Source organism: Teleopsis dalmanni, chromosome X (assembly GCF_002237135.1).
Source record: "Teleopsis dalmanni isolate 2A chromosome X, ASM223713v2, whole genome shotgun sequence".
NCBI lineage: Eukaryota > Metazoa > Arthropoda > Insecta > Diptera > Diopsidae > Teleopsis > Teleopsis dalmanni.
Genome location: NC_051848.1, coordinates 34949626 through 35093804, shown reverse-complemented (window position 1 = coordinate 35093804; position 144179 = coordinate 34949626). Strand labels below are relative to the sequence as shown.

At 30.0% G+C, this 144179-nt stretch overlaps 1 protein-coding gene across 1 annotated transcript; it reads right to left on the bottom strand.

Annotated features, from left to right (window-relative positions):
• Window positions 1–53024: 53024 nt before the first annotated feature.
• Window positions 53025–138039, bottom strand: LOC119688971 (nitric oxide synthase). The gene is made up of 18 exons (XM_038103675.1): window positions 137702–138039; window positions 119312–119448; window positions 118386–118548; window positions 111158–111249; window positions 105246–105387; window positions 104387–104526; window positions 99368–99542; window positions 97264–97445; window positions 94013–94222; window positions 84517–84661; window positions 81292–81396; window positions 80784–80848; window positions 65832–65996; window positions 62521–62695; window positions 61007–62146; window positions 60538–60662; window positions 54533–54599; window positions 53025–53763 (listed from the first exon to the last, which is right to left on the bottom strand). Exons 1-18 carry the CDS (start codon window positions 137846–137848, stop codon window positions 53656–53658), a joined length of 3483 nt encoding a protein of 1160 aa, XP_037959603.1. The 5' UTR covers window positions 137849–138039; the 3' UTR covers window positions 53025–53655.
• Between the last annotated feature and the right edge of the window lie 6140 nt (window positions 138040–144179).

Sequence of the window (144179 nt, the reverse complement as noted above, 5' to 3'; positions counted from 1 at the left end):
AAATTGCACAGAATGTGATTCTGACTGCATGAAGTACATGAATGTCACATTTACGCTTGATGTTGCTGTCCAAAAATAAACTGACATTTGAGATGACATCAAGAAAAATGGATACAATCTGCTCTTGATACATATAAAACCAAATTGTTTCAATTGTAATAACTTTATTTTAATCGAATAACAAAATATTGTAAATATTAAAAAACTTCTGCAAAACAATTTAAAAAGCTATTCAATAATACTATAGATTAAGCTGAAGGCCTGTAATAAAAGTGATACTTACAAGTCAATTCAGACAGCATTGATTGGGATAAGTTTTAATATTGCAATCAGTTGTATGCAGAAGAGGTTTTCATTTTTGCATTACTTAAATCAATTTATAGTAAATTATTATTAGAAGTTGAAAATGTTGTAAATATTGCTATATTCAATTCATAAGATTTCATACTAATAACACCATCCGTAAGAAATTTGTGCGCCTCACATATCTTATATGATTTGTCTCTGATTCTAGAATGTGTTTTGGGATATTTGACTGTGCTTATATTATCACATGTTCTAATCACTTAATATATCTTATATGATTTGGTTTTAATTCTAGAATGTGTTTAGGAATATTTCACAGTGCCGTGAGAAAGATTTGTTCTTGTTGGATCCCCACCATCCCTCATTATTTGACAAAATCTTAAAAAGGTGCTCGTGTCAATTGGTGAAGATAAATGCTCAAGAAGTACAACGGCGGTACTTCAAAAGATGTATACTCGTATATGATTGTAACAGGTGACGAATCATGAATATATACATATATTTCGGAACGTAAACAGCAGTCGACTGTACTCGTATGGGTGTTTCAAGATGAACCATATTCAACAAAAGTTGTTCGTGCTCAAAGCACTTCGAAACAAATGGTGGCTTGTTTTTTCGAGAAAACTGGTTATATGACTACTACGAGTATACCATTACAGGTACGTTAAACGGTCAATCCGAATGGTACCAGTATACAAACATTTGTTTACCGGAAATCTTCAATGAAATACGAAAAATAAATAAGCGCCGTCGGTTCAATCTCCATCTCCATTAGAACAATGCGAGTGCTCACACATCTCGTCCAACAATCGAACCGCCGTACAGTCCTGATTTGGCACCCAATGACTTTTTCTTCTTCCCAAACGTTAAGAATACTCGTAAATTGTGTGGAAAACGGCAGAAGAAGCAGTTTTGAAGGTGTCTGAAGCAGATTGAAGAAACTGCTTTGATAAATAGTTGGAACGCATGTAAAAGTGTATTAATCATAAAGGAGAATACTTCGAGAAATAATAAAGCAACTTTCAACGACATTATTATCATTATTAAGCTCAAAATAAAAATAGTGACGACCCTCGTATTTCAACTGAAATGATCTGAAATGAAATGATACGTATGTTTAAGAAACTATTTGTTTAGATGAAATCAGTACTACTCTCTACTATAATAATCGCTTTCATAGTAATGTTTGTAGCGAACACATCATCTTCAAGTTGAGTTCAATATTTTCAGAGATTGCGCCTTACATTGCGCCAAAATTCCTACGAAACGTGCCCTTCATCGTTGAAGCTCATGTTTTCAGAATTGCGCAACTAATTGCGCTAATTACGCTTCAGTGAGTGAGCGACTGTGAGTAAGCGGCAATCCAGTGGATACGGTCAAGTATGGATCTGTGCCTGGTGGCGTTGCAAGCCTTGTTCATGCTTTATTTTAAATTGCCAAGCTATTTCATTTGCGATGCAATTTTTTTGTGTTTTTTGTATTTTTTGTGTTTTTTGTATCTTTTCTGTGTTTATTTTATGAATTTTATTGAATTCGCTGAATTTATTGTTTAAATTTTCAGGTTTTGTTTTTGTTTGCCATTAAAAACCATTAAATCGTGCGCTTGATGCTGGCATAAATTTAACGTTAACCGCTTATAAAACGGTTCGCTTAGGTAATGAATTGTGTGTATCTGAACGTTTGACTAACCATCCGATCGATTCGCTATGAAATCGTTCGACAGCGATTGACGGATTCAGTGGCGATAATAGATTGTTTGAACTTGTCTGCCGTTTGCTGGAAAATGTTTGTTTCTTGGCAGTATTATTAATTTTTTTTTTTTCAAAAATATTTATATACCTACATACATGTTTATCCGTATATTTGATGGTTTATGTATATTTACTCTTATAAACTGACTCATTTTTTGGTATTTATTTACAGTTTGGTAGGTAGCAGCAGCATCATCATTATCATCATCATCAGCTATAAATGATGAAATGGCGTTAAATTTTATTGTTTCCTAAAATTTTGACTTCATTGCTCAGTTTGTTTTGATTAATCATGGAAAAAAATTTAAAAAAATTTTTATTGATTTTGCCATTTCATTTTTTCATTTTTACATTTTTTCATTTCTTTATTTTTATTTACCTCAATTTTTTCTTTTTGGTTATTTATTTCTCGTTAATCGATAAAAACCTAAACCGAAATAGATCTTTTAAGTTTGTTTGTGTAAATATTTCGGTCAGAGTTCGGTTGAGTTTTATGGCTCAGCTCTAATAGAGTTTGGTGTGAGCTCAATTTGAGGAAAAGAAAACAACAGCACAAAATACAAGGAAATAAATTTAATTTTATTAGCTCTTAGCGCAAATTCGCAAATTTACTTTATGGATAAACTTTGGAGATACACTTCCTCATTTGGATGTAAATATTTATTTAGTATAAACAAACGTAAGCGGAGAAGTAAAATTTCCAAAAACTTATTGAGTTTTTTTTTTCGGCAATGCGCAGATCATATAGACCTATAAATGTATATTTCTAGACGAGGGATGCATAAAAAATATTAATGTTAGACTTCGAATACTCTAACGCTTAACATAGAAACCTATATATATTTCCATTTAGACTTTACTTAATAAACTTTAAGGTTCACCTTTCTTCACGTTCAACGTGGAAAAACGGAGGCCCACAGTTTGACCCAAAAAGTTTGATTTGGTACACAGACGGATCAAATATGGATGGAGGCACTGGTGCTGGTGTATATGGAACCAACACCAGCATTTCGGAGGCAATGGGCACATTGCCGAGCGTCAAGCTGAAATTTTCGCAATTAACTTATGCACAAGATCCAACATTAATAAAAAACAATCTGGCTCGAGAATTGTTATTTACTCCAACAGCCAGGCTGATCTCAAAGCGGTTTCCTCTTGGACTTTCAAGTCAAAACAGGTTGCAACTCGGAATAAGGTTAGCCTTGATTGGGTTCCGGGTCACAGGGAAGTTTTTGGAAATGAACAAGCCGATGAACTAGCTAGAACTGCAATAAAAATGGCTTTTACAGAACCTCAACCCTCTTGTGGGATAAACTGAGCAAGTACAAAGTGTATAATCAAGGACAGGGAAAATCACATGCGGCCGGAGTACTGGGAAAGTTTCCCAGAACTTAGACAAAGCAAAGCACTGATATCACCGTACTCTTAGAAAGACATCCTTAAATTCTCAAAATGTAATTTAAGGCTGCGGGTTTCTTCACATGCCTGCATAAACTACAACTATCTGCTAATTCGGAATGCAGATTATGCCTCGAAGATGAGGATTCTTTGTGAATGCCCAGATTTAATAACGTTCAGAAGAAACTTGTTTTATATGGAACTTCTGTCATCAGAACAGATTAAGAACTCTTCTCTAGATTTAGTTCTAGACTTTATTTACAAAATTGTAAGGGGCTTTGTGTAATCAATAATGAAACTGGTACAATAGGACTCTTCTGGCCGCAGTACCGGCTATTGGGCGATTTCACGCTTAAACTTTTAATAATAATACTTAATAAACTTTTCCCAAAACGTATGTCAATTGCTTAAACCCCAAAAAATTATGCATAATGATATTAATAATTGGTAGTTCAAACCAATTAATCAAATGTTAATCAGATGAAAATTTCTCAATCAGGCATGGAAGGACAATTAAAATTTTTACATCAAAACAAAAATTTAAGGAATATTATTATATAAGGCATTGGGGATTAATGTAAACCTTCTAAGCAAGTATAAAACATATTATTATAATTATAATATATATATATATTAATATATTATTAATAATATTATTATAATTATATTAATAATATTATTACAATATTATTAATAATATTATTATATTTCATTATTATATATGGCGTTGGGGGATAAATGTAAACCTCCTAATCAAGTATAAAACATATCATAATAATTATAATATAAATATATTTATTATTTATTTAATTTTCGACATTGAAATAAAAAAGTCTACATTTCTATATTGAAAACCTTAATATAAATATTAACTTTCAAAAGGTTAGATCTGTGTTGTGTTAAATCGTTAAGGCCTTATCCTTTCCTCAGTATGGATGTCTTTTCCGGCAATTGTAGTCACCTTTAATTTTTGGCCGCAGTGTCATTTCTTCTTTTTATGCTTTATTAATAACTTTTCGTTGAATTTGTTGCATCCATCTTCATTGTTGTCCTGTTTAGTCTCACATAAAATCATAGATTAAAACGAGCGGCACCGGTTATGGTCTATGATAACGTTTTAAAGTCAGCAAACCCTTGCTCAACAAAAAGTTAAGTACAAAGTCTCATTCGGGTCTTGTTTTGAATAAAATATTTGAAGTTGATACTAACAGATTTAGCTGAAAAAACCATTATATGTAACGTAAAGTGATCCGAAATATTTTCTGGGGAATTTGAACTATAAAACCTTTCTTTATATTCATCTACATTATTAGGTCTAAGGATTGTTTTTAGTTAAAGATTGGACTTTAGCATATTCTTACCATGGCGTTTTCATTAGTTCTTATTGAGTGCTTTATGCTCTCTTGGATGATATCAAATCTCGATTTCCATGAATATTAGTTTAATGGTTAGAAAAATTTTTTTCTCCATCAAAAAATTATTTTTGGTTTGCATTTCTCAGAAAAATTTCTAAAAATAATTTTTTATTTAATATTTACTTTGCAATTCGAGATCTTTACTATGTATATTTAATATATTCGCTTGCAGGTACAACAAGTATTAAACAACAAGTATTTATATTGACTTTTTTAATAAAATTTGGAGAAATATTTTTGGTCTCTTTAAAATACCGTGCTGTTTTAGTAAAAGATACATATTTTTCAGATTGATTTTTAAGAAAAAAAAATTGAACATATTTTTTTAAAAGTTTAAAATTAGTTTAATAATTAAGTAACTAAGGTAATATTAAATATATTGCTATAAAATTTAAATCATTTTAATTTACTTATAACAGATTGGTGACAAAGTCCTTTCTATCATTAATACAATATAATAGATGTGGATAGGAACTTCATGAAAAAAAATATATTTCATTATTCGAAAAGTATAATATGTTCCAAAGTATAATATGTTATTTTATTTTCATTAAATATATGTGTGAACACTTGATGATAATTTGACCAGTAATTGAAATGATGTTGCAGTATTTCAGAAACAATAGTCAGAAACTAATTGTTTAAATGGCTTAGGAAGAGTTTCACAGGACTTCAGTCCTCTAATCGTTCAGTATCATATATTGGTACGAAACTACACTGTTGAAGAATATTATGGTATATAATTTTTCTATGGTAAACTTTTAGTCTATACTCCCACTAACCATAGTCTGAGTTTCACAACGTTAAACGAATGTGATGCTTTAAAAGAGAATGTACTATCATCGTTAAATCCGTCCAGTTAGTGATATATAGTCACAAAGCCCAGCTCAGATAAGTTGTGAAAATTATCAAACTCGATTTTGAATTTTGTTGACCTTTGACATTTTATTGTATATGATAGTTTGATTCTTGCTAGTATTTGATCAGTCTCTTTCATTTTGTAGATTATACGATTTAGTCAATTACAAAAATAAATTAAATTTAATAGAACTTCTCTAGATATTAAACGAATAAAAAGTGATACCTGTCAAAACGTAATGTGAGATGCTTTACTGGCATCATATAGTGGACATCTGATATACCCTTCTTATATTGGTCCTATTCATACCTCAATTTCTTTTAGAAGCATATAGTTTTGTAATATCTTGTACTCTAGATTGTATCATATCACAGACTTCTCAATGAATGTGTTGGTTATATTGTATACACATCAAGTTGTGTAGATACGAGTACATAATTTGAAGAAAACGCTATAAATATGCTTCTAAAATATGCTTCTTTTGTTCCCTAGAGAGCGTGTGAGTTGGATGAGACTAATAAATTTATTGCTTAGTAATTTTTTTAGGTATATATAGTTACACATAAAATTTTGAATGGGGTTCTTGTTCAACTTTTCAAAAATAATTTTAAAAAATTAATTTTCTTTTACCAATATTTCGAGGGTAAATATTTTGATAATTTATATGGTATTATATTAGAAAAATATTTGTTTTTGTGAATTATTTTTTTTTTGAACACCTACTACTGTGTTCGTACATAGAAAACATTTCATTGAAAATTAAAATTAATAAAAAAATACTTTGATAATGTGTAAATTTGTTTTTATTATTATTGTTTTATTCCTTTTTATTGTACTTACATATATATGGATATCTTAATATGTTTTGTTGAAATATTGACACAACCTAAATGTCGCCTTTCCTGTTACGACTGAAGCCTTTTAGCCAACAAGCCAACAGAGCATGCAAACTTGGCCAAAATCTAGTTTGTCGGTTTGTGAGAATCAAGTCAATATAAATAGTAAAAAACAATAAATATGAAATGAAAATATGGAATTGTGTATTCCTGGGTTGTCTATTCGTCGAATTGTTTATTATGGTCGGTTGTCATGGTGCGAACATTAACTCTATATAATAATGTCACAACAACAATAGTGACAACAATAGTACAGCAAATAACAATGAACGAGTAAAACAATTACAATAATAACGACTTTTGCCAAAGAAACAAAACTGAAATATTTTACACAAATTTTGATTTAAATGCTCTACCAGAATGGAATGTCATTCCGTATGCATCCGTGCAGTGCATACAGCAGTTCCCGTACAACCATAACAATTCCACACAAATATGCACAAAGATACTAGCACTCGTTCTCGTACTCCTTCTTGCTCATATCTACAAAGATACTCATATCTCAAATATAATATTATAAACACTTTACTACTATATGTGGGAGTCGATGAAATTTCATATTTATACTCGGTTTGTCCTTTAAACGTGTTATAATTGTTATTGTTGTCACTATGGTTCTTAAATTGATCGGGAAGGAATTCGGCTCTGCAATAAAACTTGATATTAACATATGTACTAGCACAACATGATTTTATAGACGCATTGACATACTTTTCGATGCTATATGAACAAATATTTTGTGACTTTAATTTCCATAATTTAATCTTTTTTGTTATTTGAAAATATTCCCACTATATGACTGTACCGGTTAGATTGCACAGAATAAAGAGGTCCATAAATGAGAGTGCATTGTCATTAGGATTATTTGAGTTACAACTTACTGTTGTTTAATTCATTGTAAATTATACTCAAAAGAGTGGAAAGTACATAAAAATACGAATAAAACTATTACTTTAAACACTGCCTGTCCACGAACCGATGAGGTTCGTTCTAGAAAAATTTTTATCATAGCGACATCTGTGAAAAAGTAATGGCAGGTGAATGTTGTATGCTTTATGTAGTTGCTTTAAAATTTTTACGAACTCACGAACTCAGATGTTAACTCACCTTATATTCGTTGGTTGAACAAAATTGAAAAAAGAGATTTACTCTACACTATTTACTTCTGCTTTAAATTGAATAAAAGTAGAGCAGAAACGTATGCAGTATTACGAAACATGTGCGGGAACGAAAGTATATCCTGTGCATAGTTTTTTTATTACTTCTTTTTCTTTCATTTGGATGTAAGGACCTTTACGAAACCTACTCCTAATGGAAAGTGAAAAAATTTTTCCAAAGTAACTATTGTGGGACTACAAGACTCAATGAGAATTAAATTAAGACACAAAAAAGAACTGTATTTTGAATTTTGCCTAAAAAAACTGGACAGACAGATAGACCCAAAGATATGGTAAAAATTTTTCATAAATTTAATTGATTGATATATTAATCAATGTTATTGATAATAAAGCATGCAGTAGAACGGACGTTATCTTAGAGTGATGAAGCGACGCTGGGAGTTTTCGAGTGAAAAACTCTTCGTAAGATCTGTGGTCCTCTACGAGTCGGCGATAACCACCACATCTGAATAAGCAACGAGCTGTAGAAGTTTTATTATGACATTTATATAATTCTTTATAAACTTATTAATACCCAGCGCCTTTGCTGGCTTAGAATGGATGAAAATGCTTCAACAAAAAAGGTATTTGAAGCGATAGTTAGGAGAGACACTTCAACGTGTCTCCAATGGAGTGATCAAGTTGAGGCAACACTAAGCGGATTTGATGTACGAGAATGAAGAAGGTGCGCATACAGCAAAAAACGCCTGGAGATACATGCTGCGTTAGGCCGAAACCTAGTACTGCTTTGTTATGTCAAATAAGTTAGTAAGTAAGTTAGAGTAGCATGGAGTTTTGATTACCACAGCCACATAATTATTAATTTTCTGGCATGGAAGTGAAGATATGCATGTAAATTATCATTGATCACCAAGATCATTCGATTTGTCACCACTTGTATTCGTTTTGGGTTTGTGCGAAAGTTCGGATTTATGCGAACAATCCTTAAATTGTCGCTATTTTGATAATGAATATCTGTTATGAACGATGATCTGTTATTATCTATTACTAGTTATGTGTAAATTTAAGTTTTGGTGATGTGAACTGGTTACCTATTCTTGAAGATTATTCAATTTCTCACTATTCATCTCTTTTTCGGGGTGACGTAAAAGCTCGAGTTTAGACGCACACATCACAAATTATCGGGATTTCAATAATGAATATCTATAAAGATGGAGCTTTTGCTAGGTATACGTGAAAAATTACATCAAAAGGTTCCAGTACTATAAGAAATTCCGTAGTTGACATTTAAATAATTTTGTATTTCTAGTTTCCAAGTTATATATCTTCCATAGATCCATGTTATTTATGGAAATAAGATATTGAAAGAAATCTCAAACACAAGTGAGTATATATTTATTTTTGGAACCATAAAATGGATGATTCTATATATAGTCAGATATTTTTGTAATGGTCGAAGGTGAATTATTGGAATTAGAATTTTTTTTAACTGACTTTTTTAGAGCATGTAAAAGAATTTATTTACTTGATAGTGAAAATATATTCCTTATATATCATAAAACTGCTTCAGTTTCATTTACTAATTTAATTTTTTATTTAAAATTTAATTTTTTAATATAAAATATAAATAAATATATTTTATTTTATTCTTATTCTTATAAGAACAATATGAATAATTATATTGTAGAATAATTTTTTTATTTATTTAAACAATATAAACGAATTCCTTAAGTTCTTTACAAGGCTACTGTCGGTGTTTAAGTGGAAGTGCCTGTGTCTAATAGTAAATATTTGTTTATTTCTCTTTAATTTAAACAAATATTATTATTATAATCAATATATTTGGCATTTGAATATTTATTGCCTAGAAGTACAAATTTAAATGATCCAAATGGCGCATATTTGCTTAATAAATTTGTCATAAATTGTAGTATACAACCGTAGCTATTAGTTATTAACTTATTTATGCATAACTACTTTGAAATATTTTTCAATAAGAAATTTATAAACAAAACTTGTTGCTTAGCTTAAATTATAAATAAATAAACTCATAATCTGATATACATATATGGGCAAATCCGCATATGATGTGGATGATGCTGACGATGCTGATGATGCTGATGATACTGATGATACAGATGATGATAATGTTGACAACGGAAGAGAAGATGATGAAACTCGTATTAAATTATTATTTCAATCAATTTGAAAAGAAACGCAAAAGGAATTTCCAAACTTCTACATTGCAAAATTAAGAGTCACAAGTTAACAATGAAAAACAAAATTATATATACAACTATATATATTTATATACATATATATGTATGTGTTAATATATGTGTATATATATATGTATAAAAATATGTCAACAGAGCAACAGTAGATTGTGGTGTAAGAAATTCACAACAAACACTATGGCTATTAAGTTAAATCGATGGTAAAAAGCCTTCAACAATACTCGTATATACCGCAAAAAATTACAATCGATTAAATAAAGTTTAAATACGTTGATTTGTTGGCAATAATAAAATATTATGTGATACCACAACTTCCATATTAAGTTCGAAACATGGACTTCCAAAGAACTCGGATACGTCGCTGACACTTTGTATTGCTGCATATTGTGATGGCTTGGTGAGCGCTTCCAAAGAAAAATTTCATAAAATCTAATGAACTTGGGTTTGTTTATCTGTGAAGATGATCGTTCGTAGACAGTGAATCAGTGAATAAGTGAATCAGTTAAAGTTGAATCAAGAAATTCGCACATTAAATTTTTTTAACGGAAAACTTATGCATAAACTTTTGAAATTCCGTTGAATCTCGTTTAGTGTTTAATGTGCATTTATCTTCAGTAAATCCAGTAGCAGCTGCTGTCTCAATCGTTTTATTCGGTAGAAATTGTGCGTACTCACATAATTCTCAGAAAAGTCACTTACTGGGTAATTGTGGAATGGTCAACTATTTCAGTATAAATGTTTATTGTTTTTACACATGAAATACTTCAGAAGTTTTCAAACGAATTTTATTTTATTTTACAAAAAAGAAGAGAAAAGAAAAACCCATTGATTTACGGGTTTAACATATGATTCAAATTTATTGAATCATAAACCTAAACATACCCAAACTTAAATATCAAAAGATAAATTGGTCAATCAAAAAGTGAATTTAATAAAAATTTAATCTATTTTGGGAATACATCTGCACACACTACAATCTTTTTCCATAGCCTACCAACCAAAGTAAAAATAGTACTATGGTAAAATAATAAATTATCTACAATATATAATCCATAAAGTATGTTCCACACCATAGTGGATTTAATTTTGGACAAGTTTTTGGGATTAAAGATTTCTTAGTATATATCTAATGCATGACTAAAGAGTTTACAGAATATCTATCCGTTTTGGAAATACATCTGCACACACTACAATCTCTTTCCATAGCCTACCAACTAAAGTAAAAATAGTACTAAAATAATAAATTATCTACAATATATAATCTATAAAGTATGTTTCACAGCATAGTGGACTTAATTTTGGACAAGTTTTTGGGGTTAAAGATTCCTTAGTATATATCTAATAAAAGTCTGACTGAAGAGTTTACAGAATACTGTTTTAGACACACAGAGTACAGCATCCTATTACTGTATTGCATGCACTTGCCGGTTTATTTTGGACATTTATTGTTGAATAAAAGTCGTAGACTCTAAACTAAATGACTGAACAGTCTATGATATACTACTTTGGGTCTACAGAATACAGCACCCTATTGTGGATTTAATTTTAAATAAGCTTCTGAGGCTAAAAATTATATATTCTAAGCAATGACTAAACAATTTAGAGAATACAACTTTGGGTCTGAAGTATACTGCACACCAGTACTTCGACGATTTAAAATTATAGAGTCTTAACAATGACTAAACAGTTTACAGATCACTGCCACTCAATTTTAAGTTTATTTTGCACAACTTTTGTTGATTAAAAGTCCTTGACTTTAAACAATGACTAAAGAGTCTATGGTATATTGCTTTGGGTTTTCAATATACAACAACCAATTGTGGGGGTAGTTTGGACAATGACTCCTGCTGGAAATCACAGTGAAAATTGTGTTTGTACAATTTTATTAAATATTATATTTCTTAATTTATATTGTATTTTGAAAAACACAAAATCTTTCATTAGAGCAGAATTTTAGATTCATAATCTATAATAATACTATTTGAATATTCGTCTTCGAATGTGTAAATAAAGGCTCTTCGTAGAATAAACGTAGTCAAATTTGACAGCCATTTATTTTACATATCATTTAAATGTATTTAATTATTATAATTAATTAATTAATTAATTAGTTTAAGATTATAAAATTTTAAATATAATTTATGAAAGCAATACGAGCGAATAAATATAAACTTTTTTATTTTAAGTAAAAAATGCAAATATTATAGAAAGTATTTATATCTGCTACTTGGTAATTTTGATAAAAAATTCTACCACAATTTATTCTCTACAAGCAGTTAGCAATGTTTTTGTACCATTGCAGTGGGCCGACTAGAAACATAACTCAATATCATGTACAGACTTCAGTTAAGTTCATCAAAGTTCATAAGTTCATCAAATAGAAAACTCTGGGATTTATATTGTGAAACCAATTTCGGTTCTTCAGTTAAAATGCTAAATATTTATTAGAGAACAAGCTACTGATAATAGCGTGTTGAAGCCAATCTGGAGTTACAGACTATAGGTATTCGGCATCGTGGGAGTTACAAGTCTAACACATACGCTTATTAATAAATGCGTCCTATTAAATTACAACAACCAACTACACATATAAAGAGTTCTGAATCCCAGTAATCAAAGAGAAACGTCTCAAATAGAACATAGAAACATGCATTAGAACATAAAATTATCTGAACTCTTTTGCAATGGACCTAATGTCTCATTTATACATCTTTATAAGGATAAGAATATATACATCCGCAGAGACCTTTTTGGTCCCTGAAAATAAAGAGCAATTTTATAAAAATATTAACGAAAAAGGAAAATTATTGACGAGTAAGAGTATCGTCATTCTACAAATGTAAAGGAATCTGTGAAAATAAGCTTAGTAGTAAATGAGGTCCGAACAAAATTATGTTGGATACTGATAGAAATGTGTGTCGCTCAAACACCGACTATACTTTTAAATCTATATAAAAATTTCATCTATCTTGTTGCTGCCAAAATAAATCATAAGGATAAAAGCCTGGAGATTAGACAAAGAATTACCATTACCAATTGGTGTTACTATCGGCTCAGTGGGCAATTGGGATATAATTTTAAAGACTTGCTCTGATAGGTTGCTCATACTACTTATGCTTCTGTATGGTGCAGCATCATTAATGATATCACAGAATGATGAACTTGTAGTGGTAGTTTTCGCGGAAAAAGTTTTTTGTAATATTTATGGTCGTTTACATGTTGGCGACCCCAATAAACAACGGGGCATATGAACTTCAACATGATATTGTTATAATTTAAAGAATTATCAGCTGAATTCGCTGTGGTTTCGCTGGGTTCGCTTTGCCGTATGAATGAATGACGATGCTCTAGCAGAAAAGTTGTTTGAAGCTACAGTTGGAGAAAGAAGGCATAGAGTAGACTGTTTTCAGTGGGGGACACTTTAGTTGAGGGAACACTAACTACACTAACTAGTTGAGGGAACACTACCATGTTTTTATGTTTTTAATGTTCAGAATTCAGACTGATCATTTTTATTAATTCATTAAGATTTATTAAGAGCGTAAGCATAAGTCCTTCATAACTATTCCGTAAAGGTTTCGTAAAGAGTTCACATGTGATTCTATATTGCAATGATTGGAAGAGCCCCAATATAAACTTGTTCACCTTTACGATTCCAGAAAGGTTTTATTTTTATACTTAAGAGTTATAAGTAACTTTAATAATGTGACATTTAATTAATATTATTACTTACTACTTACTTATGAAAAACCGTCTCTCTGTCCATGTGGCTGGTTCGCAATAAAGTCACTTCCATAATATGACTTTTCCAAATGTAGAACACTCTTATGTCCGTTATAAAACAATAAATTATTAATCGAAGAAGTTTTCAGAGACATATTAGGAGATTAAAAAAAGAAAAGAATTTCATAATTGTTCTTTTCTTTGTGAGAAGAATTGTGCCAAGATTGAAAGATTTCCAATGCGTGATATTTCGATAATTAAAAACATAAATTCTTGTAAAATTATTTATGTTACATATTTTAAATACTAAAATATCTGCAAAAGTATTTTTTGCACATTTTTGTCAGATTGTTTAGTTCATTTTTTTGTAGATGAAACCGAAAAGATCACAAATTGCTGTACGTTTGCGGAATTTTAATTTATTTAATTTTACTCGAAAAAAAATTGTTTCATAAACGAAAAATTAACACAATAAATAATTTAAATTTTGTAATTTAAGTAAAACATTTTTAAATTAATGCAATTTCATTTTATGGTCATTTTTCATACAACAAAAATTTCATTGCCTTCCTGCCAAAAATTTTGTTTCTTGTCTATTTTAACAATTTTTTAAAAGTTTATAATATTTTTCAAATTAGTTTTATTATTATATTTTCATAAGGAAACCCTTTGAAAACAAAAAATATTTAAATTGTCTTTAATAAAAAAAAAACGTATAATAACTTAATAACATATAATAACTCAAACACTACTATTCGTCAGCAAGAAATTGCACAAAGCCAAGTTTTGAGAAGACTTTTCAAGCTATCATGGTACATTAGTCCGAATGACATCCTCAAGGACCTCAAGATTGATCCTATTAAAAAAATACATAAAGGATATAGTCCTAAAATTATTAACGAAAACTGACAGGTTTACCAACATCGCATTATCGAATCTCAGAACAGTTACAGGCTCCTTGGGGAGGTATGCTAATCTGAGTTCAATTATTGCTTAGTCTGATGAAGTGATAAACAATAATTCAGTGTAGGCGTAGATAAGGGTTTTGAAGAAACCTCGCAGTTAATAGAGAGTAAAAACGCTCAAGTGCACTGACTCAACTAGCTTCAACATAATAATGATTGAATCGTACTTGTAAAAAACGAAAAAAAATAGGAACATTTAATTATTTTTCCATATGGAGCTAAACATATACTAAGAGGTTTATGGCTTTACTAAGACAAATTTGGTAATTTTATTAGGAATATGACACATTCGGTAAACCAATTTTAAACTACATTGCTAAAATAATATATTATTATTTTTTCATTTTAGTATCTTTAGTATATTAAGATATTTTTTACACAAAGCTGTCGATTTCTTTTTAAATTTAGAACCTTCCATGAAAAAATTCAATCATTCTTGTCATATCCGTAGTGTGTCTTTGGATACACAACGGTTTTGTTTTGGTTTTTCTTTAGTTTTTTATTAAATCCTCCAGACAGAGTTTAATTTCATTTTGATTAAAAGTCGGAAGTCACATGGTAACATCCATGTGATACATTTTTTCAAAGTCTGTATCTCCCATTGAAGTACAAGGCCTCAAAGTCTTCGTTAATGGTGGAAGTAAATGACTCTTTCATCATGAACAAAGTTGATGATCAGTCCTTCACTTTTTTAAACTTCAATTAAACATTCAACAAGAAATTGATTCGCAATGATGTGTATTTTTTTATATTAAACTTTTATTTAAAGTTCCATTAAAACACATATTTAAAAGAATTGCATACTGAATAAAAGGTCTCTTCACCGTCAAATGGTGCAAATAGCTATTTTTACATATTAACTGATATTCCTATGCAAAAATTTATACTCATATATATTTTATTATTTTAATATAATATACATTCATATAAATCTCTACTCTTTGCATTCAATTTTCTTGAGATGTTATCAATAAAAATGAAATATCGTTTAAAGAATAATATCGTTTCCAACAGACTAATGAAGATCAGTACTAATAATTGATCACGAGCTTTTTCTTACAAACTCTTAATATTAGCTGGGACGTAAGAGTACTTATATATATTCTTCTTAAGGAGTTCAACAAATTGATGAAGATCAGTATAAATAATTGATCTCGAGCTTTTCCTTAAAAACTACTAATATTAGCTGGAACGTATGAGTACTTATTCTTTTTAAAGATTTCAACAGAATAATAAAGATTAGTACTTATAATTGAACATATGTTTTTTCTTACAAACTTTTAATATTAGATGGGACGTATGAGTACTAATTCTTCTTAAGGTGTTCAATAGACTAATAAAGATCAGTACTAATGATTGAATTTGTGCGGTCTTGTAAAAAAAATCAGTATGTAGCTCACTTCAGGGGTTCATAGCAGATATGAATACATTATCACAATAGCTTCTTAACATAGTGAAAAAGGAGAAGAAAAGTGAAAAAAGGAAAAGAAAAAGGTTCCACAAAATTTTTGAGAAAAGTGACATTTTTTGGAAAATTTTAGGTCATCATAATTATTAAGGTAATTTAAGCATAATGACATACTAGACATCAGATTTAAAGAAATATTTTATAACAAACTAAAATTTTATTTTATTTCTATATATCATTTCTGAGATATTAGAAATTTTTTTATTGCAGTTTTATTGTAGATTTTTTCTTGATATATAGTCTTAGTAAATGTTGAAAAACGATTACCCTTTCCTTACGATTTGTTTATTGAAATCATTTCCGAATCTTACGGGACATTCCCAGGAAGTACCTTGTATGTACTTTCTGAATTAACAGGTTCAGTGCTAAATTATAAGCCTGGAACTTGTAGTCATAGAGTCATAGAGTTTATTCAACTGTTTTGTATTCGATGATTTCTAATCTTACTTATACCAAAAAAAATTCTTTTGAGTAAAATGATTTTTATTAAATAAACAGTTAATAGCGCCAGTAGAAAACAATTTTGCAGACTTTCCGGAGAACCTCTACAAATACGGAATCCATAAATCGGAGGATCATTAAAACTCATTGAAATAGGGGCGAGGGAGATGATCCATACAGAAAAACAAAATCATTTTTGTGACAAGACATCCGTTTCTTCATTTCTATATTGAAAACGTATTGGATAAACCTTAATAGTTAAGTAAAATGACTTTACAGAAGCATATTGTAAACTTTTCAGAAATACTCTACAGAATCCATGATATGCATTAATCGAAGGGTCGTTGATACTTATTGAAGTAGGGGGAAGAGAGGGGGTGGTGCATACAGAAAAACAAAATCATCAAGAAATCCGTTTTTTTCATTTTTATTTTGCAAATGAATTGAATGATACTTCAGACTCCAATAAAGTTCATTTTAGTTGATGAAACCGTAAGTTTGAGAAATCCATTATACTCGTATGTAGTATTTAATATAAATCAAATATCTTGCTGCAAGTCTATTATTTAAACGTTTTAATAAACTTTGATGTAATTCGCTTTTACATATCTTTTACATTTTATATATTTTTTATCTTTTTAAGTTAAAGGAGTAATGATGTATAAACGGTGATCAAGGTAAAGCTTATTCTTATCATACAGAAAAGGAAAGAAATCGTAATATTATTTAATTTTTAACGTGTAAATATATTGAATAAAAGACATAACTATATTTTAAACTCATAAGGACTATAAAAATCGCATAAATGATTACGTTTTAAAGTTGAACAGATTGACTCGGTGTTGGGGCACGTAGCATGCAACGCAGTTTATGAATGCAGAGCTACCTACCTTATGTGAGCAGATAACTATTTTATTTTTATTAGCTTCAGTTATATGCGATAATGTACGGGAATGCAAAATATACAAAGGACTTTATGACATGCAAAGGATGCAAGGTTTTATAGTGGAAGTAATATGAGTATTACATCATGTAAACCACAGAAGAGTACAAATTTCACAAATTTAAAAATTTTCTTGTATTTATAATTTCGTGTAAAAATTTCAATAAGTCTTCTCTTTTCTTGTCTTGAATACTGAGATACTATATAGTTATTTCTGTGACAATATGTGCTTCATTTTATAAATTTAAATGTATTTAAATCCTTATTACCATTTCTTAAACATTTGTTTTGGTAATATATCTTAACAAATATTAAAGAAAACTATGTATAATAATGAATTAAAGCAATATTTAGTGACATGTTCATGGTATGTTGGTAGAACTAGCTGGCCAAGACCACGCATTAATCTAACGGATCCATAAGTATACCAAATTAGAGTTCTTAAATGCAGTGAATGACGAGATAGTTAAACTATGTGTGTCATTACCGAATTCTTAAAATTAATTTGGTTTAATAATAGAGACGAAGTTCAAGCAACATCAGAGAGAGCTGAAGAGAAAGAGAGAGAGCCGAATAGAAAATGAGACAATGTAATGAACTTTCTTTAACACTTAGTTCATGATATGCTGGTAAGAATTGTTGAACCTGTCTATAGTAAGGCCGTGCTCCATAAAATATATTTATGCTTTTAACCATGACTTTAACATCTGTACTCAGGTTGGCATTCTTGATCACATCAATAATAAGTTGCAACTCAATAAAATTTATTTCTTCTGATAATCAAGAGAGCTGTACTTTTACCACTGTATTTTGATTAGGATTGTTAAATCTGACTGAGCTGAAAAATCGAAGACTTAAAATACCTATTGATCGCTAATGCATAAGTAAAAGCCGTCAAAAAAATGTACGCATGAGCGTAAATTGATAGACAGCTTAAGCGAGAGCATCAAGCTGTTGTAGAAATATCATAAGTTCATTAACTGCCCTCTTTCCAAACTTTCTTCTAACCTTCTGTCACAGTAAATCAAGCAAAAGCCTGTTTCGTTGTTACTTCAACATATTCAGTACTCTCATTAGGGATTGCTCGTATTCTAGCAGATTTATTGTAGAAATTTTTATATTATTGCAGAAATTGCTTTCCTTGCCTCTCGTTTGCTCTGAGAGCACATACATGAGGCCTTAAAGCCTCAAAGCCATAAAATGTGAATTGGATATTAGGCAAATTAGAGATAACACTACATTTGTTACAATCAGCTTGTTAGAGATTTTTTTTTATTCAAGTCTACAACTTGGTATTTAACTGAAATGAAGTTATCTTCTGAGAACTACCACTTTCGAATAAACCACGAGCTGTAACAGTTTTAACAGAATACTGATATCATTTAGAGCATTTCCATGTCATGTCGGGAGAATGGATCTAGATGTTCGAGCAAAAAAGGTATTCCAAGCGGTAGATAGAAAAAGAAGGCGAAAAGACAGACTGTGCCTTCAGTGGAGTGACCAAGTTGACATTACTCAAACTTCATGTACAAGACTGAAGGAGGTGCACATGCAGTACCTTCTGTAACGGGTTGTTATGGCCATTTAAGTAAGTAAGTAAAACATACTTACTAAGTAAGTAAGTTCCTACAATATATACATTATTTTTGGCTCAAGAAATACAGCATTTATAATTTATATATAAATTAATAAAAAAACTTGTGTACATAAAAGTGCTATTAATGCATATTAATTTAATAAAAATTTCGGTAATTAAGAAAAATTAACAAATTAAATTTTATTGACTTCATGTCTTAACTACTAGCATGCGTACGTCTTCTTTTACAATCGAAGCCAACAACCTGAACAACTTAAGAAACAAACTGCTTAACATTTAATAAAATTTGCATATAATGTGAAAATTATTTGTTAAAATTAAAAAAAAAAAAAAATTATTAAAAAAAAATAAATTATTAAAAAAATCATAATTACTTTAATATGAAAAATTAACAAAAATAAAAAAAAATGGCAAACTCAATGACCGTAGCGATCAAAAAACGAATAAAAACAAATAATATAAGCAACGAAATTCCATTAAAAACTCGTGCAAGCCTATTGAAGAACACCGAAGACGACCATCAACAGCTCCACAACCCACCTCAACTAAGAGCCCGGCGTCAGCTGCGACGCGTCTGCGTCTACGTCTGCGTCTACGTCTGTGCCTGCGCAATCGTAAAACTCATGTTACCATTATTAGCCGCGGCATGCGGGAGTTATGGGCGGCAATTCATAATATGGCATTAGATGTCAGAAGAATAACAAATTAATATGTTTGTCAAAAAGTCAAAAAAAAAAAAACGCAAAAAATGTAAATGCTTTGCTACCCTACCAAACAAAAATAAAGCAAAAATAAAATAAAAAAAAAATAAAAAAAAAAAAAAAAAAAAATAAAAGAAATACCTCGTCTGTCGCAGAAATTTACAATAAAATTACAAAAATAAAATCACTTTTTATTCGCGCCAATGTGACACAAAAATAGTCAAACCAAAAGCAGTAGCAACAGGCCAAAATAGTTAAAAAAAAAAAAAAAAAAGAAAAAAAAAAAAATTGAAAAAAAAACCAAAAAAAAAAAAAAAATTTAAAAAAAAAATTGGAAACATTTATTGTGATTTTTGCTTAATTATATATTAACAGTAACAATTGTTAATAGAAAAATCACACATAACAAAAAAAAACTAACAACAAAAAAAAAAAATCGCAAAAACATACACAAAACGTATTGAAAAAACTCAATTAATTGAAAAGATTCCAAATGACAACAACTGTAGACCTTGTCCGGAACTGACAATGACAATTAAATTACATTTAAGTCAAGTGCAAAGGACGCGCCCATTTTAGATGCGCAGTTTCAATAGATTAACAAGAGTGCAACTCTAGACAGAGATGAAGTGAGATATATGTGAAGACACACTATGGATACGTTACCTAAGAGTAAGTCATGATGGTATGTGTAAGCATATATCTATGTTTCCTAGTTTATCTATATGGCATATGCAGGTAATTTTCAAACAACCTCGCTAGATAGAACAACATCCTAAAGTAGATAGGGTTCGTTTTTAAAATTTACCCAGATATAGAGTTACTATTGACTACTTACATTTCCAAGTACTCTAACAATGCTTCAGGTAACGGAACAAATATGATGTTTTCTAAGTTATAATTTCAGCTATCCGTAACGTAGCAACGTTTACATGGATATCAAAACTGACATCAAATTACTAATAAGCGTGGACTTAATATCAAGACAAATGACGTGCAGTCGTTCCTCTCTAAATAAGGTAATAAGGTAAATTCTGTACCACTCTAATATTAAGGGAACTAGCAGATAACATAAGCTGGTCAAATAAAGTACATAGAGATTTAGAAGATAATGCAATAATATCTGAGATGTCTATCTTCGTGCTCTTCTTTAAATGTCTTTTTAGAAGGGAAAAAAGAACAAGACTAAAACCATATATTAAAAAATTGCCTTGATGTATGAAAGATGGAAGGAATTTTTCGCATACTTAAGAATCTTTAGCTAAAAATATGGTACAAAACTACAGATACTCTTCGAAGTTTAATAATGAGTACTATCAATCAGCTGACATTCGTCACTGCAGCTCATAGTTTAATAGTTATGTATTTGATTTGATTGTGTAGTGATTTCTATTGCACCTATCATATATCATACAATCAGAATATGAAAAGAAAGGATAAAGTATTGACTATAGCACAATCCGACTTTCTCCAGACAAGTAGTTAAATTCTTAGAAAATTTCCAAGACTTTATAAAAAAAAGGATTCGTTTTGTAGAGGAAACTAGATGAATTACTAGAATGTAAGAACCGTTGAGAATGTAAGTTGTATGTCGTGTTGGTATCACAATGGACCTCGGATGTATGTAAATACTAATATCTTTTGTGATAGCAAATAATCATATTTATTACCACTACAATAATAAAGATAAAAAAAATGAAATATTTTAATATGTGTGCTAATCTCTTAGCAAAGTTTATTGCCTAAACTTTAAAAAAATAGAATAGAGTAAATGAATTTTTATTAAATAAATCAGTTATTGCTTCTCTTTGAGAACAATATTAGCTTAAACCTATGTATCCTTTTGCATAAAATTGATCTATTAATGTTTTAATTCAAGATCAGAGGAAGAAGAAAATATTATTATCCATCCGTTTATTACTTCCCAGTACTCACTAAAAATCACACAACCACTCTAGTGACCCTCTTGCTGAAATATTTGTCCGATATTACATAGGCATTAAAGATATTGCCTGCATCACTAAAGTACCAAAGTGGTTTCAGGAACCAGTATATAGTTTTTCGGGAAGAGTAAGCGTGCCTTTATTTATCGATATATATTCATATATATAAAAATCTTGATGTACTTGTACGTATATTAACTGTGGTCTCAAAATGGACACAATTTTTCAGAGTAAGTGAACCGATCTTTTTAAATAAGACAAGCTGTTGTACTAGCAATAAGAAAATAGTTGTATTAGCAATACGGTCAGTTTGGTTTTAGATTCATACTTTCCACAACAACACAAATTTTTTCGAAGTATTAAATGCCATAGTATATGTTATATTCTATGGTTCTTAAATGGTTCTTAGACTTGAATTTATTTGAAATCTCCAAAACAACTTATATTACTATATCTTAATAGTTGTGTAAAAAAGATTATTTATAATTCAACTAAAAAATTGATTAGGTGGAGGAACATTAAACATCCTCAACTTTTTAACCACACATGTATATATCTATAAGGATTCAATTGTCTTGACATTTAACATTGAAACTGGTCTTCCTTGAACAACAAAATTAAACCGATTCTTCCTTTTTATCCAAACTGTCACTCTGCAAAGAAAGCTTGTTGAGAGACTTAAAAGATATGTATCAGAAAAAGGGGTTTGGTTCCAATAAGGAAGTAATTGCCATAGCCAAATCAAATTAAAGGTACCGACGAGTAAGTATACCAAATGACATTCAAATGAAATTTATTGGAAATTGTTGACATTAATGTAAAATGGTACTATTAAAATTGCCATGAGGAGGTAAGTTATAGTATATCAATACAGCAGATAGATAATGAAGTTGCAGACTATAAGAAAGAAATATTTTTTAAAGTTCTAAGAAGTTCAATAATACTACTATAAGAACTTTAAACAAAAAATAAAAGAAAAAATGAGCTAATGTGTTCCACATAGCGTATACGGATAGAGAATTTAAAAATGTTAGATTCTTTAAAATCCTCGGTGCAGTTGTGTACAGTGAAAATAAAGCAAGATACTAAAAAAGATTTGGTAGAATAATTTAGAAGAATATATTGAGACTCAGAATATGAACTGTGTTCAAAACATTTGGAAATGTGCTAAGAATACAAGATAAAAATAGTACGAAAGATATTTGACCACATATAAGAAGAAAGGTGTGCCGTATACTAAATCCCGAAAAACAATAGCAGCTGTGGCCATGGTGGTGTCGTGAAAAATAAATTAACTTATAGCATAGCCTATTAAGGTCTTACTTGAGCAACTTTAGATCCAAAACCAATTTTTACCATTAGCTCTATAAAATTGCCAAAGACTTTGTGGGCTTTGTTTACAAAATCATAGAAAAAGATGATTCTAATCAAGAACTTTCCTCAAAATAAACAAGCGATATTAATTTTACAAATCAACAAAACGAACCTGAATGCATTACTCAAGACTATAAAAGATCATAACATAGCACACCCTATAGTTATGGTAGATCACAGATAAGAAATATTAGTATTGTCTCAAAAATGTGGACAAGATAAAGTACTTCATCTGTTATTCCTAAGCATTTGCAAGAACTTGATTGAGACTGTACAGTGTCTCAGTGATATCCTGAGCTTGTACAGTGTCTATACTCTCTTTCCATTCCATCTTCTTAAATTCATTAACGAAACTGAAGAATGTAAGGTAGATCAAAAAATATTTCAAATATATTCTATTTTCGGGTTTATGCACAATGGTCAACTGAAGAAAAATCCTATTTCTTAGGATAGGCAAATAAAATATTTTTAGGCAAATTGGATATTTTTAGAAAAATAGAATATTTTTAGAAAAATAGAATATTTTCAGAAAAATAGAATATTTTCAGAAAAATAGAATATTTTTAGAAAAATAGAGTATTTTTAGAAAAATGGAATATTTTTAAGAACATATTTTTATGAAAATATTCTATCATCTTGTCCTTAGCTCAAGAAAACAATATATTAGTTTTGCTATTATGGTCATAGAATAGAATGGAATATGCTGAATCTATCGTTGAACGAGTCATAGATAACCCTATAAGAAGCATACTAAAAATAAAAAATTTTTGAAATCTTATACGAAGAGATATCTGTTTTGACTGTGAATAGATAGCGTTAGTTAAGTTATTAATTCAAAAGGCTGTGGTCGATAAAGACAAATAGTTGAGATTATTTTGACTTGACCTAGACTGTAAACATCAGATGATATATTGGAGAGGAAAGTTGTTAAATAGAACAATATTTAGCCCACACAAAATATTGCGAATAATTTTAACTAGCTTTGTACAAGAAGGCATAGGCATAGCTATTTAACTAAACTGTGGATAAAAAGATTCAATGAAAAATGATTAATAAAAGTATATGCATGCCTACACACTCTATGAAAATTTACAATAACATAGTAGAGGTCTTATAAATATACAGTTACACAGTCATTAAAACTTTTTCGTTTCATTTGTCAGTTGTGGTATTTCATCACAGTTGTTGATTGTTTGAGTAACACCTGGAAATAACCACCAAGTTTGGAAGTCCCATACGTTAAAATATGTTTTAATTTGTAATGAAAATTGATACCAATGACTAAGAGAAATCTACTTAATGCAAAATATCAGTAAAATTATGAAATAATATGATAAATCAATTTTATTGAAAGAACTGCTATTATTAAATTTTGAATATAAGATTTTTTACATTCCCGCTTAGAATTTTAAAAACTAGATCTATTTTTTTTCAATATTCTTTACCCATTTAAAATATGGTTCAAATGTTCGCTGCAGCTTTAATAGTAATCGATCATATCATATGTATGACTGTCACCATTTTTTTATTTTTATTCAAAGTATTCAATTCAATTCCATGCATTATTGAAACTGCTATATAAACTAAATGCAATGTTTCTATATATCACATGATATATATCTCTTAATGAGAATAGTAAATCCAAGAATGTTTATCTATTTAGTAGAGCTAAAGAGCTATTCACTCACTTTGCTACATTTACGTATAGCACAATAATATCAGAAAGGAGACACCACATATCGTCCTTTAAACATCTTATCAGACAAAATTGATTATAAGAACTGAGAATGATTTGTAGATAATTCAAATCTTCACATATTAAGCCTACAATAGTCAAAAATTTGTCATAAAAGAACAAACATTTTCCAAGCTTTAAAAATATTTATCCGATCTCCGGATGCGATAGAATTTTCTTAACATTACAATTTGTGGAGTAACTTCTTTAATGTTTCTTTAATTTTTTCTATTCATAGTTCTCTAATTTTCCCTAATCTTGTGTTTCCTGAGGTTTAAGTCAATTAACGCTGAATGAAATCATCATTATCTTCTTCTTCTCCTAATATAATTTAGAGTTACTTTATCAATAGACATTTTAACTAAGTGACTCAACCTTTTGACTCAATGCTAGAATTTCACACATCTTGTGTTAAATAATAAAGAACATTTCAGACCTTTATTTTTTTTTAAATTTCAGTGTTGTAGCGAACTTCACAACTATTGTTTAAGGTATATTGTTTTCTAAAGATGTTGCATTCTTATATAAATACTTGCGCTATATCACTACTATTCAGTTTGGAGTCTACATACATAGTTGAGAATAAAGTTAAATTAGGACTTATTATATGCGTATTCTTATCATTATGACATGATTTCAAGACCTTGAATCCAAAGAGTAACTTCTATTACCTCCATTATATTCGTTTATTAAATGTGCCCTCCTTATCGCAACATACCATTTCTAAGCATATACCATAAATTCATCTATAAATTTATGGCAAACATTATCTACAATAAAAGCATCTGGAATGCTTTTATTACAGACGTTAACGACAGATTGGATACAAAATGTTGAGATAGAAGGAAATTTTATAAGGTCCATTTAATTGCACATATAAAGACACACGAGGCTTTTATAAAGAAGATAAATAGAATGGTTATTCTATTTACTGGTTAAGTAAGGCAATTTTTACATTAATGAAATCGTTACAGTAATTTTAACAACCAGAATAAAGTCAATATAAGTATCCAAACATAAAAAAGCAACAAATAATAATCACCAAATATTGATAAAAAAACCTGTAGTTGGTGTCTTTACAAATCTGTGAACGAAGAAGATCTGTGAACGACGCGCGATATTTTAGTATCAGCTATAGTTATATACTTTTGGACTAACACACAACTAGTGAAATTAATAACCGTGTCGAACATATCATTTTAGTATCAATCAGTTCAGCCTACAGAGATACCAACTCTTCTGATTTTTATAACTACTTTTTATATTAGCTAACTACTATTCTTTTTTTTCTTTGCTTGATGAGATAGAGTAAGTGTCTGAAGATAGTTCACTTAATAATGTTTTTGACTACTTGTGTGATCTATTGCAATATGTGTTCTATTGCATTATGATAATGAGGTAGTTTTCAAGAAGTATAGTTTATAGTTTATGTTAATGAATTATTTAGAGGAGTTTAAGGAAGTATAGTTTAAAGCCAGGCACATCGTTCTGATTGAATATACATATATTGCATTTCATTTAAGGAAGACTGCAGTTCTGTGTTACTGTCTATTATTATTGTGTTTTATTTCCCGGAACTTAATTGGCAATACATTGATTGATCTCTATTACCAGTAGTTTGACAGGTTTAGTTCTAGAAGCTTAGCATATCTTTATGTTGGAATATATATTGCATTTAATTGAAGAGAGTACTGCAATTCTGTAGTGCATTACTATTGTATTTTATTTCCCGGAATTTCATAAGCAATACATTATTACTATTGTATTTTATTTCCCGGAAGTTTATGGCCAATACATTGATTGATCTCTATTACCAGTATATTATAATAATATACTAATATATCTTTCTTATTGAGTATACTATACGAGAAATAAGAGAAACTGCAGTTCTGAATTACAGTCTATTATTAATGTGTCTTATTTTCGGGAACTCGTTAGGCAATACATGGATCAAACTATAATAACAATAATTTAACAGATTTATTTCTACATGCTATTGTCTAACCATTATCGTTACCTAAAGGATTTATTTCTAGACAATATACTCAAGCTGTTGTCTTGACCCACCATAAAAGTGCTGTAATTATTGCTATAGTTTTTAGCACTACAAAATGTAATACTTCCCATAATGCCTAATGAAGTACTTCCCTTATACAACACTTAAAGGACAACTTTTATTCATAATTTATAGCGAAAATTGTTTACAATAAAAATACAAATCCCCCACTTCCCGGTACACACACACACATACATACGTTTGTATTTAAATGCAGCAAAGTTTTATTACTAGAAACTTACTTTTATGGGCTGATTTGTTCCCTTTGAATTCTTGTAGATTTTTGACTCCTTTTTGTTACCCGTTTTTCACCCTCCTTTTTGCCTCGTTACAATGCAAAAATGTGCAATGTTGTTGTTTTGTTTGTTTAACTTTTGCACTGGCCAAGCAGCAAGCAGCACTCCGGCACTTAAGCGAAATTCCACAAACCAACAAACAAAATTTGTATGCAATTAATTTCTTTTTTTTCTTTTGTAATTTAGAAATTTTTTTTATTTCTATTGGCTGCACTGTAATATTAAACTTGTATTTGAATTTTTGAATTTTTGGCTTTGGCTAAATTGTGTGAAAACGAATTAATGTGTAAACAAGACAAGACACCGCTTTACCGCGTTTTTTTTCCTTTGACTTTCTTACGCTTATTGGCGTGCAGAAATTTTTCTTATTTTTTTTCTTTTCGTGGTATTAAATTTTTACTTAATTAACAGTTTAATTATTTTTCTAATTCTATGTAATAATTGTTTGTTTATGTGCTATTGTGTACGTACTTTAATTACTGGTTGCTTTAAATGATATTTAAAAGGATAAAATGCAAGCAGCACAACGTCTTTTTTTGATTTTTATTTTGTTAATTGAATTTTTAATTTATATTTTCTTTAACTTTATGCATACACTTTTTTATTTTGTAAATAAAATAAAATAAAAGTAATACTTTTATTTAAATTTAAATAATTTTTATTTCAAATTTTATGTTAAATTTAAAACTTGTGCCTTATTTCTAAACTTTTTTTTTTGTATAGAGATAATTAGTTTCACACTTAACTCGACGTCTTATTATAATTTATTTATATATTAATTTTTCCGCGCCAACACTGCTTAACGCTTGAAATCTCGACATTAACTAAACTCAGACAGCGTAAAACAAACGACAACCAAAAGTCAAACCGTAACTAAAATAAAAAATTATAACAACAACAACAACTAAAATAATAATAACAACAACAACAACAGCAACACCGACTACACCACTAAGTTAGCAAGTTCAAGTCTCTCTCTCATATTTATGCTTTGATATTAAAGTTAACAAAAAACAAAGTAAATAAATAGCAAAAAAAGCACTTACAATAAAAAATACAAAACTGGAAGGTGGTTTTTTTTTTTTTTGTTATTCGTCCAAAAGCAATAACAACAAAAACACCAACATATGTGCTATTTATGCATGTGTTTCTGTATGCCAAAGCATTGCAAAAACGATCAGTTTGCTCTTTTCGGTTTTGTTCGGCGCAAAATAATTCTCTCAATGCAATAATACCATAAAAAGTGTAAAAGAAAAATATTTATATACATACATACGGACATACATATATTAAACAAGAACTGAAGAGCTTACAAGTTGTACGTATGAGCGCAAGGAAGCACCAACTAACTAACATACTGACAAATCATCCTGAGAGCTTTGTTGTAATGACAATAAAACAAAAACAAAGAAAAACAAAAAACAACAACACTAACAAGAAGAAGAACCATTTTGATTTGTTGCTTAAAATAGAATTCTTATCGAGTATAATATGCTATGTATTGTACCCCCTTGGCCAACCATTCCTTGCAATCAAATGTGTCTGCTAGGCCCTCCGAATATAACTTGTAACTGCTGCTTTTTAATAATTTGTTGTTACCTTAGCAACATGTAATCAACAAATTTCCTGATATTTTCTGTTAGCATGAAATACAAAAAAAAAAACGAAAAAAAAAATCGGGAAAATGTATGAATAGAAAAATCAGAGAAATGAATTTTTCCTTTTTTTTTTGTGCTTTGCTCACTGTTTATGTTGGTTAATATCAGGTTTTTAAACTTGATTACATATCTGAGAGTACATTTCTTATATAGATTTGCTGCATACAGAGCCTCGCAATGCATAGTTGTTAGTGTTGTTATTGTTGTTGTTGTTACATTGTTGCTGTTATTATTGATATACCGGCTAATTTGTACCATTTGTATTTTAATAAGTCATACGTGCAGCTACCAAACAACCTAGCAGCCAAAAGCCAAACAACCAGCCAAACAAGCGAACGAGCAAGCAACACGCACTTAAGCTGACGCATACTGACTCATCTTCTAGCTTGTCTTCAAATATTTTAGGAATGTAGGAATGTACACAAATTCAAATTAGATTTCGTTTTTTTTAATTTTTATTTTTTTCAATTTTATTTTTGTTTTTGTGTTTCGTGTATATTTTTCAAAACTGCTACCGGTTGTTCGAAACTGCTACAGAGCTGATCTGAGATTTGTTCTTATTTTGTGTAAGTGGCCCATAATTCTAAAATGGTTTATTAATGAATTTATTAAAATTCAGACACTTGTGATTGTGTAAAAAATATTTTACGATATATTCTAACAAATATTATTATTTATTCTTCTATAAAAGTCTTTTGTTTTTAATCGAAAATGTGAGAGTAATTCACTAATTTACATATAAGCTCGCTTCTCTTATTAAAGTGCGATTAAAAAAGGTAACAGCAACCAAAATTACTTAACACTATAATGAAATTGCTTAACAGCTGTTGGTTTCAACAGAACTGTTAACTAACAGAAGATCAGTTGCTGCCGAATTATAAAATAAAATATAAAACAAAATAATGCATGTAATATAAATAATATATTATACAAATTTATATTAAATTAAAAATATTTTTTAGTTATAATTTATTTAATCTTGTACTTAAAATCTAAAGAACCAGGTTGTTTCTTTATCAGTTATTATATTATTCTATTTTCGTATTTTGTTTTTTCATTTTTTGAATAGAAATTTATTTCTATAGAAAACTTTAAATTTAGCGTATCCTTCCTTGTCCATTTTTATTTAATCTTGTACTTAATACTTATAAAAATAAAAATTATTTTAATTTATTTAAAAAAAAAAGTGATATAAGATAATATTGTACTATACAATCAGATAACACAATCAAATAATACAATTATATAATATAAACAGGTAATACAGTTAGATAATACGATTAGATAATATACAATCAGATAATACAATCAGATAATACAATCAGATAATATAATCAGATGATACAATGAGATAATACAATCAGATAATAGAATCAGACAATACAAACAGATAATACGATTAGCTAACGCAAGCAGATAATACAATCAGATAAAACAATGAGATAATGTAAGAAGATAATACAATGAGATAATACAATCAGATAATAGAATCAGACAATACAAACAGATAATACGATTAGCCAACGCAAGCAGATAATACAATCAGATAAGACAATGAGATAATGTAAGAAGATAATACAATGAGATAATACAATCAGAAAATACAATCAGATAAAACAATTAGATAATATAAGAAGATAATACAATCAGATAATACATTGAGATAATACAATTAGACAATACAAACAGATAATATAATAAGACAATATAAGACAATATAGTTCATTTATGAATAATTACGTCCAAAATAAATTTGTTCATCTTGGCTGACATGGAAAAACTATATCGTAAGTAAAAGAGCTCAAATAAAATTAAGAACATGGCAACTGCACTGGCTTATTCAATCAGTTATTCAAAACGAAACTTAGAAAAGAAGGTTTTAATTTACAATTTAATTATAAAACTTTTCTGGTTCTATGGCATTGAAATGTACAGATTGACGTGCTCCTCTTATATCAAGAAAATATAAAGACTACAACGTAAACTGCTTAGGCAAATAACTGTGGTATGTAAAAAATGGACATATACACAATGATGGCGCAACAGCTGCTTCCTGGTCTCATAGTTTCTAGGTAAAAGTGGAAACCTCTGACATCAGTTTGATGTAACAGCATATTCACAATTCTTCCTTTTTTTTATATTTTTTTTTATTACTTTTCTACCTTTTTATTGTATTTTGTATGATTTGTATGAGAGATTAAATTTTAAACACAAAAAATAAAAAATCGAATCCGTGTAGTGGTGTTCATTTTGTCTGGCAACCTCAAAAGGTGTGACAAAAAACATATTTTCGAATCACTAGATTTCACATGATTATTATTTTCTTTATTGGTAACAAACTGAAGAAGTAAATGATATACGAACCATCCACTAGTCTTGTTTTCTCTGTGTTACGCGTGAAATTTTCCAGACGTTATTTTATGTTTAGGTGAATTGAATAGGGTAGCTATCCAACAAGATCATACAATTTATCAACACTGAATCCCCAGAGCGAAAAGGGTGCAAATACTCCCGAAGTAAAGTAGTTAATTGCAACAACAAAATTTTATTATTATTTATTAATTGAGTTTTTGGCTGACCATACAGCTGTTTCGAATATTGTCAAATATCCATCATCAGTGGTCTCTTTAAAATTATTTTTTATATTTAGTTTTTATTTACAATTATTGTAAATAATTAAATTAAGTTTAATTAAATTAAAATCAATTTTATAATAAAAATATAAAACCATTTAATTATTTGTTGATAATTTTTTAAGACTGTAAGTACGAAGGGTTGAACTCGTATTTTGTTAAATTTGAAAGTCAGAGTCTGTGTTCATTAGCCAACTGAACCATACCCGTCCTTGACTTGTATGTTCTAATATATTAATATGACTTGAATTGGGCATTGACTACTTAACTGAGTAAATTGAAAGGGTTTACTTTGTGATTAATGTGAATTCAGTTTAGTAAGTAATTCTTAATTACGTCACCTAATACTTTAGTATAAAATGTAAAGGTTATTTCTGTTTTTTGTTTATATTATTACAAAAACAATTTCAATACAGTATAGCTAATGTAAATTAATTTTTTTGGTAGCATGACATGCTTAAATTTTTTCCTTCAGCGTAAAAAAATTTACGACCAAAAATGAAGAAAAACTGGTGAACGAATAGAGGCGCGTGCCGTACACACTTAACATGGGTCGAAACAATTTGTTGGCATTAGTTTTATTTAATTTTATCTAATTTTGTATAATTTTTTTTTGCATTTTGTTAAAGTTAAAACCATAAAAAATTTTTAAAGCTGAGGAAAAACAACAAAACTTCGCTTCAAGATCAATGCATGCTTGCATTTAACTGCATTCCAAACCAAATTCTAGATGCAACAATGCGGGCTTTAGCCAAAGCCCCAAGAGTGGCAGCAACAAGTCATAGTCAGAAATATGCGCTCCTCGCCTAAGCTGGTGAGTCATAAAACGCTTTAGCCACGGCTGAAGCGGCACAAATTGCACGACTCGTTTCCTAGTCGTCAGTTTACAATTGGCAATTACCAGTTGGCAGTTGCCAGTTGCCAGTTGCCAGTTGCTAGTTGTTAGTTGCTGGTCTATGAGTGTGCATTATTATCTATTACCGCTGATGAATGCATTTGAAAATGCAAATTTGTTGGCACTTTGGTTCGTTACGGTTGCTCCGTACCGCGCCAAATGCTATAATGCACTTAAGCCCTGCAATAAAATTATTAAAAAAAAACAATGTTAATATGAGCATTCAATTTCGCAGCCAGCATGACGCCGGTTTTACAGAAACAAAAAAAAAATAATTAAATAAAAATTTAATTTCTATAAGACAAATGACGACAGTTTTTTGCTGTTTCTGTTAAGGTAAGCGTTTTTTTTTGTTCATTATTTTATTTAAATTTAATATTAGTAAAATTATAAAAAAAGATTTTTTTCCATATAACATTAGTTAAGTTTTTTTTTTACACTAAAGGTGTGATAAGTGATGTCGTCAGTCATGAAATTCTGCACTTTAAGGTATCGCGTGTCGGGCGGTCACATTTTCCCCATTCAGCGTTTTCACGTTCAAAGAACTTTAATTTAATATTTAATTCGAAGTTAATTAAATGCAAAGTTTTCAATATTAAATGAAAGTTTTCAATATTTATATTTTATATTTATACTCTACACACCACTCGTACCGATTGCTTGCAGTAGCAATAACGCATGACACATTACGTTATTCCATATGGGATTCGTCATGCCAGTAAAATTTTGCTTAATACGATTCATAGAAATGAGTATGCAAATTAAGCATGGGCACAGCCAGGAAACAGGTCTGTGGGCCACATTTAAAGAGTTCACATTTATGGGAATCGAAAACTCAGCAAACGAGTGGCTGTGATTACAAATACCCAAACTTTGGCATACATCTATCACATCCACGAGAGAAGACGTCATTATATCAGCCACATTTAAAAAATGTCTTTATATCTTTATGAAAACTAACGACCACGAAATGTATCGAAATTCCCGAAATGAAATCGGGAATTTGGTCACATTTTCAGTAAACGATTTATCACCGAATATATATATCTTTCCTTCGGCATCCATCTATAACATTTAGAAAGGAGGACGTCATTATACCAAGAGCCATACTTAACGTATTTACCATTATAAAATTAAAGTTATATGAAAAACTAAATTGGTCATATGATTTCGTTTTTAGCAAACAATAGCCTATGAAGACATATATATTCATCTATCTACATTTAGGAAATAAGGCGGGCTCACTAATTATTACTCAAGGTTATGAAATTTAATATCAGACAGACTTTTAAATGAGAGGAGAGTACCGCGTTATATGCCCCCAAAGCTGCGCCACTGAAATCAAGTGTTGATAAATAGTAATTATTGGTTTTGCCAGTTGGATAACAAACAATGAATAATATAATCTAGTCAATCAATAATTATTTATTCATTTGATATCAAATATCTAGTTTATCATATGTGTATATGCAAAATAGTATTATTTTTCAAATAATGATAAAAATTTTACCACTCATGTTAGATTATTCATGCACTTTTTTCCAATTGTTGCAAAACTCATACTTAAGATAAAATAAAGACAAATATACCCACACAGATACATACAGATATGTATAGGCAGTGGTAAGTAAAAAGCAAGAGATGTATGTTCCACTTTATATACCCATTAATATCTTTTAAACTAAAGACTATTGTCTTTAACCATTTATTGTCTTCTTCATTGCATATAAATCCTTCGCACAATAACGTCATGATATCACCACACAGATACAAGAACCACTTCTTAATAACCTATTTGGATGTAGAAGATGTTAGAACCACAGATATGTTCTTCACTGTTAGAACGTTGAGAAAAGAAGTCAAATTAGTTGATAAATTAGTGCTACTAATCTACATATTCATAACTACAGCGAAATCAATCCATCTTCTTCTATTATCTAAATTTTCTTCTTAGTAGCTGACACTTTCCGATAGTAGAATTGTACATGGATCTTATCTTACAATTATTAATAATAATAATTCAATTTCGAAAATACATTATAATATTTGCAATTAGTATATATTTAGGTACAGATACCATAACAAATGGTTAACAACACTTTGTAATTAGTATTTATTTAGGCACATATCCCGCAACAAATATTTGATCATAGTTAATATCTTATTGGATTTAGAATTTCTTTAGATAAATCACTTACTTACTTACTTACTTACTTACTTAACCTCACACATCAAATCCGGTTAGTGTCCCCTCAACTTGATCACTCTAACGGAGACACGGTCTACCTCTTCTTCTCCTAACTAACGCTTTTAATATTTTTTTTGCTGAGACATTTCATCCATTCTAACAATACGACCAAGCTAGCAAAGTCGTGGGATATTAATCAGCTAAATTATATCAATGTCGCGACAAAGCTTGAACAGTTCATGATTTATACAGATGCAGTGGTCGTCGCTAATTCGTACAGGACCTAAGATCTTACGTAGAACTAATAAATAACACAAGAACTGTAAGAAATAATTCTTGTATTTAATTATGCGTAAATAATTTTTGGGAATGCAAGTATCAGAAATCGAACTCGTGTCCAGCCAAATTTGAAGCTCAGAGTCAGTACACCTTAGAATTATTTTATTAATATTAAAGTTAGGTAAATATAGAGGAAGCGTATGAAATTTTATTTATTCCATTTAAAAAAACATACTTCATGATATTTGAATAGTATTTTTTCCAAAACATTTAATTATCTAATTAATATTCTAATTTCTAATAAAGAGCTGTATGGTCAGCCAAAAATTTAATAAAAAAATATAAAACAATTTTTTTTTTGCAATTTCACTATTGTTCGATAAAAACCTTTCAATTTTCTAACTACTAAATAAGGCATTGTATGGATTATCTCTGCAATTAAGAATAGAATATATATTAATCAAAATTATAAATAAAATCTAAATTAAACAAATATATTAAATAATTCTTATATATATAAAATAATTGGTGCATTAATTTATTTATATAAGAAATATATCGTTCCTGCAGAGAATGACTAGTGTATATTACTTACATTGTGACCGAAAAGTTTTCGGGAATTCTCATTTAAAATTCGCGCGCTGTATATTTTTCGATATTTTAAGTTTATGTAGTTTGGCAGCACTGTCCTTAATTACTATGCCAAAATTGAGCGCGATCTGTCAGACAGTTCGTTTACGGCAGCTGTTGAAACCAGTTCACCTCAGTAGTGCGTTGCGAAAAAAACAATGGAAAAAAATATTGAACAAAGAGTTTGCATCAAATTTTGTTTTTCGAACGAAATTTCGTGTGCAGAATCGTTGCGAATGCTACAAAAGGCTTATGGGGAATCAGTTTTATCGAAAACTCAAGTTTATGAGTGGTACAAAGCCTTTCAGGACTGTCGTACGACCGTCGAAGACATGCCGCGTTCTGGACGACCTTCGACCTCTACCACCGACGAAAACATTGAAAAGGCAAAGGAAATCGTGTTCAAAAATCCTCATGTGAGTGTTAGAGAGATAGCACGAGAGCTAGGCATCGGTCGTGAGATGGCTCGTTTGATTTTGGTGGACAATTTGTGTATGCGACGTGTCAACGCCCGGCTTGTTCCGATTCACCTCAATTTGTTCAACATTATCAACGATTTTAAGGCCAAACATTCAATAAATACCATCGAACAGCCACCGTATTCACCTGATCTTGCACCGTGTGACTTTTTCCTGTTTCCCAACCTCAAATTACCACTCAGAGGAACGCGTTTTGAATCCATAGAAGACGTAAAACAGAATTCGCAGAGGGAACTCAAAGCCATACCGGAAAGCGCCTATAAAAAATGTTTTGATGATTGGAGAAACGTTGGCATTTGTGTTATCGCTTCTAATGGAGCATTATTTGAAGGAGATAAAATAAATATTGATGAAGATTAAGAATTTTGCGTTTTATTTAAAATTTCCGGAAACTTTTCGGTCACAATGTATATTCTGATTTCTCATAAAAGGTACAGTATAGAATATTGCAGTTCACTAATTATAAAATACTACAGAAAGTCTATATAACAACAACTACAATTCGATAAGAAAACGTCATCGTTCTTCAGTAAGCACTATTAATAATCATGATTTAGTTATTTCGAATGGTAACTATTCTTATGTTCATATATAAAATATTATGTCTACCTAACGGTTTTAAGGCTTTCGTCTTGCCTTGGATTTATCAGTTTTCGTCTTGCCTTAGACCGATTTTATTTTTAGCGAAAGATCCATTTAATTGTGCTGTAAATCAGCTTTCGAATAACATGCCAAAGCCAAAGTATTTGGTGGTGACTAAATAGCTATATCAGATCTTGCTATTTTCAGCTAGATTTCTTCAGTTCCTGACCTCTAAGGCTCTTATATCATCTTCTTTGTTTTATCTTCATCATTTCTGCAAACTTTCTTCTTCTATCTCTTTACGGCACTAACTCAAAAACTCACTCGTTTTTTTCTTTGTTGTTCGTTCTTGAGAAGTATTCAAACCAATATATTTCTAGTTATTTAATAAATCTTACAACCTGCCAAAGGTCATTTAGAATTTTCAGTTTCTGATGAAGACTGAATAATCACTTATAAACGTTGTGTATCATCCTCTGGAGATATGCGAATTAAGACTAGTTGGGGCTTTTATAATTGCCCCAAGTTTTTAATATATTTTAATTTTAATATATTGTCCTTTTGATAACAGTGAAGATATCAGAGATTTTGATTGTATATAACATATCTTTTGATAACTTGAAATCTGTGTTATTTCAAATAAGTGACCAGAAATTTTTACAAATTGTTCGAAGCTGGATGTTGCCGTGCTCTTTCTCATATAATAGGTTTTGACAATGTTTATTAAGTTGTGAATCGATTAGAAAACCAGAACACTTATAGTGATCGATCCGAAAGTTCGTATTGAAGTACACTCGAGTCGCTCAAGTTTCGTTTTGGTTTGAATGAAAAAGGAATATCTTCATCTAATATATTTATTATAGTAAATTTTTTTATTAAAACCTTATTTGTGGATACAGTGTTCGAATGTCGATATAACTGTATTTTTTATTTTATTTCTTTAATTTTTTTTTTTTCTTAACAAATCAGAAGTAAGATATCGCGTGAAGCGTGTGTCGATATATTTTTTTGTAATCTCGTTTTAAAATTAATTGTTTATAATTTTACAGATTTCGAACTAATTTGGATAATTACAAATATAAAAATTTGTTAACATGACAAATTAATTTTCTTATAAAATAAATTATTTCAGTTGTTAACTGTTGACATAGTCAATTTCCGTTTTAGTAAGTCACGTGGGCATAGGGTCAATGGGCTATGGCATGGTTTCTTGGGAAAGATTTCCTGCGTTAAACTGCAATCGTACTTATTTTTCCATTTACATCAGAAAGTTCAATCAACTTAGCCAAATATTTATTGTGCACTCTGCAATATTCGTAATTAATTTAAGTGAATTTATAAAAAAATTTTTTATAAATACAGTTTTGTAAAATATATTTGATTTAAAATTGACAAAAGAAGTTTGAAAAAAATTTTTTTTTAATATTATATGAGTCTATTATAAAAGTTTTGTTAAACCACAATATTGTTTTAACCCAATAACCCAAAAAAATCAGCAGAGAACGACCATCGACTATCACAGTTTATAAGCGCCCAAACCTTTGCAGACGGTAAGGTCTTGAGACTATTCTAATGTTTAAATTTTGTTAATTTCTCTCTGTTAACCTTTGTGTGAGCATTTGAAATATTTACCAAGCCACCAACACTTTTATCAAAACCCTTAGATATTTATTATTATTTCTTTTAGACCAAATTTTTAAATAAAAGACACAGTTTGATTGGATTATTAATATCTACTGTTACCTTTAATAACTTAAAAGAGTAAAAAAAGTTCATATATAAATAATTCACATTTATACATCCGGGTGTGTTGAATGTTAATCATAGAATAGTCCCAAATTTTACTTATAACTCTGTTCCCAAAAGAAATATTTTAAGCTTTATTTCCAGAACATAACAGAAAATTATATTCAAGAAAATTACTAATAGTATTCGAAAGGTATGAAGAGGGCTTTGAGGGCACAAAGGTACAGAAAACCCGATCACAGTGTGTTTACGAATTACTTACTCGAGACTTAAAAAGCGCTATATTTGGCTTTATTAAGTCTAGCTTTTTTTTAAACATCGGTGAACTCTTTTTCATTTTTTATAAAGAAAAAAAAAACTGGAGATTAGCATGACTACACTATAAAAAAAAATGTTTATTTAAGAAATTTATGAATAGAGCTTTGAAATACTTTGAATATTGTCATATACTAACCAATCACATTCTCGATATAAGCAAACAGATTAATATTTGAACATTTTCCATATCTAATCGAAGCAAAGCAAGTATTCATCCATATTATACAAATCTCGATCAACCTTATACAAAATTCTAACATAGAAGTGAAGTGCTTAACAATGAAAAAGTCTTGACGACAGCTTAATAGTCAATATTTTTATAAATTCAATAAAAAAAGTTATATCAAATTTGCAGTACTAATAAGTTTAGTACCTACACAAACTATAATGAAGTTTCAATTCTCACAAACTATTTTTAGAACCCTCAAAGTAAAAATTTTCTCTTTTTCATTTCCATTTCCAAAATTATTATATTACCATAAACTTCACAAGCTGGAATCATGGGTGTAGTTAGAATTCTAGAGATGGGAGTTAACCCAAAAAAATTTTTCAATATATACGAGTATGCCAGCTAAAATGCTTAACTAAGTGACTATAATCTATTACCACTATAAGCATGTTGGACACCTCTGTAAACCATTTGTTGTCAAATATTGGTGTACGAAATAATGGAAGTAACATTAGCTGGACAAGGCAGGTGACCATTTGTTAGGCGCCACTCAACAATTCGGAAGATTTAGAATGCTTTTGTAAATACATTGTGACCGAAAAGTTTCCGGAAATTTTAAATAAAACGCAAAATTCTTAATCTTCATCAATATTTATTTTATCTCCTTCAAAATATGCTCCATTAGAAGCGATACACAAATGCCAACGTTTCTTCCAATCATCAAAACATTTTTTATAGGCGCTTTCCGGTATGGCTTTGAGTTCCCTCTGCGAATTCTGTTTTACGTCTTCTATGGATTCAAAACGCGTTCCTCTGAGTGGTAATTTGAGGTTGGGAAACAGGAAAAAGTCACACGGTGCAAGATCAGGTGAATACGGTGGCTGTTCGATGGTATTTATTGAATGTTTGGCCTTAAAATCGTTGATAATGTTGAACAAATTGAGGTGAATCGGAACAAGCCGGGCGTTGACACGTCGCATACACAAATTGTCCACCAAAATCAAACGAGCCATCTCACGACCGATGCCTAGCTCTCGTGCTATCTCTCTAACACTCACATGAGGATTTTTGAACACGATTTCCTTTGCCTTTTCAATGTTTTCGTCGGTGGTAGAGGTCGAAGGTCGTCCAGAACGCGGCATGTCTTCGACGGTCGTACGACAGTCCTGAAAGGCTTTGTACCACTCATAAACTTGAGTTTTCGATAAAACTGATTCCCCATAAGCCTTTTGTAGCATTCGCAACGATTCTGCACACGAAATTTCGTTCGAAAAACAAAATTTGATGCAAACTCTTTGTTCAATATTTTTTTCCATTGTTTTTTTCGCAACGCACTACTGAGGTGAACTGGTTTCAACAGCTGCCGTAAACGAACTGTCTGACAGATCGCGCTCATTTTTGGCATAGTAATTAAGGACAGTGCTGCCAAACTACATAAACTTAAAATATCGAAAAATATACAGCGCGCGAATTTTAAATGAGAATTTCCGAAAACTTTTCGGTCACAATGTATGTGTGTCTATATAGTTACACCTGCTCCATTTTTAAGGGTAGTGTAAATTTATTATTTGTAAAGTCTTTAGAGGTGGTTTAAAAATTAGTATAGTAAAGGATTCGCTGATTTACACACACAAAAACGTAACTCGATTTCATAGCAGGAAATCACAGAAGACTACCATTACGATGCTATTTGGACAAGCCAAATAAGAGTTACAAAAGAAATGTTGGAACCTAAATAAGATTAAATTGTGCGCTCTCTCAAGAGACCAGTTAGGTGGTCTACCACAGTGACTACGATTTGGAAGACGACCATTATTAAACTATCGGAAAGGGAGCCTCTGCTATACCTAAGTCAACAAATTATACGATTCAGATATATCAGGCATGCCTATTGGAGAACATATTTCAATAAATTACTTATTCTAAATAAGCTTTTTCACTATTATATTTTACTGTTGTCTTCCACACCTTTCTGTTGAGATTGCAATTAAATTTATTTGAACTATTAAAATATCATTTGATGCAACATTTTTGACCATTCTTTCTTTGGTAATCCACATCGAAACCTCCAGCAATATTACTGAATTTAAAAAATATTACTGAATTCTATACAATGCGAAAAAGTTTCGATTTTGTCTTCTTCACTATATCACCACACCTGTCAACTATGGAGTTCTTATGTTCTATATAAAAATTATATGATATTCTTTTTCAAGAGAATTCGGAAGAGCTTGGACTTTGTGTTCTTCACTATATCACCACATCTTACAACTAGGTATTCTTATACTCTATATAAAAACTGCTGGAAATTCTTTTTCTATAGAAACCGGACTTTGTCTTCTTCTCTATATCACCACACCTAACAATTCGATGTTCTTACACTCTATATAAAAATTGCATGAAATTCTTTCACTAGAGAGTTCGAAAGAGCTTTGACTTTGTTTCTTTTACTATTTCTTTTTACTATATTTTACTATATCACCACACCTATCAAGTAGGTGTTCTTATACTCTATATAAAAATTGCTTGAAATTCTTTTTCTAGAGAATTCGGAAAAGCTTCGACTTTGTCTTCTTCCCTATATCACATATTTGACATTAGTTGACGTGTATAGTTTATTTTTGATTTGGTCAGTAAAACAATTTTATAACTTAAAACTTTAAAGTCTCTTAAGGTAAGCTTTATCAGCATATAGCGTTTTGGAAAAAGTTACCCAAAATAATTAACTCTACTAAAATCAGATGTTATGGTTTGTGACAATTTTCCTTTTGGCTGTTTTGGCTATATTAAGGGTTAACCATTGCTTAATGGGCCTCTGATGAGTACACCCATGGCTTCGTTCACAACTCAGACCACACTCTTGAAATGGAATTATGAGCTAAAAACATCGATGATGATGACGACGTGCATTCCGTTTCGCAAAGAAAACAACAACAATAGAAAGCTTCATTAAACTTCCAAATAAAATTGTGAAATTTCGTTTCCTCAGTCCAGTCCAGTTCAATTCAGTTCGGATTGTTGCATCTCTTTTGATTATAAATTCTCAAATTTATTATTTTAATACAAAGGCACGAAGGCGCACTTTTATTTATGCAAATTTTTCAACGAATCCATATTTTTGTGATTCTTGTATGGGGAAATACTTTTCACGTCATTTCGTTTACTGAAAATTGGCTTCTTCTTCGATTCAGAGAAGAAAAAAAAATTCTTTTTTTTAATTTAAAATTTTAGATTTTTTTCCTGATTCACACTCTAAAATCTCACAATGGATTTGGCGTATTCGTTTTCAGTACATAAGCGGATTAATTTCTTAGAATCACTCTAAGCAGAATTTATTGTCACTTTTCGAATTATGAATTTTGATGGCATACATTCGAGCGGCTGTTATTTTTTTTTTTTTTTTTTTGACGGCTATTGTTATTCTTGTTGTTGGCTTTCTTGTTGTAAGTTGATATCAATTTAAATAAATCAATTTATGCAAATATTTTTGTGGATACGCAATATTAGATACATTTGTATCTGCTCTGTTGTTGATGTTATAAATTACATTCAATGAAAACGTGAGAGGTTTCAACGCCTCAAAGCGGCTACTGTCTAGCAAGCGATTGGACTTTAGTTCGATGTCCAGTGTTCATTGCTTAATATACACTTGGGTCTTTCTATGAAGTGAAAGATATTTTCAAGCCATATCTAATATTCTTCTTTCATTAATTATTTGTATATAAAGAAATTCATACTTCTCTAACAAAAATATCTTTTATTAATAATTGTTTTGAATTTTATCTCATTTGAAAATGAGATAAAACTTCAGTGTTTGTATAGTTTTTCAATTCTGGGAAAATTCTTCCGGAAACTTAGGCACATCTCAAGTTTATTGCATTGAATTCGGCTGCTTTTGTAGTTTCATTCAATTAAATTATTATATGGTATTGTTATATAGTTACTGTTGTTGTTGTTGTTGTTGTTGTTGTTCTATTTAATAGATATAACATTCCAAAGGTTTTTGTGGTTTTAACAAATTTTTAAAATGATTATACAAAATTTATTTATAAAAAATTTTGCAATATTTTGCTTAAATGATTTGCATATGAGTATATCACATTACAAATATTGTGAAAAAAAAAAAAATTTATATGACAAATCTTATTTTAATTTATTTACAACATCTTTCGCAATATTCACTACAAGTATCTCATATAATGAAAAGATACGAATGAAAAAAATGTATGATTTGCATTTAAACGGAATTTTCAATTTAAATAAATAAAAAATTATTTCAATTGATTTATATACAAATATATATATGTGTGATCCAAAAAAAAGAACTCTTTTCTTTTATCCTTTTATGATGAAATCATTTTCTACATATAGTAAAATGTGCTATTCATAATCCTTTCAGTTGGTATAATCCTAAAGAATAGGTAAGGTAAGCATAAACTAATTTGTCTTAAGTCATACATGGGCTTACTGATTCCTAGTGACACCAAATGGAGTTAAACCTTATATAGATATGCTGTAAGAACATATAAGATATCAACGATATTTGGGAATCAAACGAGAGCTTGAAACATCTTACTAAGTTTCAAGCTCTTGACTACAAGCTTGACTACTAGCAAGACTAGCTTGACTACAAGCAACATGTAAGATCTATAACCGTCTTATAAAGATTTATAAATATACCAACCTGTAATATGTCATTGTTTGAAAATCTAAGATGTGCTTTAAACTCCTTCTATAAAGATTTGTGGTAAGAAACATATGATATATCAGTTATATTAACGAATACAAAGGCTGTTTGAAATTCCTCATATATACTCATATTTATTCATATTTATTATATTCCTCATATTTATGATAGGCACCATATGCGATATCAGATATACTTTCGAATCCAAGTAGTGCTTGAAACTCCTCGTATATACTTTCAGTAGACATCATATGAGAAATCAGATATACTTTCGAATTCAAGGAGTGCTTGAAATTGCTCATATATAATCTCAGTAGACATAATATCAGATGTCAAGCGTATTTGTATGTTTAAGGATTGCTTGAAACTTCTAACACAAATTTATAATGAACAGCATGTGAAATGTCAAAGTTGTTTGCGAATCTAAAGAGTGTTCGTAGTCCCTGATACAGGTTTCTTAGAAGTCTTGGAAGTGCTTAAAATTACTACTGTAGATTTGCAATAGGCATCATATAAGATATTAACTATATTTACGAATCTAAGGAGTACTTGAAACTCTAGTCTTAAAACTCTTTCAGCTTATTCATATTTAAGGCTTTAAATTTTTTTAAATGTATTTTTGGTAATGCAATACATAAACCAAAAGATAACTCTCTTTTTTTTACCAAATTTTTGCATTTCGTACAAATCCCACTATTGCCAATTCCTATCTTGTATGCTTCTGCCGCTAGAAGACTGTGATCCGTTTCATGACAATTCTACAATCTTTTCAAAACAACACTAGCACAAATCGCGTATTAAGTTATATCACTTCTTCATACTTCACCTTTTTATATCTAATGAACGTCTTCACGTAGATTTTTAAAAAATTTCCTTTCATATAAACCTTTTTTTTAAGTTGCATTTCTGGCAATCTTATCTACCATTTTGCTACTTTCAAAGTATTTAGGGAACGATATCTAATAGATATGTAGTGGTCTGATTGTGGCAAACTTTTCTATGACTTCTTTATTTTTAAAATAAAAAACTTTAAGAACTAATCAATAAATAAATTCATGAAATTGATAATATGATAATATAATCAATGGAAGATACATAAACAATGTTTTAGAAATTTTTATGAAAAACGAAATGCGGAAATATGATTGTAAAATATAATACAGGTTCTCATATGGCGATGAGATGTCAATATCTAGAAATCTAATGCAAAATCAATTGGGGTATGGGTGCTGGAACATATATTCGAACAGATCAATGTCAGGAAGTCGGTACTACTCTAAACTTTCAGCAAGTTTAGTATTTTTCAGGTGACATATATAAAAATAAATATACAAAAATACAATGATATTTGTTTTGATTTCTAGAACTTTTTCATACATTTTTCAAAGAATTTGTAAATTAATATACAGATTTACGCAAAAATTTTGTATCATATCAATTTTTAAAACTATTAAAGCCTTCTAAATTTAATATCTTATCATTTTCCTTTTCATTTATAATTTTGATTATATTAGCAATTTTCCCTATAGCGCATACAATATTTTCTAGGATCCTAGTGTTTCTGGGGCTCCTCCATTTTACTTTGGTTTGGTTAAAGAATTGCAAACAATTCAGTCAATACGTTTCTCAAAAAATTTTAACATTTGTTCCATCATTTTCATATATCTGATTGAACAAATATGAAAATTTTTAAAGATTTTACACTTTTCATTTACAATTCTATTAGTAAGAAAATGTTCACCAGAACGTCCTGAAGCTTTCGTTTAATGAGGGTCCAAGACAATTGTAGGTTCCTACCTAGTGCTGCAGTGTCACATTCTGTAGCTTCACAAAGCTCATTAAGAAACGTTGCAAAAAGTTTCACTGTTATTTTCAATACACGCTTTGGAATTTTAGCAATTAGTCCAGAATTGACCTCTTTCTCGTCTTTTTTGCCATCCTCAATAATCGAGTAAGCTCTAATTATATTTTCTTGACTGGACCAATCCGTAGAAATACGGAAACTGGATTGCAGTTCGGGCAAATCCAGAAAAACAGAACCTCCATATTTTATTATACTTAGTTGCGAACTGTCGTATATTCTATAAATTTCCATCTTATGAAAAGCAACACGACAAATTTGAGTGAAATTTACTAAGAATAAAATTTTGAAATATTGAGTATAGTCAAAAAAATTTATTTGAGTTTTTAGATATTCTGTTTCCAAAAAAAAAACAACTTTCATATACCTACTTTGTTATATGTAATTTTATTTATATAAAATTAAATAAACTGCTTCACATCCTTCAAGCTCTCGTGAAGAGTTTACATATTTTCGTTCCAAATATTTGTAACGCAGTGAGGAAGACTTCGCAAACCGTAGACCATGAAATATTGAGAAAAAGCAAGATTTCTGTTATTCTTATCTTTAAGATTTATTAGATTAGTTGATCATTAATGTACATATTTTATTTAACCCTGGTTTTCAACTTTAATACTTTCACTTTGGCCGCAAATCTTAGAACACATTTGATTATAGACGAGAGCAACCAATACGCCGCGAAAGGACTACAGATCATTCACAATACTATTCAAACCCATACCCATTAAATCGATATTAAAAAGAAACTCGCTGGTTTGTTGACTCAATAGTGGATAATAAGATATTGAAAGTTTTGGGTTGAAGAATGCACTATCTTTGAGTGACGCTAATTTTTAGTCTCAGAGCAGAGAAAACTGAACAGTCTCTTTAGGTTGTTATGTGATTTTCAGCACAAGAAAAGCACTTTCTGGCAATTCAGTTTTTGTTTCTTTCCGAACATTTACCCAAACTATGAATTTTCGCCCATATAACACAAACTTTAGCAACACTGTAAAATGACTCTATGTGTACACATTCTTGACAGTTAAAACTTTTTATTACGAATGATATTATTATCAGGAAATATTAATATTTAGGATAAAGAACCATTATAATAAATGGAATGAAGTTCGCCAAATAAATTAAATGGACTTCGCCGTTTTTTAACTTAGTAACGTCAAAATATAACTCAATTTTGTGTAATGGTTGCAGCTAACAATTTCTATTTAAACGCTTTCTGAATTTCTCAATTCAATTAGGAGTCACTTGAATAGAGATTTCTGTCTCTATGTCTCAAGGCGTTACTAACAGTTCCTTACTACTTTTTATCTGATAGGTGAAGAATTGTTTCGATTGTTTTACTGATTCATCATATTCATATTGTTTCAATATTAGGTTTTACTTTTACTACTCAAACTTTTAGCTTTGGTTGCTATCTCTATTAGCTGATTACACTTCATCGACTATGGACAATATCTTGCCACCAGCTGAAAAAAAAAGAAACCATCAAAAGCACTGTTGTGTGATATGTCACCTACAAATTGTTAAGGTTCATAGCAAAAATAAGTTGAAAAAAATAAAAAGACTGGGAAGAGTTTTTCTTATAAAGTACTATAACCACAACGCACTGTCCTTGCTTCGCTGTCAGTTATGTTATATAAGACAGATAGTTCCAATTTTTACTGAATATATAATAATAATCATGACCCTCATACTGTGTGTGGTAGCTCGCAAAGAACGGTTCTCTAATCGTTGGTCTTGTATATAATAATCAACAATGGTAAAACTGGAACAATATGGCTATAGCATCATTAGTTTTATGAGTGATTAAATCTCACAATATAATATAATCTTTTATGCAACATAAAGATTGTTGAGTTAGTACTTGTTAGTGATAATTGCTGATCTGTTAATTAAAGTAGAGAATACTACAATACTATCATCTGTTATCTGGATAACCGAAAACCAGAAAGAAAAATGTACTGATAAATTTAATTTAACATATTACTGTTATAATGAAGACTATGGTTGGTTGGTTGGTTGCAGTGGCAGGTCATAAGATAACTTCAAATGTACCTCAATTAGCGATTATTCGCCGTTTTGTTACCACATTCCTCGCAAGAACCCTAGTATAGAAGAGTAGAGACTAAATCCATTCCACTGAATTTAGGTAATTTAATAGGTCTTTCATCTTCACCATTGAGCAGTCTGATAAACTATCACAAAAGTATTTTTCTAAGAACCTATATCTTCTGGATGCTAGAGCTGGGCATTCACAGAGAAAATGTATTATTGTTTCTTTCTCCTGCGGGTGAAGACTATAGTGCATAGCTTTTCTTTAAAGAAAGCTGTGATTGCAACATTCCCTAAAATTTATCAATTAAAGCGTAGATCCTTTAAGATAGTAGATAAAACTCCAGTGGAGTTACAAATTTAAAAAAAAAATTTATTGGTTTTTTATAAAATTAACCAGAACACTCAAAGGAGAATATGTCTATCGCAAAACTACTCGGATCTTAAATATATTATGTATGAATGTATGAACTTCAACTGTTCGAACATAAATCCAATTATTCTATAGATGTCTTATTCCGAAATGATCGATAAATTATTTTCCATACATCTATTGTTAATTGAAATAAAAGAAAACTTCAATGATGTCCATGTATCGCCATAACAGGTGTCATTAGTATCAGCTTGACATATGTATTGAAAGAGGTTGTAAGAACTATCATTCTGCTTTTTTTTAATTAAAACACTGTCGAATTTAATAGAATTATATCAATATACATGGATATGGTTGCCACAGTTTTATCTATAGACTGCTGAAGCAAAACAACTAATGAATGCTAATTCATTCATCAGCTCTTTATATCATTAACAGATCTTTGAACACATTTAATTCTACGATATTTGCAATGTCTATAACAAAATGCACCTTTATTTGTATATTTAGGTATTGTTATATATTAACAGCACATCACCTTAACTAACCTGATTATTTGTGTTTTATACTAATTTAAAGCAGTTAGAGTCAGTGAAAAGTTTCAATGCAAAGCATTTTGGTGCAACCTAACAGCAATTTATGATAAAATAAAAATAATTTTTCCTTATCGCATTTTTTTAATATTTTTCAGTTATAATTTAAATTAAATTATTTTTTTTAAGACCATATAGGTAGTAGCATAAAATATAATAAAAAAAATTTTTTATTTTATAGTAATATACCTCAACAATTGCTGGAATTAATGTCTAAATCATTCACGAACAGATTTCTTCCATTACTTTGATACCAGTTGATTTTCTAATAAATTTTAATAAAATCTGTTCTAATCTGCTATATCTGATAATTAGAAACTGAAAAACACTATAATGATTTGGGAGCCTATACTTCCAATATTATTGTTTTTTGTTTTTCCAAATAGTCTATGAAAATTCTTCCACTTGAATTTCAAAATACGGAAGAAAAAATAAAAGGTAAGTATAAGAATATAAAGGTAAGAATCTGGACAATATTAATGCTAAAGATATCGCCGAATATGTTGAAGAAAGGGGCCGTACAGAAACTTAAGCCTAATTCTGATCAAACCTAGACATAGATATTCCAGGTGTTCTGGAATTCTGCTTATACGAGAGCTGGTAGACACGCATTGCAGGAGATATTATAAGATAGGCCATGTCTAGTTCCATGCCATCCTGTGGTTCAGTGCCCTATAAAGACAGGTATTAACCTAGATACCTCTGTGTTAACTTCTGTGTTTAAAGTATTACTTACACCTTAAATCTCATATTCGAAAATCACTCATATTAAGAAAAAGTTTTTTATTCATGTTTTGTGATTATTTTATTTATTTAAATTTTGATTAAATTGTTTGAAGTTCTTATTGATAAAACATTTAATAATATTTAAAAGATTTCATTATTTAAAATTGATTTATTTGTTTTTGCTGATGTCATTGAAGACTTAAAGTTTTATTTGTTAAATATTAAATAAGAATTTGGAAATGGTTTGATGACTCAAAATTGTATAAAGTAAAAATTAATAAATTTTAACAATCTTTTAACAATTTCTTTAACTAGAATAAATAAAAAAAAATTGATTTTTATTTTTTTTTTTTTGTAAAGCTTTACAGTAGCGGATTTAGGAAAATATACTAAGCAACTAACATTATTGGGTGCTTACTTAAAAGCAAGCAATAACAGGTTAGCTTTTTGTTAAGAATTTTTTTATAATTCATTTTTTACATTCAATAGAATATTAATTAGTTATTGAAAGCACATATATATAAAAAAGAATTATATATTAAAATTTTCCAAAAAAAATTATGAAAAGCAATTTAATGGAATAAATTTTTCCCTATGCAATTAAATTAGCTCACATGCAATGAAATCTTATAAATTTTGAATTGATTAATTGCTTTCAATATCTTTTATATTTGAAGTCTACTTCAGCAATTTGATTTCCGGCTTTGGCCCGAATAGTTTTACTTCTCACTGAAGTTTCGATTTTTTGCTGATTTTTTGCGCTAAATATCTTTAAAACCTCAGAATGGCAAACTGAACATTGCAGATATACGAAGAACTCAGATATATAAATTTGCCATGCCGATATATAATTTTATTTATTTTTTTATATATTATAGAATATGTATGTAGTTAATTTTTAAAAATAAATTCTTTATGTTTAATAATTAAAAATATTTTTATATAGTAGACTAAAATATTTAGTATATAAAAATATGTTTGTTGCATTTAAATGCCTTGAGAGAAAACTTAAAGTATTTGATTCGTTTAATATATATATGTATGTATATATATATATATATTTTTTTTTACATTTTATTTTTGTAGATAACTTTTAGTTAATTATTATTTGAAATTTAATTAAAATAAATTTAAATTCATTATATATAATTATATTAATGTAAATTTTATGCTTTTATGCAATTTTATTTTAAATATATATATATATGTATATTTTTCATTTGATGAATTAAAAATTGAGGAAAAATTAGTTTTGTGTTTGTTTTGTTTTTTTTTGTTGTTTTTGTTTTTTTTTTTGTATATTATTATAAGCTATAAATTTTGTAATTATGGAAGAAAATAGAATTTAAATATTTAAATGTGTTATTAACATTTTTTTTTGTTTACATTTAAGAGTAATTAATTTAATAAAATTTGGTTAATATGCTTATAAACAATTTTGTGTTTCTGCATAATCTTTGTCGATTGTATACGAGGGTTGCCTTCAAAGTTTCACTGTATGTTGTTCTGGTCATTCGTTGCTTCAAGGGTGCTTTGCTTCGTTTTAATTACGCATCATTTAGTTTAGTCATTAACTTATGAACTATTTGATTTATTTTATGTAAATTTGCATTAAATGTAATTATTTTTCATCAAAATTTGTATTGTAGGCCTGGGGCTTTAAGTACATAACCAACAATTATTTTAAAAGTATTTTTTCTGCATAACTGCGGTGTTTGTTTTAAGTAAAATGTCAACAAATTAATGTATTCATGACTGATTCTAATGACAATAAAAGATTACATTAATCAATAATGATTACCACAAAAAAAGTAGATAATTGCCGACGGCCTCTCAAGTCGTAATAATGTATTATTTGATGAACCTTGGCACATCTGTCTTTAAGGGGTTATCAGTTCTTCTATAAACTGACAGAAAACCAACTGAATGAAGTTGTAATTTTGTTTTCAATGATTTCTAAATGAAGTTATCAGAAAATTTTTATGACTCTATAAAAATTTGTAAATGAAATATCTAATAATAAACTAATAATGTTAGTAGCAAGCTTTCTCACAAAAATACACAGCTTTTTCATGCTTTCTGTTTGGGTCTAATAATATAGTTATTCCAAGGATTTATTTATATTAACAATATCGGACAGATAGAAAAAATGACCCTTAAGTATGAAAACCCCTTCTGGTTATCACTAGACACAATAATGACGTTTTCGATTGGTAAATCTGAATTCAATCTAGATTTGCTTCTGAACTTTGAAATTTTGTTACTCAACAAACATTTTTAAAATAATCTAACATTTTTGTAATAGTGTATAATAGAGATTTTTATATTTTCTATAAATACATATTATATCGAATCAACCTGTCAACTCATAACAGCTTTTATTTGCAGTATAATCTAGCTACTCTGGCAGAACATCTAGAGTGTTATAAAGCTAATCTTGAGTGTTATACATTTCGCTCGAGATTTACCAATCACAAATATAAATTGCACTAAAAATAAATCTCAATTACCCTAGATTTCCCCTAGATATAACAAACGAAAACGACATAATAGTGCAAAAGAGTAACACTTACGATAGACTTAAGGATTCTAATTAATAATACAGGAAATAATTGCAAATTGAAATCCTCCTTCAATAAGTCGGAAAAGCTTCTTCCAACTCCAATGCCCTTTGATTTTATAAAATGGAGAGTGAAAGTCATAGTATATTCTTTATGTATACTTTGTTGTTAATAGTCAAAGCTTTATTACATATTACTATCACTAGATACTGGCGTTAAATTGAAGAATTTCTTATATTTCCAATATAGAAATTAATGGTATCTCCTCTTTGTGGATAACGAGAGCCATATCAAATTATTTGTATATATCTTTTTCGCTGTTGATAGCCAAAATTTTAACAATTACTATGATATCCCCCATATAAAAATATGCTAAATCGTTAAAAAAGACAGAGTTCAATTGGTCTATCTTGAACTATCTGTAATAATAATATTGTAATTAACACAATACATAAATTTGAAATAGATGAGTTATCTGATTACAATCTCATATAAATATACTCACTGATAAATAATAGTCGAAGGGATGTCTATAAACTGAGAGCAGTTTTTACTGATACTTGCCTAATTGGAGAATGGGCGAATGAGAATACTACTAGTGAATATTATACTATTTAAAATTAACCTTCATTTTCACTATATGTGCCATGTTTCTTGAACTAAGAGAATAGATAATCAACATAAACCGCGCTATAATGGACCTGTTAGTAATCTAGAGATTTCTAATTATAAATGAGTTAAAGGTAAGATCGCTTTGATTTAAAAAAAAAAACACCAAAAATTCATTACTTTAAGTCATAAGTAAGTTAAAAGCAAAATTTATTTGGCTTTCGTCTTTTTCTCGGGCTTAACAAACCTCAAGAGTTAACGATATTCACTTATAAATGAGTTAAAGACAATATCTTGATGACTTCTTTCTATTTCTCAAACTTAAAAAAGATTTTAAGGGATTTCGAATGTATTATTGTTATGAATTTATAATTATAAAACTTATAATTATTAAATTATAAATAATTATAATTTTTAATCATAGTTGAAAGTAGAATCTTCATAACTTTTTTTCTATTTTAGTTTTGATTTTTAACGTCAGTTATGAAAAAGTCTCTATTTTATTTAATAGAAACTATTGTACTCAATAGCAAGATTTTCGAACAATAGTGAATTGCAACAACAAAATTTTGCTATTTTTAATTAAACAAATCTTTTTATTTTCCAAACTCAAAAAGACACTCAATGGTTGACGATTTTCACTTATAGTTAGGATAAAGGTATAATCGCAAACCGAGTTTCATATATTATCTAAAAGAACGTTCCTTTGAAGAGGATATAATCAATTAACACGATTAAATAAATATAAAGTATTTACCACACTTCGAAAGTTATAAGGAAAGATAATGCTTGTATTAATAATGGTTAATGTACTAGTGCAATTTACGAAAGGTTCCTTCTCTGTATGCATTTACATATTATCAAAATCACAAGCTGCTATAGAAACGTAATAAGTCGAGTTGAGTTTTATTTTTGTGTATTGGTTGCACTATCAGTTACATGTCTTAACTAACAGCGAGACTGCGAAGAACTGTATAAGTCCTTCGCAGTTTATATATCCAGTGCAAACATATTTTTGACATTCTGTGTTTATCCTACTTTTGTTTAATTTCGAAAGAGCAAAAATAATTGTTGGTTTTCAAAAAGGGTTTACAAGACTGGATCTTCAATTTTTTTTAACACATATCTGATTTTTTTTTTTATTTTTATTTTTTTTTACAAGTAAATATTTCTTGTTAAAGGATCTACCATCTGGGTTAAGATTTAATTACCTTAAAGCATTAAGCTGAACACAATTACTTTATATTTTTAAAGTAATTGTGTAACATTTATTGAATTTTTTTTTAATTACTGAAGTGTAGTGTGGTGTGGCGTTGCCAATCGTGAAATTTTTGCTTCAATCCACGCAAACCGCTGTGCTACTGCTGCGCTGTTTGCGGGGGATTTTTTAACTTTTATGGTTGCGTTGCCATGCGTATGCGAGCGGTCGCCCTTGATTTGGTATGAATTTCCGCGGTGCGTAAAGTGATGCCGAATATGTCCTCGTGATAACGATTCTCATCCTGTTAAAATATGAAAATAAAATGTGAATAATATAAAAATAATATAAAAATTCTATTATGCGAGAAAGTCATAAAACGTAGTGGACAAGATATGAGAGCATGTTATGCTGTTGTAAATGTCACATTTATATTTATTTATTTTAATTGAATTTATTGTTTTATTTCACTTTATTCGCTACTAGCAGTAGTAGTTTGCTGGCTTGCAGTAGACTTTATACCGCATTTTGTTTTTTGTTTTTGGTTTTTTTTTATTTGTTTATATCTTATTTTAATATTTATGGAAATGTTGAGCGGAACTTATGACAGTTGCCACACATACATCAGCAAACTTCTGACTGTTGCACTTCGCTGGCTCGCATTATGACATTTATTGTTGTCAGTTGTGTTCACTATAAACATGTACAATACACTACAGATCACACGTATAAGCGCACTCACTCTAGTGTTCACTCAAGCTGTGCAAACATATGCTTTACTATTATTTTTTCATATTAAAATTTTAAATATTTGCACAACATTTGGAAAGTTTTGCACAATCAGCAAAATATTCCAAACATTGACAAAAAAAAAACCAAATATAAAATAAAAAAATTAAAAAAGAAAAGCGATAAAATAACAAAATAAATAGTTTAAACAGGCACACACGCACTATAAGAGTAGAGTATAGCCTGCAGTCAAATTGTTAGTTCATGCACATGCACACATACGCATACCAGCGCACACACACAAATATGGGCAGCACGTTCTTCAGCATCGGCAGCATACTTACACGCAATGTTAGCAAAAATTTCTCAACTTCCGCTTCGCTTTTTTGCTCTTTTCCTGCGATGCATTTCCTGTAAGGAAGCAGAGTATAATGTATAGAAAATATATTAAAATATATAAACTACATATATATATATATATATATATATATGTATATATATATATGTATTAAATATCTCTGTAAATGTTGCATTCATAGAAATAACGAGAAGGCATTAAAGGAAAAAGTGCGCTAGTGTATATGTGTGACAAAGAATTTTTCTTTTTGTGAGGCACAAACCGAGAATGGCGAAGGAGTGAAGCGTTGCCACAAGTCGAGAATTGAAAATGTAAACAATTCTTCCCCAGTAAATTTACGTCAAGTCGAAGTAGTTCATTGTCGTGCAGTTCAGTGCAGTTCAGTGTAGTTCAGTGCAGTTCAGTGTAGTTTGGTATGGTTTAGCTTAGTTTAATGCGGCTTAGTAGAGTTCAGAACATTTACTTGAGGAGGGCAGCCAGCAAGCAGTATTAGTCAAGTTTTATTGTTGAAATTGAGGTATACTTTTCGGTGCTTGACAATCTCATTTTTCAAAATATACTCGCAATATTGTGCTTAAAATAGAATTTTGTTGAGCTGATTAAAGTTTACGAAACTATTTTTAAAGTAAATTAAAATTGTTTAAGTTTGATTTAAGCAAAGAAAAAAAAACATTGAACTAATTAAAGGTTTTTTTATTTAATTTTCAAAAAATTTTATATTTACAAAATATATAGCCTTAACAAAATGTTAAACTGTAGTCACTATAAATTTAAAAAGAAAAAAATTAAAGAATTAAAAAATAAAAAAAAAAATATAATAAAAATTAGTTTTGGAAAAAAATGATTTAATGAAATTTTTATTTGGAACTGTTAGAAAATTAAAGAGTTAAAAAATAAAAAAATATTAATAAAAATTATTAATTAAAATTAGTTTTAGAAAAAAGATTGAACTAATTAAACGTTTTTTATTTAATTTTCAAAACATTTTATATTTACAAAATATATAGCCTTAACAAAATGTTAAATTGTAGTCACTATAAATTTAAAAAGGAAAAAATTAAAGAATTAAAAAATAAAAAATAAAAATATAATAAAAATTATTAATTAAAATTAGTTTAAAAAAAAATGATTTAATAAAATTTTTATTTGGAACTGTTAAAAAATTAAAGAATTAAAAAATTAAAAAAAAATTAATAAAAATTATTAATTAAAATTAGTTTTAGAAAAAAACATTGAACTAATTAAACGTTTTTTATTTAATATTCAAAAAATTTTATATACATAAAATATATAGCCTTAGCAAAATATTAAATTGAAGTCACTATAAATTTAAAAAGAAAAAATTAAAGAATTACAAAATAAAAACAAAACTTAATAAAAATTATAAATTAAAATTAGTTTTAGAAAAAAACATTGAACTAATTAAAAGTTTTTTATTTAATTTTCAAAAAAATTTATATTTACAAAATATATAGCCTTAACAAAATGTTAAATTGAGGTCACTATAAATTTAAAAAGAAAAAAATTAAAGAATTACAAAATAAAAACAAAAATTAATAAAAATTATAAATTAAAATTTGTTTTAGAAAAAAATGATTTAATGAAATTTTTATTTGGAACTGTTAGAAAATTAAAGAATTAAAAAATAAAAAAAAAATTTAATAAAAATTATTAAATAAAATTAGTTTTAGAAAAAAACATTGAACTAATTAAACGTTTTTTATTTGATTTTTAAAAAATTTTATATATATTAAATATATAGCCTTAACAAAATGCTAAATTGTAGTCACTATAAATTTATTAAGAAAAAAATTAAAGAATTAAAAAATAAAAACAAAATTTATTAAAAATTATAAATTAAAATTAGTTTTAGAAAAAACGATTTAACGAAATTTTTATTTAAAAATGTAAGAAAATTAAAGAATTAAAAAAAAATTTAATGAAAATAATAAATTAAAATAAAAATTAATAAATTAAAAAGATTTGACGAAGTTTTTATTTGAAACCATAAGAAAAAAGAATCGTTATTTCTTATGAAATAATTATTTAAATAACTTTTTACTTAATAGAGAACTTTCGAAAAGTAGGGAATTGCAAAAACAAAATTTTTATTATTTAATTAATAATTTATTGTTTTAATGATCAAAAATTTTTAGTAATAGTACCCTAATGATGATGCCTATAGATTATAGTAGAAATAACGGTAAAATAAAAACTTTTAAAAACAAACAAACAAACAAAATTTTTTACTATTTAACTATTGACTAATTAGGCCATAAAAAACCAAATCATTATTATTTCATTAATTAAATAATTGGCTGACCAGTTTGTCTGAGCTTTTTAGGGTACTATTATTATAAATAACAAATTTTTATTATTTAACTAATTTAATATTTAACTAAGCTGTTTATTTCTTATATTTAATTATTTGTAAATAATTTTTTGAGATTGCAAGTACCAATGGTTAATCACGTACCCTGCCACATTTGAAGCTTAGAGTTAGTGTTCATTAGCCGATTAACACAAAACCGTTCTTAACTTTTATGTTCTAACTTGGAGTCTTAATAATTTGCTAGCAAAGTTCATTAATAAATTCCTGTGCAGTTCTTCTATTAGAAAAAAATTATAAAATTAATTATACAACCTGGGGTACTTTAAAAGTTAAAATTTAAATTGGCAGTGAAAATATTTCAAAGTTATTTTTAAAATTTATTACTTTATTTAAAAGTAAAAGCCTTACAGAAAGCTTTTTTAATTTCGCATTCCTTGTAAATGTCGGTAGAAAAATAGGCATATTACAACCACCCGACCACCGAACATCTACTATATATACAAATATCTGCCCAATACTAATGTTTAGAATATCATTGAGAGCATTGCAAAACACAAAAAAAAAACTTCTACAAGCTTTAACTTAGTTTCGGACAATCCTAAACATATACACAACAGGTGATCTGGTGTCTTTTCTTCAAGCACCCGTAAACATGTACTACAAGAGATCCGACAGAGTAGACCAAGATTAACTCCATGCGGTTTTACAGTCTAATATCTCGTTACATTAAATAACAGATAAGATAATGATATTATCTTAGATATTACTTTTTACATAGATACTTCTACATATTAAGTTGGAGGTTCTACATTTGGAATTTAAGATCCATGTAGCTTTTGACTTAGCTGGTAATTTGCCTATGAACTTAACTTTTCAACAAATTTTTTATTATAAGACTTGAATTGCATTTAGATGGTTAGCAGAACACTTTTTCTCACCATAAAGGTAAACTGCAGCTGGAAAGTCATCAATTAATATTAGCACTGAAAATCTATTTGATAATCTCTTATTATAAAAGCTAAGTAAATGAAACGATGATAAAAAAATAAAATAAAAAAGAATTATTATTAATAATTATATATTATAAAATATTTTTATTAATAAATACCATCTTCTTTTGATATTGTTTGAAATAATAGATTCATATGACTGACCGGAACTTTTAGCATGAATAGTGCTTGCATGACTATGTTATATTGAGAAATAAAAAAATATTCTTTTAATAATATGAATTGTAATAAAATAATTGACATTTCACAGCTCTGAAGATCGAGAAAGGAAAATTTTAACATCATCACAATTTTAATTACATTTGCCTATTGAACTTAAATTGATATGTTTTTGTCATTTTTATAATATTTTTTATTTGATAAATGTTTACAAGAAAAGATAGCTATGGCGAAAATCTAGACCTTGAGTTCACCGCAACTGTTGACCTTACCAACCTTCGCTACGCCATTTTCAAGAATCCAGAACCCTTATAATTAAAATTAGTTAATAATTTTTGTTCTTAAAAAAGATTGACTTGGAAAAACAGTTAAAATTTAAGAAAAATAAAAGTGGTAAACGCTGCATGAGGTCTTAGTTTTTTCCTATCGCACGCCCCCAAAGCTACAGGCCATTATCCAGGCCATTATAACTAATTTGGAGTGAGTTAATTTGATTAATTTTTTAAAACATCAAAAATTAATTGAAAATAAATCGAATATAGCAAAAGCAAAAATTTCTTTCCTAAAGCTTATGTATTCACCATATAAATATTTCCTAAATTTGCTTCGTATATTTAGGGATGGAATATTTCTATTATAACTGATATGGAAAACATCTAAATTTAATTAACTAGTAGTTTTTCCTAACATTCCTATCAATTTGTATTCTAACTTGCCCCACTCTATAGTAATTACCGAAATCAAAACCATTGCTTACACGTGAGCCATAATCTAGAAACCCTAGTGTTCTTATTTTCCAATTTAATTCAATAGTTTATGAACATATATTAAATATAACCGTTATCAATAACATATTTTAGGTTTGCAAACACTTAAGACTTTCTGTAAAAACTCACACAATCAGTGGCTTTATCCGGATTTTTTTTTATAGAGTTTCTTTATAGAGAATTTGTGAGCATATGTAAACCCAAATTGTTTGCCAAATTATTATGTAAAGATATACGGACCCAAGTCGTTTCGTGACCTATTTCCGCTAATCTTTCACTTCAGTGGGGTCAATATAAAATATAATGATAGTTTAGTTTATAAACACATAACTAAAACATATATATTTTCTCTGACAGTAAATCAGCACACTCAGCACAACGCTCACTTCCAGTGACTTTAAAACTAATGTGGGAATGCCTTCAACTTCTCAAAGGTTTCACGAAAAGGAACAGGATCCACTTAATAAGTATCCCAGAACACAGCGGATTTGAGGAGAAAGAGAAAGCCGTTGAACTAGCCAGAAAATACATTGCTGAAAAAACGCAGCTCAGACTGATTAGGATAATGTAATTACCTGCAGACAAGCTGAAGAATTCATATTGAATCGATTTGTCACAGGGTTTCTCACTGTACATTGCGGGTTAAATAAAAATCTGTCAAAACTAGGTATTACAAGAGACGACAGCTGCAGACTTTGTTGCAAAGAAGAGGAAACAGCAGAACACGTTCTCTGTCACTGTGGTAGTCTTGCCAGACTTAGACTTCGGAGCTTATCAACTGCCTATTCCCCTATAACGGAAACAGGTAACATTTTTCCAAAGGACGGCATTTATGGCATTTAAAACTGCTACGCGCCTATGAAACTAAAGTGGGTTTATCACAATACTCCTCAAAGGATTCAGCGATGTAGTGACATAGTTCTCAACCCTTTCAAAAACTGATCTAATCTAATCAAGTTTATAAAACTTAAATTAATAATTATATACAAAGTGCTGGCTATTGACGCATACGCATACTGATATTAAATTTTTTCTAGTAAACATCTTATATATATTCTATTAATTAAGATATTCTTGTAAATATATGCCATTTTATTAGTTTCCAAACAATACTGAATTGTTAGTCCAAAAATAAGTGTACGTTCTTTAATGCATTTATAAGAAATTTGCCTTTAATTGTGCCTTCTTCGAAGGTATGTCTATTTGTTATGATCAAATTGTTGCCTTAAATTTTCTATGGCATTTAAAAACACATTTGCATTCATATATATGCAATCCCAAGTCATTTACGTTATTGACAGTATTTGTCCGTCATCATCTGAAGACCCACGTCAAAATAATTTATATCAAATTTTAGTGGCATTACCAAACTGTCAAGTGAAAAATTTTTTGTGATTCCTCTAGCACGACATAACATACAACAATAATAAAACATAATAACAATAATAAACAACTTCGAACAATACCAACAATGCTAACAATGCTAACAATAAAACTGATAAAAAGCCGAAGGCAGAAGGATAAGACACAATCCTACATCGCTCTATTGCAATGTCTTCACTTGTTAACAGTCGTTAGGATTGCCGTACAGATTGTCGGCGTGCGTTCGATAATTTCCAATGCCCAACGTCCAACGTCCAGCGTCCTGTATGGCTTACCGCTCATTTTACCATCTTACCATTATAAATCTTTGTATAGCCCACCCATTTCATGCCGAACTTACCTTAACGTTTGGTAAACATGCTCGGCCATTGTTACATCGCCGCAAACGTAGATGTGTCCCTTTTCCTGTACAATCAAGTTGTACAACGAATCAAATTCCTGTTCAATCAGATCCTGCACATAAGTCTGTAATGAAATAAAACGAAACATTGGACAATTTAGCCAAATGCAATCGGAAATCGTTTAAAAAACAAATGACAAAAGGTAATTTATTTGTTGGTCGTGTCTTTTGTTCAACAAGACAACGGGTCTCGATGAATGGCACGAGTATCGGACTGAACTAGGCGAGAGTAGAGCTGTTTGTAATAAATGAAATTGTGGAGTTAAGGACTCAAAATTGCTCTACTTCACTGTAAAGAAAACAATGAATGAATGTCGTGCATTCAAGTTGTTGGATGTTTGGAAACTCTTGAAGTATACTCGAAGTAAATAAAAAATTCGAATAGTGAATGTGATTATGTTCAACTTACTTTGGGTACATTTGGCTCACGTGAAAGTGCCAAAAAGACTCGATCTAATATTTGGTCACGCACCAGCTGGTCCTTTTCTTCAGCATATAAATTGACATCACGATTGCGACAGCCAAAGAAAAGCCAAACTTTCGGCAAATGTTCTGGAGTGTTAATTTCGCGCCATATTTCCAGTTCCTGCCAAAATGAACGAAACGGTGCAATTCCAGTTCCTGGTCCTATCAGCACAATGGGCTTTGAATGCTCTCTTGGCAAATGGAAACCAGGGGCGCTACGCACAAATATATGCAAATCATCCTGTTCCTTCAAACTTGCTAAATAATTGGAACAAACACCGAAACGTTCATCGCCGGAACCATCTTCGCTGCGATATCTTACAACAGCCACTGTTAAATGTATCTCATTATTGACTTTGTTTGGTGAGGATGAAATTGAGTAAAATCTTGATTGCAGCGGCATTAGATTTACTAATACCAAAGAAGCAGGAGGTGTGCATGATGGAAATTCTTCTAGCACTTCCAACAAATGTGGTAAGCGCCAATGTCGCCAATCTTCGTAAGCTGATGAATCACTTACTAGTACTTGCAAACGTTCAACATCTGCAGGATCTTCACAGAAACCAGACAATAGTGTTAGCATCTGTCGACTAGGTGGCGTTGTGATGTCAAAGAAACGTGAAAGTAAATTACGTAAAGTGTCTGCTGGTATTCTATCATGCGGCTCCCAGCATTTGAAGATGCCATTTGAGGTTTGTTTCTCTTTCAATAATTGTAATTGCAGAATTTCATCAGGATTATCGAAACCACTCAAACGTTGTATTATACCATCCACAATTTCTGCACGATTAGCTGGAAATATACCAACGTGATCACCAGGTTCATAGTCTATTGCGGGTGCACATATTTCCAGAAGTATTGTGGTTTTTTCACCATTGCCTTGATTTGTTAGATTAAGTGGTGCCCTCTTAATTTTACAACAATTGACCTTCTTGTTGTGATACTTGGAAAGCAAGTTTTCAAGACTACTGACGGTTGTAGATGGTAATAAACGCACATTGTTTACAGTAAGTGAATCGTTTTGCAGTGCCAATGAAGCATCCGTTAAGCTTTCAGGATCTAAGCAAAAAGTCTCGCAAGCCAACTTGAAAGAAAAACCAAATCCGAAAAAAACATTTTAATTTTTAATTAAGATTTGCCTTTTTATTATAATATACATTCATTTATTTAATATTTACTAATTAGAAAATATTTAAAATTTTATACTAAGTAAATTAAGTAAAATAGACAAAAGTGATTATTTTACTTAATAAAAACTATTATATTTAATAAAGAGGTTTTTCTAACAGTAGCGAATTGCAACAACAAAATTTTATTATTTCATTAATAATAATTGCATCACCTATACTCTATACTGAATTTAATTTATATTAAAAACTATTTATCAATATGTATCAATGCTATTTTGAAAAAGAACTATTATATAGGTGATACTTTAAGGACTGTAGTTTTACTTACCTTAAAGACCTCTGGAGCCCACTTTCGAAAAGATTGTTCCTGACCGCACATTTCATCGCCGTATGCTATTTTAAGCAACCTTTCGCCACCAAGTTCACCTAAAATATTGTCCATATACTGACCGAATGCACAGAAATTCGGATAAGCCGAAGAACCAAGCGCAAACACTGCAAATCTGCAGAAAAAAAATACTTATAGTTCGTGGCTTATTATATATCTTATATATAAAATTAACATTGTCAAAATGTTAGTTACCGTACTCCTCCGAAACGGCTTTACCGATTTTTACCAAATTTTATATGCGTATTTAGTAGGTCTGGGAATCGGCTACTATCTATTTTTCATACCGCTAAAGTGATTAGGGTGTCCCTATCCAGCAAAAATATCTTTATTGCTTTAACAAAAATTTTTTTATTTTTTTGACTTAAATTTTTTCATATTTTTGAAAAAGAAAACTTGCTATGATATGAAAAGTTGTTGTCTATAAAAATACTGAATTCATAAAACTGCCCCCTAATTTCTGCACTATCGTTGATTCCCAAAATGCTCTTATTGACCGCGTATTTCCAGATGTACACATACAATACATAAATCATGGGTGGCTGGCAGAAAGAGCCATTAGCAGCAAAAAAAACGTGGACGTTGATGAATTAAACTTCAAGATAAAACAGACATTGCCAGGCGACTTAATATCATACAAATCGATCGATACAGTTTGTGATACCAACGAAGTTGTAAACTATCTAGCAGAGTTTTTAAACTCACTGGATTTGCCAGGCATGCCACCACACATTTTACGACTGAAAGTTGGATCACCGATTATTTTACTTCGGAATTTGAACCCACCACTGCTATGCAATAGTAATGTAAATGTAAATGCTCCTCCAATGAACAAAAACGGTGAAATTACGCTCTACCAAATTGGTCGGTACATCAGCTCCAATGAAGCTGCTTGGCGTATCTTCGGTTTTCTAATTCATGAACGGGATCCAGCAGCTGTTCAGTTAGCCGTCCATCATGAAAACGGTCAGCTTGTATTTTTCACGAACGAGACAGTGATTGATCGTGGTACAAATCCACCTAAATCTACACTCACTGCATTTTTTGAATTGTGTAATAGTACGGGTGATTTTGGTGCCTTTGCAAGAACATTACTCTATTCACAAGTACCACGCTATTTCACATGGGCTCAAACAAAAAAATGGATGCCCCGCAAGCAAGTTTCACCAGTTGATGCATGTCTCAATTTATTTAAATCGAACGCTTATTTACAGTTAATCCAAGACACACTGAGTGCTTTAATCTTCGACTGTTGTTGGTTAATGTTACTGGCCCATTATCATTATTATTATTTACAGTCAATCCAAGACAATTTAAATTTGAAGATACAACAGTTGTTGCCAGGGAACTTGGTATCTTACAAATCTATTGATTTTAAATTAATAATTTAATAAATAAACTATAATAACTTAAAAATAATATTGTTTGGCGTTTGTTATTTTTATTTTCCTTTTCGTTCATAGCGCTCCATGCCTATTTCATGCATATACCACATACTTACACACTTATAATAAGTAAGTTACTTTTTGTCTACACTAGAATTTATCTAGAAACTAGAAATAATTTATAAGGCAAAACAACGTTTGTCGGGTTATCTAGTTATTATATATTATATTTTTATATTATAATATTATTATGTTATATATTATTATATATGTTATATATTATTTATTGTATATAGATGCCATAAAGAAAACATCATATACCTTAGATATATTGTTTAAGAAATTTAGGTATAAATTTACACTTAAACTGAGCTCGTTCTAAAGATTTAGCAAGAATTTTAGGCTAGTGATTAGAATTACAATAATAGAAAAGATTATTCATAATTAACATTTGATTTTAACGTCAGTTATGACGGTAGTGACTATTTTACTTAATAGAAATTATTGTACGTAAGTAATAAAGAGATTTCGAACAGTAGTAAATTGTAACAACAAAATTTATATTTATTTTTAATAAATTAATTTTTTGGCTAGCCATACAGCTGTTCCCAGTATTACATCATCATCATCAATAGTTTTGGAATTATTTCTTATATCTATTTATTAGTTATTCGTAAATAATTAGTTTTTAAGACTGCAAGTACAAAGGATTAAGCTCGTACCCTGCCAAATTTGAAGCTCAGAGTCAGTATTTATTAGCCCACCGACTAATGAACTTTGAGCCTTGGTAATTGCAGTTCCAAAAAATTATTTACTTATTTACTTTTAATTAAATAGAAGAAATGCTTGAAACAGCTGTATAGTTGATCAAATATTCAATTAATTAAAAATAAATTAAAATTTTGTTGTTGCTATATATTCAGTTATTTGAGTTTTAAAATTTTCAGTTTTTTCTTAGCGTTTATAACAGACTGATTGGCTGCTTATTTTAAAAGAGCGTGAAACTCGTTCCACGATTTGGGATCATGATGAAGATCCATGTTTTAGATGAAGATCCATGTTTATTATCATACCGTGCCCAGTATGATAATAGCGTCTGTTAGTTGTGAAACTCTATCCAGGGTTTTTATATAAATTCTTAATACAACAGATATTAATCCAACTATATCATGGCGCAAAATTCTTTTTACAAATATTAACCAGCTCCTTTATTTCTTACAAAATGCTGTATAAGCATTCATATTGCAGACTTAAAATTTTCTTACATGATATTGTCAGGTTACGATCAAAGTCTATATGCCAGCAGTATTGTAGTGCTTTAGGTGCTGTTAATCGAATCTACTACTAATCGTATGTACTAATAATTCTACTAATTGAAAGCTTCCAGAAATTTTCTTCACTACTTGAAATGTGTGATTTTTTTCAGGATATAGGTCGTTTAACGATTTGCTTACATTTTATTTGCTTGGTATTAATTTTTTTTTTTGGGCCAACCTGCAGACCCTCTATATAACAAATTATGTATTCATTACTTCAAATGGATATTATTGTATTAAGATATTCTTGTATTCTTGTATTGTATTCATTCCTAAAATATGATTTTAGTGGGTTCAAGTCTCACACTGCAAAACAGCAAGCAAAAAAAATACTCTTACCTGTCATAATGGACCTTAATGGTTTACGCTTAGCCTTTTTGGTCTGCCAACATAACCTAACCTAACCTAAAACTAATTTTATACTTAATATATACTTAATTTATACTTAATTTAAACTTAATTTAAACCTAATTTATACTTAATTTATACATATTTTAAATAAAAAACAGACAATTTTTCTATATATATGGACAACAGCATTTCTACTTACCGCACATTTGACAGCGGCCCAAAGGTTTCTTCAGTGAAGGTGTCAGAAGCGGAACCACGTAAGGAATCCCAACGATCAATTTTTTTTATGTGTTGCAAGGGCAACTTAATCAAATCTTGCCTTGAACTGGCTTTCATGAACGACTTGGATGAGGTGACACCCATGCTAAAAATATATAAAAATAAATGGAAAGAATTAAAGCATTGAGCAAAATATACATGAATATCAAAGAAAATAATTTCGCTAGAAATGCGGTAAAGGATGCGAGACTCGAATCTACTACCCGCACAAAGAGTGTCTGGTGATATATCTTGTTGCTGCCGTGTTGTTGTTGTTATGCTGTTGTTATTGTTGTTCTCCTCTTCGTTTTATTATCTCAATTTTTTTTTGCATTGTTTAAACAATGCAGCAAAGTCAAAAACATTTTTATTGAAATGTTAGAATGTTTCTTAATGAAAAGCAGTCATATTTCAAATGCCAACAAAAGGCAACAACAAATATTAACAAGAAAAACGCCAAGCCCTTAACTGCAGAGCTGCCGTAAAGAGCATGCAAAATAAAAATTTAGAACAAAAAACGAATTTGAGAGCAAAAAAAAGCGATAAAAATAATGAAAGTGACAGCAACACATTTATAACGCTTGTCATTTATGCATGTTAACAAAACAGAAGCGGGGAATATAAAACAACAAAAAGTAAATCAACAAAAAAAAAAATAAAATAAATATTGGAACCGTCGGGAAATGGGTAAAGTGGGAGGTAAAGGATTAAAACGCGAAAGAACATTTGTTGCTCATATTACACCGTCAAAGAGTTACTGTTGATGTGATGTGATGAAGTATCATCAGAGACGTCAACGTCAACGTCAACGTGAACGCAAACATCAGCGCCAGCTTTATGTCAGCGTAGAGATGTAGTATAGCAATTACGTGCTGTCGTGCAGCAGCAAAAATTCATCTGTAAAGTGCGTTAAGAGCAGCAGCCAACGCTTGTAATTATTATGAAATGTTACAAAAATAATATCACTAGTAAAATTTATGATCGGTCTTCTTGGTGCTATAAAAGATACATTTTTCAATTTCAGTTACGCACGAATATTAAGAGCTCCTAATGGCTTCATGTACGTTTGTAAGCCTTGAAAATTGTACTCGTATGTATCTGTGTGCAGTTAAAATTGCATATTGTCTATGAACAATACTAAACCTGTACATTTTAATTTGTATTGTTGAACGCAGAAAGCAAACACCTGTTAACAGTACTCAAATTATTTTTCAGTAATATGGAATATAAACCAAATACCCTGAATGTTCCAGAGCTATGACGGAAAAACTTAAAGAGGATAATTTTTTTTCTGTTTGCTGCACTAATCAAGATTAAGAAAAATACATAAGAATAATGTACACTATATACACAGTACAGAAGGCATTCGAAATTGGTAAATATTATAAAATATACAAAAAATTATTGATCACATTTTGGAATTTATTCCTAGTGCCAACACTTGACCCAAATATCCATACATATATTTTGTCCAGAGAGTATCAGATCATTAAAAAAGCTCGCTTAAAGGGACTGTCGATTATTGAGTTTTAGTGTCGCTTGTTATTTATATTGTTAACAAAACTTTATTGACACCTTAAAGATTTTAAAGGAATGCCAATGTGTTCATTTTACGTGAATATTTATTTATGAGAAAGCGGCAACCACTATTTTCAAACTGAAAGTCGCATTTTAAACAACGCGTCGATGATTCTGAGAGGTGTTTGGACCGGATGTAGTGAGATAAAGAGGAATTTTTTGTCGATGTAAAGCAATTAAAGAAATTTGAATTTACTTTATCATTCGAATAGATATACAATAGACAAATAATAAATGTATAGGTAGTTAGCTAAGTAGAGAGTAAATGGTGAATCTCGCACAAGATGGTCAAATACGCAAAGGTTTGGCCAGTTGTCCTTATATTGACGTGCGGCTGGAATTTTGTTCATCAAATACCTTGAAAAAGACGAAGGGTCAGATGCTCAAAAACTACATGGCTCGACTAGTACATTTAAAGCAGAAGTTAAGAGAAACAACAGCTCCATATAAAGAAGTTCTCCATCACTAATACTATATGCAGTGTAAGAAGTTATTGTCTACCGCAGTCAAATTCCATGACTTGGATTTTGAATTGCTTCCACATCCAACGTATTTACAGGTTACAGACAAAACTTTAAAAAACAAGAACCCTCCAGAGAAGAGGAAGTGACGCCGATAAAAATAAATTAATAAATTTTCGCTGAAACTGAGTCATATTTTAAGAACAAAGATGAATCATTCTACACAAGAGATGTCAAAATTTTAGAGAAGTGCTGTTTGGAGACTTCAAAAGGATCCTTTAGAGAAAGATAACTGTTTCTGATGAGTGGTAACAAAGTTTTAGAGAAATGTTTGAATGATTGTACTACTCTTAAAGATGGTATATTGATGAATAACATTATTTATTATTTATTATTATTTATCCTATAAACTTATCAACCGATGTGTTATATGATATCTTAAATTCGATGTCGACGATATTTTAAGGCGAACTAGAAACGCAAATTTCCCTTTACGAGACAACACTAATAAACCAAAAAACAAACTTATTGCACCTTTGTCCAAAGATATTTAGAACTAATTCTTGAAAAATTATCAATAAATAAATTATCCATATTTTTTTTTGAAAATTACGAGCGTTAAACTTTAATTTTTTTTAATTACTGTGTAATTAGTTAGTTTTTTTTTTTAATTATTTATTTTTAGTTCATACTAAGATTTTCTGTATTAGTATTTAAGTATAGTTTTTATAAAAAAATACCTCAGTGACCTAAAATACGTCGTAATTTTGGGTATATTTTTATTGTGATATTTTTTTTTAAAAAAAATAATCAATGAAATCAAAACAAAGATTTAATCTCTCATTTGTTTTTGTGAAAAGAAAAAAAAATTATTTTTTTTTCTATAAAAGTAATGATGAACATTTTTTTGGTGCTATGCACCAGCGCATCATGACAAAATGTGGATAAAACTGCATCCTTGCGTTGGCTTAATCACATCCTTTCTATTTTATTTCACTGCTTTTTACTTAACAGTGCCTCAGCATTGCCTTAGCATTGAATGATGACACATGAGGCCCTAACGTAGAATGTGGGCGATGAGCGGCATTTTATGTCAACTAAACAAAAAATGTCAAATAAATAAATGAGTCAGTGTGAGTATTGAATATAAACAGAAACACAACACATATACACTTATGTACTATACACACACAAACAAATAGCAGCGCATATTTATTGTGATTTGTAGCATTTATTATTGTTGTTATTTTTTTTTTATTTTTTTTGTTTTTGGTTTTTCTTAAACACTTTTTCTTTTACTCTTCTTGATATATTCAAAGTACGTCCGTTCGCCTGCACGCAATGCACTTTTTTGCTAGCTATGTTAGGCATGTTTGTGTGTTGATGTTGTGTGTGTGTGCGTGTGTGTGTGTTGGAACATATTACAAAATTTATAGCAAATAAACATTGCGTTGATGTACGTATCCTTGGGTGCTTAAAATAAGCTTAACTAACATTTGTGCGCGAGGTGTAATTAGTGCTTGGTGTTGTAACTGTCACTCTGTAATGGCTGCAGTGGCAGTGGTAGCACTAACAGTGGCAGTGGCATTCGCACTGGCAGTAGCCGCTTACAGTCTGTGCAATGACAACTGTTCACTATTACACTGTTAATAGTGTATTCCATATTTTTTTGTGTTTTTGTTTTTGTTTTTGTGACTTTACTTTGATTATTTCCTTTTCAGTTTTTGTTTGTGCTTTTATTTCATGCTACGTTTCAGTGTATTTGTGTGTGTGTGTGTTTTTTTTATTCTTATACTGTAATATATCAAGTAAAAGCAAGTAAAATACAACTGTTGCTGCACTTGCTGCTGTCGGCGTCACTATTAACGCTACTTGCTTTTCGCAACTGATGTGTCAAATTGTATGCTGCGCAACTGCATATACAATGCTATATATGTGTGTATGTATGTAGGTATGTACACATACATAGTGTTTGGTGCTATAACTGCTGCATTGTAATTGCGTTGTTGTTGATAGCTTACTTGCGAAGCTGCTTGTTGATTTGTACAAAAGCAACAAATTAATGCCCTCCTCATTATTGCACACACACACACACACACAACCCGATGCGCTGTTTACTCTATTTCTGGGTTTAATAACGAAATGCGTTTAGCAAGTACTTAGCCATGTAGAAAAGTAGCAAAGTAGCAAGTAGCAAGTAGCAATGTTGTTAGCAGAAGTGCAATTATTTCCACACTTAAGCCAAATGAACGACGATTTAGTTAAATTTTAGCCAGAGTGAAGTGTGTATACTTCGTTCATCTCTATGCAAATATTTTTAAAGGACTTGTAATTATACACTTACGGCATCCTTATAGCTATAATTTAGTTGCACAATATTATTTTAACTTAAAGTGCACTTATGTTAAAGTGTTGAAGTGCAAAAGTGCACAAGTGTCCGAAAGGTGTGAAATGTATGAAGTGTGCTATAAGTGTGAAATGTACATATATACAAACATTATTTATATATAATGAGTGTACAGTACTTACAATGCACATATACTAAGTACATATATAAGATAAATTTATCTGTTTAAATTGCAATTCGACAGTATTCAACATATTTTAATTAACTTTTTTTTCAACTTTTTAAATAACTTCTACTTACAATAATTATAGTTCCTCAAAAGACATTTAAAGCATTTTCATACAGGCAAAAAGCAAAAAAAAAAAACTTTTTAGTGTATATTGTAAATTTACTGTCAAATAGAGCAAGAGCCAGAGCAATTTCTGTAGTTGCCATTATATCTGCTATCCGTACTATCATTACCAATATCATCCACACATTCCCAACTCTTGCTTCTCTATTCCATTGGCCGCTAAACACCACTAAACATTATCGCCTACAGCTGCTCTTACTACTGTAACAGCAGCAACAGCAGCAGCAGCAGAAACAGAGACAGCAGCAGCGTCAGCGACAGAGGCAAAAACCATGACATATCAAGAAAGCAACGTTGTTCGGAAACGGATGCGCACGCCAACTTTATTATGTTCTTTGCGTATGTTCTATGGTACAAGCGTATGTGTAAGCTTAACTGTCGTGCTGTATAAGTGAGTGTTCTGTGTTCTGTGCTATGTGCTGTGTACTATACAGGCACCCATGCATGCACCCGTGTATGTGTGTGTGTGCCAGTTTGTATGCTGTATTTAATGTGAGTAATACTTTGCTGCATTCTTCGTCAGTTGCAATTAAATATAGTTGCACTTAAGTGGCATTGCCTTGGTTTGTTGCTGTAATTGTGCACTTCTTCTTCTTTGTCTTACGATTGCTTGAGAGGCTTTATCTGTGACAGGTCTCTAATATTGAGAGTGTCGAGTGTGTAAATGTGTAAGTGTGCAAATGTGCAAATGTGTAAATGTGTAAGTGTATCTTAATGCGCACTCACTCATATGTCTTTAAATACAGTTTCACTTAAATATGCCAAATATGCCAAATGTGCCGTACTGTGTCATGTGTACGAGGGTAGGACGTGGAATGTAGTTGTCTGATGGTTTTAAATATTTTAATACTTTTACTGCGAAGTCTTAAATAATTGGTTTTTAATCATATCAGGAAAATGCGAAAATAAACAGAAAATGTTAAATTGAGAACTATTTTAAGCTGATATATGTCATTTTTCAGAAGTTATTCAAATCTGATGTGCTTGCACAATTTAAATGGAAAAGTTTTTGCAATGATAATTACTATTTTCTTCTTTATTTATAATGAAGTAATTTAGAAAAAGAACTTTTCTCATTTTTTGTTTTATAATTTATAAAAAAATCATCATGAAAAAGTACAAAATGACGAACACACTCCATCGATTAAAACATGTATGACATGGTTGTGATAAATTAAAAGTGTTGATGTTTATGTTATAAAGAGTTAACGCCCTGTTAGCCCACAAAAGTGCTAAGTCGAGCAAGATTTATTGGGTGATTTTTCGAGACTGCCAGTATAAGGAATCGAACTTGTGCCCTGCCAAATTTGAAACTCAGAGTCAGCACCACTTAACCAACTGACTCTTAGCTTTAAATTTAGCAGATCACGAGTTTGATTTCTGGTACTTGCAGTCACGAAAACTTATTTACGAATAATTAAATACAAGAATTATTTCCAAGACTACTCAGAAACTCAGAGTCAGCACCACTTAACCAACTGACAGATCATGAGTTTGATTTCTGGTACTTGCAGTCACGAAAACTTATTTACGAATAATTAAATACAAGAATTATTTCCAAGACCACTAGTGATGGGTATTTGGCAATACTCGAAACAGCTGTATGGGCAGCCAAAAATTTAAATAATAAAACTAATATAAAAAAGAATTTTTGTTGTTGTAGTTCACTACTGTTCAAAAACTCTTTAAAAAATATCATATTAAAATATTTTTCTATTGAATGACTAGAGAAGTTTCGAATAGTAGTGAAGTACAACAACAAAATTTTTATTATAATTTAATCAATTGAATTTTTGGCTATCCATACAGCTATTTCGAGTATTGGCAAATACCCATTTGCAGTGGTCTGAGAATTATTTCTTGTGTTTAAATATTCGTTAATAAATATTTGAGATAACAGTAGTAAGAGTAAAATTCGTAACTTGACAAACTTGAAGCCAGAATCAGTATTTATTTTGTCAAGTCAACAAGAGCCGTACTTGACTTGTATGTTTGAATGTGTACTTGACTTTAATGTTCGAAATTGTAAGTTCGAACGTGTATGTTCAATTAAATTAAAGAAACTCATCATTAGTTGTCTTGAAGAGGATGACTACTGATAATAGCTATTTGGCAGTACTCAAAATAGGTGTATGGTTAGCCAAAAATGCAATTAATTAAAAATAATAAAAATAATGATAAATTTTGTTGTTGCCATTCACTACTGTTCGAAACCTCTCAAAAAACATAAGTTTCTATTAAGTAAGTAGTTAAAATTATCGTTCTAACTGACGATAAAATGCAATTTAATTGAATTACTTAATTTATATTAAAATATTTTAAAAGTTTATTACATATAATGTCACTTAGTGCTTTTGATATTCTTCGAAGAACATGTCTACTCCATGCTCAAAGCGGTAACATGCAATTCCTTTCTAAAATTCTCTAATTAATTGAACTGAAGTTTAATCAAATTTTGAACGTGGAATGCAATTTGAACTACAAAGTATTTATTTCAGAACTAAACTAAAAGTAATCCAAATGTATGGAAAATTGCTAGAATATTTCATAATAAATACAATGCTTTCTGATACTACGTAAATCTCTAAACAAAAGTCTTAAACAATTTGTAGTTTTTGGTATTCATGCAATTATTTCCATGTACATATGCAGGATGTTTTAACAAAGTTTTATTGTAAAATTTCCAAATTAATTACTTGCACTCGAATTTATACATCGTATTTAGGTTGAATAAGTTTAAGATTAAATCTTTAAAAATGCACTTCGAATAAATTGCATTTAGTCGCTTTAAGCAATTTTATCCAAAATTATGGCTAACAACATTTAAAAAATTTTGATGAAACAAAATAGAATTTTGCATTTATGTTAAGCCATACCAAAACTTCCTCTGGAATAGCCGAGTATATCGCTTCCTAAGGGGGTGCGATAAATCACATGTAAACCAAATGAAAGCAATCAAAAGTTTTTAAATTTATTGAAGTGCTCTTTAAATCTGAAGTTTAGAGATATTATTTATGTTGAACAAAATTCTTTAAGCGGATATTTTATGTTCCAGCAAATGCCAAAGTATTTGGAACAAAAGAAAGGATAAAATAAAAATACCAAAGGATCGAAAAGTTTGAACTTGGAAATTGCTAATAATAAAAGTTAAAAGCGATTCTCTAAAAGTATTGACGAGATTGTGGGGCATAAGTTAATGAGTTACACCAGACGATGATTTCGACTTAGCAACTTTTTCATCACAGCTCGTCAAGCTAATAAAAGTAATTAACAGGAATAACATTTACTTAATCATTTCAACAAATCAAAAAAAAAAAAAAAACAAACTGCCTAGTACACCTGTCAGGTTCCTCGGAATTTTGCATTCGTCATCGGTTACCCACAGAGAAGCAAGTGCGACGCAGTGGATGCTTGAATGCGAACATACGGCATACGGAGTAAAACTTTGAAACTCCGGGCACGTGATGACGGGACCGAAAAGAAATGATACTTTTGATTTATTATTGTAAAAATAGAAAAAAAAATAGCGGAAAAGGACTGTTAGGTTTTCAACTTTTAATCCTTACTATCATTTTGTTAGGTATATACAAAAAGTACATAAAAACGTACTTCCGTTTTAATGAAGCATGTGTCTGTGCATCTGCAAGTCTGGAAAATTGCCTTGGATGCAATCTAGAGTGTAACACTAATCACATTAATAATAATATAAAAAATCTGTTAATGATCAGGTATTATGGTCCGATGTTTTTTTTAGGAAAATCATGCTATCCGGTATGTATCCGTAATCATATTAATAGTAATATAAAAAATTTGCTAAGGATCAGGAATTGTGGTCTGATGTTTTTTTTTTGAAAATCATGTCCACATTCAATAGACTCTGATAATCAAAACTTAACTGATAGTGAATAGGAACCATATCAACATAGAGTCGTATTGCAGACTGGGTTTTTTTGATATCATAATATGTCACAGATACCAAATACTGTCTATAAACAACACGAAGAATTTTTAATTGTTTCTTTCGTCTTTTACAAGTTGGCAACGACTACCGCATCCGAATAAGCCACGAGCTTTACGAATTTTATCAAGAACTCAGCAAAGACACATCCAGTGGCTTCGTTGGATTGATGATGCCGTAAGAATGAATGAAGACGCTACAGCGAAAAGAGTGTTTGAAGAATTAGTTATAGAAAGAAATTGTAGAAATAGACCGTATGTACGATGCATTGATCAAGTTAAGTAGGCATTAACCGCACTTAATGTATAAAGCGGGTCTTACACATGATGCCTGTCTTATTCGATTGGCGCGACATCACTTGCACATCATGTACTACCACCATTGAACACTGCTCAGGAAAAAATACAACAAATATGATACAAAATTCAAAAACGTGCGTGCATTTATACGTTGTTTTTGCTTCATTCTCATAAAACAGAATGAAATTTGCATGGAAGCCGACAAACATCCGATTGCATACGAAAAAAAACGAGCAAGACTGATGAAAAATCAAAGTATTTTGATGTCCACCGCTTCGTTTGTCATTCCTGTAAATGTTGCAGGAATAAAATGTTCTAATACCTCCTTAATACCCCCTTAAGACTGAAGAAAATATGCACACAATAGAGGCGGAACAGAGGTTAGTCCCTTTAATGGGAGTGTTCTATGGCGTGTCTTGATTAAATTCCAGTAAGGTACTATCGTCCTTATATACATATATATATTTATTAGAAATTCAAGTATGCTAAAAATGTAACGCGTGGTATACGCAGTACTTCTTTTTCACTTCAAAAAATTTGCATTTAATTAAATTTGCAACCAATCTTAATATACGCGTCAGGTATTTATGAGCGCTTCAAAGTTCATGTACTCCTTACCCGTTTCAATACTTAACTTCCGGTTAAGCCACTTAATCCAACCACAATCCACACATCCGTCAAAGACTATATCTGATATCTTCTTCACAAGCACTTAACAAACAATTTATTTTTCAAAAGAATATTTTTAGCGTCAAAATTTCAGTGGTAAAAAAACAGCTATAAATGTAGACGAGTACATTTCTTCCCAAGAATTTATTTTTCAACATTCGCACAGAAATATATACCATATGTGATGTGAAACGTTTTGTATCAATTATCTTGCAGATATTAATTTGTACGCTCTTATTGATATGAAAATAAGAGAAATTGAATGTGAAATTAAAGTAGTTTATATGAGTACCTAATCATGTTCTCCTCCTCCTCCTCCTACTCCTCCGTAAATGTTTTGTTACTTGAAACGCCTTTTGTTAGCTTCTGTCATGTCGCAAAGAATTTTCTCACATAATTTTAGGCGCGCATAATTTTCATTTGAATTTTATTTAATATTTGACTTTGAGTTTCCCACGCGAATCCACGGCACAATAAGAAATTTGAATATAAATATATTTTATATATCAAAAATATTAAATCTATCTAAGCACATAAATGTATCTTCGTTGTTGTTGTAGGCGATATTTTGCTTATTTATGACTCACAAAAATATTGCCGTTTGTTGTAATTTCTGCTGTTGTCAAAAAAGGAATCCTTACAAAATTTTCCTCGTTCGAGGAAACTTCAGTACAATAAAAAATTTCCACAAAAATGATATGAAAATATCGAAATAACAAAATTATTATTATTATTACGATTACGATTATTGCAGGAAATTGTAGGCGTGCAAAGTGAGTATCTGACATATCCTGCTTATCCTTGCTCTAACTGCTCTTCCCCTTTCTTGTGCTTGGAAAGTGTATTATTATTGTTGTGTAAATATTGATATGTGTTGCTGTTAAAGTGGAATTTTCGGAAAGGAAATATTGTGATATTGAAGTAAACACTCTTTGCGTTATTTGCTGTTTATTGTAGTGATTACATCAAAATTATATAAAAAATTTATTTTATAACATAAAAAAAAAAATCATAAATTGTTAATTCAAGTGCTCATGAATGCAATAAATTTACAATAAATAAATCCAGACTTGTTTAGTACTGAGTTTAGTAGATTGATTTCCACAGTAAAATAATGTAAGATGCATATGCTAAGAAGTCGTTGAGCTTTAAAAGTTACGAACTTAAAACCAAAAGTAATTTGTTAAAAGGCTTAGACTTTTTAAGGTACCATGGTACATTAGGACGAATGACATCCTCAGGGACCCCAAGATTGATTCGATCAGAATATACCAACACCGCGTTATCGAATGGTTACAAGCCCCTCGAGGAGGTATGCAAATCTGAGATCAATTATTGCTTAGTCTGATGAAATAATAAACAATAATTCAGTCAAGGCGTAAAGATGGGTTTTGAAGTTACTTCGCAGTTAATAAAGAGTAAAAGTGCTCGAATGCACTGGCTTAAATAGTTTCAACATTATAATAAAAGGCTTATTAATAAGCTCAAGCTTTAGTTTTTATTACCAGAACTGATTAAAGTCTTGTTCTTTGTCCCTTATTCCCTTGTTAACACGTGTGGCTTCTTGACAGGGTTTCTTTCAAGCTTTACCTTCCATCACCAGAACTGATTCAAGCCTTGTTATTTTTCCCTTATTCTCTTTGTTAAAACGTGTGGCACCTTGAGAGGCTTTCTTTCAAGCTTTACTTTCCTTTATCAGAACTGATTCAAGTCTTGTTCATTTGTCCTTATTCCCTTTGTTATAACGGAACGGCCCTTTACAGGCTTTCTTTCAAGCTTTACTTTCCATCACCAGAACTGATTCAAGTCTTAATCCTTTTCTCTTATTCCCTTTGTTAAAACGTGTGGCACCTTGAGAGGCTTTCTTTCAAGCTTTACTTTCCATCACCAGAACCGATTCAAGTCTTGTTCATTTATCCTTATTCCTTTTGTTATAACGGAACGGCCCTTTACAGGCTTTATTTCAAGCTTTAGTTTCCATCACCAGAACTGATTCAAGTCTTTTTCCTTTTCTCTCGTACCCTTTGTTGAAACATGTGGCACCTTGGCAGTAGCACGTATCAGTAATGTCTGTGTAGTCACACTAATTATTCGCGACATGCCACAGATATGCAGAAATTATTTCCATAAATTCTCTATGTGTTCTCTATGTGGGCGAAAATTTAAGAAAGTTTAAACAACGCTGCTCTACTTGACATTCGTAAAAATTGTGAAATTTATCTGCTCGCCAGCTCGTCATATTTACATTAAAATTCCAACAGTTTTGAAACTGATTTTCCCGTCGTCCTTGAAAGTGAGCCTTCAAAAATATTTAGATTTCCTTAATTATGCAAGGCTCTGAGGGACGCTCTGGTATTTGCTGCCACAAGTGTCTCTTGTATTGTTTAGATTGCTGGTAATCTGCATATTCTCGAATGTTATATCAAATAATTTTTAAAATTTTAAATATTTTCTTGATTTTTACAAATGAAGCTAAAATTTTTACCAAATAAAAAAACAAATTTTTCGGCACAAACAGAAACGTTAATTTGACTAAGTACTCTGTTGCGAGGATGGTTTCAATTGAAGGAGACGAACAGAGGTAGAATTCTTAATTTCCATAACAAAAGCCAATTTACTCCCACCGTTAGATGTTGTGATGTCGGGGTATCATGTTACCTTAAGAGTGCTTGGGAGTATGTAATGTGGGTGTAATAAAAAGATAAAAAGAAATTAAAATTGATTTACATTAAATTTATGCACCCCAAGACCTCAGCTGCACATGACCAATAGCCTTTTATCTTCCAACGTTTGACGAATGAGACGGCTTAGTTTAACAATTTTTATTGACTTTGTATCGACCTCAAATTTAACATACGAACGCATATTAAACAACTAAGCTGTGTGTCTTGGTTTGTTTATTTTTATATTTTTTTTTTTTTGCAGTGTAATATGTGTTTCATATTAAGACACAAGATTATGTCTACAATACAATATAGACTTGTGTAATGTTGTAAAATGAAATACCTAAAAAAAAAAAATTTGAAAAAGTTGTCCATTTTATCTGACATTTTTATTAAATAAAGCGTTAAACACAGGATTGATTTTCTTTGCCCTACAAACAACACCCCAATTCGCTATAGTCTGCAATAAGACAGTAGAACTAGAAAGAATTGTCTTATAAGATTAATAATACACACAAGGAATGACTTGTGATTAGCGGTGACGCAATTACCCTCCGTGTCTTAAACTAGCTTAAGTTAGGTTAGGTGAAGTGGTGGGTGGAATGAACTATCCTCAATTAGCTAAAAACATCCCGTACATTTCTGGTAATAGTGTGCAGCAAAATGGTGATGGGACACCCATTATCTTAAATTTGGTTCTAGACAACCCTAGACACAACACAACAGGTTTCTTTTGGTGTCTTTTCTACAAACTTCGGTAGACATGTTCAGTAGACATGCAGGAGATACTGCAGGGACGGCCGAGCTTGGCTTTATGCGGTGCTATAGTTCATAGGACTATCGCTTCATTAGAACAGATATCTGCTTAACATATTTTTGCTTTACTTCTGAGTAACAGGTAGGTGGTTCTACAATTTGAGTAAACAAGCCATAAAGATTTTGAACTGGCTACTGAGAAAATGTGAATGCAAATACTTCCGATTTAATTCTGATTACAAAGTCGAAGGTTCTACAATTGGATTAATGGGACCTTATAGTCTGCTGAGGAAATGTGAGTTATAGATACTTCCGATTTACTTTTAAGTACCAATTCGAAGGTTCCACAATTAGAGTAAGGGGGTCATGTAGCAATTAATCTATCTGTTGAGGAAGTATGAGCCCATTTCTTATTTGCTTGTCGTAGAAATCAACTTTCGGATGTAGCTGGTAGAAGCAGGGGTTAAAACTGCAGGGATATACTCAAGACTGCGAAACGGTTACAATATTTAGAATACTGTTCCTACTCCACACTATATAGCAGAAAACAAATTAGACAATCGAAATGCAGTATTTTCTGAACCGACGTATATAATTATATATTCGATCTAAATATTTTCTGTCTTCTCGTCCTGAAAATATCAGAGTTTTGATTTATTTCAGAGCTGCGCAAAGACTGATGTGACTTTTGCTAATCTAACATTTGCACCTATCTACAAAACCATAGTAAGAAAATAATAATGATGACTTTGTAATTTTTAATCTGAAACTATATTTTGGTAGTCTAATTTTGTTTTAATTAAGATATTATTCTGCCAGTCTTCAGAGATCCGATTCTCTCGCTAAATCATATTGATAATGAAAATTGTTGGTGGCCATTGTTAACACTGTTCTAAAAATTTCGATAGAATTCCGTTATTATCGCGGTTCGCGTCTTCGCTTAAATAAGGACAAATCCAACTTTTAGTCAATATTGGATAGATCATCTTTCAGTTCTGCTTATGTACTATTCTTTTCTTCAGGAAGATAATTCTTTTCTCTTGATTGTGTAGAAAAGGGAAATATTTGATGGTCACTTTGAACATACTTCTAAAATCTCCGTTAGAATTTCGTTCGTTATGCGGATGAAGCCTACGTTTGGAACGAACATTCTCTTTTTAATGCATATTGCTAAAAGCATTATCAATACTGCTAATGCACTATCTTCTTCTTCAGGAAGATCAATTTTTGATGGTCACTTTGGACTTGTTTCTAAAAACTCATTTGCAATTTCAGTATTTTCGCGGCTTATATATTCACTAAAAAGAGGGAACATTCATTTATAATGACCATTGCAGAGAACATTCTCTTTTTAGTGTATATTAGAGAGAGCATACTCTAATAGTGCTTATGCACTATCTTCTGCTTCAGAAAGACAATTCTTCCTCTTAATCATATAGAAAATGAAAAAACTTTATGATCACTTCGTACATGCTTCCAAAAACTCTGTTGGAATGTCATTCTTTGCGTGTCAATGAAGTCTTCACTAAAAGGAGGGATCATACTCCATTTAGAGACAATATACTTCTTTTGGTGCGTATTGAAGGAAGCATTCTCGTGCTTATGCACTAACTCTTTCTGAACATTATACCAGCAAGTATCGCTGTTTTTCTTTCGAAGCATAAAGGCCCCTTTAATACCATAATAAAGCGTACTATTTTTATTATAAAAATTTAGTAAGTAATATTGTATGCCAAAGATAATACCACTCTTAAACAGTGCTTTATTATGAATTTGTTGTTAAAAAATAACAAAAAATGAGAGCACTTACCTTGAGTCCTGCCCACTCTCACCACTTTCCTGTAGTCTCATAGCATACAAGTCCTGTGAGAATAGCTATATTACCGTGTAAGCATTGAGAGACAAAAAAGGAAATCATGAATGAAGGTAATTCGTTATGCTTAAGATTGCTAAGGTTTTGTGCAAAAAGTGTACGGCATTTGCCTGGGTGCTTAACGTATGTATTTGTGTGTCTGTAGTTTTATATTTGCAGTGTAAACGCTTAAAAGTAATCGGTAATCGGTTTTCTCTAAAATAGTAGGCGGGTTAACCCTTCTCGCATTGTTAGCAAATAAATTGAATATACCACAACGAAAGTGTCTATTGTGTAAACTGACTTGTGTGTGAACTTGTGTTCATTCTAAATTTAGACGTCCATTGTTATCATCAAACACTTACCAAAATTTTTTGTATAATGCCTAAGTAAATGAAAACCGATTACTTGATATCACTAAAAGTGTATATAAAAAATGTGTGATAATTATTTAATTGTAGCTCACCTCTCCATTCTCTGGCGGATCGCCATTACCAAATGTGGATGCAACAACAATCAAAAGTGCTTCATGCTCAATGGATGATATATCGTAATCCGACATGCAGTAGATCTGAAATTTCCCAACAAAGAAGAAGAAAAATAAGTAAATAAGTACAAATTATTACTTATGGCTAACATCGAACCAGTTGGGCAGTTGGACAGTTGGGCAGTTAGGCAGTTAGGCATTTAGGCAAGTTAATAAATTGCTATACGGACAGACAGATCGACAACTCAGACAAGTGCAAACCTTTTAACATATAGACAAGTAATTATATTAAGTGTAAGTCATTAACAAGGCTAATAGTAAATGTTAGGTCAGTTAAGCTGAGTATACTTTGAGTGTAGTATATTAGGCATTAAAAATAGATATGGTTTTTGTTGCTGTGGCTAAATAAATTACGCCTAATGTGTAGATGTTTACTTACTTTTGCTTGTAAATAAGCTTATGACAACAGACAAAAAAAACAAAAAAACAAGAGTAAATAAATAAAAGTGAAGAAAAATTGGTTAAGTGTGGGAAAAAGGACACTCTGAGCAAGTGTGGCATTGTTGCTAACACAACATATTAGTTAATTTGAAATATCTGGCAAATAAATTTGCCTTTTAGTCAGCGTTTAAGTCAGTAGAACAGTAGAATAATTTGCTTCATTGGCTTATCGTTTTTAGCTGTCAACATTGTGGAAGGACTCGACTAAGTAGTAATTTTCTTCCGTTTTCTTGCTACGCTCCAGTGTAACGTTCGCACTTTACTTGCTTACGTTGAGTTAAATTATAATCACGTCTGAATACTGTGGCTTAAGTAGCAATTCATGTAGAAACCAAAACGGCATATGTTAGAGCACATGTCCGCCCATTCATCTGCTAGATGCTGGCTGCTGGCTGCTGCCTGTTGGCTGTTGGTTGTCATCCTTAGTGAGTGCCTTAGAGAGTGGAGGATATGGAATTTAGTCTTTGCTTGTCGATAGGAATGAAACTCATGTTGGCATTTCAACGTTTGTCAAAATGATTCAGGTCACAGGACCGAAACTTAAATTGATTCCTTCATTGTTGCTCAACCTTCGCACGTATTTGAATTTTATAGTGTTTTTTTAAAGGTTTCGTTTAAGGATTAATTTACGCTTAATTTCTGTTTCAATGGCAGCGACAATCAAATTTAATTGGGAATTTGCTAAAGAGCGGCAAGAAACAAAAAAAAACAAAACCAAGAAAAAAAGGTTAAAGGTTAAAGCAAATTAATATTGTAAAAAGCAGCTGGCGACCTATTTGCCAGGCAACCCAAAAGGATACAAAATTTAATGAGTTGAAAATTATTAGTAAATGTTAAAAGCCAAAAAAAAAGTTTTTGTCTTAAAGAGATTTTAAAACCTACTAAACTCTTTAAAGGCAAACGTTGCTGTATACAGTTTTCATCTATTTTAAAGTCAGGTTGCCTTTCCAAGAAAAATAAAATTAAAATAAATTATTTATTATAGCCAAAATATTATAATAAATAATATTCAAAAAACTAGTTAGAAGGGTTCGAATAGAAATGAAAAGACAACAACAAAAATTTTAGTCAATTTATTGATATTTGGCTAAACATACAACGCTATTTCAAGTATTGCCAAGTACTCTTCATCAATGGTTTCAGAAAATATTCGAAATTCTTGATTAGTTTATAATGCGTAAATGATTTCTTTGGACTCCAAGTGTAAGGCTCCATTAATTTGACAAGCAGGAGTTTAGATTTGATAGCTAGCTCAAATATTTGTAACATATGTCAAAAAGAATTATTATCCAGAGCAGAATACTGACCCAAATGCATAGAACTATCAGATTGATTAATTTCTACTTAATTTAGGTCCAGTGTTGTATGTGGTTACCTGCAGTGAAAGTTCTACACCAGGGTATTTTTCACGCACGCATTGGTATATTGCACCTATGAACGCTCTACTGGAACTCGGTGGAATTCCGCCAGTATCTGTGTTTGGCATGCATGTTCCATCGGTGAGGAGCAAGACCTATCTAACAACTCTTGTATGGGTCACAGCACCCCGTCGAAATATGCAACTGCACATCGAAAGAATGTAAATAAATATAGGTTTTAACCACAGCTAAAACGACGGTTCTTTTAAGGAGCCAACGTCAATGATCAGGAGAGCTATAGCTGCTGGCTTTAACCGCCGTGGTACTAGATTCATAACTCCAGTAGAGTCATTTTTACCTAATGAGGGAATTGTGCCTTTCTGTGTTGCTTGTACGCTGACCTCAAGTCTGGGTATGTACTAACTCTAATTCTATGCTATTACAACTGGATTTTATATGAGCTCGAGTGTGTTTTGTACACAATAGCGCAACTCCAAATCTAAAGTGATTCTCCTAAAATCAATATTTTTGTAGTTACTTCAAAGAAACCGACATTTGTTTGGCTTGTCCAAGGTTTTAAATACAGAGCGTCACCTCTAAATGTACTTTAAACGTAGAAATAAAATACTGCTTCTCAAGACTGTTTCTCATACTTAAATAAAAAGGTATGAGAGTATGAGAGACTTTTATAAAGAAATCCAATAAAGAAATAAGACTCACTTTGAACTTTATAGCATATTGTTGCTCAGGTTTTGGCATATATATACTATTGTTTAGTATATATAAAACTGATTGTTTATGAATACCCATGTATGCATACGATGAATGTACACCCATATGCCTTGAAGTCTTTCTTCTGTGTTTATAATCAGTATATCGCCTGCATATATAAGAGCTTGATAGTGAGAACTTCACAATATTTTATTTTCATTTCGGATGTACTGTTATTGACTTCTGTTTAAAATTGCAACCGAATACTATTTTATCATTGTGTTAATAATTTTTCAAATTACAGTTCAGAAAGAAAAAATTTTGCAATGAAGCAAAGGATATTTGACATACTGACAATCAAACTGTTTCAGATTTAAGCCAAAATATGTCAACAACATTTCACAATATCTTGCTAAGCAACATAACTGAGTGGTTATGTATTTTAAAGGATACATGCCGCAGTGTTGCCCATTCCTTTCAAGCTGTTTCTGCTCTGATTACATTTGCTGACAAATTCAATCAAATTTCGTGCTAACATATTTGTTTACCTGCCACACTTCTAAGAGTCAAAATAAGGAATTTATAACACTCAGCGTTAAGCACAAAGCGCTTCAGTTCCACACCCCAGACTTACCTGTGCATTGAATGCATGCCCCAAGAGTTCACACAGTTGCTTCGCATACTGCTCCGACTTGCCCGTCTCTGTGGCATAAAGAACGGTGGCTTTGATGCGTTTCGACAAAGCACGTCCAAATAATTTCGATGTAAATTTAACAGCTCTGAAAAAGCAGCAAGAGAAAGAAAAAAAATTAAAATAATTTCAATTATTAATATTATTAAGTTTTTTATGTTAACTGGAAAATATAATTTTTGTAAATATATCAAACACTCATACACTTTCAGACATACTCATATGAAAGCAAAGACAGTATGGCATAGACATGCAAAGGACCCGTCTTCGACATACAAATCGAGCGGAAGGAAGTCTAACATATGCCTCGGCACACAGTGTCTATAAAGCATTAAAGCTGCTATACAAATACATACATATTCGTATATGTATTTAATATTATGTTTTGGTATTCATGTCATAAGCTCGGGCACAGAAAATGTACAGACGTACGTTGGAAAATTTGTACAAATTTTCTTCCTTCGCTCGATACATCATAACACGGCAGCGGCAGTGGCAGCACCTGGAAACATTCCCAGCACACATTCGAGCTGTTCCTTGTTGGTGTCATCAATGTAGCCGCTAGCTGCTGTGGTTCATGGTTCCGAGGCACATTCTGAGTGCCTTGTGATAACAGGTCCAATAAAAATTCATGTCAAAATTATTCCATCCAGTACTCGTGCACATTTATGCGATGTGGAAATTTTTATGATGTTTATTTGTCTTATGATGCGTTGATGATGTCAAAAAGGTTTGCTACTAATATTTTATTAAATATTTTGTTGTGATTGGATCTGGCGGCATAATTTCGAAAAATTATTTATATGCCGGCATAATAAATAAAATATTTCCTCCATTCTCAACAAGTGCAGATAGCATCTAATGGCATTTAAGCTAATAAAGAGAAAATTTCTTTGAGTTAACGTTATTGCAGTTGCTAGATTAGCTCAAAATAAATTTGGTATATGCTGCTTTATATAAATATATTTTTTATATTCAGCATTTAATATTTTTCTTTCTGAATTTTTTGCAAAAGATCCATTAACAAATCGAATATCGAAAGATTACTTTCCAATTTGGAAGAAACTAAACAATGAAAGAGAATATACGGATAAGTAATATCGGCACGATTACTATTCCCAAAATGCCAGGATTTTTTCACTATAGATTTTGTTAAATTTCACCACTAATCTGAGCCATTTCTACTATTAAGAATAAATATATATATATATATTGTGGGACGTGAAGGCATAGCCGAAGTAGATCACGAAACGTCTTGGGTCCTTTCCCGTCCTTCAAATTCTCGGATGTCTCGGATTGAGTTAAAGCTAAAGTGGCTTCTGTTCACATAACTAAATCTCTAATTATTTCAGGTTTCTATCATTCATATGACCGTTTAAAAAATGTGTCTACAATGCTTATTGTTATAGCTCTATGTTTCGATATCTCTTATAGAAAAATTACAAATTTTTTTCCAAGATACAGATCTTTTTATTTTATAAAAAAAGCTCCTTAGGTTAGTTTGTGTTAGGTTACTGGGACCGTTCGAAGATGCACTTGAACCATGTGATACTCTTAAGAATTTAACACCTGTCACTATAACCATTTAGTACTGGTCACAAGGCCATTGACACATGCTAGGGAAATAGCATTTAGCTCTTTAATAACTTGAAAAAGTGCGACTCTAAGTAGGAGAGTCTATGTTTTGCGAAAGCATGACACTGCAACAGAAGGTGTATTGGTGATTCCTCTCCGTCATCCTCCATACAATGGAGGATCTATCTACAGTGCTAGGAGGTCCTGATCTTAAATAAATTTGCTCGGGATAAATTGATTAGTTCTACTGATTTTTTTTTATACTAATTTCTCCTTAAAACAATATCATTTAAAGCGAAAGTGATGAGGATATTTTTTGCCAAAATCCTTTCGATTTGCTCAAATATAGGTCATTCTCTTACAGTTATCATTTTAAAGTATTCATAAATATTACATAGAAATCTCACATGCTTCTTATAAACCACAAATCGTATAACCATAGGTGCTGATGTTTAAGAGAAATGCTATATAAGGAATATTGAATATTTAAAATTTTTGTGAAGAAGTGTGTGTGGCGTTAGATCTTTTTTCTTAAATAAAGTAACGTAAGTAATGAAATTGTGATTCACATGAGAATTAATTGAAATGTTTTCATTAAACGACGAGTTCTGTACATTTTTCTCAATCTATTCTCAATTAATCAATTTATTTCTGAATGCTCAAGCTCCTATTAAATAAGGAAGCAAATATGTGAAGAAGTATCTAAGATAAAAAACAACAATAGAATTAGGGCCATTAATCCAACATTAATGGAAATTATGTGAGTACGCACGCCATGGCAACATTATGAACTTTTTGTCCGAACCTGTGTAGAGCGGGATGCATGTTACTATAGGATTTCATTTAAATTATTACACATTGAATCAGTAATATTCCCCTGCATTAGCACTGAATTAATAGTGCGTAAAAAGTGTGTATATATATACATATTTATTTATTTCAATCAAAAATTATTGCTTAAACTTCCCTCGTTTACAGTATGAGGTTTAAAGTTGATAAAAGCGAACATCGAGATTAAAACTTTAATCTACTTGTGAAACCGTAATCGTCTTTAAACGCAATTGAGGTTAATACTTGTGTAATTGGGGATTAAATTGTGAACTGAAAACTCCACCTGATTGATTTGTATGTAGAATCACTTTGTTTGCATATAGACTATTGTAGTTTATTGACATTGTAGGCACTCCTTCCGTAAACTATTTTAAAAAGCCATATTTACACACTGAACATTGTCATATTCAGTCATATTATCATATGACTTATGTCAAAAACATTTCATATTTAAAATGAATATAATTAAGTACATGTAAATTGTTTTAAGCTACATTTAAATGTTCATCATTCACAAAAACTTTAATATAAAACTTATTTGATACATTAAAGTGATCCGTTTTTCACCGAAATATAATTTGAGATATTTTAAAATTGATAATAGTTTCATTTTATGACTTTTTAAACGGGCTTTTATGACTTCTGAAAACATATTTTCGATCACAGTCTATATATATATTACTAGAGTATCTGAAGATGTTTATTTTTAATATTTTACGTTATATATTATCACCAATGTTTTGACTATAGTCTATAGCCAGTATTTAAACATCACTAGATTAAAATCAAATCAAATTAATATTTGTTTGTTTTGTCGAATTTAACGCGTCCGCGTCTTATGACAAAAAAAAACTATTTAGAAGTTAAAAGGATTCGAATAGCAAAGAAAAGACAACAACAAAAATTTTAGTAAATTTATTGAAATTTAGCTGACCACACAACACTCTTTCGAGCATTGCCAAGTACTCATTGTCAGTAGTTTTAAAAAATATGCGAATTTTAATTTAATTTAAACAGTGCAAATGATATGGATCTATACATATAGAAGAAAACTGATCAATTTATATCATTTTTCAGTCCATAAAATATGATATGATAATGTGATGTATATTAGAAATTAAATGAATTCTATAAATGAAAGTTATATATGGTAGGCTTAATAATAATTGCCATTATTATTATCTAAAATATATATCTGTTGTTATGATTATAAAAAAAATTGATAATCGTTAAAAGCATGACTGTGGTATGATTTCCGATTCATTGATTTCTGTATTTTTCCACCGTAAGTCACAGTGATTAGTAGTATACAATAAATATCAAGTAAGATATATACGACTGTTTGATTTCAAGTCATGTCTTAGGGCAACTGGTTCAAGAACTCATTGAGCAATTCGTAAAACTTAAATTAATAAATAAAAATAAATATACCAACTAACAGGTTTATGTGCTTGTTAGAATTTAGATATAAAGAAAACGGCAATAATGAGGTTAAATGCAGTCGAAACTCTTGTTTTTTGAAATTTATTCGTATATATTTCATCTAAAATAACATAAAATATATTTCATAAAATAATAATAGATATTATTATTTATAAATTATTCTATTTTATTTTTTCACAAAAATTTTTTGCAAAGAAGTTTTTCTTCTTTCAGTCAGTTTTCTTTTAGCCTATCTTTAAATCAACCTCTTATATTCAATAAAACTGCCGATATTGAATTAATGTTACTCATACGCACTGTTGGTCTTGCCTGTTGTTTGTGTTCTAATATATGATTTAAATAAAATCAAATTTAATTTATTAAATTTTTAATTTTAATTTAATTTTTTTTATTGAATGTTGACATATATTCCTTTTTTGTGTAGAGATCCTCATTTCGAATTTGAATACACAGGAGTTATATTAATGTCACTCTACGCATTTCCTTTTTATTCATTTTTTCCCATTATAAAAAAATTTGATTTTAAAGTCCATTTTAACGAAAGCACATAATTTCTCAATAGACACTAATTTTAAATAAAGAGATTTTCGTACATTAATAAATTATCCAAAAATTCATTTGAATATAGTAACATATCCAGAAGAGGGTCTGGTGAAGAGTATTTGGCAATACTCGAAACAGCTGAAAATTTAATTAATGAAAAATAGAAAAAAATGTATTCTGCTTCACTACTGTTTTTAATAGTTTCTATTAAAAAATAGTTCCTTCATCTTCTATATCTAAAATTTTCTCTTTTTAACCCTTTTGTCATGATTAATTTTAAAACGCCATATATTGCGTTTTCGTTTGATTATTCTTAATTAAATGTAGATTTACTCTTGATCTGTCAAATTTTGTTGCTCAATCGAACGTTTTACGAGTAAGCTAACATTTTTCTAGTAGTACTGTTAGTAGACATATATACTTTTCATAAATATATAAGCTAAATCAAATTACATTTTATCTGTCAAATGATATAAAAGCGCTGTGAATTTTAGTGGAATCTTACTACCCTGGCAAAATATCTAGAGTGATAAAAAAAATTTATTTCGAGTGTATCGCTCGGGATTTACCAATCAAAAATTAAAATTGCACTAAAAGTTAATCTCGATTGAGAAAGTTAACACAGATTTATTAATCTGGAAGAGCATTAAAATTGATTTTTATTTAAACTCATATTGCATACTTTCAGGATCGCAGTTAATAAAAAGTTATAAGTGATGTGAATACTCGTAACTTAAATAACTCTGAATAATAACTGAAATTCAATGAATTTTTTACACACGTTATAATTTATAAGCCTATGGTATTTAAAATTAAATCAAGAAAATATAGAAATAAATTTTTGATAAGTACTGTACAATTTCTGTATACTTTTTGTGCTTATATTGCATAAAGTGTCAGTATAAAAAACCGCAGTAATAATGATTATTTTAAATTAAAATGAAATTATTTCTTTTCAAATATTGACGGTGAAACTCGTATTATTTATATATAACAGTTAATAAATACTTCAGCCTATATTGCAAATCGTGCTCGCAGGCACGACTAAAAATAAAATCCTTTAAATAAATTAATAAAAAAAACTATTGATAAATTGAAAAATTGCTTTAAACTAACAGAGTTGTAGTATGAACCATTATGATAAATGATCAGATTCACAATGTTTTCAACAAAATTTCTCATTCAAAAAACACATGAAATAATAAATATCCACAAAATTAATTACGCCCACATTCAGTGGAGCAATAAAGCACTCCATGACACTTAACAAAAGTGCCAAAAAGTATTAAAGAAAAAAAAATTAATTTTCATATATGGGATTTAATAAAAAAAACTATAAGCTATAAATATAAAATTGGTTAAGGACAAAATTTGGTTTTTTTGTTTGTTGCGGAAGTACAAAGGGGTGTGGAGTAGTGAAACTATTAGATTGTAAATAATAATGCAGTCAAATGAAGTGCCAACACAAAGCAATGGATTTTTTTTTTTGAATTTATTTAGTAAATATTAATTCTTGTTATTGTTATGTTTTGTGGTTGTTGTTGTTGTGATTGTTGTTGTGGTTGTTGTTGTTGTTGTTGGTGCTGGTGCTGGTGGTAGTATTGTTTTTGGTGCTGTCTGCTCTTGGCAGTTTAAGTTTAATAAAATTTTCTTTATTCTCATTTTGAAAAGTGTCTGCTTGTTGCTGTGGCTGCTGCAAGCGTTGTCGTCGTCGTTGTTTTTGTTGTTGCTGTTGTTGTTGTTGTATTGTTTTCGTTGTTAATTTTGTAAGCCGTTGAATGTTTGACATTGACTGATGCAGGCAAAAGCTTATATCAGATTGCCGCTAAGCCATTTAAAAACTGCACCGTTTACGTGAGTTTTAAAGTTCCGCAATGGCAGTACGGGCATTTCTATGTGTACTCATTTATGCTTTAGCATATATTCTCACATATATCACACATGTGATATAGCAACACACACAATAATAATAATTTCATTTTAATTATTTCGTAAAACATTTTCTTCTTCTATGGAAAAGTGTGCACATTCTGCATCACAAAGCAGAAAACCACCCGCAAAACCAAACTCACGTACACTTTTGATTTGTACTGTAATGTTTTATGTCAACGCCATTAATCTGTTGTGTTTATTACTGCCACTGTTAGCGGCAGCACTGCTACCTCTGTTAACGGTAGCACTGCCTCTGTTGACGCCGCTGTTACCGACGATTGCCACTGACAGTAATAACATTGTTAACATTGATTAAGTTGATGGATTTAATTTAGTCCTCGCAGCTGAGTTGCCAACGTCGTTGTTTTGTTCATTAAGTAAAGGCAAAAAAACACACACACAACCACGCGAAAAAACAAAATCTGTGTGTGTGTGTGAAGTTTTTAATTCAATTGTTTTAAACAACGTGCGGAACAATCAAATTTAATTGCTTTTTAAATGGTTAAATGCGTTTGTTGTGTTTAATTATTTAATTACAATGCATTCCAGTTAATCTACTCAGATATGTTAACTGTTTGATGTATCCGTTAATTTTTTATTGCACATCAACACAGCATCAGGAAAATAAATAAATAAATAAAAACATTCAAAATTATGCAGTAGCGATTTAATTACCACGGAAAATTAAAGCTTCACTCTGAGTAAATATGAAGAATCAAACAAAATTGTTATTGAATTAATTATTAACAGCAAATAAAATAATAACAACAAAAAAAAAAGTTCTTTAAATTTTTGTAATTTTTATTATCATTATGAAAATTTCAATTATTATTTTAATTAAGTTTTCTGTTTACTTAAAAAACAAACTGATACATTAAAATTATTTTAATATTTATTTCATTTAAGTTTCCAATACAGAAGTTCATATACCTCATTGAGCAGTGCCTGACTATACGATTGCTAAATGTTTTCTTTTTCACTTTAAACAAATACGATAAAAGGTGAAATTTACAGAACAACTGAATCTGTTGCAATATTACAACAGAGCTAACGTAAGTGACTATATATGAGAAACAAATCGATCTCTTTCTTCCCATCATGACAGAATATAAAATGTGGACTAACAGCTGTCCACAGAAATATAGTATCCTCTTCGAGACCACAAGATGCGTTAATCGATTAATCAATCCCTAACTAACAGGGATTGATTAACAACTCTCCACACAAATGTAGTATCCTCCTCGAGACAATAAGAAAAATTCATCGATCTCTTTCTTCATATCATGAACATCTTATCTTCTCTTGCAATGAAGTTAAAATCAGTAAGATGGAATATAAGCATGGACTAACCGCTCTTTATATAAATGTAGTATCCTTTTCGAGACCATCAACAGCATTCATCGATCCCTCTCTTTATATCATTGATATATATCATATATAAACACCTCTTGCAAAGGAGCTAAAATCAGTTAGATGGTACATAAACGTACACAAATGCAGTATCCGTTTCGAGACGGCATGCTGCATTCATCGATCCCTTTCTTCATATCGTGGATACCTATCACGTATATATATCATGAAGATGAAATATAAACGTAGACTAAGAGCCCTCCACAAAGATGCAATATGCGAGATCACAAGAGCCATTGCAATGGAGCTAACACCAGTAAGATGCAATATAAACATGGACTACAAGATGTTTTAATCGATTTCTCTCTTTATATCATGAATATAGATTATGGATATGTTAACTCCTCTTTTAATGAAACTAAAATCAGTAAGATGAAATGAAACCGTAGAGTTATAGCCCTCCACACAAGTTCTCAATGGGTCTCCACCTACTATTTTCCAGGAGGAACAAAAACAAGAAAGCTTCAAACACTATTATTCGACAGTTAGAAATTGCACAAAGTCAGGCTCTGAGAAGACTTATCAAAGTATCATGGTACATTAGGACGAATGACATCCTCAGATACCTGAAGATTGATCCCATCAAAAAATACATATAAAATAGAGTCCTGAAATTATTTGCGGAAACTGACAGACTTACTAACATCGCGTTATTAAAACTCAGAATGGTTACAGGTTTCTCGGGGAGGTATACAGATCTGAGGTCAGTTATTGCTTAGTCTGATGATTTTAGTGATATGAATTGTTTACCCATCCACCAAGATGTGTCGATTTGTCACCACTGGACCTTTTTCTGTAAGGCAGGGTTAGCATTTGTGTGCATATAATCCTTACCTCTCTTAAGTGAATTATATATATTTGAATAAAGAGGATAAGAAATTATGTTCTGACTTCTTTAGTGTAATTGAAATGAGAATATACTATATATTCCATAATAATACTCATAATATGTTCCGAAAGAATACAGTTTAATTCGTGCAATAAAATTAGTACAATTGTTGCTACACATTTTTATGCTTAACTACCTTTTTCTACATTTCGTATTATCCTCGTAAAATTTTTTACAATGTAAGATTACAGAAAAAGCATCCTGTTTATGAAGTCTCTTGTTATTCTGAAATACTGATATGCTACACTGATATCAATTTTCATTTCTCATTGTGATTCCATGGGTTTTTATGATGTGTGGTCCATTATTAACCACGTAGTTACGTTATTTCCAAACCAAATTTGCACTTCAGAAATTCATATCCCAATTTGTGACATTAATTTGAATTATTTGGAACAACAAAGCGATACGTATACGTAAATGCCTAGCCCAAATTACCGTACAATAAGCAATCCCGTGTAAGTACACAAGCAACATTTATGTACCCTTATAATCCACTTAAAGGATAATCCTTTGTAATACCGCCAAGCCGCACGCATACAAGCGCACAACAACTTGTCAAAGAGCGCAATTCAACAAACCAAACAAAATAACAACCGACGACTTCTACACAAACACGCGAAGACACATTGATATTCTGCACAATTACACGGCATTACACACAGATTAACACACAACTACACAAAAATAAATAGCGAAGCTTCCCTGCGTTTATTCGATTTTTCTAATCGTCGCAGTCAAAGCAAAATAAAAACACGAACAAAAAAAATACAAAAAAAACCAGAGAATCCTGCAAAAAGGAAGTGAGTCACTTACCTTGCGATTTGTTTAAAATTAAATTTACGTCTTGGCTTCTTATTTTTGCCGTCGCCACTTTCCTTCTTCCAGATGTGTGTGCGCCAGGCCGGATCTTGGTATTCAAATGATGGCTTTAGATAATATAGCGACATCTCTTGATGGAAAACGGGGGTAATCGAACCCGACAAGGGCGGAACAATCCAAATCCAGTCAGCAGGGCAACCATTGCTAAAAATAAAAATACAAAAAAAAAGATACATTAGTGCCTTGATTGCGGCATATAGGTAAGCAACTTCACAATGGTAGGATGGATGGGATGGGATGGGATGGGATGAAATGGTATGGAATGGGATTATAAAAGAAACTTTGAGAAAACATTGGAATTGTAGATGGGCGCGCGAAGGCACTGCAAGGTATACGTATGCAAACGATAATTGAAAGTAACGAAAGATAATATTAGTTTAACATAAAGGATGCGTATTGAATTGACAGTAATTGAACAGTATTTGAAAGGAAATTGCTCTGAAAGGCATCACAGTGCTAGACAATTACGAAACATTCAGATTAAAGGATATCTCAAACATATCAACAACATTTTTTCTATCTCAAAATGGTAGAGGTTCAAAAATTGTAGCAAATTCAGGCAAACTTTTAAAGTAAACTTTGTTGGATATATTTTTTTTAAAGTCAAAAAATTTATTTTATAATTATTTTCATTTTTAGTTTACTTACTTAAATAAAAAAGTTTCGAAGAGTAGTGAATTTCAAAAACATAATTTTATTATTTTTAATTAATTGAATTTTTGTTCGATTATAGAGCTTTCGGGTATTGCTATATACCTAGCATAATAGGCTTTTTGGAATAAGTTGTTATAAAAATTATTTTAAATTAAATTTAATGAAATTAAATATTATATATAATATAATTTAAATATTTATAAATAATTTTATGACACTGCAAATACTCGTACCAATGATTGAATTCATAACTTGCCAAATTTGAAGGTCTTAGTCAGTGTTCATAACCCAACGGATCCAAAGCCATACTTGACTTGTGAATCCTAAAAAATGTATATAAGTAAAATTAAGCATTAACTACTCAAGTGAGTAAAATGAAAGGGTTTACTTCGTAAGCAATTCTTAGTTACTTCTACTATTTCTTTAGAAAACTTCAAATTTAACTGTTCTTTCTTTATCAATTCTTCTATTATTCTTTTTCAGCTCTCAACTGAATGCGCTGTCTTTTTTCAGGCCTTGCTTTCAGGTGCTCAATCTTTGCGTCTAGTCCGCTGGGATTCCAAGTAAGTGCAGCATGCGTGATATCTTCATAAGGCTTATGCACTATGTGTTCAATTTAACTATATTTCTATCTTCTTAACTCGCTGTTTACGTTTGTTTGGTGCGTTGTAACTCCATAACTCTTCATTTGAAATTGTTCTAGGCTACCATATGCCTAATATGTTACGCAGGTATCAATTGTTAAATGATTGCAATCTTCTTACGATTTCAAAGTTAGCAAGCCAGGTTTCTGATTCATAAAGACATACCGATTAGAGACATACGTTAAAAATTTTTACCTAATGATAGCTAGCAGATGTCTTAATAACTATTTTTCAAATAGCATTACTCACTCATAGTTCTCGTTGTGCTAAGAATTCTCATGGTATCAGTCTTATTAGAGCTGAGAGTGGTTGTTTATTCAAAATTGCTTTAATTTATTTAATTTAATTATGTTCATATATAATTTCAATTAATTTATTTTATTACTTATAACATTTGCTTTGTTTGCCTAGTTTATTTGCTAGTGACACATTCAAGTATTTTCATTTTAATTTCATTTTCATTTAAATCAATTCGAAATACACAATCAAAGCTGAAATTAATTTAAAATACTTATTTGCCGATGTAAATATTAACATTTAAAAAAATAACAGAAACGAGAATGTCGATTCTGACAGGTGTAATCAGTTGCATTATGGAGCATATTTACGAGCTTTGAATACCAAAACAGAGTGAAATTTGTTACGCAAAAAGGAAACTTTATTGCTCCAAAAGTGTAAAAGGATTCATTCAAGCAAAAGGAAAACAAAAACAAAAACAAAATCATAAAATGTATCTAATGCACACCTTTAGAGTTCAATTGAAATAAAAACAAATGTAAATAATAAATAAAATATAATACAATAAAATAAAATAAAATAAAATAATGTAAAATAAAATAAATAAATATAAGAGTGCCGCCGCGTATGCAGGATGCACTTAACTTAAATGTAAAGGATTCGCAGGTCTCTTGAAAATTCTTATGTGCTGTGTTGTAGATAAAACCGAAATAAAAGAAATACAATAAAATAACTCAAAATAAGATGAGATACATGAAATCATGTAAAAACGCTTTGAAATCCAATTTAATGTGAAGAAGAAACTTTTTACATTTATCAATAAACATTTCGAACATAAAATATCGCATAACAAAATAACACGGAGTGCGTGTTGTGCTATTTATGCATGTGTAATGTGTAATGCATGCGGAAAACCCAACCCATTTGAGCGACTACAAAAGGAAGAAATAAGTGACTGGGAACATGAAATTGAAATCATAAATTTATTTTACACTTTTATAACCTTCGTATAAAAAATATTGTGTTTACAGTAAAACACACACAAATAAATTGTAATTGTGCCCAAAAAGTGAGTGAGTTCCCCTCATGCATGAGAGGAAAAAAAAAAAAACGCCAACCATCAATATATGTAGATATATCTATTTAACAGCGGAAAGTGAAATAAAACACATATATCTCAATATAAATTACTTCCACACTATAATAAATACCACCTTATACCGTGTATATAATTCATGGGTAAGCACATAACCAGGTGTTTACACTCAATGCCTTCACTTTAAAAATACTGTCCATACTAACAAAAAATAAAAAATAAAAAAATATAAAAAAAAATAAAAAAATTAAAAAATAAAAATAAAAAAGTAAAAAAATAAAAGAATATAAATAAAAAAATAAATAAAAAATGGAGAGTACAACATAAATTTATGGTACAGGCTATAACCGCAATTAAAGCCAATGAAAAAGTTACTCATACGCACTGTTGGTCCATGTGAATGCTACCAATTAAGAGTCCAAAATAATTGGAAATTAAACACTTCAACCAATTAAAAGTTGAAGCTCATTAAATTAATTAAAATGCGCATGCAATTGAATGGAAGTTGGTACAACTTATTATTGGAATTAATTATAAATAATTAAGTAATTTACCGCAATTTGGATTCATTCTCGAAATGTTTCATGAAACTTTCACTTGCCGTATGATGGTCCACTATGGTAACGTTACGGCTCTGATATGAATGCAATACGGCTATATTGACTTCAACCACTGTCTTGTCCTTCCAAAGTGATGCAGGGGTGCGCGTATCCAAATTCATTTTTAATGCAACAGTCTGTAAAATATTATCATATAAAAATTAGTTAGCAAAATTGAAAAAAAAAAAAACAAAAAAAAATATAAAATCAAGAGTAAAAAGTTAATTGTTACAAAATGTATATATGAAGCTTTTCAACTTTCATAAAAGTTTTTTATGATTTTAATTATATTCACTAATATTTCTCTTATTAGTTTTAATTTACATTCACTGAAGCAGACGACAAACAATCCCGGAAAGATTGAGCGGAAAAAAATTTATTATTAGCTTAAATTAAAATTAATTATATTATTTAATTAAAATTTATTAAATTAACTTATTTAAACCAATTAAATTTATTAAATCACTTTATAGAGAGGTTTCGGAAAGTAGTAAACTACAACAACAAAAAATTTTTTTATTTAATTTTATTTAATTAAATTTTAGGCTGACCATAGAGCTGTTTCGAGTATTGCCATATATTCAGCATCAGTGGTGGTCTTGGAATTATTTCTTTTATTTAATTTCATAGCGAATACATACATATATATGTATATATATGTGACACTACAAACTTTCATCAACCGCTGCTTGCGAAACATAATGAAGATACGGTTGCCAAGAATAATATCAAATAAAGAACTCTGGAGACAAACTAACCAAACGTCTATTAATGTTGAAATTCAAAAGCGAAAATACGGGTGAATAGGCCATACTCGCGTAAGTCTTATAACGATATCTCGTACGCAGCGCTAACATGGAATCTCCAGGGAACTCGGCGTGGTACTTGCAATCTCAAAAAATTATTTACGAATAATTAAATACAAGAATTATTTCCAAGACCATTAATGATGGGTATTTGGCAATATTCGAAATAGCTGTATTGGCTGGCAAAAATTCAATTAATGTAAATAATATAAAAATGAAGTTTTGTTGTTGTAGTTCATTACTATTCGAAACACCTCCTTAATATTAAATAATGTTAACTACTATTAACTACTATTATTTTTTTAGAGTTCTTTCTTTATAGAATTATTTATTTATTGTTGATTATTATTTCATTGTACTGATTCTAAATCTCTATTTTAATTTTTTTTTTTAATATTTGTTTTATAATATTATTTTTATTTATAAAATTATTTTTTTTAACCAGCTTTCTTTCAACGATTAATAATGTTAATTATTTACTATTATTATTATTATTTTTTTATATTATTACTTATTTATTTATTATTTATTGTTACTTCAATGTACTTATTCTCAATTTCTATTTCAATTTTTTTTTTTAACATTTGTTCTATAATATTTTTTTCCATTTTTAACTCAGCTTTGTTTCAACATTAAATAATGGCAATTATTAACTATTATTATTATTTTAGAGGCCTTTTTTTATATTATTATTTATTTATTTATTGTTTATTGTTTCTTGATTGTTCTTATTCTAAATTTCTATTTTAATTTTTTTTTTTTATAATATGTTTTATATTTTTTTTTTTAATTTTCTACTCAGAAATACTGAGCATATCATAAAAAAATAAAATTAATAAATATATATATATATATATATATATGTAATTTAATTTGTCACAATAAGCCTCACAGAGAAATGAGTTTCGTGACTAAAGTCTATTATATAGAACTGCAATACAAAGGAATTATAAATATTTTCTCTTTTTTGTCTTTAATGTAATTCCAATATATTTTATTGCACTTGACCGCCTCTGAGTTTATTCTCGGGTGGTATGAGTAAACCCATCGTGTACTTATGCTTGTACAAACACTCGTGACTTAGGACATCATCGAATCACTTGTACTTGATTTTATATTATCAATTTCATATATAATTTCTGTTTTATTTTTTTTTTTTTGTTTTTTTGTTTTTGTTTTTTTATGTCAATTTGCGGTACTGTTTCTAGTCTTTGTATATCGTTTTTCTTGTTAACCAAGTGTGTTTCACTTACCTCTAATATATTACGACGATTTGTGTCACATAAATTCCGACAGCCAATCTCTGTTGACATATACCAACCGCTGAATGTGGTTGCCGTAAATTGTAGTCCGCCAACGTCGAACAACATGCTCGAAACCGCCGGTACTGCATACCAACGTAAGCCCAAATCGGCAAACCACTCGAACCTACAAACAATGTAGACGGAAATTTATTAGAACAGCAACAACAACAATTGCAACAACAGCAACAACAACAACAGCAGCGGCAGCTGCTCTCGTTGTGGAGAGCTACAATAACAACTGCTATGATTTCGTAAGAAAAAGAAAACAACAATAAAAAGTGATAAAAAAAGATGAAATAAATTATGAAGGTCATTGTTGTCGTTGATGTCAATAATTTGCTAGTAAATAGAAAAAAATTTGTCAAATATTGTCAGCACAAACATGCACAAAATGTCCACTCAAATATGCTTACAAATGTCATATGCTAGCTGGCAGGCGGGCAGGCAAGCAGGCAGGCAGGCAGACAGAGAGGCGTGCGCTTGTGTGGATGCGCATCAAATGTGCTATTGTCGTATCAGTGGCAATGTTTGCGGGAATGTGGATGTGTGCATATCTCGTTAGCCAGGTGACAGTTGAACATTTATATTTTGGGCTCTGCTCATGTGTGTGGTCATGAAGGATTACATGTCCTGATGTTTTGCGTGCTTTTTATTTTATTTTATTTTATTTTATTTACTTTTTTCGTTTGCATTTATTTTTTCTTTTTTGATTCCCTTTCCACAACATTTTATTTGATGAGTTCACATCAATTTTATTTGATTTGGTACCCACATATCAGAACAAATATCAACAGAGTGTGAAAATAAAATGGAAACAAATTTATCTGAATAACGTGCGTTTGCTTGCTATTGTTGCACTGCCATTGCCATTGCCATTGCTATTGCCGTTGCCGTTACTAAAAGTTCATTTAAAATAAAATAAATTAAGATTTTTCATTAAAAATTCATGTTCAATCAGGAAATCACATAAATTCGATTTCGATTTCGATTCTGTGAAAATAAAACAGCACAGCTTTCAAAATATTGAATTTGGAAGATTAAATAGGTCAAATAAACTCCAAAATGGTCATTTTCGGATAATAATGAATCTAAGTATTAGAAAAACTTTATATGTAAGATGAATTTAAAAAGTTCACAGTTTTGTTTACTTTGGAATAAGGACACATATTACATCTGCTGCCGCCTTGCAATTTTTACTATTTCGAAAAAATGCATTTAAAAATAAAAGAAGAACGTTTTGTGTACATAGAAAACATCCAAAATGGTTCATCATCAACGACATGATGAAGGAATATCACCATAAAATTAATAACTTGATTTGTATTTGTCTAAAGTTTATACCTAAGAAAGAATATACAAATCATTAAACAAATAATGCCTCTACAAACAGAATAGTATTGAAATTTAATAATAAAAAGAATAAAAAATATAATTAATTAATTTAATTATTCTACAGCTGATTTATGATTTCGTTCTAATTTAAACCACGGCAAGTGAATTTGTTAATAAAACTTTCACAGCAAATTAACAAAACTTCAGAAAAATGTGCGAATATAAAAGTCTAGTGTCAGGCTTTGTGTCAGTTGGTTAAACAGCGCTGACTCCGAACTTCAAATTTGGCAGGGCATGAGTTCTATAACTGGTACTTGCACACTCAAAACAAAAAAAAAAAGAATTACTTTAAACTCTGAACCTACATGTCCCTATCTAGTACAACAGAGTCAATTTTGACTATACACTGCATGATTTGCAGTCCTTCACGCACAGAATGTTTTTTTAAGAACCTGCTTCAAATATTCTAGAACTGTAAATCAATAACTTCTGGAAATCCTTGATGATGACGTCATTTAAATTGTTACATATAAACGGACCCATATTAAACACTTTAACATCTCGAGTAGATGAGTAGTTCAGATAGTGTAGAGGTAGTGCAGAACTCATTAAGTTTTTAATTTATTAATATAAGAAGGAGGAGTGTTGGCTCACAAGACTTATCGTAATGAGCCTTTTTGAAATTAGTATCTCTCGTTTTTTAAAAAAATTAAGTGGTTTAATTATGCTAAAATTCGATATTTAATTTTTGTGTAGAATTAATTTTTAAAATCAATTTAGATAGAAAAAAAATAAACATTTTGTGTCATTTTTTGTGTACTATTGATTTAGTGGTAACACGGTGCGTATGAGTGACGTGTAGGACACCTGATAAATTAATTTTTTTAATTACTTCTAGAAACAATGCCACACCGGATATATCTATTTTTGAAGGAGAATTTATTGGTAAATGCGAATAAAAAACAAAAACTGAAATTTTTTCTGATATGCTCCTTTTTTTCTTTTTACTGAAAAATCGTATATGTTTAGTATGAGGTAAAGGATAAATTAATTTTTAAAAAATACTTTTACGAACAAGACAATTTTGAAACTTTTAGGTTTTATGTAGAATTTTATTACAAATTGAAATGAAAAATAATGTATAATATATAGATCTGCATACCTCTCCGAGGAGCTTGTAACCATTCTGAGATTCAATAATACGGTGTTGGTAAGTCTGTCAGTTTTCGTAAATAATTTCAGGGCTCTATCATTTATGTACTTTTTGATCGGTCAATTTTGAGGTTCCTGAAGATGTCATTCGTTCTAATGTACCATGGTACCTTGAAAAGTCATTTCAGAGCCCGATTTTGTGTTTAGTACTAAATACACAACATATGTATATTCCAATCAAACTTAGCAGTAGTTGTACTCCATTTTTAGTGACAAATTTATTTTAAGGATAAAACGAATTTTTTACTAGTTACTTCAAACTTATTAGTCACAAACTATATATGTATACGTCACATATGTAATTTGCAATCAAGTGTAAATGTAGATGTATTCCATTTTATGGTGAAATATAAATTTTATAAAATGCAACCCTATACCTATAAGTACAGGCATAAAGAATCACTAAAATCGACTTTATTTTCTAAAAACATAAACAACGGATGATACACAAATTTCAACTTCACGAATTTATTAAAAACATTTTATGTTTGAATCATGTTTTATTTATCGTATCCTTAGCTATACAACAAAGCACAAAGTTCCGCGTCTTCTGCTTCATACGCATTCATCCAACCTTCTTCTCCATTGTTAGGTACGGGTGCAGGTACTAGCTCTTCTGCATCAATATCTTTTTTTACCCGTTTAGCGTTTGGCTCATCATTACGGTCTTCCCCTGGCTTACCACGCTTCTTTGGATTTTCCTTTGCACGGTCATATGTTAATCGAGAATTAAATATCATCATATTTGGACTGTAATTTAATACATAACTTAAAAAAGTCTCATCGTCATCCATCTATATATAAAGGTTATTTAATTCTGATGCTAACACTGATAATTTGATAAGAACTACCATATAAGAACATCGTGTCATACGACCTTACCTCTACAAAGTCAGCGGGCAACTGAATACCTTTTGTCTATACTTCAAATAATGTATATATGAAAACGATTTGATTGTCGGTGATGACAGTAAATATAATATATTAATTTTAACCCCGTTTACTCAGTCAATTATAAATTGACTTAATTCGAATTTTTCTTATTTCTATAATATATCCCATTAATTGCAATATTTCTAAATAAAGTTTAGGATAAAATAGATTAATTATATAAAATTGTTTGTGAGAATTCTACCTATTTAAAGGTTTAGTTCTTTTGCAGGATACTGCACAATTCTACAGAACAATAAATGTACTCAATTCTTTGACCAAATAAAGAGAAATTCACATCGATCTTCCACTGTATTTAACTAATTTGAACTACTGTGCTTTCAGATTGTTAAGACAAGGTCTTTTCTTTTGTAAGCATATCACAAAAGAACAACCGCTTGTTTTAAAAATAATATATGAAAAAGCAACACTGCTGGCTTTTTTAGTCCAACGTTTTTGGAACCGCTTAACTAATAATCAGCTCGAATCACATGGTTGTCGAGACTAAAAATTTGTCTATTTTGAACGGTTTTTGGAAGTACGTACAAAATTTCTAGTTTAAAATATTTTATCCCATAATTGCAAAACTTAATTATTTTCGAAACTTCAGTTTTGAATTTTTTTACGTGTTTTGCATATATAAGCCCAACAAAATTGCCAGTGTTTCCAGAGTTGCCATCAGAAGTAGTGCTTATTTTATGTTGTTCTTTTGCAATATGCTTACAAAAAAAAAGACCTACTGTTAGTTTGAAAGACATCAGTCTAAAGTTGCTGATAAAAGCAATTTATTACAATAGCATCCCAGTCATTCAATCCTTTCGAACAACATACTAAAGCCCACTCTGGTGGATGATTACAAAAACTGTTTTTATGGCTGTGTTGACTTAAAAGAAGTCTAATTTTAATAATCAAAATTAAATTTGCAAATATAAACAATTTAATTTTTTTTTAAGCCCAGTCTCATTATATATGAGATCGATTATATTATTAGTAAATTATATGAAATTGTCTCAAATAATTGGAAAACATTAAATATATTTATTTTTTGTTATTCTCTTTTTTGCTATAGTTCAATGGTGTATAAACTTTCGGCATATAACTTTATTTGTGCTTAAAATAGCACTTCATCCATTCTTATCCTTTTATACATATGTATGTATTTTATTTAAGGACTCTAATTTGTGGACAATAGGCATTATTATTAAATCCCTTTGAATAACAGTACTTTCAAGCTCTTCAATAATATAACATATATAGAATGTGAAATATACTTAATCCAACCATAAAGTCAATTGAAAATCCATTCCCATATCATTGCAACTAAATCATTGCTGTACGCTGAATGCGACAACACTGGCAACAACAACTACAAAATATCATTGTTGACATAACCACAAACATAATTGACAACAACTAACACAACAATAACAATAGATGAATATGTATAACAACAATAACAAGAATGAAAATAGCAAGAATAAATGTTAAACTTACTTCGGATGACTTAATGGGATTTCCAAGATTAATTCCGGTGGATAATCGAAATAGTCGGGATCGTTTCCATTTGCTGATACAACCAACGGCAAAATATCCCATTCCGTGCCTTTACCCTTCCAGCCCAATTTCATGCAAACCTAAAATTAAAAACGAATTTTTATAAAGCACAAATCGAAAAAAGAAATACACAAACAAAACGAATATATAGAATAGAAAAATAAAAGAAAAACTATAACATAATCGAGAAAAATAGAAACATAATGGAATAAATATGTTAAATATTGTGAGGTTAAGGCCGGCTCATACAATATATGTGCATAATAAGTTCACACACGTGTGTAGGTGTATGTGTCTATGTTTTGAAAAAAATATTACGAGTTATTCCAATCAAATTCTATGAAATAAACTCCATAAAAGCAATGTAAAAAAATATTTTTATATTAAAATAAAAATTAAATATTTGAAATTGTGTTTTTTGTTTTTTTTTCTATGAAAACGTGTGCATATTCTGTGGATTAATACCCATATAACCGTCACCACCATCAATGGGGTATGTCCACACACAGTGCACAGCAATGCTTAATCAAAACAAAATCTAAAACTTTTGAATTCATAGAAAACCAAAAGAAAAATATACGTTAAAAAAAAATAAAATAATGTGAAAATAAAATGAAATAAAATAAAAAAAAAATAAAATGAAATTGTATAATAAAATTCGAAAGTAAAACCACAAACATTATAGAAAAAGCGTTGGTAGTAGTAAAATATTTTTGGTCACATTCTAAAGTCTAAAGTAACTTACACTACAAAAACAAAAATGTAATCGTAATCATAATCAAAGTTGTACCGTGCTTACCTCAGTAAACTCTGCGTTCATAGGATCGCCCACAACTTTGCCGTCGGTTTGCTTGTAGCCAGCGTACGAAATGAGTTGGCTGTTCCAGATGCGATAATCATGTAGACCATCGGTCCTTTGTGGAAATATTGTAATCGCCGACCTGCACACACAGTCGTCGAAAAGTAGAAGAGGAGAAAAACATAAAAATTAGAAGGAAATATGAAAATGATATAAATTGTGGCAAAAACATATTAAAGCAAAATATTTCAATTTGGACGAGTCCAACTGGCGCATATGAATATGTATCTTTTGCTTACCAGACATGATTTATGCTGCACCATCAATATTCAAAGAGCGAGCAAAGCCCCGACAAGAAATACAAGTATTGTACAAGGTACGTTAGGTGTATGGGGTGTATGAGGTGTATGGGGTGTATGAGGTGTATGAGGTGTATGGGGTGTATGAGGTGTATGAGGTGTACGGGATGAACAAATTCGTGAATTTCAAAAATTTTTAAAATCGTGGAATTCTAAAATTGTATAAATTTTCCTCTTTCGCAGTGGATGTGAAGCATTGTGATTTGGTAAAATGGTAAATGGTGAAGCAAACTCAGATATTAAATTTATTTGTCTATGAATGAATGAAATTTGTGGCCGCAATTGCATTGAAAACCAAGACCAGCCAACAAAACCAACAACAGTCAAGGTAGGTATCTTATATTCATTTCAAATGGTTTTATGAGTATTTGTGTAAAGGTAAAAAGAACTATGTAATTAGAAATTTGGACACTGAATTAATAATATCTAAAACCATTGAAATAGCTTGAAATATAATATCTGCTAATTTTTTTTTTTTTATACAAACACAGTTTTAATTAATCGGTTTAAAGACTGTAATCTTTACGAACAGTTCCAATAAGAAGTATCTGTATCTCTTCAAACTCGTCTAGTATTTTACAGATACTAAATTTTCTATACAGGTGTATTTTTCTTAAAGAAGACATGGACGATAATATCTTAATTAAACGGAATCATGACTGTAATTTTTACGAATGGCTCCAATAGGACGTTGTGCCGTGTAACTCATCTAGAATATTCCAGATGTTATAATTTCTGACAGAAGTATATTTTCCTTAAAGTAGACATAGACAACAGAATCTTGAATAAACGAATTTAAAGCTGCAATCTTTACGAATTGCTACAACAAGAAGTTGTATCTTTCTAACAATCGAAGAATCAAATGGTAACGAAGATGTCATAACAACAAGATGGGAGAGGTGTTAATTGAATTCATAGAGAGTCATCAATAAAATGTTTGGTTTAATTTCTTTAAATTATATATAACGAAGACAATAATATATCTGGAAAAGAGTAGTTGTTTTTAATTTCAAATATATGTAACGTGTTGAACATCATTTTATACAAAAATAACAATTTAATCTAATTGAACTTGTGGAGTGTGTAGGAAAGAGAGGACTGCTGGAAACCAGATCTGCGCTGATGCATAAATGAAAATAATAATAGGTGTGTGCCTTATATACTATACAAAAGAAAATGTTGGTAAATTAAGTATTAGAATTGATTGCAAGTATAAGACATACTGTGAAACATACTGACTTTTGAAAAAGAACTCAATAGATCTCGTGGTAACAATAGGTAATTAAACACCATACGGTCGTCACGTGATATAATCTCCATAAAACTCGATGTACCATCCCAATCTCAATTTTTTTACTTCTCTAACAACTTTAAACAGTACAATTCATAAAGTCATGAAAATTTCCATTTACGGTGAATAGCATTTTTCAATTCTGTGAGAGCAAAAATTTATTTCATATTCAACTTTGGTTGCAAAATATAGATACCGTGCTTTAAATTTGGATAAAGTAGGTAATGGTACGCAATCCATAATAAATAAGTTTTAGTCATGGAAGTATCTGTATCTCTTCAAACTCGTCTAGTATTTTACAGATACTAAATTTTCTATACAGGTGTATTTTTCTTAAAGAAGACATGGACGATAATATCTTAATTAAACGGAATCATGACTGTAATTTTTACGAATGGCTCCAATAGGACGTTGTGCCGTGTAACTCATCTAGAATATTCCAGATGTTATAATTTCTGACAGAAGTATATTTTCCTTAAAGTAGACATAGACAACAGAATCTTGAATAAACGAATTTAAAGCTGCAATCTTTACGAATTGCTACAACAAGAAGTTGTATCTTTCTAACAATCGAAGAATCAAATGGTAACGAAGATGTCATAACAACAAGATGGGAGAGGTGTTAATTGAATTCATAGAGAGTCATCAATAAAATGTTTGGTTTAATTTCTTTAAATTATATATAACGAAGACAATAATATATCTGGAAAAGAGTAGTTGTTTTTAATTTCAAATATATGTAACGTGTTGAACATCATTTTATACAAAAATAACAATTTAATCTAATTGAACTTGTGGAGTGTGTAGGAAAGAGAGGACTGCTGGAAACCAGATCTGCGCTGATGCATAAATGAAAATAATAATAGGTGTGTGCCTTATATACTATACAAAAGAAAATGTTGGTAAATTAAGTATTAGAATTGATTGCAAGTATAAGACATACTGTGAAACATACTGACTTTTGAAAAAGAACTCAATAGATCTCGTGGTAACAATAGGTAATTAAACACCATACGGTCGTCACGTGATATAATCTCCATAAAACTCGATGTACCATCCCAATTTCAATTTTTTTACTTCTCTAACAACTTTAAACAGTACAATTCATAAAGTCATGAAAATTTCCATTTACGGTGAATAGCATTTTTCAATTCTGTGAGAGCAAAAATTTATTTCATATTCAACTTTGGTTGCAAAATATAGATACCGTGCTTTAAATTTGGATAAAGTAGGTAATGGTACGCAATCCATAATAAATAAGTTTTAGTCATGGCAGCTGTTAATGATTAAGGAATGTGTCAATCTATTATCTTTATCTTTATAAGATATGATCTTATTTATCTCTCATTTATCTCATTTATCTCTCATTTCCTAAAGTTCTCACATATCTTTGAATCGGAGAATTTTTTGGCAGCTACGACATTCAAATACGACAGTAATGCCACTTAGTAAGCTTAAATCATAGATAATGCGATCCTGCCATTCCGAAAAAACAGTAAATGGTAAATAGTAATGAAGTCTTCACCTTCAGAGCTCTTCACATTTCCCATTCCACTCTTTTAATCTATGAAGTTGTTGAATTCTTTAATAATATAAAACTGATTTACCGTAAACAGAAGACTCATCAAAGTAGAACCCCTTAGATTATGTAGTGCACAAATAATTTACCTTAATTATAATAATGTGGTATTCATTGCTCATCATTCAGTCACTATATGATGACAAGATGACTATATCAACAACTTTTTCAACAAGATAATCATCAAATGTTAGTTGAACTAATTACTGTACAGCATGTGTGTTTTGAAGTATGTAAGACTTTGTTATATCCTGTATCAACTTGATAATTATTATTTGCTATTAATTCGCAGATCATTATTATTGCACAAAATGATGCTCCGTGTGGTAAACCGCAAAAACTTTTGGTGCACACATGGTAAGTCCATAAACAGAGAGTAATGCAACAGTTAAGCATCCCAGAAAATGTGCAAACTTCGACGGGGATTTTCGAGCTTAAATGGGTTGAAACACTAATAAAATATTAACAACACAACAAAACGACAAAACAATGCCAGCAACAATGATTTCAGTTGCTGTTGCTGTTGCTGTTGCCATTGCAGATAGCAACTAACCGCATTTACAGCGAATTTTTCATTTTGTGACAAATAAAGCAGCGACCGTTTGCAACAATTTCATTGACAAATTTGTGGATGAGACTGCAAATGCATTTTAATACACAAATGTAAGTAAATAATACAATACGTGAGATTCATCCAGAATTTACATTTATTATTTTCTTTGTGAATACGAAATAATTCATTTATGGATCATGAAAAATACTTAAATGCCATTAAACTCAACGCTTTGTGAAGATGCTCGCACATATCTGAATATGAAATATTCAATGCTATCCCTTTATATCCGGACTATGTGCAGTTGAATAATGTAATGGATTAAATATCCTTTATTTTATTATGCGAAAGACAAAAACTGCTCTCGTTGAAATAAAATATTTTCATTAAATTTATATAATTCTCTCTTTTCCATTTAGTTGCTAAAGAAATGATTATTATTTTTGAAAATTATTCAAAATAATAACAAATTTCCAAAATTAAAAGATAATCACAGTGTGGTCGAATAAAACAGAAACAAACTTCCAACTCCTATAACTTTTAAACTGCGTATAGTAAAGCTGCTGACTCTACTATCCAAAAACTACAAGTTACTCAAAGTCAGGCTCTCCGAAGGCTCTTCAAAGCGCTATGGTACATCCGCACGAATAACATGCTAAGAGACCTTAAAATATCAAAAAATACATAAAGGACAGAGCTCTGAAGCTATATGCGAAAATCGACAGGCTGCCCTACTTAGCACTATCTAATCTCAGAGTAATCACTAACCGCACGGGACGGTACGCAGATCTTAGATCAATCATTGAATAATCACGAAGATTTTGAGGAATACTCAAATTAGTCAGTGAGGTGGGTGTGACTCTGCAGTAACCCCCCAGTTATCATAAAGTAAAAATGCCCAGATGTACTAACTCGGAAAAGGCTCAACATAAATTTCAAACCAGTAGCGATGCTGTGTCGATATTTTGTCAAAATTAATAACAGATTTTCAAAATAAAATAATAATTACAGTATGATCGAATAAAACTGGAAAAGACTTCAAACTGCTATAACTTTTAAACTGCTATAACTTCAAAACAGTAGCAATGCTGTGTCGATATTTAATCTAGTGATAGCTAATCCTTATTCCTTCTCTAAATTTCCAAACTTTAATGATAATCACAGCGTGGTCGAATAAGACTGCAACAAACTTTAAGCTGCTATAACTCTTAAACTGTTATAACTGTACTCTTCATACTAATAGTATATTTCCATACCTTCTTTTTTAATTTTTTACTGAAAAATTAAATTTGAAATCATAACAAAAATATTAAAATATTTTTAAAATTAAATAACAATCACAATGTAACCCTTATAATTTCCTAATGAAAACTAATTTTATTCTTTCTATTTTATTTAGTTACTAAATAATTAAGTATGGAAAAATGACAGAAAATAAAAACAATTTAATTAAATAGAAAAAAAATAAAAAAACAGAAACAAAAATTGAGTAATAACTGGTGTCTGGTCCAATTGAACTGCAGTAACCTCAAACTGCTATAACTTTCAATCATAGCAATAATGTGTCAAACAATGAATATCTTATTCTTAAAGATCTATTCAGATCTTTTCTGGTATCTATATTTCGCCTACCAGTAGCTGATATCATAATTTATAAACGTCTGTTAGTACTTCTAAACCAAATTCTAGAAGAAAAAATTAATTCACAATGGTATTTAATAGCATAAGCATGGTATCGTTATAAGGGGGTACCTTAAAACTTCAAAGAACCACACATTTACAGTTTGGTGAGAAAGCGTAGGGTTCTCAACAATATTATGTATTGCCACACAGAGCACATATCAACAAACAAACGCTAGGAGTTATTTATATATACTTCATTTTGACCTCTACTAGCATTTAGTCTCCACTAGCATAAAATACAAATGTTCTAGACTTCTAAGTACATTAGACTATTGGGTTTAGGACACACTTGATATAACAAACGATCAAAATCTTGTAACTAAGAAACCTTTAGAGTTCTCTCTAAATACCGATTCTTACCTAAAAAATATATTCGAAATAATGAAATTTGAATAATGAAAGATATATCTCTTTCTTTCTAGATACTATTGCGTCCAAAGAGCTTACCTTAGGTTTCCTTTGTTGGTTGCGTATTTTATGTGATTGCAAATTGCCTCGAACATGCCACTTGTTGTTGTTACGTACCGGCAATCAAAAACCTGGAAATAAATATATTTCAAAAATATGTAAATTCATTTAATTAATTATATTCACTTATAAGTATATTAGATTACAAATTATATATTAAACCAGTAATATTTACTTTGGATTATTTGCTTCTTATTATAATTTTCGTACTTAGAAATATAAAATTTATATTAACTGATTTTTAATAGCATTTGAAAAGTAATTAAAGGATGATTCCAAACAATCTACTCTAAGAGCGTCAGGTGATGTCTTAGTCTAAGAACACAATAAAGAAACTTGGAAAGGGCCTATTCTCTGATACTGATACTATTAATATTGATATAAATGCAACTAGTATGATGTCTAGTGTCAACTGTTTTTAGTTCTAAAATTATACCCCACAAAGCTTAAAAGATTCCGACAAAATCACAATAAGTATCCGTTTCATTAATAGGTTGTTAATGAACCAAACTCGATGAACATCATTATAATCGAAATGAGAACTAATTGCGTCGTGTAAATGAGCTTATTTATTCAAATTTAATATATTTAACTTTTACATGTGCCTAACTATTTTACTATTTAATTTAGGTTATGTTCAGTACGCTTCCAAATACATATGTTTCAAGATCTAGGTATATAAATAATCTATTTTTTCCTAAACTTTATTAAGAAATATTGCAATTAATGGGATATATTACAGAAATAAGAAAAATTCAAATTAAGTCAATTTGTAATTGACTGAGTAAACGGGGTTAAAATTAATATATTATATTTACTGTCATCACCGACAATCAAATCGTTTTCATATATACATTTTTTGAAGTATAGACAAAAGGTATTCAGTTGCCCGCTGACTTCGTAGAGGTAAGGTCGTATGACACGAAGTTCTTATAGTTCTTATCAAATAATCAGTGTTAGCATCAGAATTAAATAACCTTTATATATAGATGGATGACGATGAGACTTTTTTAAATTATGTACTAAATTACAGTCCAAATATGATGATATTTAATTCTCGATTAACATATGGCCGTGCAAAAGAAAATCCAAAGAAGCGTGGTAAGCCAGGGGAAGACCGTAATGATGAGCCAAACGCTAAACGGGTAAAAAAAGAAATTAATGCAGAAGAGCTAGTTCCTGCACCCGTACCTAACAATGGAGAAGAAGGTTGGATGAATGCGTATGAAGCAGAAGACGCGGAACTTTGTGCTTTGTTGTATAGCTAAGGATACGATAAATAAAACATGATTCAAACATAAAATGTTTTTAATATATTCGTATATATAATATATAAAATATAATATTGTTTATTAGAACTGTTTCTGTAGTCTCTGAATATATATTTTGAGCCATTTTTTGAAACAGTTCTGAGCAAATATTTTGCAATTAGTATTTTAAATATATTGGACACGATTAAAGATAACATACATCTCTTAGGGTTAGGTATGTACTAAGCAATTTTAACAAATAAAGCAGGGATGCTCAATATATCGTGATTCGAGACGTTATTCGTGGCGATTGACTCCATTAAATAATAATTTTTTTCCTTTATAATATTCAAATACAACATATATTTAATATTAATAAAAAAAAATCATTTGTCTTTTAGAATTCAATCCAATAAATAAAATTTTTGGGGAACAATATTGGTATTTGACAGCCAAAAGAGGATACAAAAGTCAATTGGTTTTGCAAACCAATCTGATGAGAGAATAAAATGAATAAATGTAAGGTATTTATACTCTGTGATATGTAATATATATAAGGTAAATTAAAGAGAGAATAAAAGAAAAACTTTGATGCACAATAATATATATTAGAATTATATAAATTAAGAAAACAATATATGATAATGTAAAATAAAGTGAACTAAATATAACAAAGAGCAAATTATTTTTCAGAAATGAGGTCGACATACTGGAATTAGAAAAATCCGAAGATTATTATAAATCTTGAAAATTACCATCATTTACTAGGATCGAATAAAAAGGAAGAAAGTAAGTACTACAATACATTGCTTACAATATTACTCTTCTTCTTATTTGCTTTGTCTAACTTGAGTTAGTGTCTAGAACACTTTTACTCAATAGTGTGATCATTTAGATGATTCACTGTAATAAGAGCTCAGCTAAATTCTGACAATAAATTATATAGATAATTTTATTGAAGTCTAGCATGTCTCTCTGTTGGAATATATATTGTATCAGATCTGAGAGAGTGCAATTCTCAATAAGTGCGGGCTTCTACAGCACCAAACAATTTCAGCACTATTTTTTTGGTATACTTTTGTACACTTTCGACTCTCAAGTCTTTCTGTATATCTTCATTTCTGATATACCATGGATGAATATTATTATGAAAGTAACTGCAATTAAAGTTATTCAATCATTCAGTAATAAATCAAATCACAGAGTGTAACATACAAATGGAAGGGCCTAATCAAATACTTGAAATAACTCTTATCCGAGTTTTCGCTTGGGAAAGCATTAAAGGAAATAAGAAAGAAGATAATTTTGTCCGCCTTATTGCTTTGACATGTATCTATCTTGATTTTTTGAACTATATTCCTCTGATGAATGTTTGAAAAAACGTCTACATTTACTTTCTTCAGCTCGCTGATAAAAAATAGATGTCATTTACAATATAAGTAGTATCCTGGTAGGCATTCATATAATACAACATTATCCTTTTAATAGGAACTAAGTCCATGCTGCAATTATAACAGGTCCCTGATATATAACCACAGAAAAACTATACATTCCATTCAATTTTAATTGCAAAATTTATTTACAATTTCAAAGAAAAAAAGGCTTTAGGTTATTACTTTAGCTGTTAGTGGAACGTTTAATCAGTAAGGATAAAGGGTCTATCAAATAAAAAAAACTTAACAGGAGGGATATAGGCTTATCTTACAAGTTCTTGTTAATCTATTAATCAGTAAGAATAAAAGATCTTTTAAATTAGAAATACCTAACAGGAGGGATATAGTCTTATCTATCAAATCCTCGCAATTCTATTAATCAAAAAGTACAAAAGGTCTGTTAAATTAATAAAACTTAACAGGAGGGATATAGTCTTATCTATGAAATCGTTGTAGTTCTATTAATTAGTAAGTACAAAAGATCTGTTAAATTAGAAATACCTAACAGAAGGGATATAGTTTTATTTATCAAATTCTTGTAATTCTATTAATCAAAAAGTACAAAAGGTCTGTTAAATTAATAAAACTTAACAGGAGGGATATAGTCTTATCTACCAAATCGTTGTAGTTCTATTAATTAGTAAGTACAAAAGGTCTGTTAAATTAATAAAACTTAACAGGAGGGATATAGTCTTATCTATCAAATCGTTGTAGTTCTATTAATTAGTAAGTACAAGAAATCTGTTAAATTAGAAATACCTAACAGAAGGGATATAGTCTTATTTATCAAATTCTTGTAATTCTATAAATCAGTAAGTGCAAAATTAAAAATTAAAAAAACTTAATAGGAGGGATATAGTCTTATATATCAGGTTCTTGTACGGAATGTATATAAAAATGGAAAATAATCGTTAATAATGTAGAACGAAAATATAACTGCTGAACAATCACTGCAACCGACCAAACAACCAACCGTAGATGAACTTTTATTAAATCTATAATGCATTGGAAAAGTTTAAAGGATCTAAATTGAAAGGAAGTTCAACCATTTCACAAATTTAACACACTCTGAGTCTTTACTTAGTTTTGGTTTAGTGACTAAATTATTAGTAAGGAAAACGATACAATCAAATAAATTTTCACAACTTTGCACTCAGAGTCCAAAGACGATTTGCTAGTATCTACATCGAAAAGCATCCGTGTTCAATAGTCTCTTCATATACTGCCATTTCTACATGTGATCGGAAGGCAACTGAAAGGCATATTTATTTTACTTATTTCCGCAGCATTGACACTCAGATTTTGTTTTTTCAATTATTTCAGTTGAATGCATTTTTTATGGAAAATTGAAAGACTATTTAAGCAAAAACTCGAAACGAATAAAAATGAAAATGGGCGTAAAGACAAGTGCACATCCTTAACAAATGTGAATTTATTTTATTTCCCAGTGAGTGAGGAGGTCATATTAACTATAAATATAATACATTTTCAATTAAAATAAATCAAAAATAAATCAAAAATAAATCAAAAATAATTTATAAACAATATAAATAGAAAACTTCAATAAAATTTCTACTTAAATACTCTTAAGTGATTTTCCGTTCGGCTTTCGGCGCTATAAGACTTTGTGAGACGTTCTTAAGTTGCTTCAGTTAGTTTAATTTCCGTTTCCGTCGGAGTCTGTGCTGAAGCACATTGGGGTTAAAAAGGTGTTGAACCGGGCACCTCTTGAAGTTTCAGTAGTAAAATTTCACGCTTCACGTTATTTTAAGTTGAATTGAACTTTGTTTAGTTAGGTTGAGTTGCAAAGAAAACTTAAGTCCTTTGAAAGGATATTTTTCTGGACAGTGAATTTTTAAGTGTTTTTTGATTAGTTTTATGTTTTTTATATAATTTTTTTTTTTGCGTAGGTCGACCAACTCTTCAATGCTTACTTTGACATGCAGCACCTTATAAACTTGACATTACTATTTTTAGTAGAATTTAATAGGTTTAACGTTTGGTTAACCATCCAAAAACCACTGTAAATATGATAAGATTTCAAACCTAAATGTTTTTTGCAAATACTCATAGTAGTAAAATTTATCAAGCACTTGAACTAATTTTAAAGTAAAAAGTATTTTCAGGCTTTTTTTTAAGAACTATTTTATAAGAGCAGTAATTTTTTCTTTCAGAGTTGTAAAAAAATAACACTAAGTCTGGTTGAAGCAGATTGGCATCATTTTTAAAATATATTAAATGTTTTTTTTTCATATTGTGTTGTGTACAATATGATTAATAAAATTGTAAATATTAAAAATTAATTATATTACATAAAAGAAAATGGATCATAAAGATTCAAGACTAGAAATGGTAGGCCTTTCATTAAAGATATCGGACTTGGAGAAACACTCTAACCCGAGTACAGGGCGCTATAGATCTTTTAGGTCGCAGTGCACAATCCCTTCTTTTAATAATAATAGTAAATAAAATCCAAAAAAAATGCATATAAGAAGGATAATGGTTAGCATTTTCATCTTATATATATACATTAATTAATTTATTTTTATATTTGAATTAATTAGTAAATGAAATGCTCATATGAAATTGATGGATGACTGTTGGTTGGTTGGTTGGTTGCAGTGGGTTATTTGAAGATAACTTCAAATGTACCTCAATTAGCGATTTTTCGCCGTTTTCTTACCACATTCCTCGCAAGAACCCTAGTATAGAAGAGTGGAGACTAAATCCATCCCACTGAATTTAGGTAAATTAATAGGTCTTTCATCTTCACCATTGAGCAGTCTGATAAACTATCACAAAAGTATTTTCCTAAGAACCTATATCTTCTAGATGCTAGAGCTGGGCATTCACAGAGAAAATGTATTATTGTTTCTTTCTCCTGCGGGTTTCTTTGGCAACTGCGGGTTTCTTTGGATGACTGTAATTTTACAACATATTTTCAGTGAACATTCACAATTCACTAATTTTTGAATTTGACTTCTCTGAAACTTGAGACGTAAAATTTTTTGCGAGTAAAACCTAACTCTGAACATTTTAAGAGCATTGTTGTTGCTTCGCATGTTTTCTAACGTAACTTGTGAGTGTTTTTTCCAACTCTGAAAGAAAAACAGATAGCTACTATACTACATATAATTAGATTGTTTATTGTCTGTAAATTTTTTGTTTACAATTAGACTTTCTTTTAACTATATATTCTTCTCTAATAAATAATTACTTTTCTAATATCAGCATATAAATTTATTACAAATTTATAATTGCAGATTTCAGTGCATAGCTTGTATATTAAAATTTAGGATAACATTCATCATGAAATTCCAAGGAACTAAACCCCATTAGTTTCGAAATACTTTTTTTTATTGGTTTTTACACTGTGATTGATTTTTGGCGTTAGGACTTGGTTCTTGTCTTCAAAGTCTTCACGATAGTGTTTAAGTGTATAAAAAATTTGCACTTCGTACATTTCTGTACCACTTAAATGCTGTTTAATATAAAATTTGGATCTGCAGACCGACACAAAAGGACATTAAATAAAATGTCAAGTAACCTTTTTCACTGTTATCATTCACTCATAGATGTCGCTGTATTAATTGTTTGCATAAAACGAAACAGTATATGTATAACTTTAATATACTATAAATTAAAAGATTTTTGATATATTTATTTATACATAAATTAAAAGCATTTTTTATAAGTGCTCTGTCTTTATTTATAAGTCAGGAAAAAGTCAATTTTTTTTCTATACATTTTTGAATGCGAGTCTCTTCTCTCAACATTGAATTAGGGAATAAATTTAATAAACGCGGCTCACGAGTTTACATTAAAATTTAAGAAAGAATAAATTTATACTGCAAAAATATTTTTCTTCTATATGTAAATTAAGGGTAGAAAGTAACAAATTGAAGATATTATTCCTTTTTTTATTTTTTATTAAATTAAGATGTTTTTAAGTGTACTTGAGTACGACATGCATAGCTTTTAGGTGCTAAGGCCATAGTCATCGTCAGTGCACTTGTCAGTTTATTCTATTTTTATATTTCCTCATCAAATTGATTTTTTAAATTTTAAAGATCTTCCGTAAGATAAATTTAATATATTTCAGTTAAAAATTTTCTTTTATCCTATTATAAGAAATCTTTTTTCTATTCGTACATTTTTTTTAATTTTATGCAAATAAATTCTTGACTGTTTTGAATACTGCCAAATGTTCATCATCAATGAATGTTGAGATGAAACCTATTTCGAATAAAAATTATAAGCCCATAAAGACTAATAAAAATTTATTAGACTTGAAAATTTCCTCACTATTTTCCTCTCTTTTATAATATATGTTCTTATATTATATTGAATGTATTTTTTAATAGATATATATAATATATTTATGTTTACTAGACTATAAATATTTGAATACTCTAAGTCCTGTATAGTATAGGACTATATAGTATCGATATATGAAATATTAATATTTATTAGACTATTAATATTTGTATACTCTAAGTTCTGTGAATAAAAAGTCATACTCACTTGCAGTTTTGACCACTGTATACGTCCAATACATCGTGAAGAATTTCTCCAAGCTAGTTTAGCTCCATATATTAATTCAGTTTCTGTAAGCTGATATGTACCAGAACTTTCAATACTCTGACGAGCCTGTTGCCAACGAGCATCATGAGCTGCACTAGAAGATCTTTAAAAAAATATACACAAAAAAAAATTTTTGATCAAAATATGTTTAAACATAATATATATACTTAATTATTTTTTAAGAAATATATTTTTGAGACTTTAGATAAATACGTGGGTATGCTTAATTAACTGTGTGCTGATTACCATAGTTTAGATAGTGTCAAGATACTGAATGACGATTTAAAATTTTCATTTCGGAAAATAATATTGACATTGCTTAAGAATACTTAAGAAACATGTATTTGCATTTGTCCCTTATAAAAAAAATTATATGTATATATTGTGGATTATATTGATGCCTGATATCCATGACATTAACACTACCGATTCGTAAAATATTTCATCTTATCGATATTATCGATTTTTTTTGATTGAATGAAACTCGTGTTATTGTCTAAAATGTTTCTATTCAATAATGTCTGTGACGTCTTGTTTGACCTATTCATCCATTGAGTTCTAATAATGATTTATTCAAATAGACAGAAATTTGTAGAAGTGTAGTTTAAAGCCCAACATATCTTTCTGATCGAATGTATATAGCATTTGATTTGAGAGATTGCAATTTTAAATTAGTGCGCATATCCACAAGATCGAACAATGTCACGGCGCTGTGTTTGATATACTTTTACACACTCTCGACTCTCAAGTCTTTGTGTATATCTATATTTCTAATATACCATGGAGCTTTTAGCGTACGTCTGAGTACTATATTTAAATATGTTTGTCATATACATATATTATAATAAAAGGCTTAAATGACTTACCGCTTAATTGATGTAAAATACTGATCCAAAAAATCCTTTGCGTGGTCCATAACAATCTCAGTTTTACGTGCTTCAACGGGTGCAGTGCCAAAATTCATGACGCTGCTCATGCATGTTGACTTCGAGCACGAAAGAATCTGGAACATTAAAAAATAAATTGAATTAAATTTAATTTTAATTTACAATTACAATTAGAACATTTTAAAAACTAAACATTTTAAAATAAAAATAGTTCTTCTTCTGTTAGGGAAAAACTTATTTTGATTGCAGCAAAAAAATAAGTACAATTGATTCGTGGCAATTTGGTGTCCTCCAAAAGTACTGCCAAATATGAAGACAAGCAGAAGAAAAACAAAATTAAAAAAAGTTTTAATTAAGAACCTAATTGCGGCTTTTGTCATCTAGAAAAGGACAATTACTTTTGGTTTTTTTTCTTTTTTTTTACCATTTTTTAAAGTTTTTATTTAACGTTTACTAAACAATTGAACTTCATTAAGTAGAAAATTTTATATTGTTATTTCAAACAATAGTGGGGAACATGGATTGAGGACACCCAAAGCTAAAGACCATCTTGGTAGTAGATCTGCCATGTAATCAATATAAAATGCTTGATTTAGTTGTGTATTTAATTGATGCTGATACTATTGACACTAAAATGATGTGGACATCCAAAATCCGACAATGAAATTCCTAAGTAACCCTTTAGAACTGCACTCTATAAATAAGATGGAACACTACAAACGTTATACAAACGTGCTGAAAATACTAATAAAATCGTATAGAATTAATTTATTTTAAAAAAATATCTAATTGTCAAGAAAAACATTCTGAATTAAAGGATTCAGCACAATCAACAAACTCCAACTAAGCGAATGTAAACACAATGCACTTTTACTTCTTGCGAATACTTTCTTCTGGATTTTCTTCCTCTTACATTCAATTAAGAAAGTATTTCAACTTTCTTTAAATTTAATTTTTTTTCTCTTTTTGTTTTTTCTTTTTTTGTATCTGTAAATGACAACATTGCAGTTTAAGCAAATATTCCTCACGTCTTCTTAAAATTGGTTCACATCACAGAGCTAACTCTTTTTGGAGGCTAAAATACATTTTCATTACCCTTTATGGTGCATACTATTGGAATCGATCTACGAACTTCCTCTTCCAATAATATTTTAATAAATAGTAACGCAAAAACTAAGGAACATAATGTTTTAATCGGTGATGAGCCTACAAAAAAACAAGACAGTACTAAAGACAGTAACAAGACTTTTAAATAAATTCATCAATATTATATTAATTTATTTAAAAAAAAAACGCTATATAGTTTTAAGAAATAATGAATTTTATTTTAATTTAATATTTTTCATTATTAGCTATTCAGACACTTAATTTAGTAAGAACGCATAGGTTGACTAATTAAACTTCTAGACTATCATCAATAACTACAGAGTGAATAACGTATACATCTTCTAGAAAATCTTGTTCTTGATTTTGATCTTGTAGAAATCGGAGATCGCTTTTGTTTAGCAAGAAGACATAGGTTGACTAATTAAACTTCTAGACTATCATCAATAACTACAGAGTAAAAAAAAATATACATCTTCCAGAAAATCTTGTTCTTGATCTTGATCTTGTAGAAATCGGAGATCGCTTTTATTACTTTACATATTATATAATTATATATAGCAGCGTCAGTAATGGCAGTTAACCAAGTTCTTATTTTTATGGTAATATTTCTGAATTTCTCTGAGTTTTGTTGGGTAACAGTTTACTCGATTTTTGACCACAATATGTTAGCTCAAAGCGCGATAAGCTTACATCGACTATATAACGCTACATACGATTTATGATGGAGCAACTCCATGAGTACATCTGGGCCCGAAAAAATCATCCAAAGGTTTATCAAAGCTCTGTGTATGGACTATACAAAACATGTTGTAGAGCTTATCGGTTGCCTTTAGAGAGAAAATGAGTATTTAATAAAGTTATAAGGTTTATCATAAGACTCTAGAGAATGTATTCTATGCGGAAGAAAATAAGCAAACCTTCAAATGTCTAAGCGATGTTGTGCACATAATTTTTGGTCATATACCCTCATAGGTCACACTGAGCTACATCCTTCGTTATGTTCCTATGGACATTGCAGAATGATTATGTGTTGAAAATTAATACTGAAAGATTTAGTTTGGTAACTATGTCATCTTTGGGTTGAAAAATTCTGTTAGTATAATAAATTTAACTGAGATTAAAAAATGCTAACATCTATTGAAATTGATGTTGTGAAAATTAATGTGCCACCTTTGGCGAATTCATCGACCGTGTATTATGCCATTGCCATAACTTCAATGTTCTCGAAATTTTCAATTCAAAAATAAGTAAAGTAACATTCTCCTTCAACCTATCTAATTTTTATTTAAATTTAGTGAATTTAGTTCAACTTCCACACAGTCTTGGCATTATTTATTAAGTAATACAAAAGATATCCGCAGTTTTCCGACACTAGATGACGTTGGTACGCATGTATCTGGGTAGCGTAATCCGATTATGTCAAACAAATATCTGTTCGACGTTTTCGGCTATATTTCTTTATAAGAAGGCAATTATAAGATTCGGTGTTTGTGTAAAAATAGTATAGTATCAACTTGTTGATTTAAAAAAAAAAACAAAAAAACATAGTATCATAGAAAAATTTAAAAATTAAATTTTAAAGCAATATACATAGGAATGTTCATAAAAAAAAATATATAGAAAAATTTATTCCAAATTATTCAGTAAGAAAAATTGTATAAATTATTTTTGTACAAAAATTCAATGTGATATACACATTTTTGATTGTTTATAAGTAAACCACATTGAAGTCCATTCAACTTCTAGGGTTTAGACATTAAAAATTTTGAAGTCTACAAAATTACGTACGTAGTATTTAAACATGGCGGAAAATAGTGAACATGAAAAATCGGTATTCGGATCAGGAAATGATGACAAGGTTTTGGTTAACACCGGTAAGTGTCGGAAGTGCGCAATTTGTCGGAACTTGTTGACTGAACTGTGCAACGTGTGTCAGGCTGAAATGGAAGCGATTTCTGGTTATAAGTGCATTGTTGTTTGGGGTCAGTGTAATCATGCTTTCCACTGGCATTGCCTAGGTCCATGGCTTCAAAAGAAGAATATTTGCCCCGTTGACCAGGAAGAGTGGAAAATTAAAAGGTGTTCCAACTAAAGCAAAGCGTCTGTACGTTTCTTATAGCTTCACTGATTTTATATTATTAAAGAAATTGTCTTTTTTTAGTGTCTCTATGGCAAGTATACAACATGAAGCTATATGGATTACATCCACCAGTGCATGCAGTACTTTCAGCCGATTCCAGGGATACCATGAAAACCAAGTTAAAAAGCCATAAACATTTTTTTGATCTAATATATAATATATTTAATAAACAATCAACAAAGTTCAAAGTACAAAAATAATTAAAAGTCGTTTTTTTTTATGTTTTCGCACAATAGTTCTGACAGTTTTAAGATATTGCGTACCAGATATCTGTCTGACCACAACTAAATGGGTTGCACATCATCGTTTTTCAATATATAGAAATTGCAATTTTAAAAAGTCAAATAGTTCAGAATTAAATTTTTTTGTTGAAAAAAAATTTTTTTTGACATTAGTTATTTTTATTTCTTAATGACACTTTTTTTTTTTATTTCAAACTATATGAGCTTACGATGTGTAATCTTCAAAAAATACTGATAGCCTGTGCTACCAGTATGCACGATTCGCAACCAAGACTTACTTACTCTTTAGATATGCGTCTACGTACTAAACCCCATCCTAACACCGTACACCCTTCGAAGGGTGGTGATTCAGCAATTGGTGCCAACTAGTTCTGCAGATCTAGCTCACTCTGATGCTCTCTGTCTTTTTATGATTTATTTCGCAAATACACATACCAGATTTCAGTTTTCTGTTAACTTCAACATCAGGTGTATTATATTATCAGGTCCGATCTGTTCTCTGGTTGCTCTTGCCACAGAGCTGCGATGGTTATCGTAACTCTTACAATCAAACCGTGAAACATATGTTCCACGGTTACTTTTGTATCTGGATATGCACGTGTCGCCTTCGTCATGTTTAAATTTAAAAAAATAAGCTCTGAAACAACGTGTTCGGTTAACAGCTGAGTTACGTAGTAATTCAGCTATCGGTACCTTCTTTTGGTCCAATCAATTATTTTCGGTATAAGCTTATGTGTTCATCTTTTTTTCGTGGATGTGTCCCAACTTTGTTGCCACTTAGTTAATGCTTCTTCATTAAGCTGGCTGTAGTTCGTGAGCCCAGCACTTTCTGCTGCAGCGGCATCACTTCAGCAATAATCATGACTGAACGGACAGCTCCTGTAGGCTGCGTCTACTACTAATCTGTATGTCTTTGTATGCATTGCATCTGTCCTATGAATGCCGCATATATAGCAATAGACGTAACTACATTTGTCAATAATTGCTTCTTTTGTTGCCTAGGTCCACCTATATTTTCTTATTTTTTTAGTAACAGTAAATGTGATGGGTTTTGAAAACTTTTTGCTTTTAGAAATGTGAAATAAAAGTATCTGATATACGCAGCGGATATATGCCGGAAATCATATTCAAAAAAATAAATGTTACTAAATTAGCTACCAGATTGTAAAAAATAAAATCTTATTTCAACAATATTTCTGTCTTGTATTATCATTTTTAGTTCTTTTGCAGCTAAAATAGCACCCGATATGTAGTATTATAAATGATATAGTTAAGTAAATGAAAATGGTATATACTACCATATAGACCATTCTCATAAACTTTTGGCAAGATCAAATCCATGTTTTTCTTTTTCTTTTTATATTTCAAAAAGTAAGCAATTTTTCATTTATATGAAAATCTTATACAGCAGATCAAATTATTCTTCCAGTCAAATTTTTTTGAAATCTAGTGTATATATATAGAATAAGGAAATTGCGTCCATAAGGTCATTACATTACTATTACAAATTCCTAATTCTTATTATGTGTAAATTTTAAATCTCTGATTTTTCCTTTTAATTGCACCTAATAGGCCAATAGATCCAACCTTTGGATCGTCGGTATAACCTAACCTAACCTAGAAATTTTCTGCTTTGAATTGCTGCAAAATACTGCCTATATCTATGCCAACGAACATATGGTATTTATTTGCTATGATTGGACCAGGACATTAATACCATAAACATTTGTTTTTATTATGGACTTCTCTTCGTATTATTGCGGAGAAGAGTATCGCAACAGAACTTGTCCTTTGAATATGTCCTAGTATAACGCAAATCTAACAAAAACATTTCAAATATATTTTCGCTTAATAACTTTTCATATGTCTCACTTAGTGCAGTAGTAAGTTTAAAAGGTAAATAAAAGAAGAAGTAAATTAAAATTTTAGATAAATGAGACTCAGTTTGGCTTTGTTGATGTAAAATGAAATACTCGTAATTAAGAACAAAGTAATGAATAAAGTTGAAAGTTGGAAGTTGAGAGTTGAGAGTTGAGCTTGAAATCCGCAAACGCATGCAATATTAGAATTCGTGAGGAAGGAATTTGCTATTACTGAAAAATGATAAATTTTATGCAAAAAGTGTTCCAAGACAAAATTATACTTTTTAATAACTTTTCAACCCACATTAAGTAAATAATAAATTCTCTGCAGCGGCACTTCGGAGACTGCAAACAGATTTCATATTTTAATTCTGTTTTTCATATTTTTCCTTTCTCTTTCATTTCTGAGGTCTTAGGTTGGATCCTAACCTCAACCTAAAAGCTGAAAGCTGAAATGAATTAAATTGAGTGAACGAAGTAGAAAGTAGAAAAATTTTCTAAATTACATTCATGAGTTGTCCCAGTCCCGCATATTACACAACAACAGGCAACTGCATTGCAACTCTTAATTTAGCATTGAAGTTCATAAAAAATAAATTTATTTGTATGTTATATAGTAACTAGTAGTAACTAGTAGTAACTAGTTGTAACTACTCGCACTACTTTCCTACGCATATAAATAATTCCTTTTATGTTTCCATTAAAAACGCTGCAGGTGGCGGAACGCAGGCTTATGTCTCCTGCGTTCGTTCCGTATTCGTTGCGCGAGAAAAGTTCTCCCATAGTCGAGCACACTTTAAGTGCTATAATTGCCTTACTTAAATTTACTTTTCTAGACATTAGTGAACTACGAAGTTCTATTTGCCAAGCATACGCTTTGATATTCTTTGCAGCATACCGCTGCACGCCTATTGTGCAAATGCATTTGCCGCATATGCTTCTGCTCCTGCTCCAGCTCCTGCTCTTGCTCGTGTTCCTTTCGCTGTTAATGCAACAGTCCTTTCCCAAATTTTGTGCCATTTCCCTGCAGTTTCCCTCTCACCCAAAGTCACAGCCAAAATTGTCCAAATTGCTTTATGCAAATAAACACTCGAAACAACCGGAAGCGGAAATTGTTGCAAATACAACACGGCAATTTTAATGTCTATGGAAATTCGCTAGTGTTTGTCTGTGTATCCGAAGTGTTTGTGCCATGTATCTTCAGAGTAGCAATTGCAATCAAAACAGCTTCTAAATGTGCATGCAAACAAATAAAAATTCTAAGGCAAGGCACGCGTTCATGCCTCAGATATTTTATACAAAATTTTATACAAAATTTTAAACAAATTTTCAAAATTTATTCCAAAATGCAATAAAAATGTATGCAGCATGCAGAGAACAACAACAACAAAAACTATAAGAAATATATAACAAAGTAACGTAAATGTGTGAGTAGCTGCGAACTTTCAAACTTTAAAATTAAAAGGAACAATTTCTCAAACACTGATGTTGCCTTAAGGAAATTCAAGAGATTTAGTAAAATTAAAATTTAACAAAATAACCAAACAGAATTAAAAAAGTTGAAATTTTAAATTAAATTAAAAATAAAGTTCCTCGATGAATGGAAAGATATTCAGTCACTGGTGTTGCAACTCCACGTCTTGGCCTTGGATGAATTATTGTTCGCTACTAAGATTCTATTAAATTTAATTACTATAGTGCCAAATAGAGACTTTACTACTCTCACAGTATAACTACTGAGATGTGATGGATTTTGGATTCCAATAGACAAAGTTTTAATATACTTAATAATTGTTATAGCATTGGAAACCATTCTAGTAACTTTAGAAGCGCATTAAGGATAGGAAATTAAAATTTTTGGAATATAATTACACAGTTTGTACTGGATCCGAAGAGACTGGTCACAAAACGTTTATTTTGATTTTTTTATTTATTTCTGTTTATTTTGTATCTCCGTTTGAGTCAACACAGTGGTGAATACTTTTACAGTACGAATCGAAACAGTCTTTATACTCATCGACAAAAAAGTAACTCTAATTTATATATCCTTCGAAAGAATCCAAAAAGGATTGACATGAAATTTTCAATTATATCTTTTTCGCATTGACAAAACAAATAATCCAACGAGAAAAATTTCAATTTTCAAACAACCTGAGATATGTAACTTAAGTGTATGTGTTCATCGAAAGAACCCAGAAATTGTTTTGAACAATTATCTAAACCAATTCAGAAAGGAATTGGTTTAAACAATTATCTAAACCAAACTATGCAATGTTCGATTATTTTTCTTTTTTCGCATTGACAAAACAAATTGGAAATTTCAATTATTTATAAAGTCTGAGATATAGCCGTTTAAAAATGTGTCCACAATGCGTCCATATCTTGTAGAATACAACACAAAAGATCAACCATGATTGCAGTGCTCCGCTCCATTGGGAGCTGGTATCCTGTTTATTTCTAATATCTTCTAAGAGAAAAAATTTCAAAATTTTTACGGGTCTTCTCATTTTATGAGAAATAAACTTTATAAAAGAAAAATTTTACTAAATCGGAGGTGATGAAGTCAAAAGAGTGCCCGACCTATATACGCAGAAGCAAACAAAAATAATACCGAACCCAAATGAAACACTAAAAAAACATCAATTAAAACAATATATTGCAATATATCTTAGAACTTTTGAAGTTAAGATACGGTAGAAGAGCCTATCAAAATAAAATAAAATTAACTCAATCTGAAGGTTATAAAAATGAATTGACTCTTCCGGCGAAGATTAGAACAATTTGTATATAATAAAATCATAATTAATATACAAATTCTAAAGTTAATATAGTCTTACGGTGTGCAAATAAAGGGCTGTGCCACCCATTGCAATATCAACATAATTCAATGGTTTCAAAATAAAATTGTCCGAAATATAATTTACCCTCCATGGTACTCAATATTGTATTGACAATATTTACCGAGACGTTAATATTTCAACAGTTGCTTTGGAAATTAATGAATAAACGGATATGCCACCCAATGCAATATCAACATAATTCAATGATTTCAAAACAAAATTGTCCGAAATATAATTTACCTCCATGGTACTCAATATTGTGTTGACAATATTTACCGAGACGTTAATATATCAACAGTTGCTGTGGAAATTAATGAATAAGCGGAAACTCATTGAAAACGGTTTCAGTGACATGTAATCGAAGAAACTCACAGCTTCTCAATACCACAGACCTATTCCGATAACTTCATAGACAGAAGCCCCTTGACTCAATTGTCATTTGACTTACTAGTTATACTTATTATTTAACTAATTGATTTACTAAACTTACTGATTGGTTGATTTCAATTTGAAGCACATGTACGGGGACTACCTATTGTAATAGACATGAAATTACATGAAGTTTTGCATTTACTATTAAATAAATTTTAATTCTCATTTGGTTTAATTTATCAGTCCTCTAAATGAGAATGTAAATGAATGTTTGTTAATTTCATTTTAATATAAATTTTGTTTAATTTTATTTTATGTGCTTGAAATATATGATTGCAAATTACCCATTATTATAGAGATATCAAATACTAATATAAGTAAACAAAAATTGATTTATTTTTTATGATGTTTATCCAGAAAAGATAATCGCGAAGTTATGTAAAAGTTTTTTTTAATATCACAAAAATTTGTAATTCTCATTTAATTTACTTTATCACTTCAGTAAATACGACTATAAACAATTATTTGTTTATCTGAATTTAATATAATTTTATGTTTTAGTTTTTATAACTCGTTCCAATTGCAAAGTAAACAACATCTGGTTCCATGTTTATAATGTATATCCTGAAATGATAGCTACGAAGTTACATATAGTTTTTCTTACTATTATAAAGTTTCGGATTCTCGGTCGATGCTTGATTGAGTGCTCTTCATTTAGTTTACTTACTCGTATGTGTGGACTACCAATTCTTAATAATATTACTGAGAATTTTGAAGTTTAAAATAAATTGGCAGACGTCTTGGGGAAAAGTGGAATTCAAATGAAAGAATATTTTTTTCTTTATATAGCGTTATCTAATCTAACATTAATATTATTTAAACAGCCATCGTATGGAAATAATCATTTAAAAAACAATATATTCTGCGGAATTCGCAAAACAAACTTAATAAATTTTTGAAAATTTTCGTCACTTCTCCATTTAGTGATAATAGATATATAAAATTTTAGTAAAAATGTATGATGGCATCAAAGGCAAACTACTCTTTACTTATCAAGCCGAGTTTTTGCTGTCACGGTCTTGTTTTTTTTTTATCAAAAAGGATTGATAAATCACGACTTTGCATTGAATCCATTGGTGTGAATATATTGTATAAAAAATAGAGTTACTAAAATAGTTCTAACTAAATGAATAATCGTTGGCAGGTATCAATTGAAAGCAATCACTTTTATTTAGTGGTACTACCAGTGCATCAACTTATCGATTAGTTCTTAACAATTCAACTCCAATCAGATACTATTTATGCTTCGCGATCTATCCATCAAGTGCAGAATGAATGTGATCATTCTACCTTGAATGAATAAAGTGGTCGTATATTGGTGGTATGTAATAAATTTGGACAATATTTACACATTTATCAGTTATTTGACCATTCATATTGTAAAATTTGAATAAAGTTTTATAAATTTTAACTCTAAATATATATAATACTCTCTCTGAACAGATGAAACTTATGCTCTACAGTTCACTCATCCTACCTGTGTATCTGTTTTGGTTATCAACGAGTTGACGACGACTACCACATCTGACTAACCACAAACTGTTTGATAAAAGACAACCTGTATGATGTACGAGACTGGTCTGAACTGGGTGCGCACGTAACAGTGGTGTCTAGAGAGGTGTGCTAAATCAGGCTAAAACCCGCTTATAGATTGTTATAGCCATTAAGTAAGTTTATGTTTAATATTTGTCACTAAAACGATGTTTTCACATTGGAACCTTGGAATGGATAACCATTTATTAAATAAGAAGTTCTCAAGTGTGCTTATGGAACTATATATTATAATTAGAAATGACTAAATATTATAGTTAATTTAAAAAATTAATTTTTAATAAAGAAACTAAAATAAAGCAACAAATTAATTTAGTTTTTTGACATTTGAATTTCTGTCTTTCTTCTCCAGCTATTACGAAATCCTATTATTTTAGTTAAAAAATGTTAATTCACATAAAACAATTTGTAAGATTTTTCAGTCTTAAGGAAGTTTTAAGGAAGCAGCATTTGCTTGATGTGCCACACTGCAGAGCATAGCAAAAGATTGATTTTCTGAAGTCAATTAATTCAAAGTTTTACAGCAATTTTATAACTTAATTTTGCATAAAAAGTTTTTCTTTAACATTTTAAGTGATTTACATATTAACCATCATGAGCAGTTGAGCAAAATTTGTTAAGAAAAGCTTCGCAGAGATGCATTTCAGTGTAGTATTACCAGTATTGCGTTAAAACAAATGAATAAAGAAAAAAACCTAATTAGAAAATAAATTCTCATTTAAGATACATTTATTTTACATAGCACATTTGTACATTTCTTTACAAACACAGCAACATAATTTCTTCGCTTTAAATAGTTAAAAGTGGAATTAAACATTAATAATCGCATAGAGCCTAAGACAGTAAAAACAACAACAACAACAACAACAGCAGCAACAGCAACAACAATAAAGAGTTAACAGAAGTGCTTGCTTTTTGCGGTTGTTGCACATTTTAATGTTGCGTTGCTAATTAAGCTGCTCGGCAATCATCATTCATAAAGTCGTAGCACACGTTGTTCTGTTAGGAACTGACATGGCAAGCACACAGGAAACGCACAAGGTGAGATTCTTAGGCCATATGCTCTTACCTGTGAGTGTAGTAAATAACAAGATGCTTAACAAAAGAACATAACAATAACAATAACGACAACGACAACAAAAACGAAAATGAAAAAGAAAAAGAAGAAAAAAACGTCGAAGAAGAAGAAACTATGAACTCAAGTAGAGCATAAAACAGCTACAAAACCGTTCAATTATAATAGCAAAGAAAATATTTTACAACAACAAATGACATTGAAAATCTTGCAATATTAACAGCCGCACTGTTAAGTTGCTGGTAAAACAGAAGCACACTACAGAAGCCCACACCACTACTAACATACAACGGTTACTACTACTACTGTTACTACACCAACAACAGTCAGTGGTGTATTAAAGTAAGACATTAAACGCATTGCTATCGTCTGTTATTTCCGGGTGCTCGCCGTATGTACAGGTAATAATCGAGCAAAAATGCTGGAAAAGTGTTGGAAAAGTGCTGGAAAATGTGCCGAACTACATGTTAAAGCGGCTTAAGTGGCATTGGTAGGACTGCGTTATGCCGTAAAAAGCCCTTGCTTGGAATTGAAATTGAAAGTTACGCAAATTAATTTTTATGAAATTAAAATAAAAATAAAAAAATAAAAATAAAAATAAAAAACTTCATCACTGAGTAGATAAAAATAATAGCAAATACCAGAGAAATAAACTCGTATATTAAATTTTTTATTTAAATTTGCTTTTTTATTGCAGTTGGAAAATTATTTGAGAAATTCTTAACATTAAATTTCAATGTTTAGAAGGCAAAAATTATTTTTCTATTTTATTTAGAAATATTTTTTTCTATTTATAGTTGAGCAAAAAATTGGTTTTTTGGTCAATTAGGCAAAGAGCCTAATTGGTTAGGCAAAAAAAAGCTTAACAAATTAAGATTTTAGATATTTTTTTTAGATAACTTTACTGTTAATAGATAAAAAGTATGAAATTTTGAATTTATTTAAACAATATAAATATAGAAAATAGAATAAGGATATAGATATAGACGTAGATATAGTTTTAAAAATATTAATTTATGTAGGATAGTGATCCTGATGATGTCTTTTAAGAAGAGTCGAAATATAGAATATATTAAAAAATATTAAATAAACGTTGAACTATTTAAAAAAAAAAGTGACCTATAGCCGAATAAAAGGTATGGTTATTGTCTTCAAGTTCTGCGTTGCTGACAACTAAACTTTCGAATCTTAAAAGAAATTTTATCTATCTTAGCACCGCCGTAACAAACAACAACGATATCAGCCTAAACATCAGACGAAGTAATAACATATCAAACTTTCTATCTTATCTATATTAGCACGGGTGTAACAAACAACATTAGACTAAAAATTAACATCTCCAATAGGTGCTATGTGCTATTATAGACTCAGTAAGTAATTGTGGTCTCTGTGGACAGATAAAACTTAAATGTACTCATCCTACCTGTGCTACTGTGTGCTGTAGAAGCAAGGACGCTATTACAGAATGATGAAGCAACAGAGAGAATTTTCAAGAGAATAGTTCTTTATATGAACTTTGGTTATCTACGAATTTATGACAACTACCGTATCCGAATTAGCTACAAACTATATAATAAAACATGATATTGATATAATACAACAAATTAACATCCAGTGACTTTACTGGCTTTATCATGTCGTAACAATGGATGAACATACTCCAGTGAAAAAAATATTTGAGGTGATAGTTTGAGAAAAAAAGCGTAGAGATAGACCTCATCTCCGGTGAAGTGTTCAAGTTGAGAAAACACAAATCGCACTTGATGTACGAGACTAGCGAAAGCACGCATCCTTAAGTAAGTTAGTTAGTAAGATAAGTTGTTTCCATATATCATTCATTAATTACTTATTAATAATTTAGTGATAAAACGAAAATAAAATTTGTCTTTAATTATTTCTTGTCAGATGTGTATACTTTAAGGTTAAACATAACTATCAGAACCATTAATAAAGCAAGCCTAACTAATAGCCAGGCAATAATAAAGATGTAACTCTCATCAGATGACATCGAAACTGATGATGGAGTGTCTTGAAAAGCTGAATATTCTTAGACAAAATAATTAGTTATGAATCGTATAGCTATCGGCTCATAACGGAATTTTCAGTAAAAAGAATTACAGACAAAACTGATAGAAAAAGGATAGCATCCTTGCTTATAGATCCAATACTATTCTATGGCTTAAAAGGAGAAATTTTTTTGCTCAATTGAAAAAAAGAGGAAAAACAAAGAATAAAATATTAAGGCAAAATATCAAGACTATTGCAATTGAAGTTGCTTTTAGTGCTTTTCAACCTAAAATGATTTGTATGCGATTAAGTAAAAACAATTTAAAAACTATAACAAGAATTCTTCTAAGGCATTATTGATTAAACTACGACCTATTATTCTATTTGTAGATTTTATATAAAATATTATAAAAATAATGGAAATTTGCCAAGCACTGATACACAAACGAAATAAATACATAGGACAATATCTCATATTGGGTAAAGAAATTAAACTCTGTAAAGTTGGTTCAATACTACTATTTCTAGAAGAACTTAAACTTAAAGGTATAATCTAAATCTATAAAAGTCACAATGCACTTCCATTAACATTATAGTAATAAAAATAATATATCTTATCAAACTTAAATAAAAATTGTTAGCTTTAATAACCTATTTATAGAATGTCAGATTCTCTATGTATGTAAATTGTTACCATACAATAATTATATTTATGTATAGCTGCGGTTTATGCGTTCGTTCTAATTGTTAGTTGTTATTTTTCAAAAAAAAAAAACAATAAATTTAAAAAAAAAAATTTAAATTTGAACAATAAAAATTGGTTAGTCTTATGTGATTAACAAGCGAATCAGTGATTTAAAATTGACAAGTTTAAAGTTTTAAGCTCTATAATTTTTATTAAAAAAATATGTACCCACTATTAACCGAAAATTATAGAAAGTCCATGAATCAGGCTTACAGAGTGTGTCGCAGCATTATGACCGAAACAAATAAGAATACGACCAGCATGATTTTTATTTTTAAGCTTCATTGATGCAATGGGTTTGGGTTTCATCTCATTTACTATACATTATTCCATAAATTACTAGTTTGCTTGCAGTTCGTACTCATCAAACTGACTGTTTCTTACATACCGATTTACTTTCTGTAAGAAATGTAGGAACGTGGAAGCGTGCAGCACATTACGGTAATCAAAACAAACTTTGGGGTCTCAAAAATTAGTTTTTTGTATTATACCTCGTTTTCAAAGCACTTTTTTAAAAAATTGTGACTTACATATACTTTCTTCGACCTTGTTAATTCAAATTCAATCGGCAGGTATGATACTGTTCATATATAACGGTTCACACATTTCAGTTGTGCGGTCCATAGAGCTTGAAAAATCGTAACGTCATCAACAAATAGAAATAGAAAATTATGGCGATATGTTTCTCATATATTGTTCATGTTATAAACTTAAGTTACTTCTCACATAAAATGTACTTTTATATTATATATGTGTACTATATATACATGTAACAGATCATTTCTAATAAATGAATCTATTTTATTTAAACATTTTCTAACAATTATGTTTCTTCAGTATATTTCTTTCTATTACATGCCGACCTTACAAAAACTACTCAGCCTCTTGTTCCAGTAACTGATAATGTAATTAAATTTTTTTTATATTCTTAATTAAAATAAAATATTGTCAAGTTAATTAGAGCATATCTTCGATTTTTAATTAAATTAAGGATTTTATAGTATTCTCTACTCTGAAAATTGTTAATAGTGCTTTCCGATACAGTGGCTTTCAAGCTTTTAACGACCAAATGTACTTTATTAATTGAATCTAATTTTACAGTTAAAATAAAATAATATTTAATTTAATAAAATATTTAATAAAGCAGCAGTTGAGGCTGGAATGAAAACGCTAACTGTAGATTTTAGTTGTTATTAACTAAAGACTAACTAAACTTTTAGTCAGGAGTATGTCAGACGATAACGACTATAATATAATATACCTATTTTTCGACCGGTAATGTCGTGCTTCAGTTATACAACAGTAACATATTCTCAGCGTAAGAACTTTTGGAAATATTAACGATGTATGTATAAATGGCGTTTGTCCTTATAACTACCATAAGATACTTTAATTAATTTCTAATCACTTGAAGAGACTAGCGCATTTTCAGTCATTTACGTCAAATTGTTAATTAATTATATCTTATGACTATTTTCAAAACAAAATAAATTAAATTATTGTACTAGTTTTATAGCTTAATTTCGAATGTTAAAATTACTTATTATAATTAAACTTTATTACCTACCACACTTCTGTTGTTGTGTCCAGCGCTTTATGGCATAATTGGTAATCCCTAATAACAATAAAACCGGCAACAATAGTACAAATAACGTACATCCGCTTAATCTCAACTACTAATTACTTCATGTTTTAGTTGTAAAAAGTAAAATAAATAAATAAGTGAACAAAGGCAATGGAAACTTAATTTACCACATAAAAGTTAAATAATTTCGAATTCTCTCATATGCACGCCCACAGTTTTCCACTTGTTTCGAACTTTTTGCTACAGTAGACGCTCGATTAACTAATTTAAATTATATTGCTCGAAAACAAAAGAAAACATATCAAGTGAAATACAATTTACTACTTCATTAACCTAATTACCTAATATAATTACCAATCAGTAGGTAATAAAATAATTATATATATATAATAACTGATAAAAAAATTGTTTTATTCTATGTCAAGTATATTAACCATAAAATTCAAGCTGTTTAATATAATATAATATATGTAACCCACTTGATTATCGAAAAGTAAATTTAGGTAGAAAAGTTCTAAGTTTCGACTTGTATCGTGTTTTCACTGTAACTAAAAGTTCTTACGTTAATGAAATTAAGATTTGGTCGTTTCCGTTGGCATAAGCAGATTTACGCATGCGAAATAGCTTGTTTGTTCACATTTCACAAATATTTCAAATTTTCCCTAATTTGCCTCTTGAGAAACTTTTTTTTAAGCGTTACATTCGACATTTTTCGCCTTAAATCAATTAATTTGTTTATAATGAGCTCATTTAAATGAAAGCTTTTTGTTTGGTAAATTATGCTCATTTTAATAAGCCTTAATAAACATAACTGCCTAAATGAGACAAGTGGAAACATTGTATTTGTATTAATTATTTGTTTGAACTCAGATGTTTTCTAGGAATGTCCATAAAAAATTAACTTAATTAACATATTTATGTTCAAATAAATTTTTTGATATTCAAACATAATTTGTGATATTTCAACTAACTTCACATTCTGAAAAGTCAAATTTCTTGAGGTTCTGATAAATAGGAAAGAATAGTAAAGAAAGAGATTTTTTCTTACAATAAATTATTATTGTTATTATATTGGGGGATTACACTCTACTAACTGAATGCATATTATGCCCCCTTAGAGACACAAAGTTCTTTTCCAGCACCGACTTCAATAATTAATTGTTATACTGAACCCAGATTTTCAAAACTTATTTATTTAGCTGATATGAGATGAAAAGTATCTGATCTGTATTTGGATGTCAACAGCGACTATTGAATAAGAATCAATCCGAAATTTTTTGACTAATATGAAGAATAAAAAGTAGTAAGATTTATAAATGTGCATTATCTGCGTTAGACACCTCAAAGACAAAGGCACAAGAGAAGAAAGTCGCCCTCAAAGGCATGCGTTGATTAGCAATAAAACCCAAAAAAGGCATACATTTGATTATATAGTGGATGAAGTAGGAGATATGCAAGTATAAAATTGAAAGCAATAGGCAATAGACAGGTTGGCATGTAAAAATATCGGTGGTAACCGTGTAACAACTCGTTCTTACAGATTAAACAATTAATTACGATATGTGATCAGACTAAAAATCACATTATGGTGAGTTTTATGGTATTTTAAACATGCCCCTAGTTTTCTATGTGTTACTTGATATACAATCCTAAGTTATCTTTATGTACTAAGTGTGAAAGATGAAAATATATTTATTATTATAAGGGGCTAAGATGCGCTGCATTGGCTTAGATTGACCTTGACTTTCAAGTCCTAAGTCTCTTAATCTTAACTCTCTTTTCTAATTACTAGAATTTTAGTGGGTTAAAGTCTTAACAACCATAAAAATAAAACCTGGGGAAAAAAAGGACTCTACATCCAGTATACATCCATTGTGTATATTTTTACATTTTAATATAGTAAATGTAGTTTTAGCTCAGTTTTAGAGCTACGTGTGCCTGAGAATATATAGAGGTATAAAAATGAGACACAAATGATTAAGTAGAATTCTGCGGAGAGCTGTGCATTCATATAGATTGTATCTTGAACGTTCCATATACATTTTATAATATTAACAAACATTATTGCGATATCTGCGGTATGGCTCTGAACTGATTTCAATAGGACCGCATCATTCATGTCGCGGATAGAAGAAAGACATTAACCTTTCATTTACAGTATTAAATTAACGGTCAAACTTTTATCATGTTACACATCATATCACATGTTATCGACAGTTTACTGTAACATTCTTTTTTTGCTGTATTATTTGCTATTTTAGTATTTCGTGTCATTTTTATGTCGACATTTTATATTTCAGCTACAAAACATAAACTTTTTAGTTGTTAACACGAAATTGTTTAAACTTTGCTTTTATTGCTAATGTTGCTGCTGTTATTGCTGTTGTTATTGTTGTTGTTGCTGCTGACATAACACATGCTCATTGCCTTGTTCATTGTATTTTTTGTGATTGTTGTTGCTGTTGCTGTTGTTGGTGGTTTTTTTTTTGCATTCTCTTAAATAAGTTAAGCAATATAAAAGTTTCGTAATGAAATATTTCTCAAATGAGTAAAATTTAATGAGCTCGGAAAAACTGCACAGATACTCGTACTGGTGTTGACACAACCACACAAAGTAATGAAAAGCGCACATAGCCATAGAAACATAGAGACATAGACAAGCGAGATTCACACTAATAGAGATATGTCACTGTTACTATTTTTAGACACAATTTCGATAGACTTACATGAATAGACAATTATGTTTAAAAAATTATCAATTAGGATATGGAAAATGAACTTACCTCACGTCCCTTACAGTGCAACGTATCGTAAACTTCTGGTCGGCCTTCAATATTTTTTAAACGTATTGGTTTGCGTAGTAGAATAGGACGTCCGTCCTCGTCAAGATGTATGAAGCTACCAGCACGCGAGCGATAATCTTGTGACATTTTTCTGGGTGTATTTTTCGGTGTTGGTGATAATTCGCGTGCATTGCTGCTGCCTCCAAGCCCAGTTGCTTTGCTGCTACTGCTGCCACTGTCAATTTCAACAACGACACTTGTATTTCGATTCGATACGGCCCGTTCACGTACCGGTGAAACTCGTGCATGATCAATACTAACATTGCCGATAGAACCACGTGCCGAAACGCTCGGACGGTGCTGCTGTTTGACAGGTGTGACATTGGCACTATTGGTAGCAACAGCAGCGTTACCAACGCCATTTCCGGTTGTTGGTGGATATTCATCGCGTCGTGTATTATTTTCCGTTTGATCACTGCCGCCGCGCTTAGTGGCAAGTGGGGAACTGCTAATGCTGTTGGAGTGTGCATGCGTTTGTGGGTCGTTTGTGAAAACATTGATTCTTTTATTGCTGTCATTTTCCAGTTGTGCTTCCGTTGGTACTGGTTTCGTTATTTTCACAGCATTTGAATTTATTTTTGCAGCCGTAACTGCATTTGCACCCGATGGTCCTGCATTGGTTGATTGTTGCTGATTTTTTTGCTGTTGCTGCTGCTGTTGCTGCTGCTGTTGTTGGTGCTGAATTGTTGTAGGAATACGTTTGGTTGCCACGAATCGCAAGTTTTCGAGTATTGACACGAAATGCTGTGACATTTTGAATTGGAATTTATTTTTTTAATCCTTGAAATACAGATTTTTTTATTTCTTTACTTGTTAACTCCACTAAACCATTTCTAATAGCTTTCGAATATTGACACTTCAAAAATCTGAAAATAAATTAAGGAAATTTTTTTAATTTATTTAAACTTACTACGTATATATTAAATTCTACATGTGATAATTTAATTATTTTTGCTTAATCCTTATCAATTTTAACGTTAGTGGTTTATTAAATCTCTACTAAGTAAAGCATCTCCAATGTAACCTAATTACTTTATTTAATTACATGCCGATAGTTTCTAGTTAAGTAATATAAAACTTAATAAAAACATTCTGTTTTTAATAGCTCACGATCAATATTTTTTAAATTAAGAACCAACAACCAACAAATTGATCCAAAATGATCTTGAATCCTACTTTCCACTTACGAATTGTTTTAAATCAAAACTCATTTCCAGAATGTGCAATATGAGATTATAGAAAACGATTATTCTGACCTTATACTACACAATATACAGATCGAAACTCTATTCCATGAATGTGTTCAATTAAACCTGAATAGAATTAAAGGTCAAAATAACTCAAAATTCTTGGGAGTAATATTTAATTAAAAATTGTTATAGAAAAGTCACATTAAGAAACTGATAGAAGACTTACAAAGTAACTATCAGACCGATTATCTTCTATGGAGCAATAATCTGTATGTTAATAGTGACTATTACGTATTACGATAATCATATAAATATGTGCAATGACATCCTCTAAGGTGCTCTTATAACTCACACCTTTTCAGTTTCATATTCACATCCAAGTTAAGAGGAGCATTCTAAGGATAACCAAATATAACGTTGAATGAACCAGTATGGGCAAGAGATGTGATAAAAGTATCACAAGAGCTATGGATACATGTCGATAACATCCATTAAGATTCTCTTCAATCTCACATCTCTTTAGCTTCATACCCATAAATCCAAGTTAAGAGGTCCATTCTAAGGACAGTATTGGTAATAGGTATGATATAATTATTATAAAAGCTATGCATTTTTACCTTCATATTAGCTCTCAAGTTAAGTGGTGCGATTTAAGAATAACCATATGTCACTTTGCAAGTAGAAAATAAATCTATCAAGAATATTGTAATAAAAATAGATTATTAGACCTTATCACCTTAAAAAACTGGAAACTTACTTTAATGCAACTCATAGTTTTTTTGTAGTATGGAGAATGAGTTAGCAAAAAATATGTCCACCAAGGTGTGGAAAGACATTATATCGGACCCGTAAATTAAGTTCGACACAAAAATTTATTAAGGAAATTAGACTCAGAAAAATACAAAATAACTCAACTCTTGGTTAGGGATATAATGATGCTTATTTTAATAAGAAGTGCTCTTCCATAGCACTAATTATTTTTTTTTAATTTTTATTTTACCAAAACATATTCGTTTCAATGTTGTTTAATTATAACAATATAATTGTTAACTATAACAATTTGCTAATGAAATATAATATAATGTTATTATAATTCTTTTTATATTTATAATTATATAAAATAGCAATGTAATTGTTAATTGGATATTGGACTAGGTTCCAGACAAAAATTTATTAACGAAATTAGACTCAGAAAAATACAAAATAACCCAACTCTTAGGGATATTATGATGCTTATTTTATTAAGAAGTGCTCCTCCATAGCACTAATTTTTTTTTTTAATTTTTATTTTACCTAAACATATTCCTTTCAATGTTGTTTTATTATAACAATATAATTGTTAACTATAACAATTTGCTAATGAAATATAATATAATGTAATTATAATTCTTTTTATATTTATAATTATATAAAATAACAATGTAATTGTTAATTGGATATTGGACTAGGTTCGACACAAAAATTTATTAAGGAAATTAGACTCAGAAAAATACAAAATAACTCAACTCTTGGTTAGGGATATAATGATGCTTATTTTAATAAGAAGTGCTCTTCCATAGCACTAATTATTTTTTTTTAATTTTTATTTTACCAAAACATATTCGTTTCAATGTTGTTTAATTATAACAATATAATTGTTAACTATAACAATTTGCTAATGAAATATAATATAATGTTATTATAATTCTTTTTATATTTATAATTATATAAAATAGCAATGTAATTGTTAATTGGATATAGAAAAATTTTGTTGAAAATAAATATAATTGGTTTTCTTTTTTTTAAGAAAAGTTGAACAAATTTGAAAAGCTTCTGTATTAAACATTATATTGTAAATATTAGATATTATAACCCATTTAAGAAGTATCTTTAATATTTTTACCTTTATAGCGCTACAGAATTGGAAGTTTCATCTGAAGGGTCTATTAATTACATTTGTTGAACAGTTAGCATTCTTAATCAAGCTCCTGCTCATTTGTTTACTGCAGTTAACTTTTTTGTACTTGACTAAGCATTCGCTTAAAGTTTAATTAGTTTGTTGTTATTAATTTGACAAAAGCACTTCAGCCGTAATAGGCATGTTTGTTTACATTTCATTACTTCACTGAGTTCGTTTGGTAATAAAATTCCAACTCATGTTATTTATAATCAACTTCTTAACTGTTTTCTTATTCTTTCGTGCCACTCTTTTTTTTTTTTTTGACTTTTCCAACTCAGATCGGGCATGAAAACAAATTTTGAACTTAACCAACAAGTTAAACTTTTACGATTCTATCAGAGCTGAAATGGCTTTGGTGCCACTCCCTCAACTCTCTGGAGCGCACAAACATAAGAAAAAACTTTTATTGCCAAATTCTTAACGAATTAAAAGTATCTACGCTATTACAAGTGTGTTGCGGTTAGGTTTCACCGCAAATTGTGGTTAAATTCAAGTGCTGACGCCTAAATGTATGCTGTAGATTTAATTACGTTAAAAGGCGCCATACAACTACGAGTCTCAACCGACTTCAACGCGGTTTGCAATCTTAACAAGCGAAAAATCTACAAATTAATTACTTAATCAGGAAAGTGTTTAATACTTATGCAAAATAGAGCAGCCAAGTAGTTGAAAGGTGAAAAGCGAAACCCAGCGAAGAACCCAGATGAAACGGAAACGAACACCGTCTCGAATGCGAAAACTTACGCATTTTACTTCTTATACACACGTTACAGTTGAGTAGATGATTTCACAGAAAGTATGAAATTCAATTAAAATACATTAATTTGCTGTGAATCATTACCATCTCCACCAGTACCTCTTTTTGCGCTGTATGGCCCCGTCAAATGTTCAGCTGCTGAACTGAACTGAACTGAACTCAATCGAGAATACTTGCTTTTGATGAGATCATGCGGCAACAGAGTTCAGTTGGAAATTTAATAAGTGCGATTTAAATATTTGAAGCACAAAAAGGTTAAATAATTTACCAGATACACTTGGTATAAATTGTAGGTTGCGAATTGTTTTTAACTTAAAGTTCTTTTGCCGTACATATCAGGCCTCAGCCACTGGTTCGCACCATTAGCAACACCGCGAATTTGGACTAATTGGAGTTTAATTATTAATAAAAACCATCTTTCCAAAATTTAAAAATTAATGAACTGAGATTTTGGAACTTTTGGCCAATGAGATTGATTTTGGAGCCATTGTGCACTGGTCCATATTATATAGCATTTTTGCCTTCAACCATATTTTTTTATTGGAAGATGTTGATATCGGTCCTTAGAAAAGACAATCAATTTCTTATCGACCTTTTTAAAACAAGTAGAATATGAAGTACGATGTGATTAAAATACACTTGGGCAGATGATAACTCAGTATTAGAGAAGTTTTAGGTTTACAAAATTATAATGAAGTAATAAACTAAAAAATTAGGAATAATAATAATTATTGAGAATAATAAAAAATAAATAAATTAACTTTTTGAGAGAGATATAAGATAAAATTTATCTTATAGACATCAAATCAAAAATTAAAAAGAAAAAAATAATTTAAGACGTTTTTAGGTGACCATTAGCTGTCCTGAACAACAGTTTCTTTTAGTTAGAGTGGTGGTGTTAAAACCGTTGCATAAAGGTTAATATAAATGATTATCGTAGTTTTGTATAATTCAACATGATTCTATATCGTCACAAATAGCACACCCATAGCACATATGGGTGTTTACAAGGAAGTAGGCCAGAACTTATAACTTACAAATTTTGCATTAATTATAAAAATAGTGCCATTATTTAGTACGAAATGTGTCTTCAGAAATTGCTTTATAAATTTCATGAAAAGTCGAGTTCAAAAAATAACAGAATGTTAATGTGCTTCAAAAAGTCTTATCAGTATTCCGACTTATCTGTACGATTATAGGGTACCCTGAAGACGGACGTTTTTAGAATACATAAAATAATTTTTAAATTTTTATGTCAAAAATCAATTATGAAAAAAAAACTATTCATATAATTTATTTATTTAATAGAGAAATTTTTGAAGAGTAGTGAATTACAACAACAAAATTTTATTATTTTAAATTAATTACATTTTTGACTGACCATATAGCTGTTTCAAGTATTGCCAAATACCCATCAACAGTGATTTTTTGGAAATATTATTTGTGTTTAAATATTCGTGATTTAGTTTTTGAAACTGGAAGTACCAAGTGTTGAACTGGTTCTCTGCCAAAATTAAAGTTTAGAGTCAGTGTTAATTTCACTACTGACCGGAAGCCATACTTGACTTATATGTTCTAACTTTAGAGTTTTGTTAATTTACTGTGAAAGTTCATTAACAAATTCACTTACTGTGTTATGTTATAATGAAATCATAAACCAACTATAGAATAATTGTTTCAATTGATAATAGTTATTTTAAATAATTAAATAAATTTTATTTCTTTTTAATATTTTATTAATTTAGTAGTACTCAATTTTGAATAAAAACACATTGCCTTTCGGAAAAGTTGGATGTTAATTATTTTCCACGCTTTTATAAGTGTTTTATGCTTTTCAGAGAAAACTGAATTTAATTAATTATTATTCCTACTGTTTGTTAAAATTCCTGTAAAATTTCCACACGCATAGATTTTAGAACCCTATACACTATAATTAATTTTTTGCTTAAGCAGATACATCGCCAATGCGTAGGAATGCTAGTGATGAGTCGAGTAGATAATCTTGCTTAACATCTTCGTTCGAAATAAATAAAATAATTATATGCTCTATAAACTTAACAACTATTCACTTAAAGTAAAATTTAAGAAGTTGAGAACTCAAAGTATCTTTGGCACACCAAAATTAATAAAATTAAAAAAATATGCGAGAATTCAATTAAATTTATTTTAAATCCATTAAAAATATGTAGTTCATTTTATATTTAATTAAATATGATAACATCTTAATACTAAAATAGAGCACTAAAATTTTATATATATTTAATTGAATTTTTTTAGCCACTATGCCATAAATGTTCTTTCGATAATTGCAAAATAGCTTTCAACAGTAGTCTCCGGATATATTTATTTGAATTTATTTGGAAAAAATAAAACCAATAGATTTTTCTCAAGGCCCCAGTTGTAGGGTCCATGAATTCACTTGATTAAAAATTTATTTTAATTTTATATAAATATGTGCTCGCTATTGCCTACCACCTTTTCTATGTGCGGAGAGATTTCTTTCCATAGGATATAAAAATTTTAATTAAAAAT

Excerpts from the sequence above, each read along its gene's own strand:
- LOC119688971 (XM_038103675.1), bottom strand. The coding sequence starts at position 137,848 with ATGTCACAAGATTATCGCTCGCGTGCTGGTAGCTTCATACATCTTGAC. Across the intron at positions 94,223-97,263 it reads GAGAATGAATCCAAATTGCG|CAATGGTTGCCCTGCTGACT; the intron begins GTAAATTACTTA and ends TTTTATTTTTAG. Across the intron at positions 54,600-60,537 it reads CATGTTTACCAAACGTTAAG|GAAATGCATCGCAGGAAAAG; the intron begins GTAAGTTCGGCA and ends GCTTCCTTACAG.